The sequence below is a fragment of the Heptranchias perlo genome, chromosome 29, assembly GCF_035084215.1.
Source record: "Heptranchias perlo isolate sHepPer1 chromosome 29, sHepPer1.hap1, whole genome shotgun sequence".
NCBI lineage: Eukaryota > Metazoa > Chordata > Chondrichthyes > Hexanchiformes > Hexanchidae > Heptranchias > Heptranchias perlo.
The window spans coordinates 7,242,668-7,385,471 of NC_090353.1; the positions used below are offsets into that span (position 1 = coordinate 7,242,668).

General features: G+C 45.3%; 6 protein-coding genes across 7 annotated transcripts; 4 read left to right on the plus strand and 2 right to left on the minus strand.

Moving 5' to 3' along the window:
- Positions 1–7,721: 7,721 nt before the first annotated feature.
- Positions 7,722–24,643, minus strand: fam32a (family with sequence similarity 32 member A). Of its 2 annotated transcripts, none has more exons than XM_067968041.1 (4): positions 24,462–24,643; positions 17,826–17,985; positions 14,590–14,643; positions 7,722–9,287 (listed from the first exon to the last, which is right to left on the minus strand). In XM_067968041.1, the coding sequence occupies exons 1-4, from the start codon at positions 24,530–24,532 to the stop codon at positions 9,219–9,221; spliced, it is 354 nt and encodes a 117-aa protein (XP_067824142.1). In that variant the 5' UTR covers positions 24,533–24,643; the 3' UTR covers positions 7,722–9,218. The 2 variants fall into 2 exon arrangements, with proteins under 2 accessions (XP_067824142.1, XP_067824143.1); XM_067968042.1 differs by lacking the exon at positions 24,462–24,643 and adding an exon at positions 21,073–23,143.
- Positions 24,644–35,094: 10,451 nt separating this feature from the next.
- LOC137299718 (E3 ubiquitin/ISG15 ligase TRIM25-like) lies at positions 35,095–55,820 on the minus strand. The gene is made up of 6 exons (XM_067968655.1): positions 55,257–55,820; positions 55,061–55,156; positions 52,888–53,121; positions 41,501–41,523; positions 38,774–38,922; positions 35,095–35,688 (listed from the first exon to the last, which is right to left on the minus strand). The coding sequence occupies exons 1-6, from the start codon at positions 55,818–55,820 to the stop codon at positions 35,144–35,146; spliced, it is 1,611 nt and encodes a 536-aa protein (XP_067824756.1). The 3' UTR covers positions 35,095–35,143.
- A 6,065-nt stretch (positions 55,821–61,885) lies between these two features.
- Positions 61,886–84,632, plus strand: LOC137299358 (cystinosin-like). Its single transcript, XM_067968046.1, has 11 exons — positions 61,886–61,952; positions 64,400–64,476; positions 67,407–67,485; positions 67,687–67,771; positions 70,983–71,086; positions 73,706–73,843; positions 78,272–78,371; positions 79,839–79,958; positions 80,834–81,004; positions 82,373–82,490; positions 83,429–84,632. The coding sequence occupies exons 2-11, from the start codon at positions 64,416–64,418 to the stop codon at positions 83,581–83,583; spliced, it is 1,131 nt and encodes a 376-aa protein (XP_067824147.1). The 5' UTR covers positions 61,886–61,952; positions 64,400–64,415; the 3' UTR covers positions 83,584–84,632.
- Positions 84,633–91,017: 6,385 nt separating this feature from the next.
- LOC137299355 (zona pellucida sperm-binding protein 4-like) lies at positions 91,018–95,471 on the plus strand. The gene is made up of 9 exons (XM_067968044.1): positions 91,018–91,246; positions 92,630–92,808; positions 92,879–92,976; positions 93,059–93,192; positions 93,278–93,467; positions 94,328–94,475; positions 94,590–94,662; positions 95,112–95,222; positions 95,290–95,471. Exons 1-9 carry the CDS (start codon positions 91,024–91,026, stop codon positions 95,436–95,438), a joined length of 1,305 nt encoding a protein of 434 aa, XP_067824145.1. The 5' UTR covers positions 91,018–91,023; the 3' UTR covers positions 95,439–95,471.
- Positions 95,472–110,793: 15,322 nt separating this feature from the next.
- LOC137299357 (zona pellucida sperm-binding protein 4-like) lies at positions 110,794–115,301 on the plus strand. Its single transcript, XM_067968045.1, has 9 exons — positions 110,794–111,022; positions 112,451–112,629; positions 112,700–112,797; positions 112,880–113,013; positions 113,099–113,288; positions 114,160–114,307; positions 114,422–114,494; positions 114,937–115,047; positions 115,115–115,301. The coding sequence occupies exons 1-9, from the start codon at positions 110,800–110,802 to the stop codon at positions 115,261–115,263; spliced, it is 1,305 nt and encodes a 434-aa protein (XP_067824146.1). The 5' UTR covers positions 110,794–110,799; the 3' UTR covers positions 115,264–115,301.
- A 21,413-nt stretch (positions 115,302–136,714) lies between these two features.
- Positions 136,715–141,701, plus strand: LOC137299354 (zona pellucida sperm-binding protein 4-like). The gene is made up of 9 exons (XM_067968043.1): positions 136,715–136,943; positions 138,794–138,972; positions 139,043–139,140; positions 139,224–139,357; positions 139,443–139,632; positions 140,562–140,709; positions 140,824–140,896; positions 141,342–141,452; positions 141,520–141,701. The coding sequence occupies exons 1-9, from the start codon at positions 136,721–136,723 to the stop codon at positions 141,666–141,668; spliced, it is 1,305 nt and encodes a 434-aa protein (XP_067824144.1). The 5' UTR covers positions 136,715–136,720; the 3' UTR covers positions 141,669–141,701.
- The last annotated feature ends 1,103 nt before the right edge of the window (positions 141,702–142,804 follow it).

Consider the following 142,804-nt stretch of genomic DNA (forward strand, 5'->3'; position numbering starts at 1 on the left):
CACTCCTTAATACCTATCTCTTTGACCAAGCTTTTGGTCACCTGTCCTAATATCTCTTTACGTGGCCCGGTGTCAATTTTTGTCTGATAATCGCTCCTCTGAAGCGCCCTGGAATGTTTTACTATATTAAAGTTGCTATATAAATGCAAGTTGTTGTTGTTTATATCCTTCCTATAACGAGGTGCCCAAAACTGGATTCAGTATGCCAACTGCAGCCTTGTACAAGTCCAGCATTGCCTCCTTGCATATAATGTGCGCTACCTGTGTCACACTTACTTCCTGTAACATTTTTACCATCACACTTCAGCACATCCTCAGACTCACGGTGAGCAACGCCACAGGAGATTGATCAATTCACAATGATAAATAATGGTGAGCTGGGTAATCCTTTTGGGTTCGAGCAGAAAATATCGTCGTGCAGTTCAAACACTTACATAGACTTTTTTACCATAAATATTATCCCTGTCTGTTGGCCTTTGAAATAAGTTAATTCCCAGTTGGCTGTGCAGAATTTTGCGATGTCCTGAGAACATGAAAGGTGCGATATAAATGCTAGTTCTGGTGTGAACTGCACTGTGGGTTTTCACACTGGCCTAGGGCTATAGCAATGTGAAGATTACACGTGTACAGCCCTGAGTGATAAACAAAACTAGGGGCCATAAATATAAGTCTAAAGGCATTGTGTCTTAATGCGCGGAGCAGTTGCAATAAGCTAGATGAATTAACAATGCAGATAGATATTAACGGTTATGATATAGTTGCAATTACGGAGACATGGCTGCAGGGTGACCAAGGATGGGAACTGAACATCCAGGGGTATTCAATATTTAGGAAGGACAAGCAAAAAGGGAAAGGAGGTGGGGTAGCGTTGTTAGTAAAGGAGGAAATTAATGCAAAAGTGAGGAAGGATATTGGCTCGGAAAATCACAGTGTGGAATCTATATGGGTGGAGCTAAGAAACACCAAGGGGCAGAAAACATTGGTGGGGGTTGTCTATAGGCCCCCAAATAATAGTGGAGATGCAGGGGCGGGCATTAAACAGGAAATTAGAGGTGCATGCAAGAAGGGTACAAATATAATCATGAGTGACTTTAATCTACATATAGATTGGTCAAACCAAATTAGCAATAATACTGTGGGGGAGGAATTCCTGGAGTGTGTATTTGATGGTTTTCTAGACCAATACGTTGAGGAACCAACTAGAGAACAGGCAATCCTAGACTGGGTATTGTGCAATGAGAAAGGATTCATTAACAATCTTGTTGTGCGGGGTCCCTTAGGGAAGAGCGACCATAACATGATAGAATTCGTCATTAAGATGGAGAGTGAAGTAGTTGAATCCGAAACTTGGGTCCTGAATCTAAATAAAGGAAATTACAGAAGTACGAGGTGCGAGTTGGCTATGATAGATTGGGGAACTTCACTAAAAGGGATGACGGTGGATAGGCAATGGCTAATATTTAAAGAACGTGTGCAGGAATTACAACAATTATTCATTCCTGGCGCAAAAATAAAACCGGAAAGGTGGCTCAACTGTGGCTTACAAAATAAATTAGGGATAGTATTAGATCCAAAGAGGAGACATATAAAATTGCCAGAAAAAGAGGCAAACCTGAGGATTGTGAGCAGTTCAGAATTCAGCAAAGGAAGACAAAGAGATTGATTAAGAGGGGAAAAATAGAGTATGAGAGTAAACTAGCAGGGAACATAACAACTGACTGCGAAAACTTCTATAAATTTGTCAAGAGAAAAAGATTAGTGAAGACAAATGTAGGTCCCTTACAGTCAGAAATGGGGGAAATTATAATGGGGAACAAAGAAATGGCAGAACAATTAAACACATACTTTGGTTCTGTCTTCACAAAAGAGGACACAAATAACCTGCTAGAAATGTTAGGGAACCAAGGGTCTAGTGAGAGGGAGGAACTGAATGAAACCAGTATTAGTAAAAAAATAGTGCTAGGGAAATTAATGGGGCTAAAGGCTGACAAATCCCCAGGGCCTGATAATCTACATCCCAGAGTACTAAAGGAAGTGGCCCTGGAAATAGTGGATGCATTGGTGATCATCTTCCAAAATTCTATAGACTCTGGAGCAGTTCCTATAGATTGGAGGGTGGCAAATGTAACCCCACTATTTAAAAAAGGAGGGAGAGAAAAAACAGGGAATTACAGACCAGTTAGCCTAACATCAGTAGTGGGGAAAATGCTCGAGTCTATTATAAAAGATGTAATAACAGAACACTTGGAGGGCATTAACGGGATTGGACAAAGTCAGCATGGGTTTATGAAAGGGAAATCATGCTTAACAAATCTACTGGAGTTTTTTGAGGATGTAACTAGTAGAATAGATAGGGGAGAACCAGTGGATGTGGTGTACTTGGATTTTCAGAAGGCTTTTGATAAGGTCCCACACAAGAGGTTAGTGTGCAAAATTAAAGCACATGGGATTGGGGGGAATATACTGGCATGGATTGAGAATTGGTTGACAGACAGGAAACAGAGAGTAGGAATAAACAGGTCTTTTTCCGGGTGGCAGGCAGTGACTAGTGGGGTACCGCAGGGATCAGTGCTTGGGCCCCAGCTATTCACAATATATATCAATGATTTGGATGAGGGAACTAAATGTAACATTTCCAAGTTTGCAGATGACACAAAGCTGGGGTGGAATGTGAGCTGTGAGGAGGATGCAAAGAGGCTCCAATGTGATTTAGACAAGTTGGATGAGTGGGCAAGAACATGGCAGATGCAGTATAACATGGATAAATGTGAGGTTATCCACTTTGGTTGTAAAAACAGAAAGGCAAATTATCTGAATGGTGATAGGTTGGGAAAAGGGGAGTGCAACGAGACCTGGGTGTCCTTGTACACCAGTCACTGAAAGCAAGCATTCAGCTGCAGCAAGCAGTTAGGAAGGCAAATGGTATGTTGGCCTTCATTGCAAGAGGATTTGTACAGGAGCAGGGATGTTTTACTGCAGTTATACAGGGCCTTGGTGAGACCACATCTGGAGTATTGTGTGCAGTTTTGGTCTCCTTATCTGAGGAAGGATGTCCTTGCCATGGAGGGAGTGCAACGAAGGTTTACCAGACTGATTTCTGGGATGGCAGGACTGACATATGAGGAGAGATTGGGTCGACTAGGCCTATATTCACTGGAGTTTAGAAGAATGAGAGGTGATCTCATCGAAACATATAAAATTCTAACAGGACTAGACAGACTAGATGCAGGGAGGCTGTTCCCGATAGCTGGGGAGTCCAGAACCAGGGGTCACAGTCTCAGGATACGGGGTATGCCATTTAGAACCGAGATGAGGAAAAATTTCTTCACTCAGAGGGTGGTGAACCTGTGGAATTCTCTACCACAGAAGGCAGTGGAGGCCAAGTCATTAGATATATTCAAGAAGGAGATAGATATATTTCTTAATGCTGAAGGGATCAAGGGATATGGGGAAAAAGTGGGAACAGGGTACTGAGTTAGACGATCGGCCATGATCTTTTTGAATGGCGGAGCAGGCCCGAAGGGCCGAATGGCCTAATCTTGCTCCTATTTTCTATGTTAGATAGTCAGTAATAAATGCAACAGAGAATTCAGGAGAAACTTCTTTACCCAGAGAATGGTTGGAATGTGGAACTCGCTATCACAAGGAGTAGTTGAGGCGAGGAGCAAAGATGCATTTAAGGGGAAGCTAGATAAACACATGAGGGAGAAAGGAATAGAAGGTTATGCTGATAGGGTTAGATGAAGTAGGGAGGGAGGAGGCCCGTGTCGAGCATAAACACTGGCATAGACCTGTTGGTCGAATGGCCTGGCTCTGTGCTGTTGATTCTGTGTAAAAACATAAGCAACTGTCCCACTGCCATTATGTTCTTACCACGAGTGGTCTGAGTTCTCAACCTGGTAGCACAGGACAGTAAAGCATGTTTTACACTGGTGGCCTCTACAGTAGGGTTCCCAACCGTCCAGAAGGACCGGGAGTCTTCCGGAATTGGGGGTTCCTCCCTCGAGCACTGCCTCCAGCAGCCGGGAGATTCAGTGATTTAAATTTCCCGCCGCAGTGCCCCCCGCCATCACCTCACTGGCTGCTGTTGGAGAAGCCTCCGGCTCGGTGACATCATCTGACCACTGCCGCAGAGAGCCTCAACCACCTTCGGGAGCGCCTTCGGGAATCGGGGGGGGACTCGGCATTTGGGGGGGCTCGGCAATCGGGGAGTTTCGGCAACTGAGGAGTTTCGGCAATCGGGAGGGTCTCTGCAATCGAGGAGTTTCAGCAATCGTGGGGGCACTTAAACGGGGGGTGGGGGGGTGTCTCTGAACTAGGGAGTCTCTGGAATGAGGGAGGTCTTTGAAATGGTGGGTATCTGAAATGGGGGGCTTTCCCCTCTTCCGCTGCTCAAGGGTGGCCTCCTGGTTCTTGGAACTTGCTCCACAACTTCTGCCAGCGCTAAACCACAAGCAAAAATAGTCAACTGCAGGGGGTCCAGCCTTTATAAGGTAAATGTAATAACTTTTGTAGAAGTCATGTGATCAAATGTCACGTGATTGAATGTCACCTGATCAGATGTCAAGTGAACAAGCATCACATGGTCAGATGTCATGTGGTCAGACTGTCATGTGATCAAACCTCCAGGAATGCCTCCAACCAGAGTTGGCAACCCTGCTCTACAGGCCTGCAGCCATCAAGTGCGTCTTGGCAGCAATGGACATGCACAAGATGTGCAAGAGCAGTTCCTTTAAATTAACTTTTGATCAACACTGCAGTATTACTGCTGTCACCTTGACCTCAGGACCAATTCCAAGCACGAGCAGCTTTAACTCGCCTTCCCACAGAATCCAAATGTGCATAACGATTTCTGTGGGTTAATTGCAAATGCCCAGGGAAAGTCAGGCTTAATTAAAACCACAGACCAGCCTATTGATCTTTGAAGACAAGCATTCATTATGTTAATCACCTTCTGACATTATGCGGTTGCCAACCCTCCAGGAGTGCCCTGAAGTCTCCACAAAGTAAAGATTAATCTCCAGGACACTGCTGCGAGCAACCCAGGAGAAAAATCATAGGGACATTAAAAAAATTGTCTGTTTACTTTCTGCACTTTCATTTATTAGTTATAAAAATATTGGAGATGGGAAAATTGGCTGTTTGACTGACAGTCGAGAATCATCCAATCGAGTAACAGTCTGTTCACTTTACACTCGTAATGGGAAGCTGGTGCATTGCAAGGATGGACGTGTTGGGCGACCAATGGCGAGAGTGTGGGGGCGGGACGGTTGGAGGCGAGAGGTCACGTGATGAAACCTCCAGGAATACGGACAACCAGAGTTGGCAACTCTAAGACCCACCCGTGCTTAAAGGCAGAGCAACCTGATGGCTTCGTGGGTGAATGTGCTGAGCCACACAAAGTGGAAGTTCTAAAGTTCACCTCCTAGCTGGCCAGCAGCTGAGATGCTACAATCAGCCTCAGTGCCCCCGAGTTAGGACGGAATATCAGCCTTCTTGTGATTGCTGTCCGGCGTCCCCTGCGGAACTGTCCCCAGCCAAGAATCCTTTCATGAGAGGAGGGAAGAGGAGCAGGTAATTGACTCAGCAGGAAAGAGAGGACTTGCATTTATATAGTGCCTTTCACGTCCTCAGGGCGTCCCAGATGAAGTACTTTTGAAGTGCAGTCATTGTTGTAATGTAGGAAATTCGGCAGCCAATTTGCACACAGCAAGATCCCACAAACAGCAAATGAACGAATGACCAGGTAATCTGATTTTGGTAGTTTTGGTTGAGGAATGAATGTTGGCCAAGGCTCCAGGGCGAACTCCCTTGCTCCTCTTCGAAATAGTGCCGTGGGATCTTGTACGTCCATGTGAGAGGGCAGACGGGGCCTCAGTTTAACATCATATTCAAGAAATCAAACAACCAGCTTCTGTCCTGACTCGGGGCCAAAGCCCCATTCCTTCTGAGCCAAGGTGCGAGTCCGGGAGAAGGCTTTACTCCAGTGACGTACGACACCTAACAGTCAGCATCTTGAATAAATAGTGCGGCCAATCTGGCGGAGGGTAATTGGCTGGATGGCAGCGGGAGTTGCTGCTTCAGGTTCCAGAACATTCCAGAGGGAAAGCAAATCAATATTGGCCACTTCCATAAAGCAAATTCCCCCATTTGCAGAAACCCTTCAGTTAATCAATGCACAAAGCCAAACCTTTTCAGTGATTGCAATACTTAAAACCCTGACCTAACATCACCTCCTAAATTCTAACAGCAAATAGATCCCTTGCTAAAACCCAGTTACAAATCTACTTAAATTTTACATGCAAAATTCCTATTTTTCATCTGACTAGCTCCACTGAATGGTGCCAGAGGTCAAATAGATTAATAGGAACTCAGTAGAGTTGCTGATTTGGCTGAAAATTTTTAATAAGGCACCATGTGATGCTATTGAATAGTTGTTTTTTTTTAAAAAAGGATCCATTACTTACTGAAGTAAAATAACGTAGTTACTTCGGACCAGGAAATGTGCACCCCGACCTGTGGTGCGGTTTCTATAGGTGTCGGCACCTCTCAGGCTTGTTTGAATCTTGTCCTCACAGTTTCCAATGAAGCTACTTTAGAGAATCGCCAAAGTTGATGTAACCAGAGTAACTGTGGCTCACTGGGTAGCACTCGCCTCTGACTCAGAAGGTCATGGGTTTATAGTCCCACTCCAGAGACTGGAGCGTAGAATCTCGGCTGACAATCCAGTGCAGCACTGAGGGAGTGTGGCACTGTTGAGGCATTAAACCGAGGCCCTGTTTGCCTTCTCAGGTGGATGTAAAAGATCCCATGGCATTGTTTGACAGAGCTGGGAAGTTCTCCCTGGTGTCCAGGCCAATATTTATCTCTCACCCAAACACAGATAATCTCATCCTATGTCGAATTGCTGTGCACAAATTGGCTACTGTATTTCCCTACAACAGTAAGTCCACTTCAAAAGGTACTTCATTGGCTGTGAAGCACTCATGCCCCTGAGTCAGAAGGTTGTGAGTTCGAGCCCCACTCCAGTGACTTGAGCACAAAATCCAGGCTGACACTCTAGGCATTACTGAGGGAGTGCTGCACTGTCAGAGATGCGGCCTTTGGGATGAGACGTCGAACCGAGCTCCATCTGCCCTCTCAGGTGGATATAAAGAGCAGGAGTTCTCCCTGGTGTCCTGGTCAACATTTATCACTGAAAGCAGATTATCTGATCAGTTATCTCGCTGACTGTTTGTGGGATTTTGCTGTTCACAAATTGGCTGCCACGTTTACCTGCATTACAACAGTAATCCGTTGGCTGTGAAGTACTTTGGGACACCCCAAGGGTATGAAAAGTGCTATGCAAAGGCAAGTTCTTTCTTTCAAAACAGTAACTGGTACTGGGCAGAATTTGCCTAGGACTCCAAACTCAATGATGTCAGCTGGCATGTTAATTTATCAGCACCAAGCACAAGTCCTTCTATTTTATGTAGGGTCCCCAGGCAGGGAGCAGGATTTACTGCTCGAGAAACTTCCTGACGTTTACACCAGGATTCGACATCCATACACCCCCACGGGCAAACATTTGCAATTCCTCTCCTGTACCATTCTAGCCTTGTTGCACGTGCACTGCCTCTCCCCCCATCACTTGACGTCAACTATTACTTGTAAAGAACTGGATACTGGAGACTGCCAAACGATGGCTGTGTGTGTAAAACATCATGAATAAAGCACAAATGTTTCTGTGGTGGATTTCAGACATTTTATTTTGCCTTTGGCCAGTCTCAAACATCAAGGAAGGCAACGACGAAAAATTACCCCAAACAAAACCCAGACAGGGGTACAACATGCAACCCAGCTCTGCCACACAGTAAGAGCTTAATCGATCTGGCTGTAGGCAACAAAGTTATAACTTCAAAATCCCACTCTTCTGGGTGCAGGAAACACACTAGTTCAACTCTGCAGAGTACTGTACTGAGTTTCCGACCCACTAATACACTGTAAGAGGCTGACAACCTTTTAGTTTCCTTCACGTTACTTTTGAGCACAGCTTACACCCCAGTGATGTGTCAGCCCAGCATCACCCCTGGTCACTGACTCCACACCCAACACTAGAAGATACTCCAACTACTCCAAGCAGCTCCTTTGCTAAGCCTCTTGTGGTATCCTGGCAATTCTTCTGCCACCATTGCCCGCACTCTGCTTATGAGCTTCCTCCAGTCATATTTAACACAAAAACAATTTCAAAATAATTTAATTGTAGGTTAATGGCAGATGGGAAGCTGTCTGAAACTCTGTGCCCGTCACTTGTGTAAGGACCAGATGTGGGGTTAACTATTAGCTTCATGACTAAATGCGGTGATACACATCTGGAAAAAGATCTAAAACTACACAAGTGGCAGAAATAAAAGCAGCGACTCTGTCTCAAAATAATCCACTCAGCACTCCAGGGTACGTATCTCACTCGCTCGAGGTCACGTGATCAGCTATCGGTAGCTCATTTTGTGCATCAACCGTTGCAAAGCTGTTCGGTGTACGTGTACCTGTCCATTCATTACCTTTCTCTGTTCGGTGTACGTGTACCTGTCCATTCATTACCTTTCTCTGTTCAGTGTACGTGTACCTGTCCATTCATTACCTTTCTCTGTTCAGTGTACGTGTACCTGTACATTTATTACCTTTCTCTGTTCAGTGTACGTGTACCTGTCCATTCATTACCTTTCTCTGTTCAGTGTACGTGTACCTGTCCATTCATTACCTTTCTCTGTTCAGTGTACGTGTACCTGTCCATTCATTACCTTTCTCTGTTCGGTGTAAGTGTACCTGTACATTTATTACCTTTCTCTGTTCAGTGCACGTGTACTTGTCCCTGTCCATTCATTACCTTTCTCTGTGCAGTGTACGTGTACCTGTCCATTCATTACCTTTCTCTGTGCAGTGTACGTGTACCTGTCCATTTATTACCTTTCTCTGGAGTCGAGGTACATATAACCACAATAGAGAGTTCAACAGGGAAATTGTATTTACCAAATGGTACACCATCTGCCGACAGATGCATCAGCAGCAGTTCAGGCCTCTTCCTTAGAGATAAGTCGGTAGAGAGAGAGTGAGTCTACTTTAATTTACCGCAGGCACAAAGACCGACTCTTTCGTCCACAGAGTACAGAAAATAAAAAGAGGAATTCCAATAAAAAGATGTCCAAAAGCTGCGCCCCCCCCACCCTCCCCATCTCTCCTCATTTAGTCCAGCTGACTTTGGGGATATCATAATGTTCTGTCAAGGTATCCAGGTGTCGGTTAAACTCCTGCAAGAAAAGCAAAGTTACAAGTGAGCATTTCAGGTAATTGAAAACCATTCAGTGCCTGAAGGGACCAACCTCAGAGTTTGGCTGTGTTGGGGTTGGCGTGGAGATTAGGGGCACAGTGAGAGGAGAGACATTACTGCTGATGAAGGGAACGCTGCAGGCTTTAAGTACAGAATGCCCCAATCCCTCCCTCAGATAGGCACCCCTGCTGTACCAGTGCGCCAGGCCCTCGCCCTACACCTGCATTGCTTGTGGGCCAAGTTGAACTGCCAATCTAGTGCCTTGTGCCACAGGCCTGAGCCTGGGAACTGGGCTGAGGTTGGCCATACTCACTGGGGGCTCTTACAGCCAGCAGATAGACTCTCACCTTCATCGGCCCGTGCTGCATCCAGACCCAGGACACAAGGGGGTCGAAGGACACTGCACTAAACCAAGATACCAAACGCTCCTCTTCATTCAAAACACAACACTTTCTTTCCTCATTTCTAACATATAAATGATGTGGTATTTTCATCAGGAACTCCGGGACACGACAGACTTTGTGATGCTCTGCAGGTCACCTTGGGCTGGGTTTCGGGCAGTAACACTGCTGCTCGTTTCCAATAGCAACAGCAGTTCAACACAAGCTGCAGTGCAGGCACAGTGCTGAATGCGCACAGATGCTGTGAAGACGACATTGCATTAAGGTAACTTCCCATCAGCAATTTTCTTGCTTGCAAGGACAAAAATGGAAAGCGCAAGCTCCAAACAATCAAGCAGCATAAACTGAAGTGGTTCAAAGCTGCACGATCGATTGAGACTTCATTTCAGGCCGGGGGAAGCAACAACAGCGCAGGGGACTGAGGAAATTCAACTCCCTGCTGTTTTCTCAAGATGGTCATTTAAAAATAAAAGGTCCTGCAGCCTTTCTCCAAACCATCTCTGTACCACTAGCTCAAACTAATTCAAACCACCACCTCCATGTTCCTCTCCATCCTGACCTAGACATATATCAGCCATTCCTTCATCGTCGCTGGGTCAAAATCCTGGAACTCCCTCCCTAACAGCACCGTGGGAGAACCTTCACCACACGGACTGCAGCGGTTCAAGGCGGCGGCTCACCACCACCTTCTCAAGGGCGACAAGGGATGGGCAATAAATGCCGGCCTCACCAGCGATGCCCACATCCCATGAAGGAATTAAAGTGAAGTAGTTGAATCCAAAACTAGGGTCCTGAATCTAAATAAAGGAAATTACGAAAGTACGAGGTGCGAGTTGAATATGATAGATTGGGGAACTTTACTAAAAGGGATGACGGTGGATAGGCAACGGCTAATATTTAAAGAACGTGTGCAGGAATTACAACAATTATTCATTCCTGTCTGGCGCAAAAATAAAACAGGAAAGATGGCTCAACCGTGGCTTACAAAAAAAATTAGGGATAGTATTAGATCCAATGAAAAAGCGGCAAGCCTGAGGATTGGGAGCAGTTCAGAATTCAGCAAAGGAGAACAAAGAGATTGATTAAGGGGGGAAAAATAGAGTGTGAGAGTAAACTAGCAGGGAACATAAAAACTGACTGTAAAAAAGCTTCTATAAATATGTCAAGAGAAAAAGGTTAGTGAAGACAAATGTAGGTCCCTTACAGTCAGAAATGGGGGAAATTATAATGGTGAACAAAGAAATGGCAGAACAATTAAACACATACTTTGGTTCTGCCTTCACAAAGGAGGGCACAAATAACCTCCCAGAAATGTTAGGGAACCAAGGTATTAGTAAAAAAATAGTGCGAGGGAAATTAATGGGGCTAAAGGCTGACAAATCCTCAGGGCCTGATAATCTACATCCCAGAGTACTAAAGGAAGTGGCCCTGGAAATAATGGATGCATTGGTGATCATCTTCCAAAATTCTATAGACTCTGGAACAGTTCCTACAGATTGGAGGATGGCAAATGTAACCTCACTATTTAAAAAAGGGAGAGAAAAAACAGGGAATTACAGACCAGTTAGCCTAACATCAGAAGTGGGGAAAATGCTAGAGTCTATTATAAAATATGTGATAACAGAACACTTGGAGGGCATTAATGGGATTGGACAAAGTCAGCATGGGTTTATGAAAGGGAAATCATGCTTAACAAATCCATTGGAGTTTTTTTGAGGAGGTAACCAGTAGAATAGATAGGGGAGAACCAGTGGATGTGGTGTATTTGGATTTTCAGAAGGCTTTTGATAAGGTGCAAAATTAAAGCACATGGGATTGGGGGGAATATACTGGCATGGATTGAGAATTGGTTGACAGACAGGAAACAGAGAGTAGGGATAAACGGGTCTTTTTCCGGGTGGCAGGCAGTGACTAGTGGGTTACCGCAGGGATCAGTGCTTGGGCCCCAGCTATTCACAATATATATCAATGATTTGGATGAGGGAACTAAATGTAACATTTCCAAGTTTGCAGACGACACTAAGCTGGGGTGGAATGTGAGCTGTGAGGAGGATGCATAGAGGCTCCAATGTGATTTAGACAAGTTGGGTGAGTGGGCAAGAACATGACAGATGCAGTATAACGTGGATAAATGTGAGGTTATCCACTTTGGTTGTAAAAACAGAAAGGCAGATTATTATCTGAATGGTGACAGATTGGGAAAAGGGGAGATGCAACGAGACCTGGGTGTCCTTGTACACCAGTCGCTGAAAGCGAGCATTCATGTGCAGCAAGCAGTTAGGAAGGCAAATGGTATGTTGGCCTTCATTGCAAGAGGATTTGAGTACAGGAGCAGGGATGTCTTACTGCCGTTATACAGGGCCTTAGTGAGACCACATCTGGAGTATTGTGTGCAGTTTTAGTCTCCTTATCTGAGGAAGGATGTCCTTGCCATGGAGGAATGCAACGAAGGTTTACCAGACTGATTCCAGGGATGGCAGGACTGACGTATGAGGAGAGATTGGCTCGACTAGGCCTATATTCACTAGAGTTTAGAAGAATGAGAGGTGATCTCATCGAAACATATAAAATTCTAACAGGACTAGACAGACTAGATGCAGGGAGGATGTTCCCGATGGCTGGGGAGTCCAGAACCAGGGGTCACAGTCTCAGGATACGGGGTATGCCATTTAGAACCGAGATGAGGAGAAATTTCTTCACTCAGAGGGTGGTGAACCTGTGGAATTCTCTACCACAGAAGACAGTGGAGGCCAAGTCATTAGATGTATTCAAGGAGATAGATATATTTCTTAATGCTAAAGGGATCAAGGGATATGGGGAAAAAGTGGGAACAGGGTACTGAGTTAGACGATCAGCCACTCTTGCTCCTATTTTCTATGTTTCTATGTAAAAAAGCAAACTAGCCATTTCCAAAACCACTGTGGGTCAAAATGCCCCATCTGCCATTAAGGAAACTACATTTTATTTACAGCTTTTTTTCTAAAATGGCTTCACCAAAATATGAAAAATAGTTTCAGTCGGAGACTGACGGGCAGGAGTTCAGTGACCTCACTTCACCATCCTCAGCGAACACACGGCCATTCCCACAGCCATATGCTATTGGGAGACATACTCCGAGCATTCTATGTACACAAGCCCTGGACAGACCCCCTCCCTCCTCCTCGGCTACTTCCTCAAAGCAACAGGTGCTGTCGGGGTGGTGAATGTTTGGACAAGGGGGGGGGGGGTCAGGCCCAAAATGTGAACCTCTCTTTTCAGATGCCGACAGACCCGCCATGAATGAGAGAAGGTCGTCAACCTTTGGAATAAAGTCCCAAAAACGTGTGGCAAGTCTGTGCTCCCTGCAGTATCAGAAAGATCTGGGAGAGTTTGAGATTTGAGGGTCTCTCTAGTAATAGAGGGCAGGTGAGAGGCAGCTGTAATTACTCATACAGGATACGACAGTCCCCTGGAGCTTTTCTTCATTGACTTTGGGGGTCGGAGAGGAATTTTTTCCTAAACTGGGCTAACCTTTTTTTTTTCTGCCCCTCTCAGGAGATTGCATGACTGAGCGAGGCATAGGGTAGGTCGATGGTGTACGTCGGCTGCTGGGTGGAGCAGGTGGTCCTTTTTTATATTCACAGTTTAGTTTCTTTTTACTTCACTGTAACATGCGGTGTGTTTGATTTAGCCCCAAGTCCAAGTGAGATGTCAGGCATTCATTCATTGACTGGATTGGAAGGGAAGGGCTCCAAGCCGCACTACCACAATCTGACCGCTGAGTGGCGCTGTCACCACCGACTGAACGCTCTGCTTTCAGCCACTGGGCAGCGCAGCGCCACCTAGGGGCAGGCATCAGACACGACAACAACAAGTTGCATTTATATAGCGCCTTTAACGTAGCAAAACGTCCCAAGGCGCTTCGCAGGAGCGTTATCAAACAAAATTCGACACCGAGCCACGTAAGTAGACATTAGGGCAGGTGAAGAGGTAGGTTTTAAGGAGCGTCTTAAAAGGAGGAGAGAGAGGTACAGAGGCGGAGAGGTTCAGGGAATTCCAGAGCTTAGGGCCCGGGCAGCTGAAGGCACGGCCGCCAATGGTGGAGTGATTAAAATCGGGGATGCGCAAGAGGCCAGAATTGGAGGAGCGCAGAGATCTCGGAGGGGCGAGGCCATGGAGGGATTTGAAAACAAGGATGAGAATTTTAAAAATCGAGGCGTTCCCCGGACCAGGAGCCAATGTGGGTCAACGAGCACAGCGGGTGATGGGAGAACGGGACTTGGTGCGGGTTAGGATACGGGCAGCAGAGTTTTTGAATGAGCTCAAGTATATGGAGGGTGGAAGTTGGCCAGGAGAGGATTGGAAAAGTCAAGCCTGGAGGTAACAAAGGCATGGATGAGGGTTTCAACAGCAGGTGAGTTGAGGGAGGGGCGGAGATGGGTAATGTTACGGAGGTGGAAGTAGGCGGTCTTAGCAATGGAGTGGATATGTGGTTTGGAAGCTCATCCCAGGGTCATATAGGACGCCAAGGTTACAAACAGTCTGGTTCAGCCTCAGACAGTGGCCAGGGAGAGGGATGGAGTCGGTGGATAGGGAACGGAGTTTGTGGTGGGGACTGGGGACAATGGCTTCGGTCTTCCCAATGTTTAGCTGGAGGAAATTTTTGCTGTTGGACAAGGAGTGAGACAAATGAGGGGCAGTGGAGGGGTCGAGAGTTACACCGAAATCCAGTAGCAACAGTGACCCACACCTTAAATAAGAGATTCTTAGACAAGAAGGATCTTGACTGGTTGCAAGGCTTCTGCAAAAACTTTAAATCAAATGAATGTCAGACTTTTAACAATCAATATGATATTTGCATTTGAAATTAAACTGTAGACTGGTCTATGGTCAGCATCTCACCTCCACGCTCTGTTTGTGAGTTTTTGACGCCTTCTTCAGGATCCTTTCAATTTGCTGCAAGAAATGAAAAAGCAGGAAGGGAGTGAGAAGGACTGGAGCCCCTAACTCTACAAACATAAAGGGGAGGGGTAAAAAGACAGAATCCTTCAGGTCTGACTTACATGTGGACCCTTCATCAGAAATGGAGGATATTACAGATGACCAGCACTGAAAAAGGACCAGAACAAGGAGAAAACACACAAAGAAATATAATGAGCTGTAAAGCACTTTATGGAGAATAGGAAAATGTTAAGTGGCAGAAGTCATTCGTATTTCTCACGTCATCACTTCTGCCATTTAACCTTTTGCTGTTCTCCATTTTACACGTGTGTGTGTGTGTGTATCTGTAATTTCTTCCAACAGATGTTGTCTGACCTGGTGTGCTTCCTGCATTTTCTGCTTTTGTTTCATATTTTCCAGCATCTGCAGAATTTTGCTTTTTTTCTTAAAAAAAACATACAAGAGCCTGAATCCATTGCTGAAGAATCACAACCTTCTTTTACAGCTGAATGTTAGAGGATATAGATAATTAATTCATGCTACATTTTGTTCTCACGGTGCTTTCGCAATTTACAATTAGCGAGACAACTGGAGACACTGCAGCGTCCTCTTTGGGGCCTCGCAGGCTGACAGTTGGCAGGAAGCTGTACGACGGGGTGAAGAAAATGGGGCCCCCTAAACAAGCAGAACGGAAACTGTATTGAACAAGAACGAAATACTGCCGACACTGGAAATCTGAAATAAAAACAGAAAATGCTGGAAACACTCAGCCGGTCAGGCAGCGTCTCTGGAGAGAGAAACAGAGTTAACGTTTCAGGTCAATGACCTTTCATGGGACTGTATTGACGTGGAATGTTGCCCTTAAGGTGGTTTGGAGTATTTCATTTTTTTTTACACCCCATGTGAAGCATTTTGAGGTGTTTTTCTACACTAAAGGTTCTGTATAAACACAAGTTGTTGTTGAAAGAACACTGAGGGGGTGCGGGGGGGCTAGATAGAGCAGTGGGGAGAACAGTCCAGATAACGGTGCTTCATTAACATTACATACCGCCCATTGCGATTGCGACACGTCCAACAGGCATCTTATCCGAAGAGTGTGGGTAGCAAAACCTCCCAAGGCACCTCACAGGAGCGTTTTTACACTGAGTTGGGGTCCGCCAAACCAACCTAGCTGCAGCCCCCCTCCCCAATTATACTGGTGTCGAGCTCCAGTCTGTGTCGGGCAGCGATGAAGCAGAGAGACCCGTTACTCTGCATATTCACAGCTCATCATTACACACGCAGCGAGCAGGCCAGTCACATGGTGCTGAGACGCCCCTTTGTGCTCAAACAATGCATGACCCACCCCATCACATCTGGCAGGCTACAGGGGGACGCCATTGCACCAACAGCATGCTGCATGTCCCATAAAAAAGTCCCTCCCCCCCCCCCCCCCACTGCCAACTACAAGGAGTTCGGGTCCTTCGTACTCAAACATGGCACACTGACACACTTCAGTAAAGTACCAGCCTCTGGATTCGCCGAGGTCTCCGGTCCAGGCAGACTTGGCCCGGGGAGCACCAGGCCGATCAGGGCCTTGGTGATCTGGGGCCATTACCTCAGGAGTCTGCAGTGTTCAGTTCAACATGCTGCCATTACAGAAGTACACTCGTGTGGTCTTTTAGTGGAGACTCGGGCTGTCTAACCTACTGACTGCTTATCTCAGAGATGAGAAGCAAACTCGGTACCAAGGCAGTTAAAAGCTCGGGCCATTCGTTCCCTCTCAGATTGGAATTATATCTGGGCACAAAGAAGTTTAAAGCAATCTCCTGGGTACCCAGCCCTCTGCTCCAAACACTGACTTCAACTTCAAACTGTAACTAGATCACTCACTTTCTACAGGGGAGGGGGCGGGGGGTGGTGCATGGGCACCCCGGGGAGAGGAGGGTTGGCGCCAGATAAGTGCCAGGCAATGACCATCTCCAACAAGAGAGAGTCTAACCACCTCCCCTTGACATTCAACGGCATTACCATCGCCGAATCCCCCACCATCAACATCCTGGGGGTCACCATTGACCAGAAACTTAACTGGACCAGCCATATAAATACTGTGGCTACAAGAGCAGGTCAGAGGCTGGGTATTCTGCGGCGAGTGACTCACCTCCTGACTCCCCAAAGCCTTTCCACCATCTACAAGGCACAAGTCAGGAGTGTGATGGAATACTCTCCACTTGCCGGGATGAGTGCAGCTCCAACAACACTCAAGAAGCTCGACACCATCCAAGATAAAGCAGCCCGCTTGATTGGCACCCCATCCACCACCCTAAACATTCACTCCCTTCACCACCGGCGCACTGTGGCTGCAGTGTGCACCATCCACAGGATGCACTGCAGCAACTCGCCAAGGCTTCTTCGACAGCACCTCCCAAACCCGCGACCTCTACCACCTAGAAGGACAAGGGCAGCAGGCGCATGGGAACAACACCACCTGCACGTTCCCCTCCAAGTCACACACCATCCCGACTTGGAAATATATCGCCGTTCCTTCATTGTCGCTGGATCAAAATCCTGGAACTCCCTTCCTAACAGCACTGTGGGAGAACCGTCACCACACGGACTGCAGTGGTTCAAGAAGGCGGCTCACCACCACCTTCTCGAGGGCAATTAGGGATGGGCAATAAATGCCGGCCTTGCCAGCGACGCCCACATCCCGTGAACGAATTTAAAAAAAAAAAAAAATCCCCTTTATCGGAACATGGTTCTGGCCAGGAAGGCCCTGCACCTGGGGTTGTGGCCTGTCTTGCAGGTGCCGACCAGCTTGTTGGCTGCTTCCAGCATTTTCTGGTCTTACTTCAGATTGCTTCTGTTTGCAGATTGTTCCTTCCCCCCTCCCCCTGACAGTTCACTGCCCCAGCTAAGAGGTTTCCATTCCCTTTTATTCGTTTATGCCTTTTCATTCCTTTGTGAGATAAGCTTTATGCAGTCACCAATCTTCACCTCTTTCTACCCATCGTCTCCCCTCCTCTCCCTCATTTTGTTTCATTCGGTTCCACATCATCTACTTTCCAGTTCTGGTGAAGGGCTCACACCCGAATCGTTAACCCCTTTTTTAAATCTTCACAGATGCTGACGGACCGGCTGTGGATCTCCAGTGATCTCGGCTTTTACTTCCAACATTCCCAGGTCTTTTCTCTCTCTCTATTTTTTAAACAGCTTACCCGTTTCTCCTGCATCTTATCAAACGACTTCTGTGCTGGAGTTCTTTTGTCCACGATCGGCCTTTTATGCTCGCCCGCCTCCTCCCCCTCCTCCTGCTGCTGCTGGTTTGAGGTGATCTGTTCCAGCATTTTCTTGCTCTCCTTACTCTTCTTTTTCTTCCTTTTTTTTTAAAAAAAAGAACAGCACAAAAGATCCCAGTTATAGTATTTGTTTCAGAAATATGACATTGTGAGGGAAGCTCACAGATGCGGAGTGAGCGGGGGGGGGACGGGGACGAGAGATGAGGAGGAGGCGGAGAGGGGGCTTCACCCTTCAGTTTAGGCCCCAGAGACAGATTCCATTCTACGGAGAGCACGAGGATAAAAACCTGAGGGTGGGGGGCAATGGAATTCTTGTTCCAGAACTTTCATACATTGTCCTGTCACTGCCCCACAAATTTTATTGTGCACAAAATAAATCTGAAGATGGATTTTTTTTTTAAGGAAAACTGGAAACTATTTTGTAATAATTTTAAATCCTAAATCTCGTCACTCTCCCAGATAACAATTCAATGCTCAGAGGTAGGAATGGACTGAACCCCAAATCTGGCTTTCATCATGCCCAATATTTATAAAATCTCAATAGTTATGATGCATTCATACAATCTGGAAAAAAGGACAAAATACAATATTTCTTATAAAGTGAGATGTGCTGTGCACTGAAGGCCCGGGAGAGTGTTGGAAACAGTATTTAGATAAGAACCTGACAGTGTATGAAGAGGAAGAGCGATGAATTCTCAGTACAGATACAGTCTAATTCAAGATGCGTGACTCCCTGGGGGTTTAAACTGAATCCTTTACCCTACAGCCTGATGAAAGTTCATTGACCTGAAACGTTAACTCTGTTTCTCTCCCCACAGCTGCTGCCTGCCTGACTGCTGAGTGTTTCCAGCATTTTATGTTTTTATTTCAGTCTTACGAAGCGCCACTCTGACTTCAAGTCCCACAAAATCCAGGCTGACACTCCAGTGCAGTACTGAGGGAATGCTGCACTGTCGGTGGTGCTGCCTTTCGAATGAGACATTAAACCGAAGCCCCGTCTGCTCTCTCAGGTGGATGTAAAGGATCCCATGCCGTTATTTAAAGAAAAGCAGGGGAGTTCTACCCAGCCTCCAGCCATCTCAGTACTGGTGCAGCTTCAAAAAAATAACCCAGGCAGTTCAAAGGAATTATAATCATTAACAACCTATTGTTTTGATCACCTGGGCCTCGTCTCCCATACACTGCTCTTACAAACAACAACAACAACTTGCATTTATATAATCCTATCACATCGTAAAATGTCTCAAGGCGTGTTGCAGGAGCATTCAGACAAAAACTGACACCGAGCCACGTAAGAACATAAGAAATAGGAGCAGTAGGCCATTCGGCCCCTCGAGCCTGCTCCGCCATTCAATTAGATCATGGCTGACCTTTGACCTCAACTCCACTTTCCCGCCCGATCCCCATATCCCTTGATTCCCCTGGAGTCCCAAAATCTATCGATCTCGGCCCTGAACACTCAATGACTCAGCATCCACAGCCCTCTGGGGGAGAGAATTCCGAAGATTCACAACCCTCTGAGTGAAGAAATTCCTTCTCATTAAATGGCTGATCCCTTATCCTGAGACTATGCCCCCTAGTTCTAGACTCTCCAGTTAGGGGAAGCAACCTCTCAGCATCTACCTTGTCAAGCCAGTCCAGAATCTTGTATGTTTCAATGAGATCACCTCTCATTCTTCTAAACTCCAGAGAGTATAGGCCCATTCTACTCAATCTTTCCTCATAGGACAACCCTCTATCCCAGGAATCAATTGAATGAATCTTCGTGGCACTGCCTTTAAGGCAAGTCTATCCTTCTTTAGATATGATGTGGAGATGCCGGTGATGGACTGGGGTTGACAATTGTAAACAATTTTACAACACCAAGTTATAGTCCAACAAATTTATTTAGATAAGGAGACCAAAATTATACACAGTACTCCAGGTGTGGTCGCACTAAAGCCCTGTACAACTGTAGTAAGACTTCCTTACTCTTGTACTCCAGCCCCTTTACAATAAAGGACAACATGCCATTTTTCTTCCTAATTGCTTGCTGTACCTGCATACTAACTTTTTGTGTTTCTTGTATGAGGACACCCAAATCCCTCTGAACATCAGCATTTAATAGTTTCTCACCATTTAAAAAATATTCCATTTCTCTATTTTTCCTACCAAAGTGAATAACCTCACATTTCCCCACATTACACACCATCTGCCTCCTTCTTACCCACTCACTTAACCTGTTCATATCCCTTGACAGACTCTCTGCGTCCTCCTCACAGCTTATTTTCCCACCTAGCTTTGTATCATCAGTCAACTTGGATACGTTACACTTGGTCCCTTCATCTAAGTCTCACATAAGATGATATTAGGACAGGTGACCAAAACTTGGATAAAGAGGTAAATTTTAAGGAGTGTCTTAAAGGAGGAGAGGTAGCGAGGGGAAGAGATTTAGGGAGGGAATTCCATTGCTTGGAGCCTAGACAGCTAAAGGCACAGCCGCCAACGGTGGAGCTCAGAGAATCAGAGATGCACAAGAGGCCAGAGATCTTGGAGGGTTGTAGGGCTGGAGGAGGTTACAGATATATGAGGGGCGAGGCCATGGAGGGATTTGAACATGAGGACGAGACTTTTAAAAACTGAGGCATTCCCGGGCCGGGAGCCAATGTAGGTCAGCGAGCTCGGGGTGATGGGCGAACGGGACTTGGTGCAAGTTAGGATACGGCAGCAGAATTTTGGATAAGCTCAAATTTACGGAGGATGCAAGGTAGGAGGCCGGTCAGAGGAATATTGGAATAGTCGAGTCTGGAGGTAACAAAGGAATGGATGAGGGTTTCAGCAGCAGATGAGCTGAGGCAGTGGCAGAGACAGGCGATGTTACGGAGGTGGAAGCAGGTGATCTTGGTGATGATGAAGGAAATGGGGTCAGAAGCTCAACTCAGGGTCAAATAGGTCACCCAGTTTGTGAACAGTCTGGTTCAGCCTCAGACAGTGGCCAGGGAGAGGGATCGAATCAGCGGCTAGGTAATGGAGTTTTTACAACTTAAAATGTAAATGTCATCTCATAAGAACATAAGAAATAGGAGCAGGAGTAGGCCATATGACCCCTCAAGCCTGCTCCGCCATTCAATAATATTATGGCCGATCATCTACCTCAACTCCACTTTCCCACCCAATCCTCATATACCTTGATTCCCTTGGTGTCCAAATATCCATTGATCTCAGTCTTGAATATACTCAACGACTCAGCACCCTCGGCACGTTGGGGTAAAGAATTCCAAAGATTCACAACCCTCTGAGTGAAGAAATTTTTCCTCATCTCGGTCCTAAATGGCCGACCCCTTATCTTGAGACTACGATCCCTAGTTCTAGACCCTCGAGCTATGGGAAACATCCTCTCAGCATCTACCCTGTGAAGCCCCCCCCAGAATCTTTATGTTTCAATGAGATCACCTCTCAATCTTCTAAACTCCAGAGTATAGGCCCATTCTACTCAATCTCTCCTCATAGGACAACCCTCTCATCCCAGGAATTAATCTAATGAATCTTTGTTGCACCCCCTCTAAGGCAAATATATCCTTCCTTAGGTAAGGAGACCAAAACTGTACACAATACTCCAGGTGTGGTCTCACCAGAGCCCTATATAATTACAACAAGACCTCCTTACTCTTATACTCCAACCCCCTTGCAATAAAGACTAACAATATCATTTACCTTCCTAATTGCTTGCTGTACCTGTGGGTTAACTTTCTGTGATTTAAAAGACACCCAAATCCTTCTGACTACCAACATTTCTTAGTCTCTCACCTTTTAAAAAATATTCTGCTTTTCTATTCTTCCTACCAAAGTGAATAACCTCACATCTCCCCACATCACACTCCATCCGTCATCTTCTCACCCACTCACTTAACCTGTCTATATCTCTTTGCAGCCTCTTTGTGTCCTCCTCGCAGCTTACTTTTCCAACCTAGCTTTTTATCATCAGCAAACTTGGATACATGACACTCGGTTCCTTCATCTAAGTCATTGTTACATATTGTAAACAGCTGAGGCCCAAGCACTGATCCTTGCGGCACCCCACTAGTTACAACCTGCCAACCCGAAAATGACCCGTTTATTCCTACTCTCTGTTTTTTGCCTGTTAACCAATCCTCAATCCATTACCCCGAATACCATGAGCCCTCATCTTGTATAACAACCTCTTATGTGGCACCTTATCGAATGCCGTTTGAAAATCCAAATATACGACATCCACTTGTTCCCCTTTATCTATCCTGCTGGTTACACCCTCAAAAAACTGTCATAAATTGGTCAAACATGATTTCCCTTTCATAAAACCGTGTTGACTCTGCCTAATCATATGATTTTCTAACTGTCCTGTTACTACATCCTTAATAATTGATTCTAGCATTTTCCCTATTACTGATGTCAGGCTAACTGGCCTTTCGTTCCCTGATTTCTCTCTCCCTCCTCTCTTGAATAGCAGTGTTACACTTGCTACCTTCCATTCTAGGGAATTCTGAATGATCAAAACCAATGCATTCACTATCTCTGCAGCCATCTCTTTTAAAACCATGTAGGCCATCAGGTCCAGGGGATTTGTCAGTTTCTAGTCCCTTTAATTTCTCCAGTACTTTTTCTTTACTATCCTTAATTACTTTAAGTTCCTCCCTCTCATTAGACCCTTGGTTCCCCATTATTTTGTGTCTTCTACTGTGAAGATAGATACAAAATATTTATTTAACGTTTCTTTATCAATTTCTTGGTACTCCTTTGCTGATTTCTAAAACCCTCCCAATCCTCAGGCTTACTACTCTTTTTGGCAATATTGTAAGCCTCTTCTTTTAATCTAATACTGTCCTTAGCTTCTCTAGTTAGCCACAGTTGGATCAATTTTCCCATGGAGTGTTTATTCCTCAAGGGAATATATATTCATTTGAGAATTATGAATTATTTCTTTAAATGTTCACCATTACTTAGCTACAGTCATATCTTTTAATCTAATTTCCCAATCTACCTTAGCCAACTAGTTGGTTCCTCAACATATTGTTCTAGAAAACTGTCTCAAATGCATTCCATGGACTTTTGCCAATTTGGTTTGTCCAGTCTATGTGAAGATTAAAGTCCCCCAGATTTTTGCATTACCCTTGTTACATGCTCCTCTAATTTCCTGATTTATACTCTGTCCAACACTATAACTACTGTAAAGGGCCAATAAACTACTCCCACCAGTGTTTTCTGCCCCTTGTTATTTCTTAGCTCCACCCAATCTGATTCTACATCCTGATTTTATGAGTCAAGATCATTTCTCATTACTGTCTTTAACTCATCCTTTATTATCAAGGCGACCCTCCCCTCCTTTTCCATTTTGCCTATCTTTTCTAAAAGTCAAGTACCCTGGAATATTTGGTTTCGAACGTCTCAGTAATGGCTACTAAATCAAACCCATTTATCTCTATTATGCCATTTATTCATCTACCTTGTTAGGAATGATTTGTGCATTCAGATACAGCGCCTTTAATTTTAACTTATTATTTTTCCCTGACGTGACCTTAGTCACTAATGCCCTATTATCATTGTTAAACTCTCTGTCCCTTCCTGACACACTGCTTGTTTTTACCCAAATCGCTACTCTGCTCTTATAGCCTTGACTTTTCTCTTTAGACTCATAAATTTACCTTTACCTGAACCCTCCCCCCCTCTTATTAAAGTCCGATCTACCGCCCTGGTTATTCAATTCACCAGGACACACCGGTCCCAGCCCCGGTGTAAGTGGAGACTGCAGAAAAGACTTGCATTTCTATAGCGCTTGCCATAATCTCAGGACCTCCCAAAGCGTTTCGCAGCTCACCAAGTACTGTTGAAGTGTGGTCACTGTTGTAATGCAGGAGATGAGGCAGCCAATTTACGCACAGCAAGCTCCCACAAACAGCAATGTGATAATGACCAGATCATCTGTTTGAGGTGTTGGTTGAGGGATAAACATTGGCCAGGACACCGGGGAGAGCTCTCCTGCTCTTTGAACAGTGTTATGGGATCTTTTTCGTCCACCTGAGAGGGCAGACGGTTTAACGGCTCACCCGACAGTGCGGCACCTCCGGCAGTGCGGCACCGAGTGTCAGCCTGGATTGAGGGCCTCTGGAGGGAGCTCCCGCCCAGTGAGGCTCACACCGCTCACCGGGAACAAACCGCAAGAGCGGGGTGCACTCTCGGCCGGTCCGACAGCAGCTGAGGAGCCCGCCCGAGAGGCTCCGACCTTCACCAGGACCAGGATCAGGAGAGGTCCGGGTCCGGGCCCAACATTTGCTGCTCCCTGACCGGCCGGGGCTCCAGTATTTCTGGGTCACGGTTCACAGAAACTCCCAGGGCTCTCGGGCCTCCCTCTCCCCGGGCCTGCCTCTCCCCGGTGTTTCTCAGGGTTACAGCCCGCACATCCCTCCTCGGTGAATGTCCCGATCCTCCCCCCCCCACCACCCGCGGGGCCCGATCCGATCCCCGGGTTTAGGCCTCCCCGCCCGCCGGCGCTGGTTTTGTGGGCCCGGGACCGGGATTCGCTCCCCGGGTTCAGTTTCTTACTTCTTGACCCCGAGCTCGGCCACTCCTTTCAGCCGGAGCGCGCTGCCCTGCACCGCCCGGTACTCGGCCATCTTCCCCCGGAAACCGCGTCCCGACAACCGCCAACTTCATCAACAACAGGAGCGGGAGCGGCCCAGGGCCCGCCGCCTGCCGGGAGATTCCCCCCCCTCCCCTCTCTCTCCACCCCCCCCACCCCCCTCCCCTCTCTCTCCACCCCCCCCACCCCCCTCCCCTCTCTCTCCACCCCCCCCACCCCCCTCCCCTCTCTCTCCACCCCCTCCCCCTCTCTCTCCACCCCCTCCCTCCCCCTCCCCCCACCCCCTCCCTCCCCCTCCCCCTCTCTCTCCACCCCCTCCCCCTCTCTCTCCACCCCCCCCCTCTCTCTCTCCACCCCCCCCCTCTCTCTCTCCACCCCCCCCCTCTCTCTCTCCACCCCCCCCCTCTCTCTCCACCCCCCCCCTCTCCACCCCCCCCTCTCTCCACCCCCCCCTCTCTCTCCACCCCCCCCTCTCTCCACCCCCCCCTCTCTCCACCCCCCCCTCTCTCCACCCCCCCCTCTCTCCACCCCCTCCTCTCTCCACCCCCTCCCCCTCTCTCTCCACCCCCCCCTCTCTCCACCCCCTCCCCCTCTCTCTCCACCCCCCCTCTCTCTCTCTCCACCCCCTCCCCCTCTCTCTCCACCCCCACCCCCTCTCTCTCCACCCCCCCCCTCTCTCCACCCCCCACCCCCCCCCTCTCTCCACCCCCCCCTCTCTCCACCCCCCCCCTCTCTCTCCACCCCCCCCCTCTCTCTCCACCCCCCCCCTCTCTCTCCACCCCCCCCCTCTCTCTCCACCCCCCCCCTCTCTCTCCACCCCCCCCCCTCTCTCTCCACCCCCCCCCTCTCTCTCCACCCCCCCCCCTCTCTCTCCACCCCCCCCCCCTCTCTCTCCACCCCCCCCCCCTCTCTCTCCACCCCCCCCCCTCTCTCTCCACCCCCCCCCCCTCTCTCTCCACCACCCCCCCCCTCTCTCTCCACCACCCCCCCCCTCTCTCTCTCCACCACCCCCCCCCTCTCTCTCCACCCCATCCTCCCCTCCAGCTGTCTATCCAATATCATGACCTCAATGAGCCAAAGCTTCCCCCATAGTAGGGTTGTTCCAAGAGGTTTGATCACATGCACCCTCCAGCCCCAGTCAAACAACCTTCTCCTCCAACCTTAATATTGTCACAACTAATAAACAAAAGTGTTAAAAGAAAATTTAAAAAACCACAAGGTTTTTAATGCCCCAATGATTTTTCACCTGGGTTGCTTGCAGCAGTATCTGGGAGATTGATCTTTATTCCTGGAGACTCCAGGACATTACTGGAGGGTTGGCAACTCGAGTTGGACATATTTTGGGATGTTTCATTACATGACCTCCCGCCATTGATCACCCAACACGTCATTTGGAAAGCCAGCAGACTCTTTGTTACCTCATTGGATGATCCTTGACTGTTGGTCAAACAGCCTTTTTTCCCATCTCTGACATTTCTTTTTATTGCTCCTATGATTTTTTTTCCCGGGTTGCTCACAGCAGTGTCCGGGAGATTAATCGTTAATTCCTGGAAGCTCTCTGATAATCTAGGAGTTGGCAACCCTATTTCCTCAGTATAATGATGGCAAAACTAAAGCCATCCTTTTCAGCTCCCACAACCACCTACGTGCCTCGACTCCCATCGCCTCCCTCTGGTGCCACCCAAGGCTGAGCCCAGAGGTGCAAACAGTGGCATCTTGCCCAACCTCCTCCCCCACATTCGATCTGTCACCAAGACCACTTTCTTTCACCTCCACATCACCTGCCTGTGCTCTCACCTATTCCCCCCTCCCTATCACTAACGCGCCCCTTGCCAGCATCCCCGTATCTACCATTCATAAAGTACAAATTAGCTGGAATGCCGTGGCCCATCTCTTCATTTGCTTTAAGGTACAGGCATGATGGGCCGAATGGCCTCCTTCTCTGCTGTAACATTCTAGGTCTGCCTCTCCATTACTCCTGTCCTCGCCAAGGTCCACTGGCCTCCCATGGGCCAGAGAATCAACTTTAAATCCTTTCACGGCCTCCTCCCTCCTTAGCTCCATGCGTTCCTCCAGCCCTATACTCCTGTACCCAGCCTCTGGTCCTCCTACTTCTTGTTCCCAATCCCTTTGCTCCATGATTGGTTAGCGCGCCTTTGGCCACTTTGCCTGAAGTCTGGAATTCCCCCACTCCTGTGGCAAGGCAGGGATGCAGATCCCATCAGTGGTCCATGTCTCCAGAAGTTCAGTGGTCGTGCATTGTACGTTTCAGAAACTTGCTTTCCCCAGGTCTACAGTTTCTTGCAAGTGGGATACAACTAGCAAGCAGTGCCACTAAGTTTGTCCTAATGCTTCTCTCTAGCTGGGTTATTCATTATCATTTGGTTGTTTGACTCTAGCAGGGTAAAGATTTTGGCAGCGTGTTGTTTTTATATTTGTTCTTGGTATGTGGGCAACATTGGCAAGGCATAGGAACATATGAACAGAAGGAGGCCATTCAGCCCCTCGAACCTGTTCAGCCATTCAATTAGATCATGGTTCCATAACCTGTAATACACCTGCCTAACAAAAATCTATCAATCTCAGTCTTGAAAGTTTCAATTGAGCCCCAGCATGCACAGCCTTTTGGGTGAGAGAGTTTCAGATTTTCACAACCCATTGTGTGAAAAAGTGTTCCAGATTTCACTCCAGAACGGACTAGCTCTAATTTTAAGGTAATGTCGCCTTGTTCTGGATTCTGTCACCAGAGGAAATAGCTTCTCCATATCTACTTTATCGAATCCTTTTATCATTTTAAACACCTCAATTAGATCACCCCTCAACCATCTAAACTCCAGGGAATATACCCAAGTTTATTCAACCTGTCCTCATAATTTAACCCTATAAGCCCCGATATTCTAGTAAATCTGTGATGTATTCCCTCTATATCCTTCCTGAGATGTGATATGCAGAACTGAACACAGTATTCCAGATGGGGTCTGACCACAGCTCCGTACAGCTGTAGCATCACCTCCTCTCCCTTTTCTATTCCAACCCCTTGAGATAAAGGCCATAATTCCATTAGCCTTTTTGATTACTTTTTATACTTTGACTCACAATAATTTATTGGCTATCTCTAGGATGTCAAACGGCAGGACGTCAACGTGCTTAGTAGAAATCTGGCTATCGAAGACGAATGCTTGAGAGCCAAAGCACCAGGAGTGAGGGCTACGTTGACCTTTAGGAAGCCTTCTGCTACCAAACCTAACAACAGCAACAACAACAACAACAGCTTGCATTTATATAGCGCCTTTAACATAGTAAAACGTCTCAAGACACTGCACATGAACGATTTTCAGACAACATTTGACACCAAGCCACATAAGGAGATATAGGAAGATAGGAACAGGAGTAGGACATTTAGCCTCTTGAGCCTGTTCCACCATTCAATGAGATCATGGCTGATCTGTCACCTAACTCCATATACCCACCTTAACCCCATAATCCCTTAATACCTTTGGTTAAGAAAAATCTATCAATCTCAGATTTAAAATTAATAATTGAGCGAGCATCAACTGCCGTTGGCAGAAGAGAGTTCCAAACTTCTACCACCCTCTGCGTTTCCTAACTTCCTAACTTCACTCCTGAAAGTCCTTTTTTGGGCTATCTCCCCTAGTCCTAGACTCCCAACCAGCAGAAATAGTTTCTCTCCATCTATCCTATCAGTTCCCCTTAATATCTTGAAAACTTTGATCAAATCACCCTTTAATCGTCTAAATTCCAGGGAATACAATCCTAGTTTGTGTAACCTCTCCTCATAATTTAACCCTTGGAGTCCAGGTATCATTCTAGTAAATCTGCACTGCACTCCCTCCAAGGCCAATATATTCTTCCTAAGGTGCGGTGCCCAGAACTGAACACAGTATTCCAGGTGTCGTCTAACCAGGGCTTTGTATAGCTGTAGCATAACTTCTGTCCCCTTGTATTCTAGTCCTCTAGATATAAAGGCCAGCATTCCATTAGCCTTTTTGATTATTTTCTGTACCTGTCCGTGACATTTTAATGATCTATGTACATGGACACCTAAGTCTTTTTGGAGCTCCACTATTTTCAGCTTTTTACCATTTAGAAAGTACTCTGATCTATTCTTTTTAGGTCCAAAGTGGATGACCTCACACTTGCCAACACTGAAATCCATTTGCCACAGTTTTGCCCATTCACTTAATCTATTAATATCTCCCTGTAATTTTGTGCTTCCATCTACACTGCTTACAATGCTGCCTATCTTTGTGTCTCTCTATCCCGTCATCTAATTCGTTAATAAATACAGTGAATAATTGAGGCCCCAACACAGATCCCTGTGGGACACCACTAGTCACATCCTGCCAATTTGAGTACCTGCCCATTATCCCTACTCTCTGTCTCCTGCCGCTCAGCCATTTTCCTAACCAGGTCAATAATTTGCCCTCAACTTTAGCTAACAGTATCTTATGAGGGACTTTATCGAATGCAATCTGGAAGTCCAAATAAACAACATCCATAGATATTTCCCCTGTCCACTACTTTAGTCACCTCTTCAAAAAAATTCAATCAGGTTCGTCAGGACAGGTGTACTGGATATTAGGACAGATGACCAAAAGCTTGGTCAAAGAGGTAAGTTTTAAGGAACGTGTTAAAGGAAGAGAGGTAGAGAGGCGGAGAGGTTTGGGAGGGAATTCCAGAGCTTAGGGCCTAGGCAGCTGAAGGCACGGCCGCCAATGGTGGAGCAATTAAAATCGGGGCTGCGCAAGAGGAAAGAATTGGAGGAGTGCAGAGATCTCGGTTGTAGGACTGGAGATAGGGAGGGGCGAGGCCATGGAGGGATTTGAAAACAAGGATGAGAATTTTAAAATCGAGGCATTCCCGGACTGGGAGCCAATGTAGGTCAACGAGCACAGGGGTGATGGGTGAACGGGACTTGGTGTGAGTTAGGATACGGGCAGCAGAGTTTTGGATGGGCTCAAGTTTATGGAGGGTGGAAGATGGGAGGCCGGCCAGGAGAGCATTGGAATAGTCCAGTCTAGAGGTAACAAAGGCATGGATGAGGGTTTCAGCAGCAGATGAGCTGAGGCTGGAGCGGAGATGGGCAATGTTACAGAGGTGGAAGTAGGCGGTCATGGTGATGGAGTGGATATGTGTTTGAAAGCTCATCTTAGGATCAAATAGGACGCCAAGGTTGCGAACAGTCTGGTTCAGCCTCAGACAGTGGCCAGGGAGAGGGACGGAGTCAGTGGCTAGGGAACGGAGTTTGAGGCGGGGACCAAAGACAATGGCTTCAGTCTTCCCAATATTTAATTGGAGGACATTTTTGCTCATCAAGTACTGGATGTCGGACAAATCAGAGACAGTGGAGGGGTCGAGGGAGGTGGTGGTGAGGTAGAGCTGGGTGTCATCTGTGTACATGTGGAACCTGATGTTGTGTTTTCGGATGATGTCGTGAGAGGCAGCATATAGATGAGAAATAGAAGGGGGCCAAGGATAGATCCTTAGGGGACTCCAGAGGTAACGGTGCGGGAGCAGGAAGAGAAGCCATTGCAGGTGATTCTCTGGCTACGACTGGATAGATAAGAATGGAACCAGGCGAGCGCAGTCCCACCCAGCTGGACGACAGAGGAGAGGGGTTGGAGGAGGATGGTGTGGTCAACCCTGTCAAAGGCTGCAGACAGGTCGAGAAGGATGAGGAGGGATAGTTTACCACGGTCACAGTCACATAGGATGTGATTTGTGACTTTGATAAGGGTCGTTTCTGTACTGTGGCAGGTCGGAAACCCGATTGGAGGGATTCAAAACATGGAGTTGCGGGAAAGATGGGCACGGATTTGGGAGGCGACATGTTCAAGGACTTTGGAGAGGAAAAGGAGGTTGGAGATGGGGCGGTAGTTTGCAAGGACAGAGGGGTCAAGGGTGGGTTTTTTGAGGAGGGGGGTGATGACGGCAGATTTAAAGAGGAGGGGGACAGTACCTGAGGAGAGGGAACCGTTAACAATATCAGCTAACATGGGGGCCAGGAAGGAAAGTTGAGTGTTCAGCAATTTAGTGGGAATAGGGTCGGGGGAGCAGGAGGTGAGTCTCATGGTCAAGGTCAGCTCGGAGACGGCACAAGGGGAGATAGAAGAGAAACTAGAGAAAGATGCAAGTTCAGGGCTAGTGCAGGGGCGAACCGTTGGGGAAGTTTGGCTCGGTGGGCTAGGGGAAGGGACGGAAGCAGCAGAGGCAGGTGAACGGATGGTCTCAAGCTTGGTGACAAAGTAGTCCCTGAGCTCCTTGCAGTTGTTGTTGGAGGTGAGGGTGGAGGGGGCAGGGGAGAGGGGTTTAAGAAGACGGTTTGTAGTGAAGAGAAGCCGGAAGTTATCTTTGCATTCCAGGATGATCCTGGAATAGTGAGCAATTTTGGCAGAGGAGAGCAGGACCCGATAGTGCTTTATGTGGTCCAGCAAACTTTATTGTGCTGAGTGGTGGTCAGGTCAATTTCTGAATCTTGATTCTCCCAATATTGGTTCAATCATGGAGTACTGACTCCTCGAGAATTAACTTCTGCCAGGAGGCTTGAGGTCAAATTTTAGACAGGTTCTGGCTGAGTTCACATTGGAGCTGTCACTGCCTTGCGATTACTTCATCGTGGCACCCTCTGATTTCCTAATTGATGAACAATGCATTGAAGTATAATCTTTCTACAATTCTTTGGAATCTAAACTCAATTCGTCATAACGTTTCATTTTTATTTGAGGGCAAGTCTTCCTTCTCGTTTTCCCCTAACCTCAGGTCTATAAAATAATTAAAGGGCTGGATAGTGACCCCATTGATAGATTATTCCAGTTTGACGGGTTGGGGAGGACCAGGGAACATGAGTTTAAACTATGTATGAGTAGGAATAGACTGATGTTGGACGGTTCTTCTTTTCCCAGAGAGTAGTGAGTCTCTGGAATACATTGCCGGCTGGTGTGGTGGGTGCCGACTCTCTGCCTTCAAGAGGGAGCTGGACCGGTCCCTGACTGGGACAGAGATCGCATTATATTGAAGTGTCTTTATTGATAACACTTGGTCCATGTGATCTCCTGGGCTGGTTTTGATCACCTAAAAGGGTCGGAAAGGAATTTTCCAGAGTATACTTTCCCCTTATTGGCCCTGGGTTTTTGCTCAGTTTTTTTTTTCCTCTCCCAGGAGATTACATGGCTGGGGGAGGGTAAAATGGGGGAGTGAGGGAAGGGTCTAGTTATGATACTCTAGCATCATGAGCATGGGGCAGGCTTCATGGACCAGCCGGTCTTTCCCTGTCAATGTTGTATGTTCGTATGTTCTCCCTGGACTATGTATCAATTTCAGTCGGGAGGATGGGCGAGTGACCTGTTCCCTGTGCCACTTACCTCATTACCAGGAGCTGAGCGACACTAATTCTGTCACCGCTCTCCTGCCGATTATTGCTCCCTCTCCGCTGGGAAATGTCTTGTATCCACCTGGCACTTTCCTCCAGTAATATGGTCGAGATTGGGAACTCTGTGCGTGCGAGTGAATGGAAGGTACAGGCTTACGCTACACCAATGTGTGATAGCCATCGATCGGTAATCCAATTTACTGTGCACGTTCCCTGGCCGGTTTTGTTTGTGTTCATCCATTGAGCCGATGCATTCGTGTTGGCTAAAATTCATCGTGCTAATTCCAGCCAGGTTAGTTACCAAAGTTCAGGTAGTACTGACATATTAACAATACCTCGTTGGTTATTGAGATGGGGCAGAATTAACATCTTATCTGAGGTTTGGTCGGAGGGGAGATATTCCTCTGGGACCCCCCCCACCGTCTCATTAGGCACCCAACAGGCATGAGTACCTGCGCTGATCTCGGCCTGTCAAAAGAGAAGAGCCCTTTAATGTGCAGCCCAGACACACTCCAGGTGCTGACCTGGCAGCTGGCTACGCTCAGGGCTGGAAGACAGGGTGATTGAGGTGCAAACGGGCTCAAGAATTGGGGCCTTTTGGTTCTTGGCCCAATGGTCATCCTGAGGGGTGGTGGTGGGTGGGCTCTGGGCAGGTGGGGTTTGGGGGATGGGGGGCTGTGACTCGACAACGCCGATCCTCAGCTCTTCTTCTACCTTCAGGCCAGAGAGTCCTGGCACAAGCCTTGATGGATGACCAAGGAGTAAAGTGAGGCAAGAGGCTGGGAACACCCTCTCTCTCATCTCATCACCATTGTAATGCTACTGCAGGCACAGGCCTAGTGATGTAGCTTTGGGGAGCCCTATGAAGTTATGGGGCAGAGAGCTGAGGTTCCTCAGGGGATAATCCAGTATTATTTCTCTCTCTCTTTCTCTCGCTCACCCTCTCACTCTCTGTCTCTCTTTCTCCCTCTCTCTGGCCCTGCATGTTTCCCACATGCGGATCTAGGTTTCACTACCTGGACACCAGTGGCGAACTGTCATACAGCAAAGTCAGAACAAAACCTTCCAGTAAGGCCGGATAGTTACTTGTTACTCACAAGACATGTGCTATTTCTAATCAGAGCTACTAATTATAGAATGTTATAACATAGAACAAGCCATTCGCACCATCCAAACGTTGGTGTATTTGTATCAACAAACTTGTCTAATCCCACTTTCCTGCCCTTTTCCAAGCAATCAATTCCTAACCACTACTCCCATTTTTTCATACAGCAGATGCTGGTAATGGTTCTGCTGTTGCCGTTTACAGCTCCTCTGGACCCATCTTTTGTTTCTAGACCTGTCCCATTCCCACCCTCCTTGCCTTGCACCATCATCCCTTTTGTCATTTAATCACTCCTGCCCTCCACCCTATCAGACACCTTCCCTTTTGTTCTTTCTTCCTCTCCCCTCGCACGCCCCCCACACTTTTCCCTGACTCTGTACTTGCTTAAAAACTGTTAAATCTTCAACTTCTTCCCATTCTAATGAAAGGCCATCGACCTGTAACGTTAACTCTGTTTCTCTCGCCACAGATGCTGCCTGAGCTGCTGAGTGTTTCCAGCATTTTCTGTTTTATGTTCAGTTGGTCGCACTCTCGCCTCTGAGTCAGAAGGTTGTGGGTTCACGTCCCACTCCAAGGATTTGAGTACATAATCTGGGCTGACACTTCAGTGCAGTACTGAGGGAGTGCTGCACTGTCGGAGGTGTCGTCTTCAGGATGAGACGTTAAACCCTCTCAGGTGGACATTAAAGATCCTATGACACTATTTTGAAGAAGAGTTCTACCCGGTGTCCTGGCCAAAATCTATCCCTCAGCCAACTTCACTAAAACAGATTACCTAGTTGTTATCTCATTACTGTTTGTGGGATCTTGCTGTGCGCAAATTGGCTGCTGCGCTTCCTATATTACGACAGTGACTACACTCCAAAAGTACTTCATTGGCTGTAAAGTGCTTTGGGACGTTCTGAGGATGTGAAAGGTGCTATATAAATGCAAGTCTTTCTTTCCAAAAATGTCTACAAAACAAGCTTTTAGATACAATGGACATTTTATGTTTTAAAATTGCAAAATGTTAAGCATTTCAGCAGCTTCTTAATTCATTGGCGACAATACCCGGGATTAACGTTGGCATTCAGGCCGTTCCATAATAGAATAAACATGTAACAGGCACCAACACTGGAATCTGAGCAATTCCTTAACAAAGCGTTCCACAGGCACTAAGAGATTGTAGAAAGTATCATCAGCAGAACATCCTTTTTAGGATTTAAGGGATTCTCGCACAAGATCAGCAGCCAACAGATATGAGCTTCAGAATGAAGGAAAGCCACGACAGGAGTACTGAACGGAGAGCTGAGTGGGACTCGCCATAATCAAAGCAAAACGGTCAAGGTAGGTCAACCAGAGAGGGAAAGTCAAATCGTCCAGAATACTGAAGGGATTTGGAGAATGAGAGGTGGAATGTGGGAGGGCACAGGGCTGGATTTTCCTCTGGTTGGTGGGTTAGCAGCAAGATGGGACTTCCACCCACGCATGTGATGGCGCCAGTAGCCCACCAGCTTTAAACCCCCACCCGGGGTCCCTAAATGGGTAGGAGGAGCAGCAATACCATTCCTGGATTACTGCTGCTGAGGGAGGGGAGGGGAGGGGGGGGGGGGTGAAAGGAGGGAGGGTGGGGAGGGGAATAAATTGTTTCAGCAGCTAATTAAAGGGGGGGGGGGTTGTGACTTTTTGGAGACCGTGTGACTGAGGGAGCAGGAGCTTTGAGGGAGATGGGGGGGGGGTGGGGGGAAAGAGGGGAGGATCGGCAGCAAAAAGCAATCCCAAATTCTCAGATACGTCCATGGATTTTCCACTGGCTGAAGTAGGAGCTAGAAGGGAATGGCTGTTGGGGACTGAGGGCAGGCTGCCCCATGAGCGTGTCTCAGGCTGTCTGGGTTGAGATGGCAGAGGCAGTCAGTGCAACCTCCCCCACCCCAAGAACTGCCACACAGGGGTTTGCAAATCTTGAAGGACACTTAGTTTAAAGGGACAATGCACCCACATCTCTCATGGAGGTTGCTTAATGGGAATGTGCTTTAGTTTAAAAAAGCAGGGAGAAAATGCATAAGTTAGCAGATTCAATGATAACTTTCAAAAGGGAATTGGATAAATAGTTGGAGGGATAGCTCTTTCAAAGAGCCGGAACAGGCACGATGGGCCGATTGGCCTCTAAGTTATTTGAGTGTACATAGGGACAGAGATGTGGTAAAATCACCAAGTTGCAGGGCAGGATAGAGAGGCTCGGTGAATGATTCCTGCTGGAAGGTGTGTATCAGGGTGAGTCTCCTGTCCGACACACTGTAAAACAAGATCGTTCCAGCCTCAAAATCCACGTACACTCCCACCCTGGAAATGTTTCCTGCCGTTAGCTTAGTGTCGGTGTCATCGTGGAGGGCCAAAACGGAGCCCACCAACGAGTACAGACACCATGACCTGTGGTTCCTCCCCAGTAAACACTCCGTACCCTTGCCCCTGCGGCCGATACTCCTGTAAGATAGCCCGACCTTCCACACGCCGCTGTCTCCCGTGATCTCCACCTCCCAGTAGGAGCGACCGGCGCTCACCCCCTCGACACAGAGCAGCTGCTGGCAGCAGTCGAACCTCTCCGCGTTCCTGGGCAGGGGCTGCCTCTTGGGGGACAGAGATAGAGTCCGGTTACCGTTGGACAGGACGAACTGGGCGTGCGCTGTCTGGAGATCCGGGGTCAGCCTCTGTCCGTCTGTGGATGCAAGGAAACACGCGACTGATCTCTGTCATTCTACCCCGGGGAAAGGGTCAATGGACTTGACTGAACCCAGATGGTTTCAAATAATTCTGCATTGTGATGTGGTAATTAAGTCATATTATCAATTCTCTATTGTGTTTCTTAGTCTAAATGAACATGATGTGGAGATGCCGGTGATGGACTGGGGTGGACAAATGTATGGAGTCGCACAACACCAGGTTATAGTCCAACAGCTTTATTTGAAATCACAAGCTTTCGGAGCTTTGCTCCTTCATCAGGAGAAATCGTTGAGCAGAAATTGATCGCCAAGTTCTGCACCCATGAGGACGGCCTCAACCGGGATCTTGGGTTCATGTCACGCTACATGCAACCCCGCCAGCGAAAAAAAGTTATCTGTTTTTAATACAACTGGTCATTCTCTCTCTCTCACTGCCTTTCGGGTCTCTCTCTCTCTCTCTCTGTCTTTGTTATCTGACCCCTTGCGTATTCAGTATTCTTGGATGTAATGTGTCCCTGACTAACCTGTCTGAACACCATTCACTCCTTTGATTGCTGTGATTACCTCTCTGCCGAGGTGTGATAACGGGCAGTTGGAAAGATTATCTGTAATCACCAGGCATTGTTCTCTGACTATATATGCGGTGCCTTTACGGAACCCTTCACTCACCTGACGAAGGAGCAAAGCTCCGAAAGCTTGTGATTTCAAATAAAGCTGTTGGACTATAACCTGGTGTTGTACGACTCCGTAAATGAACATAAAGTGTGAGATAAAATAAGGTCAATCAGCCCATTCCTTTTACGATGCTCTGCGTTTTAACCTATCGTGATCTTCAGTCAATGTAGTTTCTGATGGGCAGGCCATAATGCAATCAGGACTGGTACCTTCAGAAAGTAGTAGAATAGGTCCTAGCAGCAAAAGGACCGTGTACAAACTGAGATGCTGGGCTGAAGATCTGAATGGAAGAGTGACATTGCACGAGCACCTTTAGAAGCTGGTAGACACCATAGGTTAATGGCAACGTCCTGCGGCATCCATGGTTCGCCTAGTTTTGGCGATCTTTAAATATTCTAACATTCTTACTTCACATTCTCTTTTTCCTCCTATGATATGAGACAAAGCTGTCCCACTCTTGACTGCTACTTAGCAATGCCTGCCCAGATGTCGGGTGAGGACATGGTTGGGCCCAGCGAGGACGGCCCTCGCGGTCAAGAACGGCCCTCATGGTCTGGGCTCACACATGCAGAGTGGCCGACGCCCCTATGTAAGAGTCGGCATTGAATAATAGGGTATATTTTCTGCCTGTGCGTTCCCAGGGTTGACCCTCACCCATTAGATCACAGGCTACGTGCAGGCGATTCCCTGGTATGTGCTCCCGGAGTGAGGCTCCATACTGGGAGTGCTTTGCCTCATTATGGCCTGTTTTCTGATGAGGAAGCAGTAACATAATACAATTCCATATTAAACAACACATTTCTGTTTCAATCAAAGTGTTGACAGTGGGATAAATAATTTGGATCTGATCTCCTCTCCATCGGTAACAAGATCGTAAGATAACTATGGATGAGAAAAGCCATTCATCCATCCAACAAGACTCTAAACCTCCCCACTGCAACATCCACTTGGTTCTTAAGAGGTTCCCAGGATTTGCTTCCACTACTCTACCCGGGAGTCCATTCCATGTATCGATCACTCCGTGTGACGAAGAACGTCCTGGAATCAGTCCTAAATTAGCCTTTAACTAGTGTGAATCTGCATCCCCTTCTCCTACACTTGCTCTTTTACTTAAAATACTATTCTGGATTTGCCGTTTTCTTTTCCTTAACTACCTTACATAAGATCACCTCTTAGATGCCTCCTTTCCAGGTGGACAAACCAAAGTCTTTTCTTACAACTCAATCCCAAGTCTTTAGGGATTAGCCTCCTGGCTCTTCTTTGAACTTTCTCCAATGTTTGAATGTCTCCCTTGTGTCTTGGTGACCAGAACTGGATACAGTATTCAAGGTGTGGGCTCCCCAGAGCACTGTATATTTTGATTAGGACTTAGAATCATAGAATCTTACAGCACAGAAGGATGCCATTCGGCCCATTGTGCCTGTGCTGGCTTTGTGAAAGAGCTATTCAATTAGTCCCACTCCCCCTGGTCTTTCCCCATAGGCCTGTAAATTTTTCCTTCTGACTTATCCTCTGTTTTGGCTCCTGTAGTTCAACATTTAATGGGCTTTGTTGATTGTTGCTCTGCATTGGTTTAATGACGAGTCGACTAAGACTCCTAGTTATCTTTCAGTTTCATCCAGAGCAATTTCAACGCCATTCTGCCAAGCATTAAAGCTCTGGTCTTGGAGCCACTTTTGGGGCAGGTGATGGAATACTTTTGCTCTCAGCTGAATCATGGTTTCAGGATGTAGAGCCTGCTTCAGATCAATGGAGCATGGCGCAGATACAGGTCCTTCCACCTCACGGACATACCCATGTTCACGTACAGATCAGCCATGATCTGACTGAATGTCGGAACAGGCTCGAGGGGCTGAATGGCCCACTCCTGTCCCTATGTTGCTATGCCACATTTTCCTAAATCAATACTCCTGTTGGCCTGGTCAGTCATGGATGAGAAACTAATATTAGGTGCAGTTGAGTCCATGCCAATCTGCCAGCTGGAAGAGGATGTGTGCCAGTAGACAGCTGCAAAATCAGGAGGGGGGGCATATTACTATAACATAATATTATATTACATATAGCACACCGGTATTAGGACCATTGCTCTTTTTGATATATATTAATGACATGGACTTGGGTATAGGGGACATAATTTCAAAGATTGTAGGTGACATAAAACTTGGAAATGTAGTAAACAGTGAAGTGGATAGTTTCAAAAGGGAATTGGATAAATACTTGAAAAAGAAGTATTTACAGGGCTGTGGGGAAAGAGTGGGGGAGTGGGACTAATTGAATAGCTCTTTCAAAGAGCCAGCACAGGCACAATGGACCAAATGGCCTCCTTCTGCGCTGTGTGATTATATGATTACAAAACAAGGACGTCACGTTATGTTTTGACTCATTCCAGACACGCGTGCTACTTACACAGAGAGATCAATCGGTCTCTGTCCTTCTTCACTTGCGAAACCAGATCGTAATTTTTCTGTGTATGATTCTTTATCTTATCCAGTTTTATTTTATCCAAGTAAGGACGAGGCCGAGGAGACCTGAATGGCTCCGATGCGTTCTTTATTCTGAAACATAAACACAACATGTTATACATATGAGCATGTGAACAATGACGGACGGGGAAACACCCTCGAGTCCATCCAGCCTGCCCCACACAACTGCGATGCTTTGTGCATCACAATATATAGACTCCCCTTCCCATCCGAAAACCATGTGATTTCCTGGGAGAGGCGAAAAACCAGATAAAAACCCAGGCCAATTTAGGGATAAAAAATCTGGGAAATTCCTCTACGACCTTCCCTTAGGCAATCGAAACTAGTCCAGGAGACCACCCTGGCATGATCATTTTATGTTGCACCTACCTTTTGTACATGACGAGTAAGGTTATGTAAAGATGAAGCCTCTTATTTTATCTTTTTATCTTTTTCTTAAAGCCCAGAATACACAACAACTTGCATTTATAAAGCACTTTTAACGTATTAAAAACGTCCCAAGGCGTTTCACAGGAGCGTTTATCAAACAAAATTTGACACCAAGCCACATAAGGAGATATTAGGACAGGTCCCCAAAAGCTTGTTCAAAGAGGTAGGTTTTAAGGAGCATCTTAAAGGAGTGGAGAGAGGTAGAGAGGTTTGGGGAGGGAATTCCAGAGCTTAGGGCCGAAACAGCTCAAGTCACGGCCACCAATGGTGGAGTGACGAAAATCGGGGATGCGCAAGATGCCAGATTTGGAGGATTGCAGAGAACTCGGAGGGTTGTAGGGCTGGAGGAGGTTACAGAGAGAGAGAGGAGGGGCGAGGCCATGGAGGGATTTGAACACAAGGATGAGAATTTTTAAATTGAGGTGTTGCTGGACCGGGAGCCAAAGTAGGTCATCGAGCACAGGGGTGATGGGTGAATAGGACTTTACAGCAAGATGGTGGAAGTGATCTAGGTTGCAGGTTGGTAGGAGGTATGTAGCAGTTCTGGGGGATGGGGCGTGTTGGGGTGGTGCAGTTTGTTGGCAAGATGGTCCTGGGATTTGGAAGGGCATGTAGGAGGAGCAGAGGGGTGTTGGGATCTGGGAGTATTGAAGAAGGAGTGCCGGGATTTGGAGCAATGACTTGGCAGTTTGGGAGTGGTGAAAGGGGAGTGAATTGCGGTTTCAGGATGTAGAGCCCGTCTTGATCAAGCGAGGCTCTCAGTTCCTCCACAGAAGATCAGCAGAGCAACGTGTAGATGCGAGCCCTTCCACCTCAGGAACATACCCATGTCGACGTATAGATCAGCCATGATCTGACTAAATGACGGAATAGGCTCGAGGGGCTGAATGGCCCACTGCTGTATCTATGCCGCTCATTCCTAAATCAATATAGCAGTGGTGGGTGGATCAATGTTGGGGTGTGGGAGCACTGGGATGGGGATGGCATTGGGAAGGGTGCCTCTGGGTTTGGGAATACAGGGAGTCGGGGGGGGGGGTACTGAAATCTAGCAATTAAGGTCTATACATGAAAATCACTTCAGTTTGTGTTAGTCGATAAAGTACATATGAGTGGGGGTAGATTTTAAACAAATATTCTCTTTACCAGTTGTAGGTAGTAGACAGTGATAGGCTGCAGGTCATGTGATTTGAACTGAAGCATCACATCATCAAACTGCAGACTTTATTTCAATGCATGTTACTAGGAAACCACAGCCCTGTGAGCATATTATATAACAGCACACTGTTGAAGTCTCCTGCACATTACACCGTCTGTTACTGAGATATAAAACTCCAGGAGACGTTATGTAACGCACCGTGTGTTACTAGCACTCCTGTATATTGTTACATAAAAACACATTGTCCTGAACCCCAAATAACTTAATTTCCAAAGGCACTGGCCAGTCCGAAACTGAGCCATTCGGGCAAGTTCCAGATCCAATTTAAGAGAGAGACAGTACAAAAATTAATCGAAAAGGATGTGAATAATATAAGGCAATTATTCATTAAATACTGTACAGGGATTTATTACATTTTAAACCACAGCATCAGCATCATTATATTTTAAACATTAATTTATAGGTCAGTTGCCATTTAAAACACAGGCCTAGAAATTCGAGTAACTGAGGCCGGCTGCCTCAGGACAAACCAATCTTGCAGAGGGGACCTCAAATATACAAAGGGGGCCTAACGCTTGTTTCAGGCGTGGGCACGGCACGCCGATTTTTTAGCCTTGACGAATATGGCGGGGAGCGCACTTCCGGCCTGTAATGCGTGCGTGCTTCCTGCCCATCATATTGGAGGCATCGGAGGCCGTTTAGCGGATGAAAAACGGGCGTTGGCCGGCCGAATTTCTAGGCCGGAGGCTCTAAATCCAGCCAGGATCACAGCCGAAATGGGGAAACTAAAGCAGAACTGTGATCAAGGAGTAAAAAAACGGATCATCACACGGAGGAGATTTGCCTCCCGATTCTCTGCTGCAGTGTGCATTCAACACCAAACAGGTATGGTCATGTAAAAAATAAGATATCAAAACGTAAATGACTTAATATTCAGAATTGGAACAGTCCCCAAGTGCCAGAGCCAAATCGAAGCTGAACACAGTAAGGCTATTATAAACAGGTATTGTCTCCATAATATTTGAATTAATTTAAATGAGTTATGTTAATGTTATTGACACTTACCTGGTTACCATTGAATTGAATCCCTGTGAAAGACAAGATTGAATATGTAAATTTGCAGTGTATAGGGTCAGGAGCTGTACTCCTTACAAACACATTAAGAATTCATGCAGGCAGATGAGAATTTTTATTTATGTCAAATATGTTCGCTATCACAGAATGTAAGATACAAATCAGAGTGAAAGAGCTACATTCCGCTCCATAGTCATCGAGCAGGCTCGAGGGGCCGATTGGCCTCCTCCTGCTCCTATTTCTTATGTTCTTACAATACGACAGAAGCATTTACAAGACTCTAGCACAAGTGACAGCTGGGTCATGACAAGGACATGCTAATTCCTCCTTTGAGGGAAGTCAACACTGAGACTCCAGACCTGGCCTTTTACAATAGCCGCCCTGTATGGGCATCCCATGGTTAAAGTGAGTCATGTGATGCAGCAACTGATTTGTTGATGCTCAGAAACCAACATTTCCACTGCTCTGGGACTTTTTATGCCAAAGGTATTTGGACAGCAAACTGTTCAAGAATAGAGCTTCTGGATACAGAGATAACAAGATTGCCAAAAATACCAACCATACTGAGAATCATACTGGCAATCATGAACTAGGCCTAATTTTTGAGGTGATGCATAATTTAAAAATAAACATTATGTCATGGAAATGCAAATTTCTGTTTCTCAAATTGTGCTTTTTCTACATTCTAATTGTTTTTGAGTATTGTGCTGACTTAGTTTCCTCCTGTATCTTTTGATTCTGTATAGTATTTTACCTATCAATAAATCAGACCAAGCAATGTTAGCCAGTACCCGTTGGTCATTCACTGCCTCCAAAGGTTATAGGTGAATATAGTGGGAGTCGCACACATTCTGCAGTACACAGTTTGCCAATGATTTGGGGTTCATTGTTCAACCTGGGCACGTACATGGTGGAGGATGAAGATGTAGCTTTCAGTCATAAGGGACTCGGTTTGGTTATTGAAGCTCCGTCTTGCCGTGAACACGGGAACAAGTTTAATGAGCAGCTTCCATAACTATAGAAAGTGCCAATGCAAGTAAGTAGTAGTTAGAAGGGTGAAGGGGGAATCTCCTTTCTTAGAGATGGGCCGAAGGTGACCAAATTTCCAAGAGAATGAAAAGTCGACTGGGAGTAAGAAAGACCAAAGAGACAACATGGAGTTGGGATGTTTCGAGATACACTCCTTGAGGATGTTGGGTGAGATACCAGAGCTCATACTGGAGTTCAGTGAGCAAACGATTCAACAGAGTTGGTGGGGATAATGTGATGTTGGTCATAATGATCAAACAGACTGGAACAATGGAGGGAAGGTCTTTACTGAGATCAAAGAAATTGGAATCGGGGGAATAAAGTGAGCTGAAATGATGAGCTTTCTCTTCAGAACAGCAGCATCTTCTGGAGGGAATTGTGGTGTAAAGGAAAATGCATAGGCATGGCAAGAGACCGTGTTAGCAAGGGCTCAGGAGAAGCAGCCGCCACTGGAGGGGCGAGAAGACAACAGCTGACACTTCTCTTCGACAAGGTTGGGTTTGCAGCTTCTGCTAGTGGATCTACAGAAGTTATGAGTGGAGTTAACGTCGGTGCAGAATGTTAGTCGAGATACAAAGAAGTAAATTTTCATCTACTTCTATAATTCAGTTCTGAATGATTGAAAACTGATGCAAATCTAGTCAGGATGGCAATATGCTAATAGCACGTGATCTGACCGGGATATCTCATTTGCATAATTATTCATAGCTCCAAGGCGTTTCACCCCGCTGGCAGCCCCTTTCCAAGGCTCATAAGCGAAGAAGCAAGAGCAAAAAAGGGAAAGAAAACCCAATCCGGAGGCCCGAGTCTGTAGGAAAGTGAGGGAGCAGCCCAGCATCTGAGCCCAGTTAGTCGGTTGAGGCTGCACCAAGTGATTGTTAGGAGATGCCCATTTGCCACTCTGCATGGCGCCATCCCCATGGATCAGCACTGCAGCGTTCCTGGAAGGAGCCGGGTCAGATAATGTCCCCTCGCTGCATCTAACTAGGAGCCAGTGGAAGGTTGTTGTGCTAGTGCCTCCCGATATGGCTTGTGGTGTCTGGACTGGTGCAGCCAATCTCACTATGCTGGCTGCTGATCGCTCTGGCAAATCTTCTGAAAGCATGACATGTTGTGATTGGGGGTCATTCTGAAGAACCATTCAGCACTAAGGTTAGTCAGGCTTTCACAAATCACCTTTGTCCCATCGAGTCTGTCATGGCTTCCCTTAGGAATTGGAGCCTCATCCTGCACTATTGTTCTACCATAGTGAGGTGTGCACATCTCTGTCCATGGATGTGGGTGTGAGGGTATCAGTAGATGGGTATTGATTACTTCTGGTACCACCTTTCTGGTGTCTGCTATCCTTCCATTGGTCCTCCTCTTCTTTCTCAACTTTCAGGTTAGTTCTGCAGCAGTTTTATTGGTTTTTATTTGCGGCTATTATTTGCGGCTAACACTCAGGCATCTTTGCGGCAATTATTCCGCTGCTTATTTTATTCCCGCAACTGCATTAGTTCCACAAACGAGTTCCACAAATGGGAATCTCCCCTCCATCCGCCCTTACTGGTTCGCTGGATCTTCTTACTACACCTTTTAAACTTAATTCTGCCATGCAGCTCGTTGCCCAGCAACCCGGGACAACTGTTACACGTGGGTGTGCAGAGCACTGTGGGTAATGCGTGCGGGTACACTGGGAAATTGGGCGCACGTTGGAGCGACAAAACCACCTGAACTTTATTACAGCAAAGGTCGCAACCGTTTAATGTGGGATCAAACTGATTTTTTGCGCTGGCTAACTTGGCAGAATGGTCGCCACCAAACCACCCGCCCTGTTATGCCCTATAAACTGGCAGAAACGAGGCATAATGACGATGAAAATTGCTCCCAAGGTGCGATAAGCAGAAGTGGCAGACATGATCGAACCAAGATGTCCTGTCCTGACCTGACAGAAGGGGCAGAGTGAGGAAGGAAACTCCCATGGCCATTACACTGCCACAGAGCAGGGCCAGAGCAGGAAAGCAGCAGTCACAGAGGCAAAGGCCAATACTTGGCATTTACGTGGCGTGAATCTTATTTCACGGAAATGAAAATCAGGTGGTTTCTATAACGGGCGGGCGATCTGCTCTGCCAGTTTACCGCCCATGCGGTGAAGCTGAGCGTGATCCCCACAGGGGGTGAAGTTGCTGTCGGTGACCTTTATAATGAATGTTGCTGTGGCTCCGATGGAATTCCGTGCACTATTTTAACACACCGTTCTCCTGCTTGCTTTGAGTGGGCTAATCAATGTGTTAAATTAGTGGTATCACCACCGTAACAAATATCACGGAGACTAATTTTACCTCAGGGATTTACCTCAATCTGCGTTGACAGTTAAAAATGAAGACTCGGTTTTATTTGTCAGCCAGTGTAAACAGGGGAAGTGTCGCCAAGGAAGTACAATCAGTGAGATATTCAAGTTCTCAATTAACAATCCCAGCTTTCCAAATCTTCAAGTCTGTAAACCACAAGGGATAGCGAATTATACTAATTGGACTTGATTAATATGTATGTTTAGTTAATTAGGAAGTTCAAAAATTTAACCTAGGAATTGCTGTAACTGAGCATAGATTAAGCTTTTCTTCCATTGTTAAGGATCCTCATTAACCCATGACTTTGCTATTCTCCCGACCTGCATTATGGCCATGGGACCAGGGGCCGTGCAATGGAGCAACAGGATCAATAATCAATAATTATGGCCAGTACTTGTTTACAGTGCTACGCAGTCGTTTAATCCCCTGAAATAGTGCGTGACGTAATAGTGCAGCTGGTATGTCAGCAATGCTCCTGCAAAGTGTAGGTGTCAGCACTCAGTGGGCAGCACTCTCGCCTCTGAGTCAGAAGCTCATGGGTTCAGGTCCCACTCGAGAGACTTGAGCACAAAATCCAGGCAGACAATCCAGTGCAGTACTGAGGGAGTGCTGCATTGTCGGGGGTGTCGTCTTTCAGATGAGACGTTACACCGAGGCCCTGTCTGCCCCCTCAGGTGGATGTAAAAGATCCCATGGTTCTATTTTGAAGATGAGCGGGGAAGTTAGTCGTGGTGTCCTGGCCAATATTTATCCCTCGACCAACATTATTAGAAAAAACAGATTACCTGGTCATTATTTCATGGCTGTTTGTGGGATCTTGCTGTACACAAATTGGCTGTCGTGTTTCCTACATTTCAACAGTGACTACACTTCAAAAGTACTCCATTGGCTGTGAAGCACTTTGAGACATTGTGAAAGACGCTATACAAATGCTAATCCTTCCTTTCAATGATGTTCTGTCGTAGGGTGAGGTTCCAAACAGTACAAGCCCCCTGATGCATTTGAGAAGGCCACGCTTGATATCGTTGGGAAGTGGTTGAGGACAGCAAGGACGGAAGCCTCCTAGAGGTCACGGCTGACACCACGATGTTCACCCAATGCAAGGTGCGATCGCGCGCTCCTGTGTGCCCAGCTGGAAGCCGCAATTGTAGGGAGCCTGGGTCAGAAAATCCGGGCTCCAACCTTGTGGCTCTGCCCCCAACCCATGCTTCCCCCCGAGCGTGGTTTCCCCTCTGGGATCGTGGGGTTGTGCAGTCACCCCTCTAATGAACTTCCTACTGAGTGACTGTCACACAGACGCACACTGGAGCTGAGGGACATCACAGAGAGTCTGGTGCAGTGGAACTAAGTGCCTGAATGTGGGCGGCCGAGGCAGCAGTTTGAAATTTTGTTCTCTTCTGGTTTTTTTGCAGTTTAGAGCGAAGAACATCCAGTGAGCAAGTCCGCAGCTCCCAGCCTTCTGTGTGATAATCACCACATCAGCCAAGCACCAGCACAGAGGATGGAAATAGCGAAATAGCGAAGTTAAGGAGATAGCACAGGGCCGACCCACAGTGCACTTGTGAAGAGAAGTGAGTGGGGTTCACTGATCAGAGGCAGGCACCTACTGGGCAGGGGGTCCTGCTACTCTATCTAGGGATTCAGATCCCCTAGGGCCTGCTCGTAGACAGAGATTGCTGTTTGAGCTGAATTAACCTCATACGTCACTTGTGTCCGTACAAAACACCCTTCAAGGTCTTGGGAGGACTGAAGAGCTGTCTTCCACCGGGCTTCACGCAGTATTGGATAAACGGTTACCGACACCGTTAGGGTTGCCAACCCTCCAGGACTGACCTGTAGTTTCCCGGAATTAAAGATTAATCTCCCGGATACTCCTGCGAGCCACCCGGGAGAAGAACCATCAGGGCGTTTCCCTCTCCTGTTTCCCTCTGGCCGGACTCACGACAAACGGTCAGGCCGCAATGCTCCCAGGATGCAATGCGGCCATGGTGCACGTGCGCTCGGTAAAACAACACAACCGATAGAGTGGTTTGCTGACCAGAGGATTTTGGGTATTGTAGCCACGATTATTGACTGACTGACATGCCTGGCGGCCAATGGTGGCAGCGTGGGGGTGGGGCCTTAGGGGGCAGGAGGTCATGTGGTGAAACCTCCCGAAATATGGTCCAGCCGGAGTTGGCCACCCTATAGACCGTAGTTGGCCATGGTGCATGTGCCCACTCCTGTGGCATCGGCAGCGGACCCCTCATTGGGACGGGTCATAGGCACAGTGGCGTCACCCCTTGTGAATGCTCACACTGCAGTTATAGAGGCCTGACACCTTAATGATGATTGGAGATTGGTTACACACAATCTTGAGCCATGGATCATAGACCTGAGTTGAATAAATGTTGTCTTGCCAGCATCATTCACATCTCGAGATATCTGAAACACTACTTCAGGGTGTGATTGATAATCATTCTGGTTGTACCTCCATTCTGCTTTTGTCCATGGGTCACTCCTTGATCTTCCAGGAGTCTTCCTTCCGCTCCCCTTCAAATAAAGGTGGCAGTGATGATTGCCTCAAATAAAAAGGCATTGTGGGAGATACTTAGGACGCAAGCACCCACCTGTGTTATTATGGGTTGGCAGTTGCATACATATCTAATTAGGAATGGGATTGAAGGCTGTAGGGACGAGTAAAGACGGTCGCAATCAATTCTGCACTGTCGGAGGTACCTGGTCCGGTTGGGATGCATCCTAGGATGCTGAGGGAGCTAAGGGTGGAAATTGTGGAGGTACTGGCCATAATCTTCCAAACATCCTTAGATATGGGGGTGGTGCCAGAGGATTGGAGAATTGCAAATGTTACACCCTCGATCAAAAAAGTGTGAGGGATAAACCCGGCAACTACAGGCCAGTCAGCTTAACCGCAGTGGTGGGGAAACTTTTAGAAATGATAATCTGGGACAGAATTAACAGTCACATGGACAAGTGTGGGTTGATTAGGGAAAGCCAGCATGGTTTTGTTAAAGGCAAATCACGTTTAACTAACTTGATTGAGTTTTTTGATGAGGTAACAGAGAGGGTAGATGAGGGCAATGCGGTTGATGTGGTGTATATGGACTTTCAAAAGGGCGTTTGATAAAGTGCCGCATAATAGGCTTGTCATCAAGATTGAAGCCCATGGAATAAAGGGGGCAATAGCAGCATGGATACAAAATTAGCTAAGTTACAGGAAGCAGAGAGTAGTGGTGAACGGTTGTTTTTTGGACTTGAGGGAGGTGTACAGTGGTGTTCCCCAAGGGTCGGTACTAGGACCACTGCTTTTCTTGATACATATTAATGACTTGGACTTGGGTGTCCAGGGCACAATTTCCAAATTTGCAGATGACACAAAACTTGGAAGTGTAGTGAACAGTGAGGAGGATAGTGATAGACTTCAAGAGGATATAGACAGGCTGGTGGCATGGACAGACACGTGGCAGATAACATTTAACGCAGAAAAATGCCAAGTGATACATTTCGGTAGGAAGAACAAGGAGAGGCAATATAAACTAGAGGGCACAACTCTAAAAGGAGTACAGAAGCAGAGAGATCTGGGGATATATGTGCACAAATCATTGAAGGTGGCAGGGCAGGTTGAGAAAGTGGTTAAAAAAGCATACGGGATCCTGGGCTTTATAATAGAGGCATAGAGTACAAAGTATGGAAGTCATGATGAACCTTTATAAAACACTGGTTCAACCACAACTGGAGTATTGTGTCCAATTCTGGGCACCGCACTTTAGGAAGGATGTGAAGGCCTTAGAAAGGGTGCAGGAGAGATTTACTAGAATGATTCCAGGGATGAGGGAGTTCAGACTGGAGAAGCTGGGGATGTTCTCCTTGGAACAGAGAAGGTCGCGAGATTTGATAGAGGTATTCAAAATCATGAAGGTCTAGACAGAATAGAGAGAAACTGTTCCCATTGGCAGAAGGGTCAAGAACCAGAGGACATAGATTTAAGGTGATTAGCAAAAGAACCAAAGGTGACATGAGGAAAAACTTTTTTATGCAGCGATTGTTTAGGATCTGGAATACACTGCCGGTGGTGGTGGTGGGGGGGGGGGGTGATGGAGGCAGATTCAATCGTGGCTTTCAAAAGGGAACTGGGTAAGTACTTGAAAGGAAAATATTTGCAGGGCTACAGGGATAGGGTGGGAGAGTGGGCTAGCTGAATTGCTCTTGTATAGAGCCGGCACGGACTTGATGAGCCGAATGGCCTCCTTCCGTGCTCTAAACTTTCTATGATTCTATATTGATGGAATGACGCCTATCTGGTTCATAAAGGGCATTGTATTGTGCACAGGGGCCCAAATGGACTCTTTGGACTCCTAGGAAGCCTGAAGACCGGGGGAATTATGCTGCCCTGTGTTACTGTTGCTGATGAGTGGTGAAAGTGATGAAGTTGTTGGCCATGATGAATAATGCATCTGTGGACAGCAAGCTGGTTGACACTACGGCTATCACCAGTACGGGCAACATGAACACTGAGGACTATGGACACCTTAACATCAGTGGTAGTGACTTTGGATGTTTTATTGTGCCTGGAGGTCTTTCTGGCCCATCTCTGACACACCTTCCTTACTTAGCCTCAGTCTCCGAAGGCACTGACAGCGTGAACAACTCTGTGAGGAACACGTTAATGTTTTAATGTTCAAACTGAAATATAAACAACTGCTTGAACAGGACTAAAGGTTATTGTGGATCCTATATATAGTAAATATTACCTGATTAAACACACATTACATAAGAACATAAGAAATAGGAGCAGGAGTAGGCCATACGACCCCTGGAGCCTGCTCCACCATTCAATAAGATTATGGCTGATCTTCGAACTCAACTCCATTTTCCCACGCCCGATCCCCATATCCCTTCATTCCCATGGAGTCCAGAAATCTATCGATCTCAGCCTTGAATATATTCAATGACTCAGCATCCACAGCCCTCTGGGGTAGAGAATTCCAAAGAGTCACAACCCCCTGAGTGAAGAAATTCCTCCTCATCTCAATCTTAAATGGTCAACCCCTTCTCCTGTGACTATTCCCCCTAGTTCTAGACTCTCCAGCCATGGGAAACAGCCTCTCAGCATCTACCCTGTCAAGCACCCTCATATTCTTATATGTTTCAATTAGATCACCTCTCATTCTTCTAAACTCCAGAGAATATGGGCCCATTCTACTCAACCTCACCTCACAGGACAACCCTCTCATCCCAGGAATTAATCTAGTGAACCTTCGCTGTACGCAGTACTCCAGGTGAGGTCTCACTAAAACCCTCTACAATTGTAGTAAGACATCCTTACTCTTGTACTCCAACCCCCTTGCAATAAAGGCCAACATTCCATTTACTTTCCTAATTGTTTGCTGTGCCTGCCTGCTAACTTTTTGTGTTTCTTGTACAAGGACGCCCAAGTCTCTCTGAACACCAACATTTAGTAGTTTCTCACCATTTAAAATATATTCTGTTTTTCTATTCTTCCTACCAAAGTGAATAACCTCACATTTCCCCACTTTATACTCCACCTGCCACCTTCTTGCTCACTCATTTAAACCTGTCTATATCCCTTTGCAGACTCTTTGTGTCCTCCTCACAGCTTACTTTCCCACCTAACTTTGTATCATCAGCAAACTTGGATACATTACACTCGCTCCCTTCATCTAAGTCATTAATATAGATTGTAAATAGCTGAGGCCCAAGCACTGATCCCTGCAGCACCCCACTAGTTACAGCCTGCCAGCCTGAAAATGACCCATTTATCCCTACTCTCTGTTTTCTGTCCATTAACCAATGCATTATCCATGCTAATATATTACCCCCAATCCCATGAGCCCTTACCTTGTGTAACAACCTTTTGTGTGGCACCTTATCGAATCCCTTTTGAAAGTCCAAATATACGACATCCACTGGTTCCCCTTTATCTACCCTGCTAGTTACTTCCTTTTTACATACTTGTAGAAGTTGTATAAACCACACATTACCTGTATATACCACACATTACATGTATAAACAGACATTGCTTGTTTAAACTCACATTACCTGAATAAACTCATTTATGTATAAATTCACACTGGCTGTAATATCCTCACATTACCTGTAAAAACACAGGATACCTGTAAAACTTCTCTTACCTGGTCAAACTCACGTTACCTGTATAAATACAAACTGCCTGTATAACTGTACATTACTTGTATAAGCAGACATTTCCTGTATAACCTCACATTACCCGTATAAACACTCATTACTTCTTTAAATTCTCATTACTTGCACAAATTCAGATTACCCGTATGCATTCACATTACCTGTATAATCCGTCATTACACCTATATATATAAATTAGCTATATAAATGCACATCAACTCTATATACGCACATTATCTGAAACAACAACAACTTGCATTTATATAGTGCTTTTAACGTAGTAAAACGTTCCAAAGCGCTTCACAGGAGCGTTTATCAAACAAAATTTGACACCGAACCGTATAAGGAGATATTAGGACAGGTGACCAAAAGCTTGATGAAAGAGGTAGGTTTTAAGGAGCATCTGAAAGGAGGAGAGAGAGATAGAGAGGCGGGGAGATCGCGGGAGGGAATTCCAGAGCTTAGGGCCCAGGCAGTTGAAGGCACGGCCGCCAATGGTGGAGTGATTAAAACCGGGGATGAGCAAGAGGCCAGAATTGGAGGAGTGCGGAGATCTTGGAGGGTTGTAGGGCTGGAGGAGGTTACAGAGATAGGGAGGGGCGAGGCCATGGAGGGATTTGAAAACAAAGATGTGAATTTTAAAATCCAGGCATTCCTGGACAGGGAGTCAATGTAGGTCAGTGAGCACAGTGGGGTGATGGATGAACGTAATGTAACATGGGCAAATTATAATGCAAATTATCTATATAAGCACACATTACCTGACTAATCAGACTTTGTCTGTATAACTGCGCACTGCCTCTATAAATACACATTATATGTATAATCTCGCATTACCTGTGTACACAAACATTACCTACGTAAACACACATTACCTGTCTAAACACACATTGTATAAACTCACATTACCTGTATAAACACACATTGTTTAAACTCACATTGCCTGTATAAATGCACAGTATAATCTCACATTACCTGTAAAAACTCACATAATCTGCATAAACTCATGTAAACTGTATAACCTTGGCACAATTGTGGCTCAATTGGTAGCACTCTTGCCTCGGAGTCAGAAGGTTGCGGGCTCAAAACCCACTCCAGACTTGAGCACAAAATCCTAGGCTGACACTCCAGTGAAATACTGAGGGAGTTGGTGGCTGTCTTTCAAATGAGATGTTAAACCGAGGCCCCGCCTTGGTATAACCACACATTACCTATATAACCACACATTACCTGTATAAATACACATTACCTGTATAAATACACATTACCTATATAACCACACATTACCTGTATAACCGCACATTACCTGTATAAATACACATTACCTGTATAAATACACATTACCTGTATAACCGCACATTACCTGTATAAATACACATTACCTGTATAACCACACATTACCTGTATAACCACACATTATATATATAACCGCACATTACCTGTATAAATACACATTATCTATATAACCACACATTATATATATAACCGCACATTACCTGTATAAATACACATTATCTATATAACCACACATTACCTGTATAACCACACATTATATATATAACCGCACATTACCTGTATAAATACACATTATCTATATAACCACACATTATATATATAACCGCACATTATCTGTATAAATGCACATTACCTATATCACCACACATTACCTGTATAAATACACATTATCTATATAACCACACATTACCTGTATAAATACACATTATCTATATAACCACACATTACCTGTATAAATGCACATTATATATATAACCACACATTACCTGTATAAATACACATTATATATATAACCACACATTACCTGTATAAATACACATTATCTATATAACCACACATTACCTGTATAAATGCAAACTTTTCACTCTTCTGTGAAAGGTCGGTGAGATTGACCAAACACGTCTCAAAGAATTTCATTTCCTTTTCCAGCTTGCGGATGTGTGTGTCGATCGCTGCTGTTACTCGGCTCTGCTCCTTATCCAGACACAGAAAAACATCTCGCTCTTCATTTTCAATATGTTTCCTCAATGCATCGTACTTCTCCTTCACTTCTCTCTTAGTTTCTGTTATCAGACTCTTAAGAGAAGTGTTAGCTTTTGTTATTAATTTGCAGATCATTTCACTGTAAGCCCATGTTACATTACACACCACCTCACCTCACCCAACTTAAAGTGAGGTAAAACACCACACTATTTAAAGAACAAAGTGCGTTCGATGTTTTTGTTCTGATGTTCCCCCCACTCCTTTCCTCTCCTGAAGGCAGCAACATTCTGGGGTACTCCATAACCAGGCTCAAATGGCCAGTCTTCATGTGTAAGCCTAAGCAGTGTTGGGGAGCTATTCAACTGTAAGGTGCATCGTATTCAATCACAATGTAGTCAGAGTTTGAGTTAATGTACTGATTCTAGGGATAACATATCAGACAGAATTTGCTAGAACATGGCAAATCAGGATTTGAATTTCAGTGGCGATGATGTCGATGACAACAACAGCGTTTTTACTGCACCTTCAACGCAGAAAAACATCCCAGTGAGCCAAAGAAGGAGAGATAAAGAAGGACGACCAAAAGCTTAGTCAAAGAGGTGGGTTGTAAAGGAGGAGAAGGAGGTGGAGGGATCTATGGAGGGAATTTCACAAAGTGGGATCTCGGTGCCTGAATGCACGGCTGTTAATGGTGGGTGAAGGGTGGGGAGGATGTACAAGAGGCCCGAGGCAGAGGAATGGAGAGTTCGGAGAGGGGGGTTTGTAAGGTTGGAGGAGGTTACAGAGATAGGGAGGGGCGAGGCCATTAAAGGATTTAAACACGAGGATGAGAATTTTAAATTTCAGACATTGAGGGACTGTAAACCAATGTAGATCAGCAAGGGTGGGGGTGATGGTGTGGGAGAGGATTCGGGCAGCAACATTTTAGATGAGCTCAAGTTTACAGAGGGTGGGAGGTGAGCCGAGAGAGCACTGGAGTAATCTAATGTGGAAATGATAAAGGCATGAATATCAGGGATTCAGATGGGCTGAGGTAGATGTGGAGGGTGAGTGATGTTCTGGAGGTGGATGGAGGCAGTCTTTACGATGGAGAGGATATGGGGTCAGAAGCTCAGTTTGGGGTTGAGCATAACACCAAAATGTGAACAGTCTGATTCAGGCCAAGATCGTGACCGAGGAGGAGGATGAATCAGAATCATACAGCACAGAAGGAGGCCATTCAGCCCATCTTGCCTGTGCCGGCTCTTTGAAAGAGCTATCCAATTAGTCCCATTCTCCCACTCTTTCCCCATAGTCCTGCAAATTTTCCAGTGTATATCCAATTCCCTTTTGAAAGTTACTATTGAATCTGCTTCCACCACCCTTTCAGGCAGTGCATTCCAGATCATAACAACTCGCTGTGTAAAAAAAATTCTCCTCATCTCCTCGTCTGGTTCTTTAGCCAGGGATGGAGCCAACGGTAGCAGTATTGGAGTTTGTGGCTAGGGCTTTGGTCTTCCCAATCTTTGGCTGGCAGAAGTTACAGCTCCTCCAGACAAGCAATCTGATAGCGCAGATGTTAAACGGAAGGGGTCGGTGCCTGAGGAGAGGGAAACGTTCACTATATCAACTAAAAGGCGCCAGAAAAGTAAGTTGGGTGGTCAATGGTTTAATGGGAATGAGGGCGGGGGGGGGGGGGGGGGTCAATGAATCAGGAAGTAGGTTTCACGGATGAGATGAGGTTGGCGAGGGATGGGGGTTCAGAGCTTGGTGGGGGGGGGCTTCAAGGAGGTTTAGCTTAATTGGCAAGGGGAAGGGATGGAGCAGCCCAGGCAGCTGAACGGACAGAATCTATCTGTGAGGAGGAAATCCATGAGCTCCTCACACTTGTTCGAGATGAGGGTGGAGGAGAAGGGGAGAGGGGTTTAAGGAGGTGGTTGGCAGTGGAGAAAAGAAGCCAGGGGAGGGCTTAGCTGAGTCAGTAACTCTGAATTGTCTCTGAGAATCCTGATAATGAGCGTCTAACCTCAGCAACTGCGTAATTCAAACCCACCTGAGTATTCAGCTTGTGTATGAGAAGATCACGGAGAGCAGCCTGCACCGATTCAGCATTTTGCTCAATCGTCTTGAGTTGAAGCTGCAAGTTTTCCTAACAGAATCAACAGAGATATTGATAACCTCGTTAGTCTGGCATTCTTGAGAAAGGAGGAGGTAGAGAGCGAGGTTTCTGGCTAGTAACACACACCTACCCTCAGCTCCTTCTCTCCCTCACTGATGCTCCCACAGCTGTGGTCCTTATGCTTCCCAATTAAAGTGCAGAGAGTGCAGACACACACTCGGTCATCCTTGCAGTAAACATCCAGCATCTTCTCGTGTTCTGTGCACTTCCACACCGACATGTCCGCCGACGTATCCACCAGCGGGTGGTTTTGAAACACCCCGTTGCCTGTGTGCAGCTTGAGGTGAATGGGACACATGGAGGCTTCGCATTTCAGGCAGGTTTTGACGGCTGCCAGCCGCGTCCTGGTGCAGTAGCTGCACGGAACGGCGTTCTGCACCGTCTCCAGGGCCAGGAATTCCCGAGCCACCTTGGCCAGCTTGAAGTTTCTCTCCAGAGGGGGTCTCCCTCGCCCCCCAGCTCGACACTCGGGGCAGAAGTAAGGGTCAGAGCCCGACTCCAGCCAGGACTCCTCGATACAGGAGCGGCAGAAGCTGTGCTTACAGCGCAGTGTCACAGGGTCGGTGTAGATCTGGAGGCAGAGAGGGCAGGTTAACTCCTCGTCTAACCATTGCTGAGATGCAGCAGTTGCCATGGTTTAACCGAGAATAGAAAGGGGAAAGAGTCACAGTGTTACACAACACCGCTATCAAAGTGAGGCAGCTTAAATACAGGCTGAATCTGAACAACGTGTTACACAGAGACAGGCATTTGCTTCTTGCACCGATAAATAATAAATGTAAGCGACCTTTCATAGCAGAGCAACTTTTTCCGTGCGTTTATATTGAGAAAAAACATTTCCAAACCCATCAACTTATATGATGCTCAGGAGCAGGTTTAACAGTCTCCAGACCAAACTACAGAGAGAGCCGTATCGGTACAGTACCTGCCCGATATACAGTGCACATTTACTCCCTGTAGGGACAAAACCGACTTACCCGTGACCAGACAATTTTACATCACATCGAATCTACAGCACAGAAACAGGCCATTCGGCCCAACTGGTCTGTGCCGATGTTTATACTCCACACGAGCCTCCTCCCACTCTAATGACCTCCTCCCACCCTGCCCCTCTTTCTGCTTCAACCACTCCGTGTGACAGCGAGTTCCACATTCTCACCGCTCTATGTGTAAAGAAATTCCTCCTAGATTCTTTATTTGATCTGTTAGTGACTATCTTCTATTTATACCCACTTGACCTGGACTCACAACTGGAAACAGTTTCTCCATGTCCACCCTATCGAACCCCTTCCTGACTTCTATCAAATCTCCTATTAGTCTTCTGCTTTCCATAGAAAAAAGTCTCAGCCTGCTCATTCCTTCCTGATAGTTCCATCCTCTCGATTCTGGTGACACCCTTAGGTGCAGTTTGAAAAGAGCCGTGCTTTAGGGACCCCAGAGTGTGCATAGGCGAACTGCTGGAGTTTAACCCACTTGGACCACATAGACTACCAGCAGAAAGCACTGGAAAGCTTTCTGCTGCTTTGCTAGCTAGGACTACCCGACTCACCAGGGCACTGGCTGCACGGTTAACTTACTCAAGTAGAAAGAATCCCAGTACAGGAGCGCCATCAGGCAAAATTTGACACCAAACCACGTAGGAGATATTTAGGACAGGTAATATTAGGTACTGCACAGGAATGTCAGCCTGGATCAGGTGCTCAGGGTATAGCTCCACAGGTAGCAGTAAACCTATAGTACCTAACTCGAGCAGCCATACCCCATCCCCTATCCATTCCCATCACTAACAGTGTTCTAGATGACTGTGGACCTGCCTGCCTGAGCTCCTGGGTTGTTGGGTCTCTCATGGAGGATTGACTCAGTTCCACTCCCATTGAAGTCAACCCAACCCCAAGGTGAACACTCCTAAGAGTGACAGCCAACAGTTGATCAACAAATAATTAAACAAGTATGTAAATCAGGCCTAATTATTAGTTCATTTTAAGATAATTTTATTGTCAAATATCAAGCAGCTTTGTGACCACAAGTGAAGTATAAGATCTAAAAATAGATTATTCAGTTTTCTCCCTCTTACTGATCCACTGAAGATGATGATTCCTGTTTGGGTAAAGAAGGGACTTGCATTTATATAGTGCCTTTCACATCCTCAGGATGTATCAAAGTGCTGCACAGCCAATGAAGTATTTTTGAAGTATAGTCACTGTAGAAATGCAGGAAACTTGACAGCCAATTTGTACACAGCAAGGTCCCACAAACAGCAATAAGATAAATAACCAGATAACCTGTTTTTTAGTGATGTTGATCAAGGGATAAATGTTGGCCAGGTCACCAGGAGAACACCCCTGCTCTTCAAATAACGCAATGGGATTTTTTCATGTTCACCTCTGAGGTATTAAACGGAGAGATGGTACCTCTGACAGTGCAGCACCCCCTTACTATAACAACTTGCATTTATATAGTGCCCTTAACATAGTAAAATGTCCCAAGGCGCTTCACAGAAGCTTCTCAATAAAATTAAGCCAAATAAGGAGATATTAGGACAGCTGACCAAAAGCTTGGTCAAAGAGGTAGGTTTGAAGGAACATCTTAAAGGAGGAGAGGGAGGTAGTGAGGTGGAGGGGTTTAGGGAGGGAATTCCAGAGCTTAGGGCCGAGGCAGCTGAAGGCATGGCTGCCAATAGTGGAGCGAAGAAAACCGGGGATGCATTAGAGGCAAGAATTGGAGGAGCGCAGAGATCTCGGACAATTGTAGGGCTGGAGGAAATTACAGAGATAGGGAGGGGTGAGGCAAATGAGGGGAAAACATTTTAAAATCGAGGCGTTACCAGACTGGGATTTGATGTAGGTCAGTGAGTACAGGAGTGATGGGGGAATGAGACTTGGTGCAAGTTAGGATATGGGCAGCAGAGTTTTAGATGAGCTCAAGTTTATGGAGGCTGAAAAGTGGGAGGAAAGCATTGGAATAGTTGATTGTAGTGGTAACAAAGGCACGGATGAGGGTTTCAGCAGCAGATGAGCTGAGGCAGGGGGCGGAGACGGGCGATGTTACGGAGGTGGAAGTAGGCGGTCTCGGTGATGGAGCGGATATGTGGTCGAAAGCTCATCTCAGGGTCAAATAGGACGCCAAGGTTGCGAACGGTCTGGTTCAGCCTCAGACAGTGACCAGGGAGAGGGATGGAGTCGGTGGCTAGGGAATGGAGTTTGTGGCGGGGAACAAAGACAATGGCTTCGATCTTCCCAATATTTATTTGGTGGAAGATTCTGCTCATCCAATACTGGATGTCAGACAAGCAGCGTGACAAATCAGAGGCAGTGGAGGGGTCAAGAGAGGTGGTGGTGAGGTAATGTAGTAAAACATCCCAAGGCACTTCACCGGAGCGTTATCAGGCAAAACTCGACACCGAGCCACATAAGGAGATATTAGGGCAGGTGATAATAGGTGCTGCACTGGAGTGTCTGTCTACATTATGTGCTCAAGGTACAGCTCCACCTGCACCTTTAATACCTAACTCAAGGAGCCGTACTCCATGTGTGAGTTTAGTCAGTGAGTATTGAATGACTATTTGGGGTAAATGTTCATCTGTAGCACTCGTGGAGCAGAGCTTTGGGTGCTGGCAGATATGATGGGGGAGTTGGGAATTCAGACGTGCAACTCAATGATTGAAATTAATGGACCGATAATCGTGGTGAATATGTGACCAAATTGCCAATTTGCACTCCTCGTGTGTGAAAGCTCTGCACCAGGACCACTAAAGATGGACATTTCCACCTTTTAATGTGGCAGACGTGACTGCCAAGGCACACCTACTCCTGTCCTCATCACACTTGTACACTTTCCAACAATGATCACCTGGAACAGGAACTCTGGTCAGGCAATCCATATATTCCCAATGGACAACCTGTGCCAGTATCGATGAATCTTAGACGCCCACTGGGTGGGGAGGGGGAGGGGAGAGTGTGGTGTCAGCCAGTTGCTTGCGCGAGGAGCTGTGGGTCTGGCTGCAAGTGCGGATGAAAGTTAAAGTTGACCCCTTTAGAAGGACAGCCACTTTCACTGGAGCCGAAGGCTCTGATTTGCCCCTACCTCTCCTCTGCTGCCCCTCTTACGCCAACAGTCTGCTCAAGGCCCAGAGAAATTCACAACCATATTTTTGATGGGCGGAGTGATATATTTTTTGATGCCCTTTTGGCTGCCCTTAATATATATCTGCCAATCTGCTTCACCGTATAAGCAGAGTGGGACTGAGCCTGTCGTGTACAGTAATTACACAGAATGCACAATAACAGAGTCGCCTCCTCACTGTTTATCTCGTCACACTTTCCCTGTCACCGTTCGGCATTACACTTTCCAAAGGGCTTAAATTGTATATTCATCAAGCAACAACAAATCGGAACTTAGCAGGCAGGGAATGTACAAAAAAATAATAAACAGGTATAAATGCAAGAAATTGAAACAAAGCAGAAGATGAACCAATCAAACTGCGGAAAATATTCTGTCAAGTTGGTTTGAGCCTCCATCTTTAATCTTTCCCCTTTTACAGATTAAAGTTACATTTATAACACAAGAAACTGAAAAGCCTAATAATTCTGAATGAAATGATTTTTCTTACCTGCATGGTGTTATAAGTTCCTGAAAACTGTTTTCTCTCACAGCCCTACTCCTGGTTCAGTAGCCCTACTCCTGGTTCAGTAGCCCTACTCCTGGTTCAGTAGCCCTACTCCTGGTTCAGTAGCCCGACTGCCAGTTCAAAAGCCTGGACCTGAATTTGTGATAATTCAGGTGTCTATATTCTGACCCACATAAATTCCTGGTCACTCACCCCTCCCTCCACCTCCCATTCTTGCTGACTTACGCTGGATCCCAGTCCCCGATATATTGAATTTAAGATCCTTATCCTCACCTTCACAATCTCACCTCAGCCTATATCAGGAATCTCCTTCAGCCTCACATCCCCTCCAACACCCTTTGATCCTGACTCTGGGCTGCTGCACCCCTTCCCTTTGCTCCACCATTGGTGGCAGAGCCTTCAGTTGCCTCAGCCCCTGAAGTGGAGCCCCCTTCCCAAACCCCTTTGCATCTTCTCTTTCCACCTTTAAAACTCTTCTCAAATGACATCTTTTCGACCAAAGCTTTTGGTCACCTCTCCTAACGCTCACCATGGCTCAGTGTCTGGCCTTTTACTCCATTATCTACTATATTCCACGCCCCTCTAAAGCATCTTGGAACATTATCAACGACTTGTATTTCTATAGACCCTTTAACATGGAAAAATTGTCTCAAAGTAATTCACAGTAATGCAGCTGAAGTCATGGCCCCAATAGAGGAATGAAGGAAGAAGGGATGCAAAAGAGGCCAGAGTGAGAACAGAAGGTTCCCAGGGAATTGGTGGGTTGTAGGCTGGAGAAGGTTAGAGAGGGATGAGAGCATGGAGGGATTTAAAGACAAGGATGAGAATTTCAAATTTGAGGCATTGGGGGAACAGAAGCCAATGTGGATTAGTGATGACAGGGGTGATGGTTGAGTAGGACTTGGTGTGGGATAGGAGACGAGCAGCAGAGTTTGGATGAGTTGGAGTTTATGGAGGGTGAAGGATGGAAGGCTGGTAAGGGGAGAATCAGAGTAATTGAATCTGGAGGTGATGAAGGCCCGTATGATCGTTTCAGCAGCAGGTGGGTTTAGGTAGAGAGAGAGGTCGGTGATGTCTTGTGATAGAGAGAATATGGGCTTAACAGGGTCAAACACGAGACCAAAACTGTGAAAATGGTACAGCCTGTGACCAGTGGCCATGGAAGGAGGGGATGCAGAGGGAGCGGAGTTTATGGTGGGGACAATAGCTTCGGGCTTCCCAATGTTTATCTGGAGGTTAGTGGGTGAGAAGACACAGGTTCAAACTGGTAAAAGACTGATTGGGGGAAGGTGCATGGGAACACCATCACCTCCAAGTCCCCCACCAAGTCACACACCATCCTGACCTGGACATATATCGGCCGTTCCTTCACCGTCCTGGAACTCCCCACCTGACAGCATTCTGGGAGCACCTTCACCACATGGACTGCAGGGGGTTCAAATAGAAGGCCCACCACCACTGTCTCAAGGGCAACAAGGAATGGGAAATAAATGCTGGCCTTGCCAGTGACGCCCATATCCCAAGAATTAATTTTTAAAAGTTCACACAGAGCGATCAATACCTGAAATGGACTCCCAGGTAGAGGAGGCCAAAATCCAGGAATCAATTCAGAAGCAATTTGTTCTGCAGTATGGAGACTGTAGGGTCTTTCTGGATTAATTGGTATTCTTTCTCATCTGTAATTATCTTCAATTATCTCGTGTCTACTGCCGCTACTGACTCAACACCAGCTCTTAACATGTTGAGTTTGTGGGCGAGCAGAGTTGGATCCACGGGTCTGTGTCATCTGCCGGCACAGACTGGGCTGGGAGCGGTGTCTCTGGACATGGTTGGACAATAGTTGTCCCATCCCTCGGACACTGACCCATAGGTTCACCGCTGCTCCGTTCCCCAGCGGCCGCTACACTCAAAGCGGCCAATGTAATTGACCCCACTACCCAACCAGTGATGAGCCCAGTCATCCCATTGGTACTCAACCCTCCAGGCCCCGCCCCTGGGGGAGGGGCATAGGTGACGTCATAGGCTAATTGACTATTAAAGTTGGGACAATGGCCATTCGGAGGTCAGGTTTTTTATTATCAGGGAAATTGTTATTTAGATAAGGAGTCTGGACTCATTTGTTAAATTTTGAGTCGATCTGTAAGTATCTTTTTCTCTTGTTCAGATGTTCCTGGGTAGTTTTAGAGCCAGTTTAATTGATTAAGCTGATGTGGTTCTCCAATCAGCTCAATTACTCAGCTTCTGTGAGTATGTGCAGTGATTCAGTCCTGTTTTGAAAGTGGGTTTGGTCCCTCCTTGTTACTGTTCATACTTTAATGCCTTGATCTTTGTTCTTTCAGCTACTACTGGCCATAATCTGACTTTAGTGCCTTTCTGCTTTAATAAGTTGAATGTTGCCTCATTTTACAAGTGGGTGTGGCAAGGGAGATGCTGTAATTTCTAGAAGTGACTATACCTGTGATGGTTTTGGTGTATGATTTCCATACCAAGGGGAGCTATTGGAGGTGGTTCTCTGGCATGGATCAAGGTGATTCTTCAGTACATAAATGTTGATCAGGCAATGAATGGGCATAGCTTTTATTTTGTTTCCTTACCTTTTTTTTTAATACCAGTCTCATTATTATGTGGTGTAACTTTCCTTCCTTGTGAGGCTGCTTGGTATTTTGAGTATATCTGACACTGTTGAGTCATACTGACTTAATCCTGTGATTTCAGTTCTTCCTGTTAATGCCTTGTAGCTTTTTTTAAACAACTTTTTTTAAACAACTTTGTAGCTTCTTCTCATGTAGCTTTTTCTTAAAAAAAAAAGCTACATGAGAAGAATCCAAGATGACATAGTCTTGGAAAACCCTGGTCCATGGGACTATTGGAGATGAACCAGGTCACCCATCTATTAACTGCCTGGGCTCTAAGTTCATAGTTTAATTTTTTTTAGCTGCTAGTAGATTGGACTTTTGGGGCATTGTATTTTGTTAATGTGCCTGACAAAGCAATACCTGAGTTCTGTGAAATTCTCATTATCTTCAGTTAAGAGCCTTTATTTTCCTGCTGGAAATTCAGTTTCTGGGAGGTTTTTTTTGTAATGGAGCTGAGCATCCATTTTAATCTTTCACCTCTAGTAGGTGTGTGAACTGTGTCTGAATAGTGATGTGACTCAGTACTTTGATGAAGGAATTACAAAATGATGGCATCCTTCCTTTATTGGAACTCTGTCTTGGTATTTTTAAATCCAACCTGCAAATAAACCAACAGTCATCTTCAACAAAAAGCAGCTGAGATTGAATCCTTTACCTAGAATCAATAGAAATGGAATGGGGTCTTAGATATTGGGCACATCCAAGGTTATGGGCCCTGACTACATCCTAGCTGTAGTGCTGAAGACATGTACAACAGCAGTAGCTGCCTCACTTGCCAAACTGTTCCAATGCACCTATGATATTGGCATTCACCTGACAATGGAGATAGTTCCCTAGGTATGTCTTAGCTGTGGAACAATAGGGCCAATTACTGTATTGGCCCTGTAATCATCAGCAGAGTGATTAATAGAGCTATCAAGTGTCCCCATCTTTCCAATAACCAGGAGTGAGACTGAATTCTCACCTGGATGGGTGTAGCTACAACAACAACTCTAAGCTCAACACTATCCAGGACAGAGCAGGTTGCTTGATTGGCACCCATGCTACTGGACTCTCTATCCATCCCCTCCACCAGGGTCATGTATGATGTACAGGAACTTGCCAAACTTGCTTTGGCAGCAGTACCACCCAGTCTCATGACCTCTAAGCCCAAAGCAACAATGTCTTGGGGAAAACCATTGGCTCCAAGTCTTGCACTGCCTTGACTTGGATATGTACTGCTGGTCCTTGATCATTGGGTTAAAGTCTTAGAATTCCCTACCTAATGCCATTTATGGGAGCACCATCTCAATTTGAGAAGACCCCACATTGCCACCTCAGGACTATGAGGAAAATGCAATAAATATGGCCTTTCCAGTGTTTCCCACCTTCTGACCACAAAAAAGGAACAAGATGAGAGTCCAAGCTATTGTTCTCCACATTTATTTTCACCCCCTTCCCACCCTCCTCCAACACCACAGCTATCAGGTACATCATCCTGACTGAGATGAATGCTTCATGATTTCTGGATAGTGGGTACATGGCAAAGTGTGTACTTGAAAACTTGTAGAGGTTTATGTATCCACTGTAAATATTGCCTATGAAATTGAGCTCACTGCAGTGCTGCACTGTGGTCCATGTGCAATTTCACTCTGATGTGGCTGTAATTTCAATGCTAGTATATGGGTTTTAGTTCAAGCTCCCTGGATATTGAATAAACCTGATGTGTATTTTTGTAGCTCAAATGACAAGCCATATTTCAAGGCTCTGGTGTTATGTGACCAGGTGCGTTGAACTGAAATGCTGAATCATCTGTATGCTGCCATCTTAACTGTAGATTTCAGTTGGGGGTCGAACCTATCCTGATTGGCCACTTGGTGTCTCTTAACCCCCAGTGTATTACCATCTCTTCTAACTGATTTGGTTTAGTTTGGGGAAACTAGTTTTACTCTTGGTGTTTTTCTTCTGCAGGTCTAAAACTGGAGACATGAAGCTTGCTGTGTTCCTCTTGGTTCTCATTTACAATCTGATCATCTCCCTGCAATGTGGTAAGTTCATGGGGAAGAAAATGGGTAATGAAGGCAACATGGATGTGAAAGCTGACTCTTCCTTTTTGCCCCCCCCCCCCCCCCCAAGTGATCATCCCTTGTTTAGTTTTCTCTAAACATTGTGAACACTCTGTTTGCTGCATCAGCACTGATTGAAATATTACAGGGTTGTATCTCCCTTTTTAAAATATTGGACTTGCCTTTGCTGAAAGTGGTCAGTGATGGTCTTCACTGTGAAGATGAGGTATGGCACTTGCTTGCACCAAGTTTGGCTTTGCTTCAATGCCCACAAGACTTGTAGCCTCAATGACTTGCCTTCATCAAGAAAACAAAATTTAACTTTTGCACAGTTACAGTATGGTCAGGCTTACCCTGTGGAATAAATGGGAACTTCATAGGTTTACACAAGTGACTTGAACCATGTCCTACAACCCATCCACCCAAAGCAAACTTGGTAGTGGGGATTGGCTCTGAAGGAAGCCTCTGACTTATGGAACTATGGGAATCTGATATTAAGGCAGGAATTTGTGAACTACTGGAACAAGGAGGGTTTTTGAGAAGCAATTGAGCACCAGTTAGGAATATATGAATTTCTAGATGAAAAAGATCATCCAGTTTACCACCTATCTGGTAGTCACGTAATGCAATGATAATGGTGTTGACTAATCATGGCTATTAATCTGTGCAACAGACCCAGACATGAGGTGAGGGGAAACCCCACCCCTGCCAGCGATGAGAGTTTGGGAATCATAAGTCTAAAGTCACCTGTTACTCCGAGAATGCTTATTTTCTAAATGGTGAGAAGCTAGGAATTGTGGAGGAGCAGCGATCCATAGGGGTCTCTGTCTAGAAATCATAGAAGCTACTGGACAGGTACAAAAAATAATTTAAAAGGCTAATGGAATGTAGGTTTTATCTCAAGGGGGGCTGGAATACAAGGGTGGAAATTGTTATATAAAGCTCCAGTTAGACTCCCTGTGGAATACTGTGTTCAGTTTTGGGCACTGCACCTCATGAATGATATATTGGCCTTGGAGGGGGTGCAGTGCAGGTTCACCAGAATGATACTGGAGCTAAAAGGGTTAAATTGAGGACAAGTTGCATAGACTAGGCTTGTATTCCCTTTGAGTATAGAAGATTGAGGTGTTTAAGATGATTAAAAGATTTGATAGGGTAGGTAGAGGGGAAACTTCCTTCTAGTGGAGAGTCCAGAACAAGGGGGCATAATCTTATTTAGAGCCAGGCTGTTCAGGGGTGATGTCAGAAAAGGGTAGTGGAAATCTGGTACACTTCTTCCAGAAAGCTGAGGCTGGGGGTCAATTGACAATTTCAAAACTGAGATTGATGGATTTTTGTTAGGCCAGGGTATTGAGGGCTAAGGGGCTGAACAGACAACTCCTGCTCAATGAGAATGAATCAACACTAACTGCTTCCACCATTTCCCTAGGGAGTCTGTTCCCTAGATTGACCACTCGCTCACCTGAGATACTGTTTCCGCAGATTAGTTTTGAATTTGCCCCTTTTTCCAGTGCAGACCGTGTTCTCTGGTTCGACAGATCTGGATAAGATGGAACAGTTTTCTTTCAATCTAATAATTGAAGCAGAAAAAGGTGCTCAGGAGGCTGACCTTTAAAGACAAGGGTGTAAATGGAGAATAAACTGCAGAAATTATGGTTTTACAATTTTAAAAAATATTCTAATCTGATTTGCACTAACATTTTAGATTTTTTGAATTAAGCAACAGTGGGAAATTGTCAACTGTACAGATGACTGAAATATTGATGGTTGTAAACAAAATTGTTCAAGGGCATGATTGTGTTCCCCTTGAGGCTATTTCAACTAGGTAGGTTGGGATGACCAGAGATCATGTGTATAAGCTGTGTAAGGGTAGGGCTAGCATAGATAGTTCTTCTATTCCAGAGGATAATAAACCTATTGAACAAGTTACCAGCTGATTTGGTGAGTGTTGGACCAGTTCTTAATTGGGAAGATGATGGTGTCACATTAATAAGTTGGGAAAATATTGGGTGCTATACACAGTCAATGTGATCTGAATTAGTTTGAATCGCCTAAGGGAATCAGGTATTTCCAAGATTTGTGTTTTGCCTGATTGGCCTTGGGTTTATTTTTGCTTCTCCCAGGAGATTACATGACTGATGGTGGGCATGTGAGTTGGCAGGAATGGGTGCCTATTCATGATGCTTCAGCTGTTAGTTCTGTGGGGCAGGCTCGGTGGACCAGCTGTTTTTTTCCAGCACATCGATTTTCATATGTTCACCTGGCTTAAATGCTTGGAAGCTAGTGATTGGGAAATTTTATAAAATCAGAGTCCAGGATTAGAGCAAGAAGTTGAGGGTTATTTCACTTTTTTAACTTTTTAACAAGTTATCACCATTTCAGCAGATGGTGTTGCAGCTGTGATTAGAGGTTTATTAAAACCTCCTCTACTCTTCCAATAACTTGCTTCTGTCCAAACTCCCAGCATTCTGTCCTTCCCCATTTCCATCCTTTGACCTGTCTAATTTAACCAATTAATAGTAAAGCTAATTCCCACTACAAACTGGATTAAGATTGCCCAAACTCCACTCATAGGACCCCCACAGACAGAGGGGACTCTATCCCATCAACTTGGGCTAGATTTGAACCCAACTTCTCAACACTGAAAGGTAATAGAAAACTGGAACTCTCTGCCAAATGGCTGTGGTTCCTGGGTCAACAGACATTTAAGACTAAAACTTTTTTTGAGGAATGGATATGAGATACAGATCAGCCATGATCTAATTGAATGGTGGCACAGGCTCGAGGGGGTGAATGGCCTACTCCTGTTCCTATGATACATTTTTAAATATAAGCTCAGGTTTTACATTTGTGTGCACTTGCAATCCCACACTAGAGTGGGCAGAATACTCACTTGCTGTATTTGTTTTCAGAAGCCTATGAGTCACTGATGGTGCCAGAAGTTGTTAGCCTGGGAGTCCACAGCATTCAGAAGATCAGAATTGCTCTGAGGTAGGTCCTGTTGTGAGGTGGCACTTGGCTAATCAAAGCCAAGGAGACCTGGGATTAAGTGGCTTAGATTAGGCATTGTAAAAATAATGGCCACTGTTTGTTCCTGCACGTGGTAGAAGTGGCTAGCATCTAGTGTACTTCTGGTAACTGAGTCATTCTTGATAGAAGGCAATGGTTTGATTTCTGTTTTTTCTCTCCCAGTGCACCCCTGCAGGAGACTGTAGTGATTACATTCAATGTGACCTTCTCATCCAAACCAACTTGTATTGTTCAACTCCCTGAGCAAGTAAGTAACACATTTTTCAGACCTGTATAAACTACCAGAGCCACAGACAGGGTGGTGGAATTCTGATGTAGGAAACTTCCTTCTGAGAATGTTGGAGCCAAACCTTTTCATGTTTAACAATTGAAGCTTTTTCAAATGGGTCAGAGCTTTAGGACCATGGGATTCAGATCCCATCCAAGTCTGTCTGACTGGTGTTCCTTCTATGAATCTGGGTCCACTGGTTGCTGCCCATTTCCAGTCAGAGATGGGTGGACTGCAGATACACTTCTAATAAACTTGGAGGCCTGGCCCAGAAGGACTTTTTGTAATTTAGTAATGATTGATGGGATATATCATGAGACTGTTTATTTATTCTGGTACCAGTGGAAGAGATTTATCCACTTGGAATTTCATCATAGTAGGTACAGCACAGGAGGAGGCAATTCAGCCCATCATGCCTGTGCCAGCTCTTTAAAGGAGCTATCCAATTAGTCCACTCCTGCTCTTTTCCCCATAGCCCTGTAAATTTTTCCCCTTCGAGTATTTATCCAATTACTATTGAATCTGCTTTCACCACCCTTTTCAGGCAGTGCATTCCAGATCATAATAACTTGCTGCTTTTAGGTTGAAGTTGGATGTCCTTGCAGTTCAACTAGACTTGCCAAGAGTCAAGGTGTCAAATAAAGCTCACTAACTGCCCAGATATTCTCTTCCCTCAGCTCTTGCAGCCTTTCCCCCAGACTTTCAGCTATGACTGGAGTTCCTTGGGGCTGGTCAGTGCTCCCTTCCAGGAGGTCTGAATACCATGGGGATAATTTTCCTTGGGGCTTCTCTGCTGTGGCTTGGATGTTTGATGGAAACCCCACATACATGTTAACAGGGTCGCTGGTGGAGATATAGTGGCAGAGCAGGAGAACTGAGGAAATTCACTCTCCAGGGCTTTGGCAGCCAGCACAATGCCTGGGATTCTTCCTCATTCAGAGAAAATGATCCTGGGAAGAGTTTGGCTTTGTGCACCTATATTGATCACATGGTCTGTGCCTGTCATTGCTCTAAGGTTTTATTTGTTTTACAAAGGTCAGTTCCTTTTCGGCCATCAGCTATAGTCCATTTATTTTGTTTGCGCACATGGGAGAAAGTTCTTCTGTTGGTGAGGACTCTGTGCTGAATCCTAAGCAGAATTTTCCTCCCCTTGCTACATCTGCTCCATCACAAGTTTGCCCTGTTGTTCACCCTACTGGACTTATTAAACATTTTTTCCTACACTATTGGGATGGTTTGTGCCAGTGTAATTTTAAACTGGCCTTCTCCAATGTGGCATTAACCTGCTGCCCTTGGCATCATGCTTGGGCATGGGGTCAGCTTCCACAGGTATGCTGACATCACCCAGCTGTACCCCCTCCTATTCCTGAGGTGAGAGTAACTGTCCTTGACATCAAGGCAGCATTTGACAGTGTGGCACCAAGGAGCCCTAGTAAAATTGAAGTCAATGGGAATCAGGGGGGAAAACTCTCCAGTGGCTGGAGTCATACCTAGTGCAAAGGAAGATGGTAGTGGTTGTTGGAGGCCAATCATCTCAGCCCCAGGGCATTGCTGCAGGAGTTCCTCAAGGCAGTGTCCTAGGCCCAACCATCTTCAGCTGCTTCATCAATGGCCTTCCCTCCATCATGGAGATGTTCACTGATGATTGCACAGTGTTCAGTTCCATTTGCAACCCCTCAGATAATGAAGCAGTCCCTGTCCCCATGCAGCAAGACCTGGATAACATCCAGGCTTGGGCTGATAAGTGGCAAGTAACATTTGTGCCTGACAATGACCATCTCCAACAAGAGTGTCTAATCACCTCCCCTTGACAACATTCAGTGGCATTACAATCAACATCTTGGGGGTCACCATTGACCAGAAACTTAACTGAACCAGCCATATAAATACTGTGGCTATAAGAGCAGGTCAGAGGCTGGGTATTCTGTGACAAATGACTCACCTCCTGACTCCCCAAAGCCTTTCCACTATCTACAAGGCACAAGTCAGGAGTGTGATGGAATACTCTCCACTTGCCTGGATGAGTGCAGCTCCAACAACACTCAAGAAGCTCGACACCATCCAGGACAAAGCAGTCCGCTTGATTACCACCCCATCCACCACCCTAAACATTCACTCCCTTCACCACTGGCACACAGTGGCTGCAGTGTGCACCATCCACAGGATGCACTGCAGCAACTCGCCAAGGCTGCTTCGACAGCAACGCCAAACCCACGACCTCCTCTTCCTAGAAGAAGGGCAGCAGGTACATGGGAACAACACCACCTGCACGTTCCCCTCCAAGTCACACACCATCCTGACTTGGAAATATATCGCTGTTCCTTCATCGTCACTGGGTCAAAATCCTGGAACTCCCTTCCTAACAGCACTGTGGGAGAACCTTCACCACACGGACTGCAGCGGTTCAAGGCAGTGGCTCACCACCACCTTCTCAAGGGCATTAGGGATGGGCAATAAATGCTGGCCTTGCCAGTGATTCCCACATCCCATGAATGAATTAAAAAAAAAAACTCATCCAAAACTCAGCGGCGAATATCCTTTCCTGCATCGAATCCTACTCACCCATCACCTCTGTCCTTGCTGATCCATAATACATTCATTTTAAAATTCTGATCAGTGTTTTAAATCCCTTTGTGGCTTTGAACTTCCCTATCTCTAACCTCCAGCTCTATAAACCCCTTTTTCATCCTGCCCCCCAAAAAATCCAATTCCCTGTGCCTTCAGCTGCCCAGGCCCCAATCTGTAGAATTCCTTGCCTAAGGCCCTCAGTAAAATCCACCTTTGACCAAGTCATTGGTCATCCTTCCTAATATCTCCTTTGTTGCCTTAATGTCCATTTATTTCTGATTTATGCTTTGTGTTGCATCTTTTAATGTTCTACATTAATGGACCCTCCTTCTGGACAGTGTTCCTTTTGAGACTTTAGTCTAATGACTTGGCTTGTGGTTGGAATAGAGCTCAACTGTGAGGCCTTGGGCTTTGCACAGCCATTGTGATGCAAATTTGGGACAAGCATTGAATTAAACACTTCTATTAGACATTGTGTGTGAACAGCCTCATTGAAGACTTCATTTAGCTTGTTACAGTCCAGCTACACACTACACTCTCCTCACTGCCACTGAATATATTCCTCCCTTGACCCCTCCCCTTCTTAAATGTAGAAGACTAACTTAGAATTTCTCATTCTCAGATCATGCTGCCCAAGTCTGTAAGCTCAAAGTCTTTCACAGTTGAAGGAATTGAGGTTGGACAGGTCACCGTCTACCTGGAGACCAACAACAGCAATCTGACCAGGTGTGTTGCTATCTGACTCTTAGCCCAAGCTTCTCTGACTCTCACTGTTCTGACTCAGTCCTGGATGTTAATCCTGTTGTCTACAGTTGTGACTGGGAAGTGTATTTATCCAAGTTGCAGCCATCTGGTTGTATTATGCAGGAGATTTTCTTGAAGAAATACTTAATGTTGCAAAGAATTACAATCAGTAGTTTAAAATAGCCTATGTCACATTAGGATTTTTTCCACAAATGGATTTGGGGTGGTGGGAGAAGTTACAATTAAGGGTTTGGTTTTAAAACAAAGTGGAGATGAAAGGTGATTAAAATACTAATGGTTTCAGTTTTGATTCCTCTAACTATAGAAACAGTGAACAATTGGTTAGCTTGTCTCAGCAATTGATTAAATACTACATAGGAACAAGGGAATTAAGTGAGAGAGACCAAGGTCCATCTAGTTCACCACCTGCCATCTTGGTTGTCACATGATACAACAATAATGGAGTTGATGACTAATCATAGCAATCAATTGGTTCCATAGATTGGCCACTCACTCAGATTGTTTTGTTAGATTAGTTTTGAATTCCCCCCCCCCCCCACTTAAAGGTGCAGGCTGTGTCCTCTGGTTGTACTGTTCTGGACAAGGTGAAACAGCTTGTCATAGTCTATATTGTCTAGTCCTTTTTTAGAATTCTAAACAGCAATCATATCACCATTGTGTTGAGGTCCCAGACACTTGGCAGGGGTTGTCTGGCAAAGTCCCTCCTTTCAGGTTGTGAACATGGAGGTAGAAGTTGACAACCTAGGTTAGATTTTCAACTTGCTGCCAGATGCAAAAACTGGCATTGCAGATTGGCTGCTCAGTGTAAAAACTGTATTTGGTTTTCACCTCCATTGGTTTCAATTCCTGGTTCCAACCTTTTCAGGAGCACCTTGTGGGAGAGGCATGAGCAGGGCATGTTGGGAGTATTGATTCTATTAGAAGTGCTGGAATTTAAGGCTATTCGATAGGATTACATTAAGCCACAATCCATATGGATGGAGTTATGGAAGGGAAAATGGCACAACACTCGATGTGCATCATAGGCCACTGGACAGTGAAGTGGGGATATGCAGAACAAGGCAATAATGGGTGAATTTAAGTTACCTGAAGTGGACTGGGATAATAGTAGAATGCATCCAAAACAGATTCCTAGATCATTCCTCCTTCCAACTTAATTCTGGGAAATGAAATGAAGTGAAGCACAGCTGCGTAGGAGAATAAGGAAAATAGTAACCACAACATAGTAGGTTCAGATTTTTTTTTAAAAAGGGATGAGTGCCTGGAACTGTGGGGCAGGGGGGCATGCATCCCAGGTTTTTAATAACATAAATAGGAGCAGAAGTTGGCCATACAGCCCCTCGAGCCTGCCCTGCCAGTCAATCAGATCATGGCTGATCTTCAACCTCAACTCCACTTTCCCAACGCCTTCCCTTGGCTCCCTTAGAATCCAAAAATCTGTCCCTTTCTGCCTTGAATATTCTCAACAACTGAGCATCCACAGCCCTCTGGGGTAGAGAATTCCAAAGAGTCACAATCCTCTGAGTGAAGAAATTTCTCTATCTGTCCTAAATATCCCTTATCCTGAAACTATACCCCCTAGTTCCAGACTCTCCAGCCAGGGGAAACAGTCTCTCAGCATTTACCCTGTCAAGCCCTCAGAACTTCATGTTTTCAATGAGATCACCTCATTCTTCTAAAGAATGTCAGGAGATGGCTGAGCTCTAACTATAATTTTTCAGACTTCCTTAAATAGGCAAATTGTGCCAAGGGACGAGTGATCCCATGTAACATTTCTAAGAAAGAAGGATAAATGAGGTAACTTTTGGCCAACTAGTCTATCAATCAGTTAGGACAAACTCTTAGATCTCAAATTATGGATTCCAATTAGGGAGCATTTAGAAATGCATGGGTTAATCAAGGACGTCTGACATGGATTTGTTGAAGGCCACTGATGTGTGATAAATGTAAGTTTTTTTTTGAAGAGACCAGTTGGATGGGTCCATGACTGCAGTAGATGTTTATATATAGTTGCTATGGGTTTTCAGAAGGCATTCAATAAGATGCCTCACTGGAGACTTGTTACAAAAAAAAATTAAGCATAAGAGGAAATGTAGCAGCAAATTTGCAAGATGGATGTAGAAGACTTCAGGAGGGCCTACAGGTCAGTAGAGTGGCCAGATAGGTGGCAGTGACATCTACAACTTAATGTAGAGAAGTGATATAATTAAATATTGGGAGGAGAAACAAGGGATGGGAGTAACATTAATGGAAAAATGCTATATGTGGATGAAGAGGTTAAGGGGTCCAATACACAATTCCTGCTGTTGGCTTTTAAACTGTTTTTATGTATTGTGACCAGATTGAATGGACCAACAACCAAACTTAAACTAGGCAAAAGACTTAATTCGTCACAATCCTTGTCCTGCTGACTAAATGGGATCTGTGCTTTTTTATTCAGATGGTAAGATTGTGTTGAATAACGTCAGGCCCATGGTTTGGGACCTTTTTGTGTTGCTACTTAAATTACATGTAACTTAATTAGGCCTGGCTCTGTCCCTTCCTTGCCAATCTCTCTTAATGGCCTGAATTGTTTTGTAGGACTCCAGTGCGAATTCGTTTTCTTGTGGTGCACAGCAGTGCCCTGAAGACAATAAACCAGGCGATTGGTTGGATTTATTTCTTGGCTTGGTCCATCTCCTTCTACCCACAGGTGCTTGAAAACTGGAGGCGTAAAAGGTAAAGGCCAGTGCTCTGGGTAATTGTAAATGGTGATACTGAGAAAGATAGGGGACTGTTTCTGGGCTCATGAAACCGAACATTTAAATTCCTGTTCAGCCCTTCACTGGAGTTTAATATGCCCAGGTTGTCCTGGAATATGCTGACTCTAGTAGACCCTGTGTACTGGTGGATCTCTCTCAATGTTGCTTAGAGTTGCAGGACATGATGTAAGCTCAATACATGCATGTACAAATAGATCATAAGTTGCAAGTGGAGCTGGGATTTTGAGGAAGATTGAGCTCAGTGGATTAAGTGTTGACTGACTGGGTCAAATTTCATATTAACTGATGCTGTTACTCTGGGTTGGAGAAGATGCTCCTTTTTACAAGCACAGGGACATTATATATGCCCTAGGAACAGGTGAAGGCCATTCAGCCCCTTGAGCCTGTTCCATCATACAGTTAGATGATGGCTGATCTGTCAACTCCATTTACCCATCTTGGTTCCATAACCCTTGATTCCCTTACCAATCTCAGTTATGAAAATTTTCAATTTGCCCCATCTCAAAAGCTCTTTGGTGAGAGTTCCAGATTTGCACTACCCTTTGCATGAAGTGCTTCCTGACTTCACTCCTGAACAGCCTGGCTCTAAAGGTTATGCCCCTTGTTCTGGACTCTCTCTGAGGAAATAATTTCACACTCTCTATCCTGTCAAATCCTTTAAATTATCTTAAACACCCCTTAATCTTCTATACTCTGAATACAAGCCTCGTCTATGCAACCTGTCCTCATTTAACCCTTTTAGCTCCAGTATCATTCTGGTGAATCTGTGCTGCACCCTTGAAGGCCAATATCTTTCCTGAGGTCTAGTGGCCAGAATTGACCAGTCTCCAGATAAAGCTCTGGTTCGATCCTTTATAACTGTAACATAACTTCTACCCCTCTCTATTCCCAGCCCCCTTGAGATGGAGGCCAATATTCCGTTAGCCTTTTCAATTTTTTTGTACTTGCTGTTGAAGCCTAACCTGTGCAACTTGATGCCTTTTTTAAGGTATTGAGTGTAATTGCTATATCCCACTCGGGTCTGCAGTTATTAACTTTACAAACCACTGGTACATCTAGGTTTTTTGAACCACCTGTGTCCAGGGGTTGAGTTTCCCCTTTAACCTAGAGGGGCATTTTTGACTTTGGATGACCATTTCTTTGGTTACTAAGTGGCCAGCCCCTTTTTTAATGGGGGTAAAATGGTTCCAGACACCCCTTGAGGTGCAATGGTCTTCACTACAGACAATGCCTGTGGTGCTGACTGTGATTGTGTTCAGTACATTTGTACTCCCGTACTGGGTCTATTTAAAGATTATTTAGCCTGTGCTCTTTGACCTTGAATGTAGCCATCTTGCTTTGTGACCTTGAACACAGCTGTGCAATGGCCATATACACAGGACAAGAAATTTATGCTAATAGCAGCCCAAGAGTGACTGTCTTGTACACAAACATTGGTCTAGGGTTAATTTCCAGATAAATGCTATTGATCAACTATCAGCAAGAGGAAAGTCTGGTGTGAATTTAACTTGGCTTTGCTGCAGTTTGTCTCCTGCTCATTGTCCTCTAGGTGCTGATTTTACTTGTTTAGCCAGAGTATTACAAGTCGTCTTTCTCTTTCCCCCCCCCCCCCCCCCCAACACTTTATGCAAATGTAGTAAACTAGCTCATGGTTTTGCTGTGTATAGTTACTTAATTGCACACCTTTCCAAACAGCATTTATTTTCCCTGAATGGCAGGCCATTTTAAGGTGCATTTTGTTGAATGCCAGATAGAACTGGTCACCCAAGAGGTTGTCAATTGTGCAAAGACACTTCCAGATTTTCAATACAGGATTGATCTTGTATTGAACACAATACTGCAGTGTGATCACTATCACACTGGTGCCTTTTTCAGTGTGCACTCCTTTCAGTTCTGTGCAGGCCAGCTACTATTTGGAATTTAATGACTAAAAGGGTTGATGTACTTGAGGGCTCAAAGACAGAATCTTTCCTTAGAATTAAGGAACAATGGAGCTATTATATGGGTGGGTGTATACTATAGGCTGCCAAATAGTGGGATGGAGATAGAGTAGCTAATTGCAGAAAGATGCAAGAACTTGAGTAGTGATAATGGGGGACTTCAATTATCCTAATATAGACTGGGAAAACAAGTGTAAAGGGCAAAGGAGGGGGAGGAATTGCTGAAATGTGTACAAAACTTTACTCTCAGTATGTTTGCGGCCCAATGAGGAAGGAAGCAGTGCTGGATTGAGTTCTGGGGAATGGAAGTGGAACATGTTTCATTGGGAGAGCTTTTGGGGAAAGAGTTCTCATTAGGTTTAGAGAAGTTATGGAGAAGGAAAAATCAAATGTGAAAATACTCAACTGGAGGAGGGTTAATGTCAGTGAGTTGAAAAGGGATCTGGCCCAGGTGGATTGGAATAGAGGATTGGCAGGTACAACAGTAAATGAGCAATAGGAGGCCTTCACAGAGGAGATAGTTTGGGGTGCAGTCTAGACACATTCCCATGAGGGGAATGGAAGGGCATCCAAAGCTAGAGCTCCCTGGATGATGGATATAGAGATTAAATTAGAACAGAAAGAAGGCTTATTATAAATGTTGGGTTCATAATTCTGTAGCAAACAAAGTTGATTAGATTAAAGCAGAGAACTGAAAAAGGAAATAAAAGGGGTAAGGAGTGGATCAGAATAGATTAGCAGGGAACAAGTGTTTTATAAATGGTCAAAGGAAGGATGGGGCTGATTAGGGACCAAAAGGATTAACTAGTGGCTGAGGTACCAAATGAGTACTTTGGCAGCATCCTCTTTAGTGAAGACAGATGCAATGTCAGTAAAGTAGGTAGCAGAGAAATTGAATACCATAGAGATACTAAAAAGGTTGGCAGTGCTCAAAGTAGACAAGTCACTCAGTCTGGATGGGATGCATCCTGGGTTACTGAGGGAAGTAAGGGTGGAAATTTCAGAGACTCTGGCCACAATCTTCCAATCCTCCTTTAGATATGGGAGTGGTGCTAGAGGATTGGCAATGTTACACCCTGGTTCAAAAAGGAGGGATAAACCTGGCAATTACAGGCCAAACAGTGGTGGGGAGAACTTCAAGCCAATAACCCAGGACAAAATGAATTGGTACTTTGACAAATGTGGGTTAATAAATGAAAGCGAGCACAGCTTTGTTAAAGGCAAATTTTGTTTGACTAACTTGAATTCTTTGAATTAAGAGGGTTGACCAGGGTAGTGTAGTTGTGTATATGGACTTTCAAAAAGCATTTGATGAAGTATCATAGACTTGTTGGCAAAATTTAAGTCCATGGGATTGAAGGGGCAGTGGCTGCTTGGATACAAAATTGGCTAAGGGACAAAACAGAAGTGGTGAACAGTTGTTTTTCCAGACTGGAGGGAAATGTGGCATGGTGTTCCCTAGGGGTCAGTACCAGGACCACTGCTCTTTTTAATATATATTAATGATCTGGACTTGGATATACAGGGCATAATTTCAAAACTTGCAGAGACACAAAATTTGGAAATGTAGTAAAAAGTGAGGAGGATGGTAACAGACTTCAGGTGGACATAGACTGGTGAAATGGGCAGATGCATGACAGATGAAATTTAATGCCATGAGGTGGTTCATTTTGGTAGGTGGAATAAGGTGGGGCAATCTGAAATAAATGTGGAATTTAAAAGGGGGTACAGGAACAGAGACCTGGGGGTGTACATACACAAGTCTTTGAAGGTGGCAGAACAAGTTGAGAATGCTGTTTAAAAAGGAATATGGGATCCTTAGCTTTATAAATAGAGTAATACAGAGGAGGAAAGTAAGCAAGTTTTGAAACTTTTATAAATCACTGGTTAGGCCTCAGCTGGAATAATGTCCCATTTTGGGCACCACACTTTAGGAAGTATATCAAGGCCTTAGGCAGGGTGCAGAGGGGGTTTACTAGAATGGTGCCAGGGATGAGGGACTTCAGTTGTATGGAGAGACTGGAGAATCTTTAGATATGAAAAGGCTAAAGGGAGATTTGATGGGTGTTCAGAATCAGGAAGGGTTTTGATAGAATAAATGAGGAGAAACTTTTTCCATAACAGAAAGGTGAAGAACCAGAGGACACTGATTTAAGGTAATTGGCCAAAGAACCAGAGGCGACATGAGGAGAAAAATCTTTATGCAGTGAGTTATTATCTGGAATGCATGGCCTGAGGGTGGTGGAAGCTGATTCAATAATAACTTTCAAACAGGAATTGGATAAATACTTGCAAGTGGCAGGTAGAATTTGCAGGGCTATGGGGAGGAGCAGGGAGTGGGACCAGTTGGCTAGCTTTCAAAGTACTGACTTGATGGGCCGAATGGCCATTCTGTGCTCATCATTCCATGGCCTGCTCAGTAATGTATTTCTGATCTTTTATAGTGTGATCGGATTGAGTTTTGATTTCCTGGCACTGAATCTGACTGGTCACTTGGCGTATGGAGTGTTTAACATTGGCCTTTTCTGGATTCCTTATATTAAGGTAAAGTTTTGAATTGGTGCCCATATGCCTCGTGATGTTGACTTGTCATAGTGAATGGAGCATGGATTCATAGGAATTACAGAAGGTGGATATTTGGTTGTTTGGAGTCTGCACTGATGCTAGCTCTTCAACCTGGGCTGCTTACTATAATCCCAGGAATCCAAATGACTGGAAGGGAGTGTTGCAATGACAAGAAAACACCATTCAGTAGTTGTGGTTTATGAGCAAAGTGCACGTGTGTGCATGCACACGCACACACCTGGAATTAATTGAAACACTGATACCTGCCGATCTAGCCTTGTACAACTGGCACGTGCTGTACATGGCCACAGTGATTTGGAGCAAACCAGCCATTCATTCCCTCCATGCCTTCCCCAAATATCAATATAATTTGAGGACATTGGGTGCCAAATGACTTGCCTTCAGACCTGGTGCTAAATCATCAACATGTCTTTTAAACCATTTGTGATACTGAGTCTACAGTCACTGCCCTTGGCAGATAACTAGGCCCATTGTGTTCCAGGATGACCGAGGTCCTATTTGCCACTATTGAGATGCTGGTTTCTATCTTGATCAGTATCAAGGTAAGCACATCTAGGGTCTGGACAGAAGATATGGAAACTCCTTCCATAGGTGGAAGGGTTAAGAACTAGAGGGCATAGATTGAAGGTGATTGGTTCTTTTGCCAAAGGTGACATGAGGAAAAGCTTTTTTACGTAGTGAGCAGTTAGGATCTGGAATGCACTGCCTGAGGGGGTGGTGGAGGCAGATTCTCTATAGCCTTCAAAAGGGAACTAGATAAGTACTTGAAAGGAAAACATTTGTAGGGCTGCAGGGGAGTGAGACTAGCTGGATTGCTCTCGCATAGGGCTGGCATGGACTTGATGGGCCAAATGGCCTCCTTCCATGCTGTAACCTATGATTTTCTATGTACTTCTGACTAGTGAAGAATCCTGCTGGTGCTCCATTTGATGAAGTAACTGAAGTTAATGCCCTAATGGATAGACCACAGCAATTGTATATAAAATGGTGATGAGTAAGCTTTGGGCAGTTACTCTTGCAAAGTTCACAAAGGTCATGTAGAATACCAAGCTGAGTTGTTGCCAATGCATTGTTGCTTTGAAGACACACCTGGGTGTGGATATCTGAAAACAGAAGCTTGCAGTTTTCATAATGGGGGCAATTGGTCTAGTGAGCAGGTACAAGGTGCATTTGTGTGGTGCAAGGAGATCCTGTTTCTTTGTTCCCTTTAATCTGTGTGGGGCAAAGCCCTTAAACAGCAGCGTCAAGCATGGTGACCAGGGAATAGGTTCCAGTCTTGATGTGCCAGCAGGAGGATCCAGGTCATTCTTTGTGGCCATATCTGAGTTGGACACTTGTGACCACTGATGTTGAGTGTCCTATAAAATGCATGTTGGTGAGCAGTGTTTCTGACTTTAACCCAGTCCCTGAAATCTGTCTTTCCAGAACCAATTTCTCCAGCGTAATCCAGAAGGAGTGAACCCAGTGGAAGCAAACGATGTCTTTTTCAGCCTCCATGCTATCTTGTTAACAGCAATTACAATCTGGCAGTGTTGTATCTACGAGGTCAGTATCTCCAATGCTGTGATTGTGTTTGGTGTAAGTTAGAGATGTAAGGACACTTTTTTTAATAGCTGGACTAGATAAGACCATTTGACCCATTGGGACTCGTGGAGTAGTTTAACTCCCCTCCTCCAATGCCTAAACTCTATCTCTACCACCTTGCCTGGGCCATTACTGCAGACACTTATGAACTTGTCTTGCATGAAGGTTGTTCTTGTATTTCAATTGTTTTATATTTAATTTCTGGTCCATTGACAACTCATTTTTAGTGATCATGAATTGCTTTGTTCAGTCCATGTAAACTACTTCAAACAGGTCTCTCCACCCTCCCCCTTTACTGCCTTCTCCTGGATTGTAGAAATTGAGTTTTGCCCAATAGCTGTTTTTAATATTGAAACCATTCTTGGTACTGATTTCTGCACCCAATGCTACATCCTAATTTTAATGCACTGGAATAGTCTGAAGTGTGATCTGACCAGTGCATTTTACAGTCTCTGAATAAACTCATCCAACCTTCACACCCCTGTTCTGGCTATATATACATATCCCAGCCTTCTGTTAGTGTGTTTTAGTTGCCTCCCCATTGTTTAGACATTGCCAGAAACATGTCCACTTTTGTCCTCTAGGCCTCCGTCAGAGTCCCAATCCATTTGTATCGAGCACTTATTTTTGTCCTGTGCAACTTTCTTTTTGCATTTGCCTGTTTACAGCTGAGGATTTAGATAATTTATGCAAACTTGGTTTTTAACTGCACTCTTGATCTTTTCTGCAATTTTGACCATCTTGCAATTTGTTTCATTTTAAGTTCAGCTTGTTTATGCAACCTCTTCATTTGGGATACTCATCAATTTGAATTCTTTCTCTTTACTGTGATACAGCGAGGGGCACAGAAAGTGTCCCAGTTTGCTACTGGATTACTGGTGGGCTCATGGCTGTTTGCCCTTATCGTTCTCATCATGGCTCTAGCTGATCAAATTACATGGCTCCAACTCCTCTACTATTTCTCCTACATCAAATTGGGCATCGTGCTTGTCAAATATGTCCCTCAGGTAAGGGTCTGGGTGGTGCTTGTACATAACCTTATGGCAGATTGAAATGCAATGAGCAGACAGCTTTATAGTTAATCCAGCCATGTGGATATAGGTGACAGCTGTGGTTCAGTGGGTCGCACACTGTCAGATTGTGGGTTCAAGTCTCCACTCCAGTAACTTGAGCACATCTAGGCTGACCCTTCAGTGCTGCACTGTCAGAGGTACTGTCTTTTGGATGAGATGTTAAACTGACCTCAGGTGGATGTAAAAGATCCCCATGGCACTGTTTCAAAGAGCAGGTGATTTCTCCCCAGTGTCCTGGTGAATATTTATCCCTCAACCAACATCACACAGATTATCTGGTCATCACCTTGCTGTTTGTGGAACCTTTGCTATGTGGAATTTCACTGCTGTTTCCTACATTACAACAGTGACTACACTTCAAATGTGCTTCAGGATGTCCTGAGTATGTGAAAGGTGCTATATAAATGAAAGTTCATTCTTTAACACAAATGTGTGAAAGGGGGACCCATCTTCCCCCACCCCCCAACCAAAAAAAAAAATCAGCCTTCCTGTTCAATATGGGGTGGTTAGTTGGTAACAGGACCTTCCCTCTTGTATGAGAACAGCTAATAGTTTTCAAACACTAAGTGAAATATGTGGGCCTGAAGATGGCTTTTGTCAAACATATGTTCTGTTAATTTCTCATGTCCATCAGCCATCTGTGGTGATAATGCGCCATTTTGAGGTTTGCCTTCAGTATAAAAATGAGATGGAGGGTGGTCTTGAAATTGAATTAATGGAGTTAACCCAAAGTCTCTTTAATGTCTGATCAAAGCTCCCTCTCTTTGGAGAAGACTTGCTGCTCTTGATTCTGAACCTCATTCAAAGGGATAACTGGGTTCCTGGGATAATACCCCAGGTTCTGTTTGCCCCCAGAGCCAATTTGACATTAGCTTTGCTGCCACTAGAAAGCCAGGTTCATTGCTGATTGATATGGATCGTCCCCTTGCTCTTTCAACCTGCACCCAACCCAGATACAGTCCTTCCTCTGGTTAAAGTTACAGTGCAAAATGGGCACCAGATTGCAGTGCAGAAATTGCTAAATGGAAGATCAGGAGCCAGATTCCCTAAAGGGACACTGTCCTGTGACCTATTATTGGGGATGAGCTACATTCCAAGAATGACACAACTCATGAAGATAAGACCCAAATGTCTGTACATGAGACGGGTACAGATACACCTTCACTTGTGGGCCATCCTCTCTTGTACACTATGCCATCACTGTGCATTGTCCAATTGTTAAAAATGATGGCAGCATTTGAGACCCTCACCTCAAGGTTAGCAGCTTCAATGGTCTGGTCACACTGGAGCCTTTTTTTCCAGGCCTACATGAACTACCGGAGAAAAAGCACAGTTGGTTGGTGCATTTGGAATGTGCTGCTGGATTTTACTGGAGGAATTTTCAGCCTTCTGCAGATGTTCTTGCAATCCTACAACAATGGTAAGGCACCATGTGATGGTCAACTTGTAAACAAATGCTTGCAAGTCAATCTCCTGTGGCATTGCACAGACTAGGCCAAGTGTATGCATTGTAAAGCAGAGTGGGAGGGCAGAGAGTGCAGATGCAATTTCGTCACTTTTAAAGCCATACATTCTCTTTTTAAGCTGATGTAGGTCATTAAGGTTGACTAGTCTTGAGTGTGATTTATTCCTTCATTACAATACCAACCTGGGACTGGAATGTTCTGTTCCTCACCTGGAAAGGTGTAGAGCTTAAACTGTATCCCAAGTGTCTGAGGACCTGGCTCCATATTGGAAATGTATTTTAGTGCATGATAAATAAGCCATTGCCTTGCAGAACTTGGAGCACCTTAGAGGCCTCCTGTCCAAAAAGAAAACCTACTGTTTTTGTAGCTCCAGTAACTGCCTCCCCCCGCCCCTCTCATTTGAAAGATTTGACTCATTCACTGAGGTAGTGCTGTAGGTGGTTGCCCTCTGGTATTTTGACCAAGTGGCCATTATTCTGGAGTCTTGACTGACTGCTGGAAGGTTTGTGCAAATGGAAAGGATGTCACATCCAAACTCTGGCCTGTCCTCACCTGGTGCCCTCATGTGGGAGTCTCAATAGTGATCAGGATTGGGCACCCTGGGGGGGTTAGCTTTCACCTTCACTGGGTGGTGAACTGGCAGAGCAGATAACCCATTGTAGAACTAGGAATGATATTTTCATTCCTATGAACATTGGGCCAGTGATCACTTGAGTGATTAAAGTTACCTCCCTCCATTTATTTTTGCCTTTCTTGCTCTGATCCTGTCCTCTATTTGGGTCCAGATGTGAAATATAGACTGACATTTGCTTTAAGCTGATGGTGTACCTGAAATCATTGGATGATGAGCAGAGTTGTTTGCTGAACAAGTCTACTTTGCTTTTTGTTCCAGATGAGTGGATGCTGATTTTTGGAGACCCAACAAAGTTTGGTCTTGGACTGATCTCCATGTTGTTTGATGTTGTCTTCTTGGTGCAGCATTATTGCCTGTACAACAAACACAAAGTCTATATGTCACTGAAAGATGGAGCCTCTTCTGGAAGATAGCATTGGAAATATTGGCACAATTCAAATCATAACTTTATATACACTGGCCAGTAATGATTTGAGAATGGACCCACACTAATGGCTAGGGTATACTTAATTTCAAATGGTTATTTAACAGAGAATGCTGCTGAAAAGTGTTTGTTTCATCTCCTGTGCAACTGGTTTGGTGCTGTTACAGAATCTGAATTCCTCTTCGTAGTTTAGAGAAGGTTTTTTTTAGTAGTTTAGAGAAGGTTTCTTTTAGTCAAACCTATAGAAAGTCTTAAAGCCTCAGTCCTTGGAATAAGATGAAGGCTTATACAGAGACCTGAAAAGATGCACAAGTCTTATCAATCAGATAATCCCTCTAAAGACAGAATGTTTTCAGACTGGAAAAATGTAACATCAGCAACTTGTGACGTTGCTTCCTTTTTGAGACGAACTGTGCACCTCAGGCAAAGTCACTTTTTTGATTCTTATTAAATTGTGGGAATTCAACTCACCCTAGTTTCTGCCTGATATATAAATTGCATTTTACCTGATTCACATTGAGCATTTTACCTATCTGTGCCTTCACTAGAATCTCCAGTTAGGAACCAGCCAATAAAGTGTGCAGCAGATGGCACTAGATCAATGGACAATCTGCCAATGTGGTGACCCTTTGAACTGTCCCCAATAATTGAGATAGCCTAGACATTGGAGATACAACTGGAACCTCATTGGGTGATACTGAGCCTTGTTCCTGCATTCTTCACATAACTGCTAATCAATCCTGTTCACCTTGTGCACCTCCACAATGGTCTGTTTTCTATGGATGTTTTTTGAAGGCCTGATGTCATAGAATCATAGGTTACAGCACACAAGAAGGCCATTTGGCCCATCGAGTCAGTGTATAAAGATATTGGACTAGGGGATCTCCCTTCAGATGTAGGACCCAAATTCAGTCAAAATGCAGCTGAGTAATGTACAATCTAATGTTAAAGACTTTTTTGTTTTGAACTGTAATCCTGTGTAAATTTGACACGGTCAAGTGTTTTATAATTAAATCATAAGCTTTGTTTAAAAAAAAATCACTTTTGCAACTTGACTTTCTGATCTATGCTCCTCAGACTGCAGATTTCTATTAATTACAGCTTCATTGTGATCAGCCCTTCCTGACTCCAGGGCAACTTTGCCATTGTATATACTGTATGGCCATATTAGTTATAATGGATGAATATCAGTAGAAATTTAAACAAGTTTGCCACACATAATAGGATTGACAATGGGGCCATTCTGAAGTAGCTGCTTCTAATAGTTACAAGATTTGCCACATCTTTCAGGGGCTGAAGTTGCTGTTTTTCCCTCCTATGGCTTTTAATTGTTTCCCTCTTACTTTCTTTCCTTCCTTCCCCCAATTGCTTTTTCTGGTTGGGGAAGTTGACAAGGGCAGTGTGAGCAAACTAATCTCATGGTAGGACTTTCTGGGACAGTTGCTACACTAGTTTTCCATTGGATTTAGTCAAAGCAGCCTATTGTAAGATGGTGCCAGTGTAGTCAATGGGGCCTGTAATAGGCTGGTGTTCCACTCAGTAAAATCCTGTCCTTTTACTCCTCCAGCTATGGACACACATTCCAATTTTAATAACTTCCCAATGGACTTTTATTAAACTCTTACTTCACCACATTCTCCAGTTTCTTCAGGTTTATTCTCTCCTCCTCTTCCATTAGTATTGGGCAGATGTTTTAATAGCCCCTTCAATCTTTCAAAGTTCTCTAGATTGGAAAATTGCACATGTCACTCTGCTTTTTAAGAAAGGAGAAGGAAGGAAACTGGGGAATTATAGACCAGTTAGCCTAACATTTGTTGTGGGGAAAATGCTGGAGTCTATAAGGATAGGGTGACTGAACACCTTGAATTTTCAGTTAATCAGAGAGCCAGCATGGATTTGTGAAAGGTAGGTCGTGCCTGACAAACCTGATTGAATTTTTTGAAGAGGTGACTAAAGTAGTGGACAGGGGAATGTCAATGAATATTATTTATATGGACTTCCAGAAGGCATTTGATCAGGTCCCACATAAGAGACTGTTGGCTAAGATAGAAGCCCATGGAATCGAGGGAAAAGTACAGACTTGGTTAGGAAGTTGGCTGAGTAAAAGGCGACAGAGTAGGGATAATGGGAAGGTACTCACATTGGCAGGACGTGACTAGTGGAGTCCCGCAGGGATCTGTCTTGGGGCCTCAATTATTCACTATTTACGACTTAGATGAAGGCCTAGAAAGTCTCATATCTAAGTTTGCCAATGCCACCAATCTTTGTCATTGTAAGCAGTGTAGATGAAAACATAAAATTACAAAGCGATATTGATAGATTAGGTGAATGGGCAAACTGTGACAAATGTGAAGTCATCCACTTTGGATCAAAAAAGGATAGAACAGGGTACTTACTTTTTACCATTTAAAAACAGTGGGTGTCCAAAGGGACTTAGGGGTTCAGGTACATAGATCATTGAAGTGTCATGAACAGGTGCAGAAAATAATCAAGAAGGCAAATGGAATGCTGGCCTTTATATCGAGAGGACTGGAGTACAAGGGGGCAGAAGTTATGCTGCAGCTATACAAAACCCTGGTTAGACTGCACCTGGAGTACTGTGAGCAGTTCTGGGCACCGCACCTTCGGAAGGACATATTGGCCTTGGAGGGAGTGCAGCATAGGTTTACTAGAATGATACCTGGACTTCAAGGATTAAGTTACGAGGAGAGATTACACAAATTGGGGTTGTATTCTCGAGCTTCGAAGGTTAAGGGGTGATCTGATGGAAGTTTATAAGATATTAAGGGGAACCGATAGGGTGGATAGAGAAACTATTTCCGCTGGTTGGGGATTCTAGGAGTAGGGGGCACAGTCTAAAAATTAGAGCCAGACCTTTCAGGAGCGAGATTAGAAAACATTTCTACACAAAGGGTTGTAGAAGTTTGGAACTCTCTCCTGCAAACAGCAATTGATACTAGCTCAATTGCTAAATTTAAATGTGAGATAGATACCTTTTTGGCAACCAAAGGTATTAAGGGATATGGGCCAAAGGCAGGTATATGGAGTTAGATCACAGATCAGCCATGATCTTATCAAATGGCGGAGCAGGCACGAGGAGCTGAATGGCCTACTCCTGTTCCTAACCTTAATAGAACAGTAGGGATGCTGATCATGATGTTGCCAAAGGTTTTTGCACACTAGCTATAAAAGGATTATACCACTTCAACTGATACATCCAATACGGCTGGGCAGTGTAACACAAGAACATTGAATCTCCCTAGAAAGGATAATGCAACTGTTTATTTCAAACTTCAGTGAAAGATTAAATTATTTAAAACCAGTCCAGTTACAGTAACATCAACTGTTTATAACAATATGCTGGTTAGTTAGATTCTGTTGGCTTTAACGATGAAACAACTGAGTCACTATGATTGCTTATTATTGTAACAAATGTATTCATGCAATCACCATCAGCCAAGGTTCAGATGAACTCTGGGCTGATGCCCTTGACTCCTGATGAATCCTAACTTGCATCAAGTCCTGTTCACTAATCACCCCTGCACACATTAAACTACATTTCTTCTCTGTCTGGCAACACCTCAATATTAAAATGCTCATCCTTGTTTTTTTTCAAATCCCTTCATAACCTCACCACCCCTCCTCCTTTTTCTTTCCTTCCCCCCCACCCCCCCCCCCCCCCCCCCAAAAACCACCATTTGTCACTGCCACCATCCCCCTCAGATCTCTGTGCTCCTCCAATTCTGGCCTCTTGCACATCCCCCATTTCCTTCACTCCACCATTGGCCCTGCCTTCAGCTGCCTAGGCCTAACTCTGGAATTCCCTCTAAATCTCTCTCCTTTCAGATGCTCCCTAAAACCTACCTCTGACCAAGCTTTTGGTCTTAATATCTTGTGACTCGGTGTCAAATTATGATAATTGCTCCGATGAAGTGTTTTGGGTTGTTTTACTATATTAAAGGTGTTACAGAAATGTAAGTTCTTGTTATCCCATACTCACCTGAAATAAAGTAAGACCAGCACAACAGTCTCATCCCAGGAAAAAGTACTCCCAATTCTAGCACTTTCTCCCAGATCGATCTTGAGAGGTGATGGTCAAAGGGCCATGATACAGCTCATTTCCTAGACTTGCTACCTGCCCCATTACCCACTGCTTCCTGATAGAAATTTGTGGAGGTCAAAACTGCCCGGACTGGTCTCGCCACTTAACCCCCTTTCCCCCGGGTCTTCTAATTGCCCGAACTGCTCTCATCGTTGTCTGAGGCTCTTTCGAAATCCCACTGGTTTGCTGTCCACACTGCACAGAAAAACCCACTGCAAATGGGGGAAGTCAAAAAAAGCAATAGGTGGAATTACACAATGACTCCAGCAACACCCAAAGAGAAAAATAGGTTTCCGTTCTGAGTAGAGACACTGTCCAGATCCAGAAAGACAAGGTGGGCAATCATTTATAGACATGGGAGGAGGGGGAGGGCGGGGGTAGGGAAACAACAGATTGTTGGTCAATGATGCTACATTCCAGAGGAAGGATAACTAGTTGACTTAATAACCTGAGTGGATTTTTTTAAAAATTAGGATTGAGGTTAAAAAGTGCTGGATGATCTAAGTTAGATGTTAAAAAAACAAAAGTTGAGTAAAACCTCTCCAAATAAAGGGTAGTGGAGTAGAACATGAATGGGGAAGGTTTGAAGTTGCTGAAAAGCTGCAGTGTTCAGTCTGCAGAATTATAGTGTGTCGAGTCTGAAGATTAGATAGTGGGGATAATTTTAACCTAACTCACGGGGTGGTAAACGGGTGGGTTCGGGTGTGATGCCCGTTTTTCCCACTGCCTGATTTTACTCTCCATTGATCAAAGTCGTGCCGGGTGCAAGGCGGGAGGCCTAGCTCTAATTTTAAGATTATGTCCAGAAAGTTGTGACAAAATCATTGTCCCCCTGACCACCCATTCAACCCGACCGTGAACTCCAAACCAGAGTGCAGCTTACACTGCCAGCCATGTCCAATCAACATTGTACACTGACTCTGTTTGGCCTTCAGTGACCAGCCAAGGAAAGATCTCAACTGTGCTTCCACACAGCAGAGCCTAAATGTGTAAAACAATATGGTTATATATTTACGAATGTCGTATGCCCCAACTCATCCCGATATGGTAAAATCTATGCATATTTAAACATGGTCTGATCTTATATGTTATATGAATCTTTCAGTTGTGTAATGTGTATTTATATGTGATCTTTATCTGTACCATGGTATGTATATGTGATTTTTATCTGTACCATGGCTTATCCAGGTATGTATATGTTGGCAATAACAATAAAAACATTAGAAATCGCAACGATCTCCCTCTGGTGTACAGAGCATTCCTGCAGAACCTTCTTCTATTCCATCACAACAGGTAACACAGGAAGTCTATCTCGTTCTTGGGAGGCAGACCTGCATCACCCACTGACCACAGTGGACTAGAAACTGGCATTTTAAAAATATTTCTTCTTGAGATGTGGACAGCTCTGGCGAGGCCCCATTTATTGCTTATCCCTGGTAGCCCTGAGAAGGTGCTGATGGGCTTTCTCCTTGAACCACTGTTCTTGTGACAATGGTGCTCCCACAATGGTGGTGCCATTGAAAGTCATGGTGAAATGACTGAGCTTTTTACTTGTTTGAGATGCTCTTTGCGTGGTGTTTACGTGTCGGTATTTTACCTGACACTTGTCAGCTCAACCTGGATGTTAGCCAGGTCCTGCTGTAGGCTGGTGTGGGCTGCTTCATTATCGGAGGAGTTGTGAAAAGAGTTAAACACTGTCGAATCATCAGTGAACAACCTCACTCGTGGTCACATGACAGAGGGAACGTCATTGAAGAAGCAGCTGAAGATGGCTTGGCTGAGAATTCTTCCCCCAGGAGTTCCTTCAATGATGTCCTGGGGCATCCGACAACCACAACCTTCTTCCTTTGCATCCGGTATGACTCCCATTCCTTGACCCCCATTAACTTCATTTTTGCTAAGGGTCATTGGTGCCATACTCGGTCGAATGCTGCCTTGACATAGAGCGCAGATATTCTTACCTCACTTCTGGCATTCAGCTCTTGTGTCCATGTCGGGATCGAGGCTGTGATGAGGTTTGATGCTGACTGGTTCTGTTGTAAAACCAACTGAGCATCAGTGAGCAGGTTTTGGCTCCATGGCACTATTTTTTTGTATTTAAGCTCCCCCTGTAATCACCGGGCATTGTTCTGTGACTAGATATGCGGTAATTTTCAAAGAATCCGACACTCACCTGACGAAGGAGAAAGCCTCCGAAAGCTTGTGATTTTCAAATAAAACTGTTGGACTATAACCTGGTGTTGTAAGATTCCTTACATTTGTTATGGGAAGGGGGGGAGGCTGAGGGTGTAACTTTATTTTTTAAAACAAATCAATAAACCAAATAATAACTCAAATAACAATTTTATTGTGACGTCCCAGGATGCACTCCAGCCCCTACGGTGCCCACCGGTCGCGGAAAGCCTCAAGCGTACCGGCAGACACCGCGTGCTCCCTCTCCAGGGCCACCCGGGCGCGGAGAATGCCGTGGAAGAGAGGCAGACAGTCGGAGCGACTGCCCCCACGGGCCGCGTCTAGCCTGGACCTGCGGAAAGCCACCTTGGACAGGCCCAGGAGCAGAACCATGAGGACGTCCCCCGATTTGCCTGCACCCCCACCCCCTCAACGGGTGGCCAAAGATCAGGAGCGTGGGTCTGAAGAGCAGCCAGAACTTGAGGAGCAGCCCCTTAAAATAGTGGAGCAGGGGCTGCAGCCTCTTACACCCAGTGTATACATGGAACACGGACTCATCCAGGCACGACTGATGACTCCTTCCATCACTTTACTAATGATTTGGAGGAGGATGATAGGGCTGTATCTGGCTGGGTCAGATTTAATCTGTGTTTTGTAGACAGCTCATAACTGGCCAATCTTACACAGTGACTTGTATATCCGCCTTATCAAATGCTCAGGACATTTCAAAACACTTCACATCCAATGAATTACTTTTAAAGTGTAGTCACTGTTGTTCTGTGGGCAAACGTGGCAGACAAGGTGCACATATCAAGACTGACAAACACCAATATCAGCCGATATTCTGTCTTCAAATCCTGCAGGAAGGCTCCAAGCTCCAACTTTCTGATACTCGAGCAGAGGAAGTGAGTGCAATGGGCCCGAGGGTCAGTCGCTGGGATGTCCTTTGGGAGACGAATCTGAGACTTGGGGACCAGCGGGGACAGGCTGACAGGTCGAGCTGATCAAAAATGGAAACCAGCTTCCCGAGGAACCCGTGGAAACAGGAACCCGCCCCAACCCGGGATTGGCCCCCAATTCCCTGCCGCACTCGGAGCCCGGCTATAAAACGGGTTGGTGTTGGAGGAGATGATTAGTCTACTTGCAGTAACGGAGATGGATCATTGGGTGCTTTCTCTCTGGCTCTTGGCCGGGCTCTCCTTACTCCGAGCCCACCCACTGCTCCTGGGAGATGATGTTTGTCCAACAGAGCCAGGCTGGAGATTTGACTGCGGCCACCCAGGGATTAACAGCACCGAGTGCACCGCTCAGGGTTGTTGCTTTGACCCGCGGAGCTCCAATGTCCATCCCTGCTTCTACAGTCTGAGGAACAGCCCAGGTATCAAACAGCTCCTCTCCCCCATTCTAGAGGAGATACTTGTGGGGAGGGGGAGAAATCTAACTTGTACATTAGGCAATTATCCAGTCAGCAACTACACGGTCTTGTTGCTGTTTCATTCTGTGTAAAGGTGGATATGTCTGTTGAGCAAACTCCCTCCCGTGGAGTCCTGTGAAGCGGTTAATTCCGCTTGGTGTATTGTATTTAACTAAGTAGAGCATCAAGGTGTATGGCTGTTCATTCAGCACATTGAAGGCAGGTGTCCCTAGATGAAGCTGAGGATCGGGGTGACTGGTGTTGGAAGGAATTGGCTGGGTATGAGAGAACTTGCTCAATGAGGAAATGGTGTCTCCTTCAGGTCAGTTGAAGTAAAGTAACCAGGTGGTGCTGACAATCTACAGTGGGTGAAACTATTGCTGTGCTGAGGTGTTGATCAGATGGCTGTTGGGAATGTTCTAACACAATCTACTAACAAAGTACAAGTTGTGATACTTATGGTGCATTTATAGTCTGACAGTAAATCTCAAACCTGTGCTTAATCTTTGGTTTCTGTGTTGATCCACCTGGTGAAGGAACATTGGAAGTGAAGTTTGCTTTTTAGTAGAATTGGTGATGTGCTAACTGTGTTGGGTAAGTCTGCAGAGCTTCAGGGCACTGCAGGTTGACTGGTCAGCTGGGTCATTATTAGGATGGGTAGTTTGCAGTGAGAACATGGAGTCTCCTCAGTTGGCCTCAAATATTCCTTCAAGTGAATTCTTTGACTATCCAACTCATTAAATCAGTGGTGGGAAGTTTACAGTGGGTGGTAAAGGAATTGTCTATCCATTTAAAGGAGGAGTAAAATTGAAACTGGGCACCAAGGGGTGAAGTGTCTAACTGACAATGAATTACAATGTTTTTAATTAGACTGAACTAGCAGTGTTTCCTCAAGAGGAGGAGCTTGTGGAGCTGTTCTGGGGGAAACTCATCTTTGCCTTTTATTGGTCAATAAATAAATGTAACTTAAATCTGAATTTGCAGAGTGATTTCAAGAGCAGGTCCTCAAGATGCCCTCAGACATTGAGCTCCATTTTGCCTTGATCAGGATTGAGATGAATGCAGTCAGAGCAAGTGCACTCTTCCCAACTGAGTGCTAAGGCAATTTATATAATGGTCTTGTGCAGACCTCGACTGATCAGGATGACACCAATTGGACCCAGAGTATAAATGCATCCTTGCTCACTCCACTAATTAAACAAATGGTTGATTCTGCTCCTGTTTCAGCTCTGAGCTGGTTTGTAGCTTTTGAGACTCAGTCCCTCCAATCTATGGTCTGAGATGCCTACTTTCTCCACTAATGAGAAGCCCCCTGACCTTCATGGGATGAATTGAATTCTCTTGCAGTGTGTACAGCAGATGGCCAGTTCATCCTAGTGATCTCCAAGAACCTGACCCGTCCTGCCCTCAACCTGTCATCTGTGTATGTGAAAGATGGACAAGAAGCGGAGTGCAGGCCTAAACTGACCACTGCCCAACTTGTAATCTTCTGCTTCCCGATTACCTCTTGTGGCTCGACCAAGCGGGTGAGTATTGAGGGGCCGAGCAGTCTCTGTGAATGAACCAGCTCCGTATTAACCAGTGTTCTGATTGCAGGAGGAGAATGGAAGCTTGGTGTATGAAACAGATGTGTTGGGCAAGAGGCAGATTCTGACTGGGAAACGGGGCTCGATAACCCGGGACAGCACTTTCAGGTAGGAGGGGGATGGTGGGGAGAAGGCAGGTTGGAGGGAAGTGTTACTGAATGAAGCTCAATCTGCCACAATCTCTTTACAGCCTGCATGTCCAGTGCAAGTACAAGGGGAGGCAAGAGACCGGCCTGCAAATCAATGTCACAGTTTACACTGTTTCTCCACCACCTCCTGCTTCTGAGGAGGGGATTCTGCAACTGGAACTGAGAATTGCAAAAGGTACAACAGCTCTGGGTAATGGTGAATGGAAGCAGTGGGAATGTACCAGTGGAGGGAGTGACTGGTTCTTGTGTCTGCCTTTCAGGTGGTGACTACAGATCCTGGTATGTGGATAGTGAGTACCCCATTCAGAGTATCCTTCAGGACCCAGTGTTTGTGGAGGTTCGTGTCCAGGACCGCACTGACCCAATGATTGTCCTGAGGTTGCATGACTGCTGGGCGACTCCTGTCCCAGCCCCGAACCATGAGGTGCAATGGAGTCTACTGGTGGATGGGTAAGGAAGGGCTGACTGTTTTAGAAGTTCAAATACCCTGGAAAACTCCTTTCCAATTCCCTCAGGATCATATGGACCAAATGTTAGCTAGAAACACACTTGCCTTCTGATGCAATCTCTAGTCTGGCTTGTGTTTGAAGAGTTGGCACCCACCACACCAGCTGCAAACACATTTGCACTCTGGGGGGAAAAGAACCACCAAACATCCATTTAATCCCTACTCCTGTGTAGTTTGTCTGCTGGTCCTCCCCCAATTGTCAGACTGGAATAAGCTATTTGACTGTCATTTTTATGAACATCAACTTATCTAAGTTTATGCTTGTCATGAGTAAATAGACTCTGTGTCTGAGCAGCTAAGATTGTTTCAGCTCGGAATGGGTCTTGTAGCTTTCCTCTGGGCCTTCTCCAAGGACACATCACACTCCATGTGAGGAGTAAAACTGGGCCCAGTACTCTAGATGCAGTCCAACTAGTGACCTGATAATGACCAAATGGTGTTTGATTTTTGCAGTGAATAGTTCTATTGATATAACCCAATAACCTATTGGGTTCTTTCAATAGAACTATAGCTTCTTGACATTCATCATGAACCTTCAATGATCTGTGCACAATAACACCTACATCTGTCTTTCTTCAGTATTGTTCCCTGTCCTAGTTCCTAGGACAGTTGAATGGATGACCCAGCTTTTGAGCAGTGGGGGTGAATGAATTGTCACCCAGGGTGGATGTAGATGGTTACTGCTTTCTCTCATTGAAAGATTGAACTCTAACCTGGTGTCGCTGCCAAAAACTAAAATTTAAGGTCCCCTTCTCAGTATATCAAATACCTTCTGCTCCCACTGACTGGCCCTCTGTTGCAGGTGCCCCTATGAGGGTGATGACTATCAGACCCTCCTGCACCCAGTGGCTGTGTTTTCTGGCCTGACGTTCCCAACCCATCACAAGCGGTTTGAAGTGAAGACTTTTGTTTTCCTGGATGGAGACTCAGCCCAGCCTCTAACTGGACAGGTAACCAAACTGTAGGAAGGAGTTGGAGCCAATGAAACCCTTTATTGGCTCCTTGTATAACAGCCTGGTTCATCCACGTGAATCTCTCCCTAAAATAACTCCTTTCCCTTCTAGGTTTACTTGCACTGCACTGCTGAGGTTTGCTCTCCCTCTGCTCAGGATGACTGTACGTCCAAATGTGGCACAAGTGAGTTCCTTTATTAAAAGATTTAATCTACTTCCTGCTTGAGTTTGTTTCTAATTGGAGCTTGAATAAATTACTTGGGTTGAAGAAATATATGTTTTGTACCCTGCAGGTAAGTGTCACTCCATCCCTCCCAGTGTGAACAACCCCCTCCCTCAATGGGAAGGATGTCTGTCTCTAATGGGAGCTACAACTCTTAACCAGTATCTCCAGGTCCTGACTACATTCCTGACAGTCTAGGTACTGTCTAGCTCAGTGCCCTCATTGCTTCCATTGAACTGGAAGTGTAGATCTTTTGATGTAGGTTGGTTTCTGCCTATATAACAATCTCTGATCTCCAATGTAGCTCCATGTCCAGTCAGGCTTTTTTCTCAGTGCTGATCCCTGGATGTTCAGGTTGGAAAGTGGGGTCAGATCCAGGACTATCTGCTAACTATCTCTCTCCCCAATAGAGAGACGCAGGAGTACAGATGACCACGAGGGAACCTTGGTGAGTGCTCCTGGTCCCATCATTTTTCTGAAAGATGAGAATCGTCAGTCTAAGAAGCTGCTTGAAGAGAATGGTAAGTGGAGTCTCTCCAATAGGTCACTGTAAACCCTTCAGAATATAACGTCTTGTGTCTCCAATAGACGGTGCTGGGTCTCCTTCTCCGGTTCTGCGTGGAGCAGGCGTTGGCTTTGTTGTGGTGTCTCTGTCCCTGTTGGTGGTGATGGTTGCAGTTTACAGGATGAAGAAACCAAGAGCTGTCACTTCTCAATGTAATGAGATTGAACTGTAGACACTGAACAGAAATAAAGCAGATAGTGAGAAATGTGACTTTGGGTGTTGATGTGACCCATGCAATGGCTAGTAGAGAAAATCATGGTGACAAAGGTAGAGTTAATATCACTGATGGGCAAGAGAAGGTAGGAACTGTTACTATCTGACAGTTTACCTTCAATCCAATCCTGCTTGTGTCCAGTTAAAATTAACTGAGGTTCTCGGGTGTACCTGCCCCCACCTCAGTCTTGTCAGCTGATAGTTGGTTTTTGAATTCCTCTTGCTTTAATGCATTTCCTGATTACAAAGTGCATAACACCCAATGTTTTGGGGCTCCCTGCTGCCCTCTAAATTTTCCTTAAGGATTAGACCATAGCAGTTTGACTCTTAAATCCTGGAACAGAATATGTAGGTGACTTAGTTTGTTTGCAAAAGCAGAAGATGGAGCATGTTTTTGAGACCTCAAAGGCACCAGTGATGCCTAGATATGAGCAGAATCACCTATCCTACCTGCATGGCTAGCTTTCTGGGGTTAGTGATCCTGCCATGGCTGGAGCTCCACTACAGCACTAGTGTTGAAAGCATAGGGAAGGTTTAGAAGTGGAATTTGTGGGCACATACAAATTGAGATTTGAAAGCTAACAATTTCTCAGTCAGGCAATAATTCTCTTCTGCCTTTTCAGGTGGTTTGATTTATTGCCTGTAGAACTCAATGATGCTGCTTCTGTAACAGTTAACAAAACACCTTTCTATTGCACCTCATGGGTTATTGATCCCATTAACATCCTCTGTAAGCTGAGGCCAAAAAAACCACATGGGGGATGTGGTCAAAGCAAAAAATTGTAGCATCTCAGTGTTGCATGAATACCTCCAGCAGTCTAGGTTCTAATAACTTTGATCTTGCAGGAGGGACAAATACAGTTGATGAGGTTTAGCACAAACATTGCCTGTCTCCTCCTGCCTCAACTCATCTGTTGCTGAAATCCTCAGCTAGGCCTTTTTTAATCTTTAGAATTGACTCTTCCAGTACTCTTCTGGCTTCTTGTGCACCCCTGATTTTTTAATTGCTGCACCATTGGTGATTATGCTTTCAGCTACCTAAGCTCTAGAAGTCCCTCTTTTTTAAGATGCTCCTTAAAACCTATTTAATTGACCAAGCTTTTGGTCACCTGGACTAATCTCATGTGGCTCAGTATCAAATTCTGTTAATGTTCCTACAAAGTACCTTGGGAACTTCACTATGTCAAAGGTGCCATGTAAATGCAAGTTGTTGTAATGACACTGACTGTCAAGGCAAGGTGGTTGGACTCACTTATTGGAGGTAGTCATTGCCTGGCACTTGTATGAAGAGAATGTTATTTGGAGCTTACTGGCCCAAGCCTGGATGTTGTCCAGGTCTGAGTAATTGAAAATGGAGCTGAACACTGCAATTATCTGCAAACATCTCCACATGATGGAGGGAAGATCACTGAAGATAGTTGGACTTGAACACTGCCCTGAGGAACTCCTGCTGCAATGAATGGCCTCCAACCACAACTCTTTGTGCTAGGTATGATTTCAGCCACTGGAGAGTTTCCCCCTGATCACCATTGACTTGTATTATTAGGGCTCCTTTGTGCCATACTTGGTCAAATGCTACTTTGATGTCAAGGGCACTCACTCTCTCCTCCCCTCTGGAATTCAGCTTTTATCCATGTTTGTACCAAGGCTGTAACAAGGTCTGGAGATGAGCAGCGGGCAGCAGATGAGAGGTGAGTCTGTGCTGATTTACAGAACTGTCCATCACTTCTTTTAGTTCAACATTCTACACTACTCCTAGTTGATATTAAGCAAGTTCCACAAGGATTTACAGTGCATGCAGCCATTTGGTGTCCATGTACATATTGAAAGCAGACAACTGTTAACAAAGGCTAGTTACTAAAGCTATTGGTCAGATAGTCTACACATGTCCATACTCATCCACAATTGAGTGTCTCTCTCAGCCATATTGGCCATTAAGGAGGAATAATAAAAGGTGGCTTCCTGCTATAGACAAGAAGGCTGAAGCTACTAAAAGCTTGTTAGGGCAACCAGTTAAATCCAAACTAGCAATGAGCCAGAACCACCTGATTATCATTGGCAGGGAGTTGGTGTTGCTTCTGGTGGCTATTTTCTATTGGGAGACTCAAGATTTTTCTGATCTTTGCCTCTTTTGTCTATCCATTCCCTAGGTACAAACATCAGGAGGAAAAATTACAGATGATGCATTAGGCCAGTCTCCACCCACTTTCTTTCTCCCGACCCCCACTACTGAGCTCTAGTTTCTCTCCTCAAACCCTCACAACACTCATCGTTCGAGCAGCTTCCTGTTGCCTCAACCCCATTCCCACTAAACTGCTGGGCACCCAGCTTCCTTTCCTGCCCCCAAACTAGTTGACATTATAAATGATTCTCTCTCCTTAGCTACTGTCCTCCTCCCTTTCAAAAACTCACCATCAACCCTTCTGACCTCTCAAACTGCTGTCCCATTTTCCTTGAACATGTCATCACCTTCATCTATGGATCTCTCCAATCAGGTTTTTTTGTCCTGGTCAGCACAAATAGGATTGTAGAAAGGACTTTAAACTCGTAAGGGAGAAGGATTTGGGTGAATATAATAGCAACCTAGAAAGATGCCACTTAACCCTTGGGAGGTAGGAAGGTAATGTTAAATTGATATAGAACCTTGCTTAGACCACCTTGAGCATTGTGTGCAACTCTGGTCTCCATAGTTCTTTTTTTAAAAAAAAGGATATTTGGAGCACTGGAGGAAGTGCAGAAAAGATTCACCACTGTTACCATTAGGAAAGATTGAATAGGTTGGGGCTCTTGACATGAAACCTGATAGTCTTTAATTCTGAAAGGGTTGGAGAGGTTCTCCAGGTGCACCTTGTTTCCATTTGTGGGAGAGTCGAGGACAACGGGGCATAAATAGAAGAGCCACTAACAGATTAAATAAAGAATTTTGGAGTAAATTTAAGTTAACTGAATTGGCACCTTTAACCGAGGACAGGTGCAACCCAAAGAGTAAACTTAAGGAGGCTGAAGAAAATTCCAAATGAGAACATGGATGTACAGCCTGGGCTTTACAGGATAAAGGACCATGATGTCACATGTGCCTGGTTTTACTTATGCAACATTACACAGAGCTACACGTCCTCCAATTACTAAGAAATGCAATTCCAAGACATTTGGTGAACTTGTTGCCAACAGGTATCGCTAGATCACAGCTCTTGTTACACCTACGAATGTATGAATTGCTGGTCTGACAGTTGTGACCGATGCGTTAAGGCAGGTGAACATTCGAGGAGGCAATGATTTGGACCATGAAGCTTGGAAATCATGTACAGCAGAAAGCCAGCAGGATCGATAAATAGAGGCTCCTGTGCTTTCATGGAGCAGTAATGTCGTAGAGGTGGGGCTAATAATCAACGATCCTGTCAACATAGCAGCTGAGGTTTTGGTTTAGCCAATCATATCAAGAAGTTACAATCGGTCCTGAGCTGTATTGCTATAAGGTGGGCAGACTTGAGAATCAGGCTTCAGGCTGCACCATCTGAAGACAATCCAACAGTAATAAACTCTCCAGTTAAATAGGGCAGCAGGCTGTGTGTTTGTTTTTTCCCCCCACAGGTGTCTGCTCAAGTTGTGATTCAGGACTGGTATGAAGGGTAAAGAGAATAATATGTTCCAGCACATCCATAGCTGGTGACCACAGGCTACCTGGCACATCATCACATGACCCAGTAGCAAAGAGTCATGTGACACTCAAAAGAATCACAGGGGAACAAAATCTTGGATTCACCAGCCTCAGATCCTGAAATCACAACGAGGGTATTCCTGTAGATGACTCGAGCCTGAATCCTTGACCCTTCACTTCCAGTACTGTTGATTTGTACAAGTTCCCAAACACACCTGAGCACAGAGATTTCACAGCTCCAGATATTCTAGACTGAGCCAGAAGGAACGACCCTTTGATATCAGGAAAAGCTCATCCAACAGTCCAATGAATCCATTTACTGTCCTGTGACCTGGAGCCCAAAATGTCCAAGGAATCACATTTATCTGCTTTTCAGCATTTACAGAAAACAGAGAGGTTAAGGGTAGCTGCTCAGACTGGTAAAAGGTGGGAAGTGGTGATACACGGGGATCAGTGTTGGGACCAATGATCGCAATTTACATTAACGATTTAGATTTGGGAATCAGTAGCAAAATTTGCGGACAACACCAAATTGGAGGGTGTAGTTAACACAAAGGAGGGATGTGTCAATGGAAGAAGACATTTATAAACTTGGAGACTGGACGTGTAATTGGCAAATGAATGTCCATATAGATAAGTGTGAGGTGGTGTTAGATTATGCAGGTGTGTGCTAAAAGTGTAACAAATACCAAAGAATTGACTTTAAGCAATGTATCTATCATGAAATACATTTAGTATGTAACCACACATATTGTACAAATTAGAAGCCTGTATCAGGGACTGTTACTAGGGATGGCTACAGACACTCAGTATTAGAGGGACGGACACATGGCAGATGAAATTTAACGTAGAAAAATGCAAAGTGCTACATTTCCGTAGGAAGGATGAGGAGAAGCAATATAAACTAAAGGGCATGATTCTGAAAAGGGGTACAGGAACAGAGAGATCTGGGGGTACACGTGCACAAATTGTTGAAGGTGGCAGGGCAGGTTGAGAAAGCGGATACAGGATCCCGGGCTTTATAAACAGAGGCATAGAGTACAAAAGCAAGAAAGTCATGATGACCATTTATAAAACACTGTTTCGACCACAACTGGAGTTTTGTGTCCAGTTCTGGGCACCGCACTTTAGAAAAGGTGGGAAGGCCTTCGAGAGGGTGCAGAAAAGATTTACTAGAATGATTCCAGGGATGAGGGACTTTGGTTACGTGGACAGACTGGAGAAGGTGGTTGTTCTCCTTGGAACAGAGAAGGTTGAGAGGATATTTGATAGAAATATTTAGAATCATGAAGGGTCTAGACAGAGTAGATAGAGAGTAACTGTTCCCATTGGCGGAAGGGTCAAAAACCAGAGGACATAGATTTAAGGTGATTGGCAAAAGAACCAAAGGTGACGAGGAAAAACTTTTTTTAAGCAGCGAGTGGTTAGGGTCTGGAATGCACTGCCTGAGGGGGTGGAGGAGGCAGATTCAATCATGGCCTTCAAAAGGGAACTGGATAAGTACTTGAAAGGAAAAAAATTGCAGGGCTACAGGGATAGGGCAGGGGAGTGGGACTAGCTGCGTTGCTCTTGCATAGAGCCGGCACGGAATTGTTGGGCCGAATGGCCTCCTTCCATGCTGTAAACTTTCTACGATTTTAAATAAAAACAGAAAATGCTGGAGAAGCTCAGCACATGAGGCGGCATCTGTGGAGAAAGAAACAGAGTTAACGTTTCAGGTCAAAGATCTTTTGTCAGAATTGGAGGATGTTAAAGAGTTAAAGTTTTTAAGCAAGTACAGAGTCAGGGAAAGGGGGAGAGGGAGGAAAGAATAAAAGGGAAGGTCTGTGATAGGGTAGAGGGCAAAAGTGATTAAATAACTAAATGGATGATGGTGCAAGGCAAGGAGGGTGGGAATGGGACAGGTAAAGAAACAAAAGATTGATCAGGAGTAGCTGTAAATGGCAGCAGCAGAATCATTACCAGCACTGGCTGACCGAAAAAATGGGAGCAGTGGTTATGATCTGAAGTTATTGAAATTAATGTTGAGTCCGGAAGGTTGTAAAGTGCCTGAACGAAAGATGAGGTGCTGTTCCTCGAGCTTACATTGAACTTCATTGGAACAGTGTAAGAGGCCGAGGACAGAGAGGTCAGAGTGGGAGTGGGAAGGGGAATTAAAATGGCAAGTGACCGGCAGGCCAGGGTCACGTTTGTGGACAGAGCGGAGATGTTCAGCAAAGCGATCACCCAGTCTGCATTTGGTTTCCCCAATGTAGAGACCGCATTGTGAGCAGCGAATACAGTATCCTAAATTAAGAGAAGTACAAGTAAATCACTGTTTCACCTGGAAGGAGTGTTTGGGGCCCTGGGTGTAAAGGTCAGACCAGGGTAAGGAATAAAGATAACATGAACAGTCAAGGAACAAATACAGTTATAAAACAGAAGTATAAAAGGACTGTTAAAATAAAGTAAAGGAACCACCATTAAAGATGAATTAAACTGCCTCGACATCAATGTTCAGAGCGTTTAAAATAAAACTGGGGAACTGGAGGCAATAATCCATAGTGAGGAACCAGATGTAGTAGGAATAACTGAAACATGGCTACATAAAGAACAGGACTGGCAACTAAATATTGCAGGTTATAACCTAATCAGAAAGGGAAGGAAGAAGGGGGAGGAGGGGTGGAGTAGCCGTACTAATTAGAGATAACATAATGGGAGTAGAAAAAAGGGACATAACTAAGAGAAGGATAGAAACAGAATCCATATGGATTGAAATAGAAGATAAGAAGGGATCGATCACACTAATGGGGGTATACTACAGATCACCTAATATTGGAAAGGAGGTGGAGGAAGAAATTTGTGAAATGAGTAAAGGACATAGAATAATAATCATGGAAGAAATTAACTGTCCCCAAATAAAGTGGCAAGAAGAGGTAGATAAAGAGGTACAGGGAATGGAGTTTCTACAATGTGTGCAGGACTCCTCTCTTACCCAGTATGTAAATTGCCCAACAAGAGAGGAATCACAGCTGGATCTAGTAATGGGAAATGAACCAGAGCAGATAAGAGAACATCTTGGTAATAGTGATCAAAACATAATCAGGTTTAAGATAAAGATTGAGAAGGACAAAAGTAAAACAAAGACTAAAGTAATAAATTGGAAAAAAGCTGATTTTCAGGGGATGAGACTGGAACTAGGGAAAATAAACTGGAAAAATTTACTGATAAATAATGAGATAGAACAGCAGTGGGAAACATTTAAAATAGTGATTAATAGAGTCCAGGAGAAATATATCCCATAAAAATCAAGAACAAACTAGCGAGTAATGATACACCATGGATGAATAAACAAATAAGGGCAATATTGAAAGTAAAGAAAAAGGCAGACACTAAGTACATGGACAACAGAGGAGAGGATGGCAAAAGGGAATATGAAAAGTTTAGGAAAGAATTTAAAAAAACAATTAGGAAGGCAAAAGGAAACGATGAAATTAAATTATCAAAGAATGTAAAAAGAAATAGTAAAGTATTGTACAGACACATAAATAACAAAAGACAAATCAGGATAGTGATAGGGCCACTAAGGGATACACACGATAAACTCACAGGTAATGACCGTGAAATGGCAAAAATATTAAATAATTACTTTGACTCAGTATTTACCAGGGAGACTAACATGGTGAGCATGACATTAGAAGAAGGGATCAAAAAAGATATAAAGACATTTAAGATAGAAAGGGGAGGAGAGCATTGATAAACTAATCAAAGTTAGAGAGGATAAGACCCTTGGTCCAGATGGATTGCATCCGTGCATATTAATAGAAGTTAGGGAAGAGATAGCAGAGGCACTATTACATATATATAAAAATTCATTAGAAAAGGCATTAGCCAGAGGACTGACAGGCTACTGATGTGATTCCTATATTTAAAAAGTAAGATAGAACCAGTCCAGGAAACTATAGACCAATTAACATAACGTAGGTGGTAGGAAAGATAATGGAATCCTTCCTCAAAGATGTAATAGAAAAATATCTAGAAACCGAAAATATAATAGCACGGATTTCAAAAAGGAAAGTCATGCTTGACCAACTTTATTAAATTATTTGAAGAAGTAGCAGAAAGGATAGACAAGGGCAATGTAGTAGATGTAATATATTTTGGATTTTCAAAAGGCCTTCGATAAGATACCGCATAGTAAATTCATGACTAAGGTCAGAGCATGTGGAGTCAGGGGACAAGTGGCAGAATGGATAGCAAGCTGGCTATAAAACAGAGGGTAGGGTTTAAAGGTAGTTACTCAGACTGACTGGGATGTGGTGTTCCACAAGGATCAGTGCTGCGATCACTATTGTTCACCATTTACATAAACGATTCGGACTCGGGAATCAGAAGTACAATTTCAAAATTTGCGGACGACACCAAATTGGGGGGTATAGTTAATACCGAGGACGACCACAACAAAATACAGGAAGACATTAATAAACTTGCAGAATGGGTGTGTAATTGACAAATGAATTTCAATATCGATAAGTCTGAGATATTACATTTTGGTAGGAAGAGTAAGGGGGCCACATAATGTTTGGATAATAAGAGTCTAAATGGGGTAGAGGAGCAGAGGGATCTGGGGGTTCAGATACACAAATCACAAAGTATGATGCAGGTTAATAAGGGCTTAAAAAAAGTAAACCAAGCACTGGGGTTCACTTCTAGAGGGACAGAATAGAAAAGCAGAGAAGTTATGTTGAACTTGTATAGATTTATTGGAATCAAAGATTGTCAGGCAAAACAGTAATTGAAGAATTGGGCAGCCTTTAAAGAGGAGATGGTTCGGGTACAGTCTGGGCACATTCCCACGAGAGGGAAAGGTCGGGCAACCGAAGCCAGAGCTCCCTGGATGACAAAAGAGAGAGTAAGATGAAGCAGACAAAGGGGCTTATGACAGATGTCAGGTTGATAATACAAGTGAGAACCAGGCTGAATATAGAAAGTACAGAGGAGAAGTGAAAAAGGAAATAAGAGGGGCAAAGAGAGAGTATGAGAATAGGCTGATGGCTAACATAAAAGGGAATCCAGAAGTCTTCTATAGGCATAAATAGTAAATGGGTAGTAAGAGGAGGGGTGGGGCCGATTAGGGACCAAAAAGGAGATCTACACATGGAGGCAGAGGGCATGGCTGAGGTACTAAATGAGTACTTTGCATCTGTCTTTACCATGGAAGAAGATGCTGCCAAAGTCACAGTAAAAGAGGAGGTAGTTGAGATACTGAATGGGTTAAAAATTGCTAAAGAGGATGTACTAGAAAGGCTGGCTGTACTTAAAATAGATAAGTCACCTGGTCCGGATGGGATGCATCCTAGGATGCTGAGGGAAGTAAGGGTGGAAATTGCAGAGATGCTGGCCATAATCTTCCAAACATCCTTAGATATGAGGATGGTACCAGAGGACTGGAGAATTGCAAATGTAACACCCTTGTTCAAAAAAGGGTGTAAGGATAAACCCGGCAACTATAGGCCAGTCAGTTTAACCTCGATGTTGGGGAAGCTTTCAGAAACGATAATCCGGGACAAAATTAACAGTCACTTGGACAAGTGTGGATTAATAAAGGAAAGTCAGTATGGATTTGTTAAAGGCAAATCATGTTTAACTAACTTGACTGAGTATTTTGATGAGGTAACAGAGAGGGTTGATGAGGGCAATGCAGTTGATGTTGTGTATATGGACTTTCAAATGGTGTTTGATAAAGTGCCACATAATAGGCTTGTCAGCCAAATTGAAGCCAATGGAATAAAAGGGGCAGTGGCAGCATGGATACAAAATTGGCTAAGTGACAGGAAACTATCGTGGTGAATGGTTGTTTTTCAGACTGGAGGAAGGTATACAGTGGTGTTCCCCAGGGGTCGGTACCAGACCGCTGCTTTTTTTGATATACATTAATGACTTGGGACAAAATTTGCAGATGACAAAACTTGGAAGTGTAGTAATCAGTGAGGGATCTAGTGATAGACTTCAAGAGGACACAGACAGGCTGGTGGACACATGGCAGATGAAATTTAACGCAGAGAAGTGCGAAGTGGTACATTTTGGCAGGGAGAATGAGGAGAGGCAATATAAACTAAATGGTACAATTCTATAAGGGGTGCAGGAACAGAGAGTCCTGGGAGTATATGTGCACAAATCTTTGAAGGTGGCAGGACAGGTTGAGAAGGCAGTTAAAAAAGCATATGTGATCCTGGGCTTTAGAAATAGAGGTGTCGAGTACAAAAGCAAGGAAGTTATGTTGAACCTTTACAAAATATTGGTTCGGCCACGTCTGGAGTATTTTGTCCAATTTTGGCCACCACACTTTAGGAAGGATGTGAAGGCCTTATGGAGGGTGCAGAATAGATTTACTAGAATGGAACTAGGGATACGTGGATAGACAGGAGAAGCTGGGGTTGTTCTCCTTAGAGCAGAGAAGGTTGCGAGGAGATTTGATAGAACTGTTCAAAATCATGAAGGGTTTAGATAAATAAAGAGAAACCATTCCCATTGGCTGAAGAGTTGGTGCAGGAGGGAGGGTTTCAGTTTCCTGGATCACTGGGCCTGCTTCTGGGGAAGGTGGGACTTGTACAAGTCGGACGGGTTGCACCTGAACCAGAGCGGGACAAATATCCTTGCGGGGAGGTTTGCTAGCACTGTTGGGGGGATTTAAACTAACTTGGCAGGGGGATGGGATACAGAGTGGAGCTACAATAGGGGGTGATGTGCAGCCAAATATAGAGAAAAAAACAAGTCAGCTTGGAAGACAGGGCAAATATGTGAGGGCAAGGCTGGATGGCATCTATTTTAATGCAAGGAGTCTTGCGAATAAGGTGGATGAACTGAAGGTGTTGATGAACACATGGGAGTATGATATTGTTGCTGTCACAGAGACATGGTTGAGGGAGGGGCAAGACTGGCGGCTCAATATTCCGGGGTACAGAATCTTCAGGCGAGACAGAGGGGGAGGTATAAGAGGAGGGGGGGTCGCAATATTAATTAAAGAATCAATTACTGCCATAAGGAGGGATGATATATTAGCAGGTTCCTCTAATGAGGCCATATGGGTGGAGCTTAAAAACAAAAAGGGGGCAAGCACTTTGATGGGAGTGTACTATAGGCCCCCAAACAGTCAGGGGGAGATAGAGGAACAGATATGTAGGCAAATCTCAGAAAATTGTGCAAATAATAGGGTAATAATAGTGGGGGATTTCAACTTCCCCAATATTAACTGGGATACTCAGAGTGTAAAAGGCTTAGAGGGTACAAAATTCTTAACGTGCATCCAGGAGAGCTTTTTGAGCCAGCATGTAGAAAGTCCTACAAGAGAGGGGGCGGTACTGGACCTAATTCTAGGGAATGTGGCCGGCCAAGTGGAAGAAGTGCTAGTAGGTGAGCACTTTGGTGACAGTGACCATAATTTGGTGAGATTTAAGGTGGTCATGGAAAAGGACAGGGAGGGGCCAGAAATAAAGGTTCTAAATTGGGGGAAGGCCGATTTTAATAGGATAAGGCAGGATCTGGCCAAAATGTACTGGGATCAGCTGCTTGTAGGAAAATCCGCATCGGAGCAATGGGAGTCTTTCAGAAGGGAGATTGAGACCATACAATGGCAACATGTTCCCATAAAGGTCAAGGGTGGTTCCAAGAACTCCAGGGAACCTTGGATGTCAGGGGATATACGAGAATGGATTAGGAAAAAAAGGAGGGCTTTTGGCAGAGACAAAAGGCTAAAGACGGAGGAAGCCCGAGAGGAGTACAAAAAGTGCAGGGGGATACTTAAAAAAGAAATTAGGAGATCAAGGAGGGGCCATGAAATAACACTGGCGAGCAAAATAAAGGAAAATCCTAAGATGTTTTATAAGTATATTAAGGGTAAGAGGATGACTAGGGAAAAAATAGGGCCCATTAGGGACAAAAATGGCAATCTGTGTGTGGAGCCGGCAGATGTAGGAGGGGTTCTAAATGAATTTTTTGCATCTGTTTTCACTATGGAGAAGGACGATGTAGACATAGAAATACGGCAGGGGGACTGTGATATACTCGAACATATTAACATCGAGCGGGAGGAGGTATTGGCGGTTTTAGCAGGCCTAAAAATGGATAAATCCCCAGGCCCGGACGAAATGTATCCCAGGCTACTGTGTGAGGCAAAGGAGGAGATTGCGGGGGCTCTGACACATATATTCAGAACCTCTCTGGCCACAGGGGATGTGCCAGAGGACTGGAGAACCGCTAATGTAATACCATTATTCAAGAAGGGGAGTAGGGAAAAACCGGGGAACTACAGGCCAGTGAGCCTAACATCAGTGGTAGGAAAATTATTGGAAAAAATTCTGAAGGACAAAATTAGTCTCCACTTGGAGAAGCAAGGATTAATCAGGGATAGTCAACATGGCTTTGTCAAGGGAAGATCATGTCTGACTAATTTGATTGAATTTTTTGAGGGGGTGACTAGGCGTGTGGATGAGGGTAACGCAGTGGATGTGGTATACATGGATTTCAGTAAGGCCTTCGATAAAGTCCCCCACAGGAGACTGGTCAAGAAGGTACGAGCCCATGGAATCCAGGGTGCCTTGGCACTTTGGATACAAAACTGGCTTAGTGGCAGAAGGCAGAGGGTGATGGTCGAAGGTTGTTTTTGTGACTGGAAGCCTCTGTTGTCTATGTACTTAGTGTCTGCCTTTTTCTTTACTTTCAATATTGCCCTTATTTGTTTATTCATCCATGGTGCCCTGCCCACTGTGCGGTTGCGAATCGCTTTCCCCTTCCTGATTCTGAGCTGAGGACTTATCGGGCGGTAACAAGGACAGACGAACAGACCAGTGGATTGGTACAACGAAAACCAAGGTAAACAGTATTATACAGAAGATAAAAGAAATCGCCATGGATGCAATGCAGTCTTACACTTAACGGGGTGGAAGAAACGGACACATCGAGGGAAAATTCTAAAATCACAATTTTAGCAATACCCCTTTAACCCCCACCCTTACACCTAGCTAGGTTGTCTTGTGGCGGCCAGAAAATTAATGCTCACCGATGAAACAGATGAAAAGGCCTGGCCCCTGTGCCCTGCTGCTGCCGTCGACATGTGGTTGCGAGGTTTACTGGATGGCCTTCCTTCTTAGTTGCTAGCAGGCAGACAGGACCGGGCCAAGAGGCGAAGAGAAGAGAGAGAGAGATACTGGGAAGCTCCATTTATACCCTCCCGGTAACAGGTTATTTTCGCGCCTCATCAGTTTGCTCCATTGTCCGATTTGGGCTGAAAACGTAAGACAAAAGGGGTCCCGATCTCTGGCCCATTTACATAAATGGCCGGTTCCTGTACTGATCTGTTCCATAACTGTTTTCCATTGTTCCGAATGTTCCTTGATGGTTCACCTTTTGTCCTGGGATTTCTCCTGCTCGAATTTTGATGTGTAGGCCGGCCATGTTGATAGCTTGCCTCAGGGCTTGAATGCAACTGCATTGTTCAAAGAAACCTGTCTGAAACACGAAGCCTGCCAAGTTGTTGGAGAATCCAGCAGACGTTTAGGCCATGTGTCTGACCGCAGCCATTTTGAAAGACCCTGGATTTTTTAAAACACAGTCACACCAGGGTTTCTTTAATAACTCCAATAAATCTTCGGGGGGGGGGGGGATCATGTGAAATTTTGCGAATCCCTTCCGATATTAAGAAGCAACTGAGTGCACTGGTCCCTGACAACATCCCAGGTGTAGTGTTGTAGACCTGTGCACCAGAGCTAGCCACTCCCCTCACCAAGCTGTTCCACTACAGCCATGGCACTAGCATTTACACGACACTGTAAGACTGGCCAGCTATGAACCTCATTCTAAGGTATTCTGGTGCTGCTTCTGCACACCCTTCGACACTTGCATTGAACCAGGATATTCTCCTGGCTTGATGGTGATCAAGGAGTGAAGGCCACGAGGTTACAGATTGAGGTGGGAGACAATTCTGCTGCTGCTGACAGCCCACGGTGTCTCATGAAGCCCAGTTTTGGACTGTTAGATCTGACCTTAGTCTGTCTCACTTAGCCTGGTGGTAGTGCCACACTATACGTTGGAGGATGTCCACACAGTGTTCACAAGGACTGTGCAGTGGTCACTTCTATCAACGCTATCGGGGCAGACCCGTCTTTTACAGGTAGATTGGTGAGGACGAGATCAAGTAAATTATTCCCTCACCACCTGTCGTGGGCCCAATCTGCCAGCTATGTCCTTCAGGTCAGTTCAGTCAGTGGTATCACCCCCAATATCTCCCTGTGCAGCAGAATGAGGGAGAGAAGGTTGAGAATCACCCCACACAATCTTTCCATATTCTGCACTCATCAAGCAGATGAGAAAGAAAGACTTGCATTTATATAGTGCCTTTCACAACCTCAGGACGTCCCAAAGCGCTTTACAACCAATGAAGTACTTTTGAAGTGTAGTCACTGTTGTAATGTGGGAAACGTGGCAGCCAATTTGCCCACAGCAAGATCCCACAAACAGTGATGAAATAAATGACTAGATCATCTGTTTTAGAAGTTGGTTTGAGAGATCAGTATTGGCCAGGACACCAGGGAGAACTCCCCAGCTCTTCGATCAGTGATGTGGAATCTTTTATGACCACCTGAGAGGGCAGACGGGGCCTTGGTTTATCGTTGAGTGCTGGCAGAATGGCAGACAAAAAGGCACAGTGCTGTGCACAGTCTGATCATGCTCTCACCCCCAGTCTTTCTGATCAGACGTACTGGAGGCTGTTGGACCCACACCTTCTTTCCACTCCAGCCCCATGGTGACTTAGCTTGTTGCCAGCAGGACAAGGGTCCCTCGTAACTCACAGGTTCACACAGCTCTCACTTTTAGCAGTGAGCATGTTCAGGCCCCAGGTGTGTTGCAACACAACAACCCTCCTTCCCCAACAAAGAAGGACAATGCTTGTGGGACATCTTAACCTAAGCAAGTAAGGTGCAGACTGAGCCTGGAGCATGTAGAAATGCACGGGATAAACTGTTGTTGTCAATTGGAAGCGAAGGATTATCAGGGTCACCTTGTGAAGCTGCAAAGTCTTTGAAAAGTCTTGTCCTGTGTTTCTAATCTCGGACAGAAAGTTGCTGAGTGAGGGCTCATGGTACAAGGTGGGACACAAATTAATTGTCAATGAGGGCAAAAAGCAATGGTCAATCTGAAATTGGGGAAAGAAGGAACTTACATTTATATTGCGACTGATCAAATGCTCAGGACATTTCAAAACACTTCACATCCAATGAATTACTTTTAAAGTGCAGTCACTGTTGTTCTGTGGGCAAACGTGGCAGACAAGGTGCACATATCAAGACTGACAAACACCAATATCAGCCGATATTCTGTCTTCAAATCCTGCAGGAAGGCTCCAAGCTCCAACTTTCTGATACTCGAGCAGAGGAAGTGAGTGCAATGGGCCCGAGGGTCAGTCGCTGGGATGTCCTTTGGGAGACGAATCTGAGACTTGGGGACCAGCGGGGACAGGCTGACAGGTCGAGCTGATCAAAAATGGAAACCAGCTTCCCGAGGAACCCGTGGAAACAGGAACCCGCCCCAACCCGGGATTGGCCCCCAATTCCCTGCCGCACTCGGAGCCCGGCTATAAAACGGGTTGGTGTTGGAGGAGATGATTAGTCTACTTGCAGTAACGGAGATGGATCATTGGGTGCTTTCTCTCTGGCTCTTGGCCGGGCTCTCCTTACTCCGAGCCCACCCACTGCTCCTGGGAGATGATGTTTGTCCAACAGAGCCAGGCTGGAGATTTGACTGCGGCCACCCAGGGATTAACAGCACCGAGTGCACCGCTCAGGGTTGTTGCTTTGACCCGCGGAGCTCCAATGTCCATCCCTGCTTCTACAGTCTGAGGAACAGCCCAGGTATCAAACAGCTCCTCTCCCCCATTCTAGAGGAGATACTTGTGGGGAGGGGGAGAAATCTAACTTGTACATTAGGCAATTATCCAGTCAGCAACTACACGGTCTTGTTGCTGTTTCATTCTGTGTAAAGGTGGATATGTCTGTTGAGCAAACTCCCTCCCGTGGAGTCCTGTGAAGCGGTTGATTCAGCTTGGTGTATTGTATTTAACTAAGTAGAGCATCAAGGTGTATGGCTGTTCATTCAGCATATTGAAGGCAGGTGTCCCTAGATGAAGCTGAGGATCGGGGTGACTGGTGTTGGAAGGAATTGGCTGGGTATGAGAGAACTTGCTCCATGAGGAAATGGTGTCTCCTTTGGGTCAGTTGAGGTAAAGTAACCAGGTGGTGCTGACAATCTACAGTGGGTGAAACTATTGCTGTGCTGAGTGTTGATCAGATGGCTGTTGGGAATGTTCTAACACAATCTACTAACCAAGTACAGGTTGTGCTGCTCATGGTGCATTTACAGTCTGAGAGTAAATCTCAAATGTGTGTTTTGTGTTTGGTCTCTGGGTTGATCCTCCTGGTGAAGGAACATCTGGAACTGAAGTTTGCCTTTTAGTAGAATTGGTGATGTGCTAACTGTGTTGGGTAAGTCTGCAGAGCTTCAGGGCACTGTAGGTTGACTGGTCAGTTTGGTCACCTATATTAGGATGGGTAGTTTATATTGTGAACATGGAATCTCCTCAGTTGGTTTTAAATATTCCTTCAAGTGGATTCTTTAATGAATTGACTAACTTTCCACCACTGAATTGAACAGTGGGAGAGAAAGGCATGGTCTCTCTATTTAGAGTAGGGGCAAATTTGACATGGTGGCCACCATGGAGCAAAGTGTCTAATTGACACAATGATTTAGAATTATAGCTTTGTCAATGACTGCCAACTATATTGATGTTGTCTCCTGAACAGGAGGAACTTATGGAGCTGTCTTTCTGGGGAAACTCAGTCTTTCCTATTTTGAATTAGCCAATAAAGCATCACTTAAATTTGACTTTCCATGGAGTAAAATTGCAAGTGCGGGGTCAAAACTGCTTTCCAGGTCCTCGAGATGCCCTCTGACATTGAGCTCCATTTTTGCCCTGATCTTGATTTACGATGAATGCATTCAGAGCGAGTGCCGTCTCCTGATTGGGCAATTTATACAACATGCTCCTGCAGACCTTGACTGAGCAGGATGACACCAATTGGACCCAGAGTATAAATGCATCCTTGCTCACTCTACTAATTAAACAAAATGGTTGTTTCAACTTGGATTCTGCTCCAGTTTCAGCTCTGAGCTGGTTTGTAGCTTTTGAGACTCAGTCCCTCCAATCTATGGTCTGAGATGCCTACTTTCTCCACTAATGAGAAGCCCCTGACCCTCATGGGATGAATTGAATTCTCTTTCAGTGTGTACAGCAGATGGCCAGTTCATCCTAGTGATCTCCACGAACCTGACCCATCCTGCCCTCAACCTGTCATCTGTGTATGTGAAAGATGGACAAGAAGCGGAGTGCAGGCCTAAACTGACCACTGCCCAACTTGTGATCTTCCGCTTCCCGATTACCTCTTGTGGCTCGACCAAGCGGGTGAGTATTGAAGGGCCGAGCAGTCTCGGTGAATGAACCAGCTCCATGTTAACCCGTGTTCTGATTGCAGGAGGAGAATGGAAGCTTGGTGTATGAAACGGATGTGTTGGGCAAGAGGCAGATTCTGACTGGGAAACGGGGCTCGATAACCCGGGACAGCACCTTCAGGTAGGAGGGGGATGGTGGGGAGAAGGCAGGTTGGAGGGAAGTGTTATTGAATGAAGCTCAATCTGCCACAATCTCTTCACAGCCTGCATGTCCAGTGCAAGTACAAGGGGTGGCAAGAGACCGGCCTGCAAATCAATGTCACAGTTTACACTGTTTCTCCACCACCTCCTGCTTCTGAGGAGGGGATTCTGCAACTGGAACTGAGAATTGCAAAAGGTACAACAGCTCTGGGTAATGGTGAATGGAAGCAGTGGGAATGTACCAGTGGAGGGAGTGACTGGTTCTTGTGTCTGCCTTTCAGGTGGTGACTACAGATCCTGGTATGTGGATAGTGAGTACCCCATTCAGAGTATCCTTCAGGACCCAGTGTTTGTGGAGGTTCGTGTCCAGGACCGCACTGACCCAATGATTGTCCTGAGGTTGCATGACTGCTGGGCGACTCCTGTCCCAGCCCCGAACCATGAGGTGCAATGGAGTCTACTGGTGGATGGGTAAGGAAGGGCTGACTGTTTTAGAAGTTCAAATACTCTGGAATTCCTTTCCAACCCCCTCAGGAGATCATATGGACCAAGTGTTAGCTAGAAACACACTTGCCTTCTGATTCAGGCTCTGGTTTGGCTTGCTTTTGAAGAGTTGGCACCCATCACACCAGCTCGCCCCACATTTGCACTCTGGGGGAAAGAAACACGAAACATCCATTTAATCCCTACTCTTGTGTAGTTTGTCTGCTGGTCCTCCCCAATTGGTCAGACTGGAATAAGCTATTTGACCTGTCATTTTATAGACCTCATTACCTAAGTTTGCTTGTCAAGAGTAAATAGACTCTTCTGAGTAGCTGAGATTGTTTAAACTAGGAATGGGTCTTGTAGTTTTCCTCTGGACCTTCTCCAAGGACACAATCACTCTCTGAGGAGTAAAACTGGGCCCAGTACTCTCGATGCAGTCTAACCAGTGACCTGATGATGACCAAATGGTGTTTGATTTTTGCAGTGACTAGTTCTATTGATGCAACTCAATAACCTATTGGGTTGTATCAAGAGAACTATAGCCTCTACATTGTTCATGAACCTTCAATGATCTGTGCATAATAACACTGACATCTGTCTCTCAACCTTTCTTCAGCATTGTTCCCTGTCCTAGTTCCTATTAAACTGGGAGAGGTGAATGGATGACCCAGCTTTAGGGCAATGGGGTGAACAAATTGTTGACTTGTAGCTGAGTGGTGGATGTAGATGGTTACTTCTTTATCTAATTGAAAGATTGAACTCTAACCTGGTGTCACTGCCAAAAACTAAAATTTAAGGTCCCCTTCTCAGTATATCAAATACCTCCTGATCCCACTGACCGGCCCTCCTGTTGCAGGTGCCCCTATGAGGGTGATGACGACCAGACCCTCCTACACCCAGTGGACATGTTTTCTGGCCTGACGTTCCCAACCCATCACAAGCGGTTTGAAGTGAAGACTTTTGTTTTCCTGGATGGAGACTCGGCCCAGCCTCTAACTGGACAGGTAACCAAACTGTAGGAAGGAGTTGGAGCCAATGAAACCCTTTATTGACTGCTTGTACGACAGCCTAGTTCATCCACTTGAATCTCTTCCTAAAATAACTCCTTTCCCTTCCAGGTTTACTTGCACTGCACTGCTGAGGTTTGCTCTCCCTCTGCTCAGGATGACTGTACATCCAAATGTGGCACAAGTGAGTTCCTTTTTTAAAGATTTAATCTCCTACTTCCTGCTCCAGTGTTTCTAATTGGAGCTTGAATAAATTACTTTGGTTGAAGGAATATCTGGTTTGTACCCTGCAGGTAAGCATTATCACTCCATCCCTCCCAGTAAGAACAACCCCCTCCCTCAATGGGAAGGATGTCTCTCTAATTGGGAGCTAGAACTCTTAACCAGTATCTCCAGGGCCTGACTACATTCCTGACAGTCTAGGTACTTTCTAGCTCAGTGCCCATCATTGCTCACATTGAACTGGAAGTGCTGATGTGTTGATATGTCTATATAACAGTCTGATCTCCAATGTTGCTCCATGTCCAGTCAGTCGGCTTTTATCAGTGCTGATCCCTGGATGTCCAGGTTGGAAAGTGGGGTCAGGTCCAAGGCAATCTGCTAACAATCTTTCATTTCCCCAATAGAGAGACGCAGGAGTACAGATGACCACGAGGGAACCTTGGTGAGCGCTCCTGGTCCCATCATTTTTCTGAAAGATGAGAATCACCAGTCTAAGAAGCTGCTTGAAGAGAATGGTAAGTGGAGTCTCTCCAATAGGTCACTATGAACCCTTCGGAATATAACATCTTGTGTCTCCAATAGACGGTGCTGGGTCTCCTTCTCGGGTTCTGCGTGGAGCAGGCGTTGGCTTTGTGGTGGTGTTGCTGTCCCTGTTGGTGGTGATGGTTGCAGTTTACAGGATGAAGAAACCAAGAGCTGTCCCTTCTCAATGTAATGAGATTGAACTGTAGACACTGAACAGAAATAAAGCAGATAGTGAGAAATGTGACTTTGGGTGTTGATGTGACCATGAAATGGCTAGTAGAGAAAATCATGGTGACAAAGGTAGAGTTAATATCACCGATGGGCAAGAGAAGGTAGGAACTGTTACTGACAGTTTACCTTCAATCTAATCCTGCTTGTGTCCAGTTAAAATTAACTGAGGTTCTCTGGTGTACCTGCCCCCACCTCAGTCTTGTCAGCTGATAGTTGGTTTTTGCATTTCCTGATTACAAAGTGCATAACATCCAATGTTTTGGGGCTCCCTGCTGCCCTCTAAATTTTCCTTAAGGATTAGACAATAGAGGTTTGACTCTTAAATCCTGGGACAGAATATGTAGGTGACTTAGTTTGTTTGCAAAAGCAGAAGATGGATTTTTTTTCTTTTTGAGACCTCGAAGGCACCAGTGATGCCTAGATATGAGCAGAATCAGCTATCCTACCTGCATGGCTAGCTTTCTGGGGTTGGTGATCTGGCCATGGGTGCAGCTCCACTACAGCACTAGTGTTGAAAGCATAGGGAAGGTTTAGAAGTGTTTGTGGGCACATACAATTTGAGATTGAAAACTAACAATTTCTCAGCCAGGAAATAATTCTCTTCTGCCTTTTCGGGTTGTTGGATTTATTGCCTGTAGAATTCCACAATGCTGCTTCAGTAACAGTTAATGTGACAACTTTCTATTGCATGTAATGGGTTATTGATTCCATTAACATCCTCTGTAAGCTGAGGGAAAAATCTTCATGGAGGATGTGGTCAAAGCAAAAAAATTGTAGCAGCTCAGTTAGTGTTGTATAAAGACTCAGTGGTCTAGGTTCTAAACTTTTGATCTTGCAGGATGCACAAATACAGTTGGATAGTGGGAGATGTGGCTTGGACATGTTGCCTGTCTCTGCTCCTGCCTCATCTGTTGCTGAAGTCCTTTTTTAACCTTTAGACTTGACTAGTCCATTTCTCTTCTGGCTGGCCTCCCATCTTCCACTCAACTTAAGCTCATCCAAAACTCTACTGTCTGTATCCTAACTTTCTCCAAGTCTTGTTCACCCAGCACCCATGTGCTCACTGACCTACATTGGCTCCCAGTCTGGTAATGCTAGATTTAAAATTCACATCCTTGGTTTCAAATCACTCCATGGTGTCACCCCCCTCCCTATCTCTGACCTCCTACAACCTTCAGATGTGTGCACTTTAAATTCTGGCCTCTTGTGCACCCCTGATTTTTAATTGCTGCACCATTGATGGTTGCCTTCAGCTGCCTAAGCTATAGAAGTCCATCTTTTAAGATGCTCCTTAAAACCTGTTTATTTGACCAAGCTTTTGGTCACCTGTCCTAATCTCATGTGGCTCAGTATCAAATTTTGTTAATGTTCCTACAAAGTACCTTGGGAATTTTACTATGTTGAAGGTGCCACATAAATGCAAGTTGTTGTAATGACATTGACTGTCAAGGCAAGGTGGTTGGACTCACTTATTGGAGGTAGTCATTGCCTGGCACTTGTATGAGGAGAATGTTATTTGAGCTTACTGGCCCAAGCCTGGATGTTGTCTGGGTCTGAGGAATTGCAAATGTGCTAAGTATGATTTCAGCCACTGGAGAGTTCCCCTGATCTCTGCGCCCCCCCCCCCCCTGACTTGTTTTACTAGGGCTCCTTTGTGCCATACTTGGTCAAATGCTACTTTGGGCACTCACTCTCCTCCCCTCTGGAATTCAGCTCTTTTATCCATGTTTGTACCAAGGTCTGGAGACAAGCGGGGGAAGCAGATGATCGGTGAGTCAGTGCTGATTTACAGAACTGTTCATGACTCATCACTTTAGTTCAACATTCTACACTTGAGACAACTGCTCCTAGTTAATATTAAGCAAGTTACACAAGGATTTACAGTGCATGCAGCCATTTGGTGTCCATGTACACATTGATAGCAGACAACTGTCGGTGAAGGCTAGTTACTATAAGCTATTGGTCACATAGTCTACACATGACCATTGGCAATTGAGTGTCTCTCAGCCATATTGGCCATTAAGGAGGAATCATAAAAAGTGGCTTCCTGCTATAGACAAGAAGGCTGAAGCTACTAAAAGCTTGTTGGGCAACCAGTTAAATCCAAACTAGCAATGGGTCAGAACCACCTGATTATCACTGGCAGGGAGTTGGTGTTGCTTCTTGTGGACATATTTCTCCCAATAGCAAATGAAGATTTTTCTGATCTTTGCCTCTTTAGGACATCCATTCCCTAGGCACAAACATCAGGAGGAAAAATTACAGATGATGCATTGGCCAGTCTCCACCCACGGTCTTGCTTTCTCTTCTTTCTCCCAACCCCCACTACTGAGCTCTAGTGTCTCTCCTCATACACTCTCAACACTCATTGGAGCAGCTTCCTGTTGCCTCAACCCCATTCCCACTAAACTGCTGGGCACCCAGCTTCCTTTCCTGGTCTTCCCCTTTCTTCTTCCCCCCCCCCCCCCCCCCCAAAAAAAAACTAGTTGACATTATAAATGATTCCCTGTCCTCCTCCATTTCAAAACTGCCACCATACCCGTCAAAATCTCACGAACCCTTCTGACCTCACAAACTGCTGCCCCATTTTCCTTGAGTCCTTGAATATGATCACCTCTCCATGCCCACTTCTTCCCCTGCCTTTATCTGTGAGTCTCCAATCAGGTTTTTGTCCTGGCCAGCACAAAAGACTGTGAAAGGATTTTAAACTAGCAAGGGAGAAGGATTTGGGTGAATATAATAGCAACCTGGAAGGAGGCCACTTATCCTTGGGAAGTAATGTTAAATTTATATAGAACCTGGGTTAGATCACACTTGAGCATTGTGTGCCGCTCTTGTCTCTATAGTATAAAAAAGATATTGAAGCACTGGAGGAAGTGCAGAAAAGATTCACCACTGTTACCATCAGGAAAGATTGAATAGGTTGGGGCTCTTGACATGAAACCTGCTAGTCTTTAATTCTGAAAGGGTTGGAGAGGTTCTCCAGGTGCACCTTGTTTCCATTTGTGGGAGAGTCGAGGACAACGGGGCATAAATAGAAGAGCCACTAACAGATTAAATAAAGAATTTTGGAGTAAATTTAAGTTAACTGAATTGGCACCTTTAACCGAGGACAGGTGCAACCCAAAGAGCAAACGTGAGGAGGCTGAAGAAAATTCCAAATGAGCACATGGGTGTACAGCCTGGGCTTTACACGATAAAGGACCATGATGTCACATGTGCCTGGTTTTACTTATGCAACATTACACAGCTACACGTCCTCCAATTACTAAGAAATGCGAAGACATTTGGTGAATTTGCTGCCAACAGGTATCACTAGATCACAGCTCTTGTTACACCTACGAATGTAAGAATTGCTAGTCTGACAGTTGTGACCGATGTATTAAGGCAGGTGAACATTCGAGGAGGCAATGATTTGGACCATAAAGCTTGGACATCATGCACAGCAGAAAGCCAGCAGGATCGATAAATAGAGGCTCCTGTGCTTTCATGGAGCAGTAATGTCGTAGAACACTGGCTAATAATCACTGCTCCTGTTAATATAGCAGCTGATAATTGTGAAAACCAAAGCCTATCAAGAAGCTACAATCGGTCCTGAGCTGTATTGCTATAAGGTGGGCAGACTTGAGAATCAGGCTTCAGGCTGCACCATCTGAAGACAATCCAACAGTAATAAACTCTCCAGTTAAATAGGGCAGCAGGCTCTGTGTTTGTTTTTTCCCCCACAGGTGTCGGCACAAGTTGTGATTCAGGACTGGTATGAAGGGTAAAGAGAATAATATGTTCCAGCACATCCATAGCTGGTGACCACAGGCTACCTGGCACATCATCACATGACCCAGTAGCAAAGAGTCATGTGACACTCAAAAGAATCTCGGGGGAACAAAATCTTGGATTCACCAGCCTCAGATCCTGAAATCACAACGAGGGTATTCCTGTAGATGACTCGAGCCTGAATCCTTGACCCTTCACTTCCAGTACTGTTGATTTGTACAAGTTCCCAAACACACCTGAGCACAGAGATTTCACAGCTCCAGATATTCGAGACTGAGCCAGAAGTAACGACCCTTTGATATCAGGAAAAGCTCATCCAACAGTCCAATGAATCCATTTACTGTCCTGTGACCTGGAGCCCAAAATGTCCAAGGAATCACATTTATCTGCTTTTTAGTATTTTCAGAAAACAGAGAGTAGGGGTTAAGGGTAGCTGCTCAGACTGGTAAAAGGTGGGAAGTGGTGATACACGGGGATCAGTGTTAGGACCAATGATCGCAATTTACATTAACGATTTAGATTCGGGAATCAGTAGCAAAATTTGCGGACAACACCAAATTGGAGGGTGTAGTTAACACAAAGGAGGGATGTGTCAATGGAAGAAGACGTTTATAAACTTGGAGACTGGACGTGTAATTGGCAAATGAATGTCCATATAGATAAGTGTGAGGTGGTGTTAGATTATGCAGGTGTGTGCTAAAAGTGTAACAAATACCAAAGAATTGACTTTAAGCAATGTATCTATCATGAAATACATTTAGTATGTAACCACACATATTGTACAAATTAGGAGCCTGTATCAGGGACTGTTACTAGGGATGGCTACAGACACTCAGTATTAGAGGGACGGACACATGGCAGATGAAATTAACGCAGAAAAATGCAAAGTGCTACATTTCCGTAGGAAGGATGAGGAGAAGCAATATAAACTAGAGGGCACGATTCTAAAAGGGGTACAGCAACAGAGAGATCTGGGTGTATTTGTACACAAATAGTTGAAGGCGGCAGGGCAGGTTGAGAAAGCAGTTAAAAAAGCATACGGGATCCTGGGCTTTATAAACAGAGGCATAGAGTACAAAAGCAAAGAAGTCATGATGAACCTTTATAAAACACAGGTTCGACCACAACAGCAGTTTTGTGTCCAGTTCTGGGCACCGCACTTGAGGAAAGGTGAGAAGCCTGCGAGAGGGTGCAGAAAAGATTTACTGGAATGATTCCAGGGATGAGGGACTTTAGTTACGTGGATAGACTGGAGAAGCTGGGATTGTTCTCCTTGGAACAGAGAAGGTTGAGAGGAGATTTGATAGAGGTATTTAAAATCATGAAGGGTCTAGACAGAGTAGATAGAGAGAAACTGTTCCCATGGTGGAAGAGTCAAAAACCAGTGGACATAGATTCAAGGTGATTGGCAAAAGAACCACAGGTGCAATGAGGAAAAACTTTTTTACGCAGCGAGTGGTTAGTGTCTGGAATGCACTGCCTGAGGGGGTGGTGGAGGCAGATTCAATCATGGCCTTCAAAAGGGAACTGGATAAGTAATGAAAGGAAAAAATTTGCAGGGCTACGGGGATAGGGTGGGGGAATGGGACAAGCTGGATTGCTCTTGCATAGAGCCGGCACGGAATCATTGGGCCGAATGGCCTCCTTCCGTGCTGTAAACTTTCTATGATTCTATGATTTTAAATAAAAACAGAAAATGCTGGAGAAGCTCAGCAAGTGAGGCGACATCTGTGGAGAAAGAAACAGAGTTAATGGGCCCGATTTTACCAGGGGTGCGGGTTCTAGGCGGGTGGGCCAGGAACACGCCCGGTGAAATTAGTGGGTTGCCCGCGCGATCGTAGCAGGCAACACACTAATTGGATTCACTTACCTGCTCCTCCGGGTTCCCCTCTGCTGATCTGCACGTCGGGCGGGCTGCGCATGCGCAGTAAGGTCTGTCAGCTGGAGGCGCTCTATTTAAAGGGGCAGTCCTCCACTGACAGATGCTGCCACAAACAGCAAAAATTACAGCATGGAGCAGCCCAGGGGAAAGGCTGCTCCCAGTTTAATGATGCCTCACCCCAGGTATCATTAGATGGGGTGAGGAGGAGGGGGAGGACAGAGATCTTCCACCCGGCGGGCGGGAGGAAGCGGCCTGCCTCTGCCACCAAGAAGGCCTGGCTCGAGGTGGCAGAGGAGGTCACCTGCGCCACCAACATATCGCCCACCTGCATACAGTGCAGGAGGCGCTGCAATGACCTCAGTAGGTCAGCCGCAGTGAGAACACGTAGTCTTTCCCCTACACTCCGTCTGCCACAACACTGCCCCCACCCCACATCTCCTTCGGCACTGCCAACACTACTCTGTCACATCACCCCTCATACCCACTCAAACCTCATCCTCATCTTACCTGCACTTACTCACCTCGCCAGTACTCATCCCGCCACTACCACTCAACCCAATCCTCATACAATCTCATGGCTCGATCTCATACTCACCCTCTCATGCATCTCTCTCACAGTCAGCCTCACTCAACCTGCCACTACCTGTGCTGCAGCCACAGGGCTTGTATCACATATGTGCAGTAGGAAGCGTAAGGCAAACGTGTCGTGAGCATGAAGGGGATGCACAAGGGTGTTTGAGGGTTTATCATGGTTCCTACTTCTATTGAATTAAAGAACAACTCACATCACACATTATATTGGCACCACTACTGCCATGTCTTCGCGAATCCTGTCCGGTTTGTGCAATAATGCCCGCTCCTGGGTATCCCTATGAGGACCCACCACTGATGCCACCCAGTGTGTCACTGCAGAGTGGGTGTAGGTGTATTTGCAGGGCTCTTCTGCGCAGACGACTGAGAGACATCGGGGATGTCCCCGGTTGCAGCCTGGAAGGCTGTGGAGCAGAAGTTCGGGAGGACAGTGGTGACTTTGACAGCGACAGGTAGGAAGATGGTGCACGGGCCAGTCAGGAGCAGCTCGGCATGAAAGAGGCTGCAGATGTCCACGGCTACATGTCGACTGACTCTGAGTCTCCGTGTGCACTGCTGCTCAGAGAGGTCCAGGAGGCTGAGCCTCGGTCTGTGGACCCTGTGGCGAGGGTAGTGCCCTCTGCGACGCATCTCTCTCTGCGGTAGCCCTCCCTCCTGCTGTACAGGTGGATGTGTCACAGCACTGTGTTGTGGAGCTCCAAGTGTCAGAGGTGGACGGCGTGGATGGCGAGGCTGGTGAGGCTGGTGAGGCTGGTGATGCTGTTCGCCCTCCGAGGAGGTCATGACTGCAGCTACGGCGGCCCCCATCCGCAAGATGTACATCTGAGGGGGTCCGCAAGGTTGGCACATGTCTCCGGACCCCGGGGTAAGTGTGCAGGTTGGTGACTTTGACTGTCAGGAGGGGGGTGGTGGAGGCCAAACTTTGTCCCAAGTGACAGAGTGGCCTCCTGCAATGGGTGAGGGTCTCCCCCCCCCCCCCCCCTGTCAAATGGACCTTTGCAGCTGCCACAGGCTGACAGCTGCAACACGTCCATTTCAACTGGGAGTGTTTCCCCCAGTGTGTGAAACAGTCCCATGTTTATCCAAAATCACACACAGTCCCTTAATCAGGTCAGTTAATGACCTGAACAAGCAAAGTAAATACTCTCAAGTGGCATCCCGCTGGCTTTAATTGCCTTCGGGATTCCCACCAGCGGGGGCTGCGCGCGCACGCCGGCGCGTCATCGGGGAACCCGGAAGTGGGCGGGATCGAGGCGCGATCCGGTCCCGCGCCTGGATTTCGGGATTTTCGGGGCCCCCCCGCCGAGAATGCACCCGGTAGCGGGTGCTAAAATCGGGCCCAATGTTTCAGGTCAAAGACCTTTTGTCAGAATTGGAAGATGTTAAAGAGTTAAAGTTTTTGAGCAAATACAGAGTCAGGGAAAGGGGGAGAGGGAGGAGAGAATAAAAGGGAAGGTCTGTGATAGGGTAGAGGGCACGAGTGATTAAATGACAAAATGGATGATGGTGCAAGGCAAGGAGGGTGGGAATGGGACAGGTAAAGAAACAAAAGATTGATCAGGAGTAGCTGTAAATGGCAGCAGCAGAACCATTACCAGCACTGGCTGACCGAAAAAATGGGAGCAGTGGTTATGATCTGATGTTATTGAAATTAATGTTGAGTCCGGAAGGTTGTAAAGTGCCTGAATGAAGGATGAGGTGCTGTTCCTCGAGCTTATGTTGAGCTTCATTGGAACAGTGTAAGAGGCCGAGGTCAGAGTGGGAGTGGGACGGGGAATTAAAATGGCAAGCGACCGGCAGGTCAGGATCACACTTGTGGACAGAGCGGAGGTGTTCAGCAATGCGATCACCCAGTCTGGGTTTGGTCTCCCCAATGTAGAGACCGCATTGTGAGCAGCAGATACAGTATCCTAAATTGAGAGAAGTACAAGTAAATCACTGTTTCACCTGGAAGGAGTGTTTGGGGCCCTGGGTGTAAAGGTCAGACCAGGGTAAGGAATAAAGATAACATGAACAGTCAAGGAACAAATACAGTTAGAAAACAGAAGTATAAAAGGACTGGTAAAAATAAAGTAAAGGAACCACCATTAAAGATTTAAACTAAAGTGGCAGGGGGTTGGGAACCTGAGCAGAGAGACAGAGGAAAGCGTGTAAGGAAGGGACAGAAGGTATGGAGTAAAAGGTAAAGTGTTAAAAAAGGAAAAAGCAGGAAGTACGTGTCACAAAACATATTTGAAAGTTCTTTATCTGAATGCACGTAGCATTCGTAACAAAATGGACGAGTTAACAGCACAAATAACTACGTATGGGTATGATCTTGTGGCCATTACAGAAACATGGCTGCAGGGTGACAACGACTGGGAATTAAATATGCCAGGGTATTTAACAATCAGGAAGGACAGGCAGGAAGGAAGGGGAGGTGGGGTGGCTATGTTAATAAAGAAAGGAATCACTGTAATTCAGAGAAATGATATTGGGACAAAGGATCAGGATAATAAAACAGTTTGGGTAGAGATAAGGAATAATAAGGGGAAAAAACACTAGTGGGCATAGTATATAGGCCTCCTAATAATTGCAACTCTGCTGGAAGAAGTATTAATCAGGAAATAGTCGGGGCATGTAATAAGGGAACAGCTATAATTATGGGGGATTTTAACTATCATATTAACTGGACAAATCAAATTGGGCAGGGCAGCCTTGAGGAAGAGTTTATTGAGTGTATTAGGGATGGATTTCTTGAGCAGTATGTAACTGATCCGACAAGGGGTCAAGCAACCTTGGACCTGGTCCTGTGTAATGAGCCAGGATTAATTAATAATGTCCTAGTTAAGGATCCCCTTGGAATGAGTGACCATAACATATCCAATTAGAGGGTGAGAAGGTTGGTTCTCAAACAAGCGTGCTGAGCTTGAATAAAGGAGACTATGATGGTATGAGAGCGGAATTGATTAAAGTGGACTGGGAAAATAGATTAAAGGGTAAGATGGTACATGAGCAGTGGTGTTCATTTAAGGAGTTATTTTACAACTTTCAAAAAATATATATTCCACTGAGGAAAAAGGGTGTAGAAGAAATGACAGCCATCCGTGGCTAAGTAAAGAAATTAAGGATAGTATCCGACTAAAAACAAGGACATATAAGGTAGCCAAACTTAGTGGGAGGATAGAAGATTGGGAAGCCTTCAAAAGACAGCAAAAAGTAACTAAAGGATTGATTAAGAAAGGGAAGATAGATTATGAAAATAAATTCACAAAAAATATAAAAACAGATCGCAAGAGTTTCTATAGTTATATAAAAAGAAAAAGGGTGACTAAGGCAAACGTAGGTCCCTTAGAGGATGAGACCGGGAAATTAATGGTGGGAAACATGGAGATGGCAAAAATGCTGAACAAATATTTTGTTTCAGTCTTTACGGTAGAGGACACTAAGAATATCCCAACACTGGACAAACAGGGGGCTCTAGGGGGGAGGAGCTAAATACGATTAAAATCACTAAGGAATTGGTACTCAGTAAAATAATGTTACTCGAGGCAGATAAATCCCCTGGACCTGACGGCTTACATCCTAGGGTCTTGAGGGAAGTGGCAGTAGGGATTGTGGATGCTTTGGTAATAATTTTCCAAAATTCTCTGGACTCAGCAAAGGTCCCGGCAGATTGGAAAACTGCTAATGTAACACCGTTATTTAAAAAGGGTAGTAGGCAGAAGGCTGGAAATTATAGACCAGTTAGCCTAACATCTGTGGCGGGTAAAATTTTGGAGTCTATTATTAAGGAGACAGTAGCGGAACATTTAGATAAACATAATTTAATAGGACAAAGTCAGCATGGCTTTACGAAGGGGAAGTCATGTCTGACAAATTTGCTTGAGTTCTTTGAGGACATAACGTACAGGGTGGATAAAGGGGAACCAGTGGACGTTGTGTATTTAGACTTCCAGAAGGCATTCGACAAGGTGCCACATAAAAGATTATTGCTCAAGATAAAGAATCACTGGATTGGGGGTAATATTCTGGCATGGGTGGAGGATTGGATATCTAACAGGAAGCAGAGAGTTGGGATAAATGGTTCATTCTCGGACTGGCAACCAGTAGCCAGTGGTGTTCCGCAGGGGTCGGTGCTGGGTCCCCAACTCTTTACAATCTATATTAACGATTTGGAGGAGGGGACCAAGTGCAACATATCAAAGTTTGCAGATGATACAAAGATGGGAGGGAAAGTAGAGAGTGAGGAGGACATAAAAAACCTACAAGGGGATATAGACAGGCTGGGTGAGTGGATGGAGATTTGGCAGATGCAATACAATATTGGAAAATGTGAGGGTATGCACTTTGGCAGGAAAAATCAGAGAGCAAGTTATTATCTTAATGGCGAGAAACTGGAAAGTACTGCAGTACAAAGGGATCTGGGGGTCCTAGTGCAAGAAAATCAAAAAGTTAGCATGCAGGTGCAGCAGGTGATCAAGAAGGCCAATGGAATGTTGGCTTTTATTGCTCGGGGGATAGAATATAAAAACAGGGAGGTATTGCTGCAGTTATATAAGGTATTGGTGAGACCGCACCTGGAATACTGCATACAGTTTTGGTGTCCATACTTAAGAAAAGACATACTTGCTCTCGAGGCAGTACAAAGAAGGTTCACTTGGTTAATCCCGGGGATGAGGGGGGTGGACATATGAGGAGAGGTTGAGTAGATTGGGACTCTACTCATTGGAGTTCAGAAGAATGAGAGGCGATCTTATTGAAACATATAAGATTGTGAAAGGGCTTGATCGGGTGGATGCGGTAAGGATGTTCCCAAGGATGGGTGAAACTAGAACTAGGGGGCATAATCATAGAATAAGGGGCTGCTCTTTCAAAACTGAGATGAGGAGAAACTTCTTCACTCAAAGGGTAGTAGGTCTGTGGAATTTGCTGCCCCAGGAAGCTGTGGAAGCTACATCATTAAATGAATTTAAAACAGAAATAGACAGTTTCCTGGAAGTAAAGGGAATTAGGGGTTACGGGGAGCGGGCAGGAAATTGGACATGAAGCTGAGTTTGGATCGGTCAAGGCCCTGTTGGTGGCGGAGAGGGCCCAGGGGCTATGTGGCCGGGTCCTGCTCCGACTTCTTGTGTTCTTTAGATTTGAGGTTAAGATCAGATCAGCCATGATCTTATTGAATGGCGGAGCAGGCTCAAGGGGCCGATTGGCCTACTCCTGCTCCTATTTCTTATGTTCTTAAGTTCTTAAACTGCCTTGACATCAATGTTCACAGCGTTTAAAATAAAACTGGGGAACTGGAGGCAATAATCCATAGCGAGGAACCAGATGTAGTAGGAATAACTGAAACATGGCTACATAAAGAACAGGACTGGCAACTAAATATTGCAGGTTATAACCTAATCAGAAAGGATAGGGAAGGAAGAAGGGGGAGGAGGGGTGGAGTAGCCGTACTAATTAGAGATAACATAATGGGAGTAGAAAAAAGGGACATAACTAAGAGAAGGATAGAAACAGAATCCATATGGATTGAAATAGAAGATAAGAAGGGATTGATCACACTAATGGGGGTATACTACAGACCACCTAATAGTGGAAAGGAGGTGGAGGAAGAAATTTGTGAAATGAGTAAAGGACATAGAATAATAATCATGGAAGATATTAACTGTCCCCAAATAAACTGGCACGAAGAGGTAGATAAAGAGGTACATGGAATGGAGTTTTTACAATGTGTGCAGGACTCCTCTCTTACCCAGTATGTAAATTGCCCAACAAGAGAGGAATCACAGCTGGATCTAGTAATGGGAAGTGAACCAGAACAGATAAGAGAACATCTTGGTAATAGTGATCAAAACATAATCAGGTTTAAGATAAAGACTGAGAAGGACAAAAGTAAAGCAAAGACTAAAGTAATAAATTGGAAGAAAGCTGATTTTCAGGGGATGAGCCTGGAACAAGTGGAAAATAAACTAAAAAAATTTACTGATAAATAATGAGATAGAACAGCAGTGGGAAACATTTAAAACAGTGATTAATAGAGTGCAGGAGAAATATATCCCATAAAAATCAAGAACAAACTAGCGAGTAATGATAAACCATGGATGTATAAACAAATAAGGGCAATATTGAAAGTAAAGAAAAAGGCAGACACTAAGTACATAGACAACAAAGGAGAGGATGACAAAAGGGAATATGAAAAGTTTAGGAAAGAAGTTAAAAAAACAATTAGGAAGGCAAAAGGAAACTATGAAATTAAATTATCAAAGAGTGTAAAAAGAAATAGTAAAGTATTCTACAGACACATAAATAACAAAAGACAGATCAGGATAGGGATAGGGCCACTAAGGGATACACACGATAAACTCACAGGTAATGAGTGTGAAATGGCAAAAATATTAAATAATTACTTTGCCTCATTATTTACCAGGGAGACTAACATGGTGAGCATGACATTAGAAGAAGGGATCAAAAAAGATATAAAGACATTTAAGATAGAAAGGGGAGGAGAGCATTGATAAACTAATCAAAGTTAGAGAGGATAAGACCCCATGTCCAGATGGATTGCATCCGTGCATATTAATAGAAGTTAGGGAAGAGATAGCAGAGGCACTATTACACATATATAAAAAATCATTAGAAAAGGCATTAGCCAGAGAACTGACAGGCTACTGATGTGATTCCTATATTTAAAAAGTAAGATAGAACCTGTCCAGGAAACTATAGACCAATTAACATAACTTAGGTAGTAGGAAAGATAATGGAATCCTTCCTCAAAGATGTAATAGAAAAATATCTAGAAACCGAAAATATAATAGCACGGATTTCAAAAAGGAAAGTCATGCTTGACCACCTTTATTGAATTATTTGAAGAAGTAACAGAAAGGATAGACAAGGGCAATGTAGTAGATGGAATATATTTTGGATTTTCAAAAGGCCTTCGATAAGATACCGCATAGTAAATTCATGACTAAGGTCAGAGCATGTGGAGTCAGTGGACAAGTGGCAGAATGGATAGCAAGCTGGCTATGAAACAGAGGGTAGGGTTTAAAGGTAGTTACTCAGACTGACTGGGATGTGGTGTTCCACAAGGATCGGTGCTGCGATCACTATTGTTCACCATTTACATAAACGATTCGGACTCGGGAATCAGAAGTACAATTTCAAAATTTGCGGACGACACCAAATTGGGGGGTATAGTTAATAACGAGGAGGACCGTGAGAAAATACAGGAAGACATTAATAAACTTGCAGAATGGGTGTGTAATTGACAAATGAATTTCAATATTGATAAGTCTGAGGTATTACATTTTGGTAGGAAGAGTAAGGGAGCCACATAATGTTTGGATAATAAGAGTCTAAATGGGGTAGAGGAGCAGAGGGATCTGGGGGGACAGATACACAAATCACAAAGTATGACGCAGGTTAATAAGGCCTTAAAAAAAGCAAACCAAGCACTGGGGTTCATTTCTAGAGGGACAGAATTGAAAAGCAGAGAAGTTATGTTGAACTTGTATAGATTTATTGGAATCAAAGATTGTCAGGCAAAACAGTAATTGAAGAATTGGGCGGTCTTTAAAGAGGAGATGGTTCGGGTACAGTCTGGGCACATTCCCACGAGAGGGAAAGGTCGGGCAACCGAAGCCAGAGCTCCCTGGATGACAAAAGAGAGAGAGAGTGGATGAAGCAGACAAAGGGGCTTATGACAGATGTCAGGTTGATAATACAAGTGAGAACCAGGCTGAATATAGAAAGTACAGAAGAGAAGTGAAAAAGGAAATAAGAGGGGCAAAGAGAGAGTATGAGAATAGGCTGAAGGCTAACATAAAAGGGAATCCAAAAGTCTTCTATAGGCATAAATAGTAAACGGGTAGTAAGAGGATGGGTGGAGCCGATTAGAGACCAAAAAGGAGATCTACGCATGGAGGCAGAGAGCATGGCTGAGGTCCTAAATGAGTACTTTGCATCTGTCTTTACCAAGAAAGAAGATGCTGCCAAAGTCACAGTAAAAGAGGAGGTACTTGAGATACTGAATGGGTTAAAAATTACTAAAGACGATGTACTAGAAAGGCTGGCTGTACTTAAAATAGATAAGTCACCCGGTCCAGATAGGATGCATCCTAGGATGCTGAGGGAAGTAAGGGTGGAAATTGCAGAGGTGCGGGCCATAATCTTCCAATCATCCTTCGATACAGGGGTGGTGCCAGAGGACTGGAGAATTGCAAATGTTACACCCTTGTTCAAAAAATGGTGTAAGGATAAACCCAGCAACTATAGGCCAGTCAGTTTATCGTCGGTGGTGGGGAAGCTTTTCGAAACGATAATCCGGGACAAAATTAACAGTCACTTGGACAAGTGTGGATTAAAATAAAGGAAAGCCAGCACGGATTTGTTAAAGGCAAATCATGTTTAACTCACTTGATTGAGTTTTTTGATGAGGTAACAGAGAGGGTTGATGAGGGCAATGCAGTTGATGTTGTGTATATGGACTTTCAAAAGGCGTTTGATAAAGTGCCACATAATAGGCTTGTCAGCAAAATTGAAGCCCATGGAATAAAAGGGGCAGTGGCAGCATGGATAGAAAATTGGCTAAGTGACAGGAAACTATAGTGGTGAATGGTTGTTTTTCAGACTGGAGGAAGGTATACAGTGGTGTTCCCCAGGGGTCGGTACCAGACCGCTGCTTTTTTTGATATATATTAATGACTTGGGACAAAATTTGCAGATGATAAAATTTGGAAGTGTAGTAATCAGTGAGGGAGCGAGTGATAGACTTCAAGAGGACACAGACAGGCTGGTGGAATACGTGGACACATGGCAGATGAAATTTAACATAGAGAAGTGCGAAGTGGTACACTTTTGCAGGAAGAATGAGGCGAGGCAATATAAACTAAATGGTACAATTCTAAAGGGGGTGCAGGAACAGAGAGTCCTGGGAGTATATGTGCACAAATCTTTGAAGGCAGTTGAGAAGGCAGTTAAAAAAGCATATGTGATCCTGGGCTTTATAAATAGAGGCGTAGAGTACAATAGCAAGGAAGTTATGTTGAACCTTTACAAAATATTGGTTCGGCCACAACTGGAGTATTGTGTCCAATTATGGCCACCACACTTTAGGAAGGATGTGAAGGCCTTATGGAGGGTGCAGAATAGATTTACTTGAATGGTACTAGGGATACGTGGATAGACAGGAGAAGCTGGTGTTGTTCTCCTTAGAGCAGAGAAGGTTGCGAGGAGATTTGATAGAACTGTTCAAAATCATGAAGGGTTTAGATAAATAAAGAGAAACCATTCCCATTGGTGGAAGTGTGAAGAACCAGAGGACACAGATTTGAGGTGATTGGCAAAAGAACCAAAGGCGACATGAGGAAAACCTTTTTTACGCAGCAAGTAGTTATGATCTGGAATGCGCTGCCAGAAAGGATGGTGGAAGCAGATTCAATCGTGGCTTTCAAAAAGGAATTGGACAAATAGTTGAAGGGAAAATATTTGCAGGGCTACGGGGAAAGAGAGGGGGAATGAGACTAACTGGATTGCTCTTACAAAGAGCCAGCAAGGGCTCGAAGGGCCAAATGGCCTCCTTCTGTGCTTAACCTTTCCATGACCTCAGGAGGAGGCCAAGTCGGATCATCCACTTGGCACCTTTGAAGCCATTAGCAAACACCTCAGCCTTGTCTCTTGCATTCACATGCTGGGCTCAACCATGGCTGAGGATGGAGATGTTTTGAGAGCCTTCTCCTCCTGTTTGTTGCCTGGTTGTCCACCACCAATCTCAACTGGATGTGTAAGGGCTACAGAGCTTTGCTCTGATCTGTTGATTGTGGGACCACATGGCTGTGTCTACACCTTGTTGCTTTTAGTTTTCAGCAGTTGGAAGCCCTGTATAGTAGCTTCACTTGGTCATGGATGATCCTACTTGTCCTCCTCCTGAGATCCCCCCCACCCCGTGTCCAGCCAATTCAGTTCAGGGCACGTGATATGTAAGGGGTTTTTACTGTTTCTCGGGCTTATTATAGGTCAGCCAGATATGTTTTTCCTGAGCTGCCCTGCCCACTGTGCGGTTGCGAATCGCTTTCCCCTTCCTGATTCTGAGCTGAGGACTTATCGGGCGGTAACAAGGACAGACGAACAGACCAGTGGATTGGTACAACAAAACCCAATGTTTATTAATAAGAAAACTAAAACTACAAGGTAAACAGTATTATACAGAAGATAAAAGAAATCGCCATGGATGCAATGCAGTCTTACACTTAACGGGGTGGAAGAAACGGACACATCGAGGGAAAATTCTAAAATCACAATTTTAGCAATACCCCTTTAACCCCCACCCTTACACCTAGCTAGGTTGTCTTGTGGCGGCCAGAAAATTAATGCTCACCGATGAAACAGATGAAAAGGCCTGGCCCCTGTGCCCTGCTGCTGCCGTCGACATGTGGTTGCGATGTTTACTGGATGGCCTTCCTTCTTAGTTGCTAGCAGGCAGACAGGACCGGGCCAAGAGGCGAAGAGAAGAGAGAGAGAGATACTGGGAAGCCCCATTTATACCCTCCCGGTAACAGGTTATTTTCGCGCCTCATCAGTTTGCTCCATTGTCCGATTTGGGCTGAAAACGTAAGACAAAAGGGGTCCCGATCTCTGGCCCATTTACATAAATGGCCGGTTCCTGGTACTGATCTGTTCCATAACTGTTTTCCATTGTTCCGAATGTTCCTTGATGGTTCACCTTTTGTCCTGGGATTTCTCCTGCTCGAATTTTGATGTGTAGGCCGGCCATGTTGATGGCTTGCCTCAGGGCTTGAATGCAACTGCATTGTTCAAAGAAACCTGTCTGAAACACGAAGCCTGCCAAGTTGTTGGAGAATCCAGCAGACGTTTAGGCCATGTGTCTGACCGCAGCCATTTTGAAAGACCCTGGATTTTTTAAAACACAGTCACACCAGGGTTTCTTTAATAACTCCAATAAATCTTCGGGGGGGGGGATCATGTGAAATTTTGCGAATCCCTTCCGATATTAAGAAGCAACTGAGTGCACTGGTCCCTGACAACATCCCAGGTGTAGTGTTGTAGACCTGTGCACCAGAGCTAGCCACTCCCCTCACCAAGCTGTTCCACTACAGCCATGGCACTAGCATTTACACGACACTGTAAGATTGGCCAGCTATGAACCTCATTCTAAGGTATTCTGGTGCTGCTTCTGCACACCCTTCGACACTTGCATTGAACCAGGATATTCTCCTGGCTTGATGGTGATCAAGGAGTGAAGGCCACGAGGTTACAGATTGAGGTGGGAGACAATTCTGCTGCTGCTGACGGCCCACGGTGTCTCATGAAGCCCAGTTTTGGACTGTTAGATCTGACCTTAGTCTGTCTCACTTAGCCTGGTGGTAGTGCCACACTATACGTTGGAGGATGTCCACATAGTGTTCACAAGGACTGTGCAGTGGTCACTTCTATCAACGCTATCGGGGCAGACCCGTCTTTTACAGGTAAATTGGTGAGGACGAGATCAAGTAAATTATTCCCTCACCACCTGTCGTGGGCCCAATCTGCCAGCTATGTCCTTCAGGTCAGTTCAGTCAGTGGTATCAACCCCAATATCTCCCTGTGCAGCAGAATGAGGGAGGGAAGGTTGAGAATCACCCCACACAATCTTTCCATATTCTGCACTCATCAAGCAGATGAGAAAGAAAGACTTGCATTTATATAGTGCCTTTCACAACCTCAGGACGTCCCAAAGCGCTTTACAACCAATGAAGTACTTTTGAAGTGTAGTCACTGTTGTAATGTGGGAAACGTGGCAGCCAATTTGCCCACAGCAAGATCCCACAAACAGTGATGAAATAAATGACTAGATCATCTGATTTAGAAGTTGGTTTGAGAGATCAGTATTGGCCAGGACACCAGGGAGAACTCCCCAGCTCTTCGATCAGTGATGTGGAATCTTTTATGACCACCTGAGAGGGCAGACGGGGCTTTGGTTTATCGTTGAGTGCTGGCAGAATGGCAGACAAAAAGGCACAGTTTTTTTTTTCAAAAAATATACTTTATTCATAAAATTTGCAGCAGTATATACAATACAGTTGTCATATCACTTTCCAAACGTACACAATACAGATTATACAATTTGCAGGTTACGTCAAGTACAGTACAATAAACACATTGGACATAATTACAGTTCATGACACTCTAGGGTGTCTCATTGCATCATGCTCAACACAGATTATTGCTTGCAGATTCATTTCAGATTCATTACAGGTACATTACAGCAATTTGAATTTTACATTCTGCCCGAGGGGGTTTTTCCCTGATTGCAGCCCCTCGGTTTACAATGGCGGGAAGGCTCTAAACGGTTGCCTTTCCCCACAGGGCCTTTGCGGCGGCCGCACCCATCCTCAGTGCATCCCTCAGCACGTAGTCCTGGACCTTGGAATGTGCCAGTCTGCAACACTCGGTCGAGGACAGCTCGTTGTGCTGGAAGACCAGCAAGTTTCGGGCAGACCAAAGGGCGTCTTTCACCGAGTTGATGGTCTTCCAGCAGCAGCTGATGTCCGTCTCAGTGTGCGTCCCCGGGAACAGCCCGTAGAGCACAGAATCCTGTGTTACGGAACTGCTCGGGACGAACCTGGACAGATACCACTGCATCTCTCTCCAGACCTTCTTTGCAAAGGCACATTCCATAAGGAGATGGGTGACGGTCTCGTCTCCACCGCAGCCTCCTCTGGGACAGCGCGCGGTGGCGCTGAGAGCCCGGGAGTGCATGAAGGATCTGACGGGAAGGGCCCTTCTCACCACCAGCCAAGCTAGGTCTTGGTGCTTGTTTGAAAGCTCTGGCGATGAGGCGTTCTGCCAAATGACATTGACAGTCTGCTCGGGGAACCAACCGACAGGATCCACCATCTCCTTTTCCCGCAGGGTCTCGAGGACGTTACGTGCGGACCACTTGCTGATCGCCTTGTGGTCAAAGGTGTTTTCCTGCACAAACCTTTCCACGAAGGACAGGTGGGGCGGAACGGTCCAACTGGACGGAGCGTTCCGTGGCAGCGTGGCCAGGCCCATCCTTCTCAACACCGGGGACAGGTAGAACCTCAGCACGTAGTGACACTTTGTGTTTGCGTACTGAGGGTCTATGCACAGCTTGATGCAGCCGCACACAAAGGTGGCCATCAGGATGAGGGCCACGTTGGGCACGCCTTTCCCTCCTTTCTCTGGAGATTTGTACATCGTGACCCTGCGGACACGGTCCATTTTTGATCTCCAAACAAAGTGGAAGATGGCTCGGGTGACTGTCGCGGCGCAGGAGCGAGGTATGGGCCAGACCTGCGCCACGTACAGCAACACCGAGAGCACCTCGCACCTGATGACCAGGTTCTTGCCCACGATCGAGAGGGATCGTTGATGCCACAGTCCCAGTTTCTGCTTAACCTTGGAGATACGCTCCTCCCAGTTTTTGGTGCACGCCCCGGCCCCCCCGAACCAGATCCCCAGCACCTTCAGGTAATCCGACCTGACGGTGAAGGGGACAAAGGATCGGTCGGTCCAGTTCCCAAAGAACATGGCCTCGCTCTTGCTACGATTTACCCTGGCCCCCGAGGCCAGTTCGAAACGGTCGCAGATGCTCATCAATCTGCGGACCGACAGCTGATCCGAGCAAAAGACGGCAACGTCATCCATGTACAGGGAGGCCTTGACCTGAGTGCCTCCGCTGCCTGGGATCGTCACCCCTCTTATGCCCGCATCCCTCCTGATGGACTCGGCAAAGGGTTCGATGCAACACACAAACAAGACGGAGGAGAGAGGACAGCCCTGCCTGACTCCAGATTTGATCGGAAAGCTTTCTGATTCCCACTCGTTGATTGAAACTGCGCTACTGATGTTTGTGTAGAGCAGTTGGATCCAATTGCGGATTCCCTCCCCAAACCCCATTTTGGAGAGCACGTCCATCATGTACGTGTGGGATATTCTGTCAAAGGCCTTCTCCTGGTCCAGGCTGATCAGGCAGGTGTTCACCCCCCTGTCCTGTACCTAGGCAATCGTATCCCTGAGTAGCGCCAGGCTATCAGAGATCTTCCTGCCGGGTACGGTGCAGGTCTGATCGGGGTGGATCACCACCTCCAGGGCTGACTTGACCCGATTGGCGATGACCTTGGACAGAATTTTGTAGTCCACGTTAAGTAGTGAGATGGGTCGCCAATTTTTGATTTCTTCCCTCTCCCCCTTCTGTTTGTAGATGAGGGTACAGTGCTGTGCACATTCTGATCATGCTCTCACCCCCAGTCTCTCTGATCAGACGTACTGGAGGCTGTTGGACCCACACCTTCTTTCCACTCCAGCCTCATGGTGACTTAACTTGTTGCCAGCAGGACAAGGGTCCCTCGTAACTCACAGGTTCACACAGCTCTCACTTTTAGCAGTGAGCACGTTCAGGCCCCAGGTGTGTTGCAACACAACAACCCTCCTTCCCCAACAAAGAAGGACAATGCTTGTGGGACATCTTAACCTAAGCAAGTAAGGTGCAGACTGAGCCTGGAGCATGTAGAAATGCACGGGATAAACTGTTGTTGTCAATTGGAAGCGAAGGATTATCAGGGTCACCTTGTGAAGCTGCAAAGTCTTTGAAAAGTCTTGTCCTGTGTTTCTAATCTCGGACAGAAAGTTGCTGAGTGAGGGCTCATGGTACAAGGTGGGACACAAATTAATTGTCAATGAGGGCAAAAATCAATAGTCAATCTGAAATTGGGGAAAGAAGGAACTTACATTTATATTGCGACTGATCAAATGCTCAGGACATTTCAAAACACTTCACATCCAATGAATTACTTTTAAAGTGCAGTCACTGTTGTTCTGTGGGCAAACGTGGCAGACAAGGTGCACATATCAAGACTGACAAACACCAATATCAGCCGATATTCTGTCTTCAAATCCTGCAGGAAGGCTCCAAGCTCCAACTTTCTGATACTCGAGCAGAGGAAGTGAGTGCAATGGGCCCGAGGGTCAGTCGCTGGGATGTCCTTTGGGAGACGAATCTGAGACTTGGGGACAGGCTGACAGGTCGAGCTGATCAAAAATGGAAACCAGCTTCCCGAGGAACCCGTGGAAACAGGAACCCGCCCCAACCCGGGATTGGCCCCCAATTCCCTGCCGCACTCGGAGCCCGGCTATAAAACGGGTTGGTGTTGGAGGAGATGATTAGTCTACTTGCAGTAACGGAGATGGATCATTGGGTGCTTTCTCTCTGGCTCTTGGCCGGGCTCTCCTTACTCCGAGCCCACCCACTGCTCCTGGGAGATGATGTTTGTCCAACAGAGCCAGGCTGGAGATTTGACTGCGGCCACCCAGGGATTAACAGCACCGAGTGCACCGCTCAGGGTTGTTGCTTTGACCCGCGGAGCTCCAATGTCCATCCCTGCTTCTACAGTCTGAGGAACAGCCCAGGTATCAAACAGCTCCTCTCCCCCATTCTAGAGGAGATACTTGTGGGGAGGGGGAGAAATCTAACTTGTACATTAGGCAATTATCCAGTCAGCAACTACACGGTCTTGTTGCTGTTTCATTCTGTGTAAAGGTGGATATGTCTGTTGAGCAAACTCCCTCCCGTGGAGTCCTGTGAAGCGGTTGATTCAGCTTGGTGTATTGTATTTAACTAAGTAGAGCATCAAGGTGTATGGCTGTTCTTTCAGCACATTGAAGGCAGGTGTCCCTAGATGAAGCTGAGGATCGGGGTGACTGGTGTTGGAAGGAATTGGCTGGGTATGAGAGAACTTGCTCCATGAGGAAATGGTGTCTCCATTGGGTCAGTTGAGGTAAAGTAACCAGGTGGTGCTGACAATCTACAGTGGGTGAAACTATTACTGTACTGAGGTGTTCATCAGATAGCTGTTGGGAATGTTCTAACACTATCTACTAACAAAGTACAGGTTGTGCTGCTCATCGTGCATTTATAGTCTGACAGTAAATCTTAAACCTGTGCTTCATCTTTGGTGTCCTGGTTGATCCACCTGGTGAGGGTACATTGGAAGTGAAGTTTGCCTTTTTAGTAGAAATGATGTGCTAACTGTGTTGGGTAAGTCTGCAGAGCTTCTGGTCAGTTGGGTCACTGTTTAGGATGGGTAGTTAGTGAGACCATGTAATCTCAGTTGGCTTTAAAATATTTCTTGAGTTGTTTAGTCAATCACAATAGGAGAGAAAGGAATTGTCTGTCCATTTAGCGAAGGGGTAAACTTGAAACTGTAACTGTCCCATGGTGCCCATCAGAGTGTCCAATTGACATGATTTAGAATGATAGCTTTTTCAATTAGACTGTCAAAATTCTATTGATGCTGCCTTCAGAGGAGGAAGTTGTGGATCTGTCATTCTGGGGCAACTCAGTCTTGCTTTTGACTAATTCAAAATAGGTATCACTTTTATATTTGACTTTCCATGGAGCAAAATTGCAAAAAAAAAACTGCTTTCCAGGTCCTCAAGATGCCATCTGACTTTGAGCTCCATTTTTCCCTGAGCTGGATTGAGATATTCAGAGCAGGAGTAGGCCATTTGGCCCCTCAAGCCTGATCTGCCATTTGATTTGATCATGGCTGATCTAATTTGTGATCTCAACCCTATTTTCCCATCTACCTACTATAACCTTTGACTCTCATTAATCAGGAATCTATCTAACTCAGACTTGAATATTCAATGACCCTGCCTCCACTGCTTTCTTGAGAAGGGATTTGTGCATACTCATAACCCTCAATTTCTCCATCTTAAATGGGAGACCCCTTATTTTTAAACTGTCCCCTAGTTCTAGTGTCTCCCACAAGGGATGCATCTCAGCTTCTAGTCCCCTTAGGATCCTATGTTTCAATAAGATCACCCCTCATTCTCCTGTGTACAGGCCCAACTTGTCCAACCTTCCCTCATAAGATAACCTCCTCATCCCAGGAATCAGTCGAGTGAACCTTCTCTGAACCGCCTCGCAAGCAATTATCTCCTTCCTTCAAGGAGACCAAAATGAATGCAGTCGGAGTGCACTCTCCCAACTGACTTGCTGATAAGGCTACTTTATAAAACATGCTCTGCTGCCCTGAGCAGGATGACACCAATTAGACCCAGAGTATAAATGCATCCTTGCTCACTCTACTAATTAAACAAAATGGTTGTTTCCACTTGGATTCTGCTCCTGTTTCAGCTGAGCTGGTTTGTAGCTTTTGAGACTCAGTCCCTCCAATCTATGGTCTGAGATGCCTACTTTCTCCACTAATGAGAAGCCCCCTGACCCTCATGGGATGAATTGAATTCTCTTGCAGTGTGTACAGCAGATGGCCAGTTCATCGTAGTGATCTCCAAGAACCTGACCCGTCCTGCCCTCAACCTGTCATCTGTGTATGTGAAAGATGGACAAGAAGCTGAGTGCAGGCCTAAACTGACCACTGCCCAACTTGTAATCTTCCGCTTCCCTATTACCTCTTGTGGCTCGACCAAGCGGGTGAGTATTGAAGGGCCGAGCAGTCTCGGTGAATGAACCAGCTCCATATTAACCCGTGCTCTGATTGTAGGAGGAGAATGGAAGCTTGGTGTATGAAACGGATGTGTTGGGCAAGAGGCAGATTCTGACTGGGAAACGGGGCTCGATAACCCGGGACAGCACCTTCAGGTAGGAGGGGGGATGGTGGGGAGAAGGCAGGTTGGAGGGAAGTGTTATTGAATGAAGCTCAATCTGCCACAATGTCTTTACAGCCTGCATGTCCAGTGCAAGTACAAGGGGAGGCAAGAGACCGGCCTGCAAATCAATGTCACAGTTTACACTGTTTCTCCACCACCTCCTGCTTCTGAGGAGGGGATTCTGCAACTGGAACTGAGAATTGCAAAAGGTACAACAGCTCTGGGTAATGGTGAATGGAAGCAGTGGGAATGTACCAGTGGAGGGAGTGACTGGTTCTTGTGTCTGCCTTTCAGGTGGTGACTACAGATCCTGGTATGTGGATAGTGAGTACCCCATTCAGAGTATCCTTCAGGACCCAGTGTTTGTGGAGGTTCGTGTCCAGGACCGCACTGACCCAATGATTGTCCTGAGGTTGCATGACTGCTGGGCGACTCCTGTCCCAGCCCCGAACCATGAGGTGCAATGGAGTCTACTGGTGGATGGGTAAGGAAGGGCTGACTGTTTTAGAAGTTCATATACTCTGGGGAAACTTCTTTCCAATCCCCCCTCAGGCAATTGAACCCAGTCCAGGAGATCCCATGAACCAAGTGATCTATGAAGACACTTACCTTCTGTATGATGCAATCTCTGACCCAGTTAAGAACAGGTCCTGCTCCCTCTTGAAGGCAAAGTCGGCACCCACCATGCCAGCTGGCAATGTATTCAAGACTCGCTACTCTCTGTAGGGAGAACCACCAAATATCCATTAATCCCTACTCTTTTGTGTAGTTTGTCTGCTCGACCTCTCCAATTTGTCAGACTACAATAATCAATGGGCACACTATCCAACCCTTTTATTATAGACCTCTATCCGGTCATCTGTGTCTATGCAGCTCATGAGTAAATAGACTCAGTTCTGAGTTTGAGTAGCTAAGTTGGTTTAAGCTAGGAATCAGTCTTGTAGCTTTCCTCTGAACCTTATCCATGGATACAATAATCACCCTCCATGTGAAAGGAGGGGTGGGGGGGGGTGCAATACTAGGCCCAGTACTCATCGTCTAACCAGTGACCTGATAATGGCTTCTTTTTTGATTTGTACTGCATAGTTCTATTAATACAGCCCTGTTAGCTACAGCTTTTCTACATTGGTCATGAACCTTCAATGATCTGTGCACAATAATGTATTATATATTCTCCTATTACACTAGGAGTTGAATTGGTGACCCCAGTTTTAGAGCAATGGGGTGAACAAATTGGTAAATTGTCACCCGAGGTGGATGCAGATGGTACTAATTTTTCTCATTGAAAGAATGTGCCCTAGAATGGATTAAACACAGTTTGGCATTGGTGACAAGGATTACAATCATTTAATATTCCCTTCTCAGTATATCAAATACATCTTCTGCTCCCACTGACCAGCCCTCCTGTTGCAGGTGCCCCTATGAGGGTGATGACTACCAGACCCTCCTACACCCAGTGGATGTGTTTTCTGGCCTGACATTCCCAACCCATCACAAGCGGTTTGAAGTGAAGACTTTTGTTTTCCTGGATGGAGACTCAGCCCAGCCTCTAACTGGACAGGTAACCAAACTGTAGGAAGGAGTTGGAGCCAATGAAACCCTTTATTGGCTTCTTGTACAACAGCCTGGTTCATCCACGTGAATCTCTCCCTAAAATAACTCCTTTCCCTTCTAGGTTTACTTGCACTGCACTGCTGAGGTTTGCTCTCCCTCTGCTCAGGATGACTGTACGTCCAAATGTGGCACAAGTGAGTTCCTTTAAAGATTTAATCTCCTACTTCCTGCTCCAGTTTGTTTCTAATCAGACCACAAATAAATTACTTGGGTTGAAGGAGTCTGATGCGTACCCTGCAGGTAAGTGTTATCCCTCCCAGTGTGAACAACCCCCTCCCTCAATGGGAAGGATGTCTTTGTCTCTAAATGGGAGCTACAACTCTTAACCAATATCTCCAGGGCCTGACTACATTCCTGACAATCTAAGTACTGCCTAGCTCACTGCCCATCATTGCACTGGAAGTGCAGATGTTCTTGAGTTGGTCTCTGGCTATATAGCAGGTAAAGTCTGATTTTTCAATGTAGCTATGTCCAGTCAGTAGGCTTTTGCTTTCTCCTTGGCACTGATCTCTGTGACCAGGATTGAACATGGGGTCAGGCCTAGGATTATCTGCTAACAATCTCTCTTTCCCCCAACAGAGAGACGCAGGAGTACAGATGACCATGAGGGAACCTTGGTGAGTGCTCCTGGTCCCATCATTTTTCTGAAAGATGAGAATCGTCAGTCTAAGAAGCTGCTTGAAGAGAATGGTAAGTGGAGTCTCTCAAATAGGTCACTGTGAACCCTTCGGAATATAACGTCTTGTGTCTCCAATAGACGGTGCTGGGTCTCCTTCTCCGGTTCTGCGTGGAGCAGGCGTTGGCTTTGTTGTGGTGTCGCTGTCCCTGTTGGTGGTGATGGTTGCAGTTTACAGGATGAAGAAACCAAGAGCTGTCACTTCTCAATGTAATGAGATTGAACTGTAGACACTGAACAGAAATAAAGCAGATAGTGAGAAATGTGACTTTGGGTGTTGATGTGACCTATGCAATGGCTAGTAGAGAAAATCATGGTGACAAAAGTAGTTAATGAAATCTCACTGGGAGGTAGAAATTGACTGAAGGTAAACTCAGCTAGACATAGTAACTATCTAATTGAGCACCCACTTGTGTCTAGTTCAAGTTAACTGAGGCTCTCTGCTTTCCCCCACCCACCTCAGTCTTGTCAGCTGATAGTTGTTTTTTGAATTCCTCTTGCTCTAATGCATTTCCTGATTACAATGTAACAACCAATATTTTGGTGCTGCCTCTAAATTTTTCTCTTGGTTCTTTGAGGATTAGACCATAGAAGTTTGACCCTTGAAATTCTGGGACAGAATATGTAGGTGACTTTGTTTGCAAAAACAGAAGATGGATCAAGATGTCTTAAATTGTGACCTCTCAAAGGCCACAGTGGTGCCCAGATGTGGGAAGAATCACCCATCCTACCTGCATAGGTAGCTTTCTGGGGCCAGTGTTCCTGCCCCCACCATAGAAGTGAGGTCCAGGTGTTGAATGTTGTAGGTTGGGGAATCCTCTGTTGCAGGAAATAGGCTGACATGTTACTTCTGACTGAATCATTGCTGAATGTTACTCCGAGTTGTTTTCTGATGGGGCTGTAGATTTTCTCAAAAGAAATAAGGGAAATCTTTTTAAACATGGGCCCTCCCTGCCTAGGGCTAATCCATCAGTCACTGCCAAGTTCATGCATGTAAAAAGGCTTAATGACCATCAGATCAACAAAGATGAGAATTGCATATCTGCTCTATTAACTGGGTAATTTTAAATGCTTAACTGAGGTGTCACTGCTGCCTTTTACATCTGTTGGCCAGGAGTGTTTCTGATTAGCTGTGCACTGAATCAGAAGATCATGAGCTTCAGAGTACAGATCTAGGATGATATGCCAGTGTATTATTGGAATAAACAAGGCACAGCTTCACTGATCACCTAGATATCAAGCTGATCACATTGAAGCAGTGCCCTGTAGTTGGGCTGGTGGTGGGGGGGGGCATAGCTGGAATGAGCATAGATGATGCTTGCTCAATGCCCAAATACAGCCAACCTCTTGTGCTATGCCATGATGG

Bases quoted from the DNA above. Each gene is read 5' to 3' on its own strand.
- LOC137299354 (XM_067968043.1), top strand. From the start codon at position 136,721: ATGGATCATTGGGTGCTTTCTCTCTGGCTCTTGGCCGGGCTCTCCTTA. The intron at 136,944-138,793 runs GTATCAAACAGC...ATTCTCTTGCAG, and splicing joins CAGTCTGAGGAACAGCCCAG to TGTGTACAGCAGATGGCCAG. The intron at 140,710-140,823 runs GTAACCAAACTG...TTTCCCTTCTAG, and splicing joins CCCAGCCTCTAACTGGACAG to GTTTACTTGCACTGCACTGC.
- fam32a (XM_067968041.1), bottom strand. From the start codon at position 24,532: ATGGCCGAGTACCGGGCGGTGCAGGGCAGCGCGCTCCGGCTGAAAGGA. The intron at 14,644-17,825 runs GTAAGCTGTTTA...CATTTCTTGCAG, and splicing joins ATAAGATGCAGGAGAAACGG to CAAATTGAAAGGATCCTGAA. The intron at 9,288-14,589 runs GTGAGATGCTGA...CTTTTCTTGCAG, and splicing joins CTCACAAACAGAGCGTGGAG to GAGTTTAACCGACACCTGGA.
- LOC137299357 (XM_067968045.1), top strand. From the start codon at position 110,800: ATGGATCATTGGGTGCTTTCTCTCTGGCTCTTGGCCGGGCTCTCCTTA. The intron at 112,630-112,699 runs GTGAGTATTGAA...TTCTGATTGCAG, and splicing joins CTTGTGGCTCGACCAAGCGG to GAGGAGAATGGAAGCTTGGT. The intron at 115,048-115,114 runs GTAAGTGGAGTC...TGTCTCCAATAG, and splicing joins GAAGCTGCTTGAAGAGAATG to ACGGTGCTGGGTCTCCTTCT.
- LOC137299718 (XM_067968655.1), bottom strand. From the start codon at position 55,820: ATGGCAACTGCTGCATCTCAGCAATGGTTAGACGAGGAGTTAACCTGC. The intron at 55,157-55,256 runs GTAGGTGTGTGT...TGATTCTGTTAG, and splicing joins AGGGAGAGAAGGAGCTGAGG to GAAAACTTGCAGCTTCAACT. The intron at 41,524-52,887 runs GTAATGTGTGGT...TGTCTTTCACAG, and splicing joins AAAAGTTTGCATTTATACAG to GGATTCAATTCAATGGTAAC.
- LOC137299355 (XM_067968044.1), top strand. From the start codon at position 91,024: ATGGATCATTGGGTGCTTTCTCTCTGGCTCTTGGCCGGGCTCTCCTTA. The intron at 91,247-92,629 runs GTATCAAACAGC...ATTCTCTTGCAG, and splicing joins CAGTCTGAGGAACAGCCCAG to TGTGTACAGCAGATGGCCAG. The intron at 92,809-92,878 runs GTGAGTATTGAG...TTCTGATTGCAG, and splicing joins CTTGTGGCTCGACCAAGCGG to GAGGAGAATGGAAGCTTGGT.
- LOC137299358 (XM_067968046.1), top strand. From the start codon at position 64,416: ATGAAGCTTGCTGTGTTCCTCTTGGTTCTCATTTACAATCTGATCATC. The intron at 64,477-67,406 runs GTAAGTTCATGG...ATTTGTTTTCAG, and splicing joins GATCATCTCCCTGCAATGTG to AAGCCTATGAGTCACTGATG. The intron at 79,959-80,833 runs GTCAGTATCTCC...ACTGTGATACAG, and splicing joins GGCAGTGTTGTATCTACGAG to CGAGGGGCACAGAAAGTGTC.